This window comes from Mustela lutreola, chromosome 2, assembly GCF_030435805.1.
Source record: "Mustela lutreola isolate mMusLut2 chromosome 2, mMusLut2.pri, whole genome shotgun sequence".
Classification (NCBI taxonomy): Eukaryota; Metazoa; Chordata; class Mammalia; order Carnivora; family Mustelidae; genus Mustela; species Mustela lutreola.
In genome coordinates this window covers 155431303-155543334 of record NC_081291.1, presented here as the reverse complement: position 1 = coordinate 155543334, position 112032 = coordinate 155431303, and the positions used below count along the sequence as shown (strand labels likewise).

The following is a 112032-nucleotide window of genomic DNA, read 5'->3' as shown; positions in this document are numbered from 1 at the left end:
TTTACAGATCACCATCAATATAGATTGATAGTGAGTGAGGATGAGCTAACACAGGGAACCATTAAATTAAGAGCCAGAGGAAAAACCCACTCAAGTCATCTTGAATTAATAAGCTAGCTCTTAGGAAATTACATTTCGTACTGATAGATGGTCTCATGCCTTATCCCTACCTCTCAGCTTTTCACATATATTTTCACAGTCACATAGGTTCAAGCAAGGTGGGAAGAATGGAAATTATTTAGGAAGGCAGGTATGGGATCTTTTTTGTTCATCCTATGGTTTTAGCAAGTACTTATAAACTACAAAGATAATGAGATTTCTTAAATTCTCACCACTCTTTTTTTTTTTTTTTTTTTTTTTTAAAGATTTATATATCTCTGTTAGAGAGAGTGGGTGAGCTGGAGGGAGGGACAGAGGAGAGGGAGAAAATCTCCAGCAGACTCCCTGCTGAGCACGGAGCCTAACACAGGCTCGCTCTCAAGACTCTGAGATTATGGCCTGAGCCAAAATCAAGAGTCAGGTGGCCCAAATTCTCACCTTTCTTAAAGAATTCCTTCTGTACTTGAGAAAAAAAAAATGTTGGCAGTCAGAACCAGGGGTCTTCTAAGACAGAGAGGAGGAAAGAAATTATTTACAAATGATTCAAAAGTCATGTCCTTCCCTTTCAGTTTACAAATGTTGAGTGGTGTTGTGCCAGTCAATATGCTCTGTTCCTTTCTCTCATTTTTCCTTGTTATTCCCATTATGTATGTTTTATATGGTTGGTGGCTGTAGTTGTCCTACAGTTCTTGGATATTCTGCTCTCCCCCCGCACAGTCTTCTTTTCTCTTTGTCTCTCAGTTTTAGAAGCATCTACTGAAATACCTTTAAGCTTATTGATTTTTTCCTTGACTGTGTCTGGTCTACTAATGAGTCTGTCATGGGCATTCTTCATTTCTGTCACAATGGTTTTGATTTCTAGCATTTTATCTTTTATTCTTTCTTAGAATTTCCATCTCTTTGCCTACAATTACCTACTTGTTCCTGCACGTTGCCTACTTTTTCCATTAGAGCTGTTTGCATCATTGTTTAAAATTTCCAATTTGGTATTTCCAACATCCTGCCTTATCAGAGATGAGTTTTGATGCTTGCTGTGTCTCTTTAAACTATGTTTTTTGCCTTTTAGTAGCCTTCTGATTTTTTATTGAAAGACAGTTCTCGCTCCTGCAGAGGTTTCTGCTTGTGGGTTCCTATGTGGTAAGTTATAATTCTCTGTATCCACCTGTGTCTCTCTCTATTTTGAGGACAGCATTTTGCCCTCTGACCCACAATTCTCTGACAGATCAAAGAAGTGTGGTTGATTTCATGGCGTATTCAGCTTTTTAATTGTTGTTAGGATAGAGTGATAGCTTCTAAGCTCCTTGTATGCTTGACCAGAAACTGGAAGTTCTTAGTTAATTCTCTTTAGTTGCAAGAAATGGGAACCTTCTGGTTAACTTACAGGGAGAAAATAGTAAGATAAAAGCTATTGAAGTCCATGGGGTAGCTCTCAGAATTGCATGAAGACATCTGCAGGCAAGTCACAGAAAGTTCAGAATCTAGAGAAGCTCTGTGGTTGCAAACCTACCTTGGGTCACATGCCCATGGCTGCCAGGGAGAGCAGTCCTACCAAGGTTGAGTGGAAGGGGTCCTTCTTAAAAGGAAATTTAGGGTACTGCTGGAAGAAATGGGTATGCATTAATGCACCTTTGTCTAGGGAAAGAGGAAGCCAAGCAGCTGCTGCAGGTTTGGTTTAAGGCTTCTAGAATTCCTATCCAGGGTTATAATTCTGTATGGTCTTAGTGGATTTTTAGTTACCAGTGGCTTAATCTCTATATGAAAATTATACGAACTTCAGTGATATGGGAATGCCCCTTATTGTTGGTGAGCCTTGTTATTTTAAGATTTCTTTCACCTGACATAAATTCTAAGTATTCATGCTGTGTTTCTGTGCATCTATATTAAGTCAAAAATAAGGGGAAACAAATTTCTAGGCAATTCTCTTCCTAATGTTTCGTTTTTGCTTTGAAATAGATCCAAACTCTCTGAAGAAGCCGCCTGATCCAGAACCTGCTTTGTCTTCCAAGGAAAATTAAAGGTAAAAAAAAAAAAAAATCAGAAGCCCAACAGACTGTCCACCAATGATTGGTTTGGGGAATAAAGAGTTATGGCTTTCCATTGCCAGAAATTTTGATCACCCTCTTTTTCTGTGTACCTGCTGTATCAGTTAAGGTTCAGTTGCAGAAAACAGAATCCACTCAACCTAGTTGGGGCTGAAGGGGATTATTAACAGGTGTTGGTTGGCTTACAAATTCACTGGAAGTAATTGGAGTAGGCTTGAGGTTGAGATTCCTAGAATAAGAATTATAATACCTCTGCTCTGAGGGCTGAAAGGAAGTGGTAGGATCAAGATGCTGACAAGTCCTTAAAGTATACTAATGTAGATAGTCCAGCTCACACTTTTTTTTTTTTTTAAAGTAATCTGTACACCCAATGTAGGGCTTGAATTCACGACCCCGAGTTTGAGTCTCTTGTTCTTCTGACTGTGCCCGCCAGGTGCCCCTGCTCTGGCTCACGCTTTGAGAAAATTGACTTTAGGCATGAACAGGTGAAGAGAGGTCAGAAAGGCAATTGTGAAACAGTGTAGCCCAAGAGGTAGGAGGGAATCCAGAGGTCTGGGGTCACAGAGGCCAAGGGAAGAGTTTCAGGGGAGGGGAATGAGGAAGGATCTAAAAAATGCTCATCAGCCAAGAAAGGTTGTCAGAAATCATGTAAGAGCCATTCTAGTGAGATTTATGAAGCCGGAATGCAGTGGGTGAAGGAGTGAGTAGGAGGTATGGAAACAAAGCCGGTGTACACCACTCTTGAAAAAGCCTGGCTGTGAAGAAGAGAGGGTGGTGGTGGTTAGAGTGTGACATAGTGGGGAGAGGGTGACTTTCTTTATTTAGAAGATGGGAGATACTAGTGGTACATTTTTAAATGTTCGTAGGAAGAACCCTAGTAAGTAGAATTGGTTGAACATACAGGAGAACAATGCGTATTAATAGCGTGGTTGTTGAAGAGATGGGGAGTGGTGGGATGGGACATTTGAGGAGTGGGAGGAAGTGGGAAGGTCAGAGATATGAAGTATCTGCAGTGGAGAACAGGAGAGAATGTGGTTTAGGCAATCCAGGAGGGTCACTGGCACCACTGGGTCCTAACAGAAATCTATACTTTAAAAATGAGGTATTTCAGGGGCTCTTGGGTGGCTCAGTGGGTTAAAGCCTCTGCCTTCGGCTCAGGTCATGATCTCAGGATCCTGGGATCGAGCCCCACGTCGGGTTCTCTGCTCCGCGGGGAGCCTGCTTCCTCCTCTCTGCCTGCCTCTCTGCCTCCTTGTAATCTCTTTCCATCAGATAAACAAAATCTTTAAAAAAATAAAAATGAGGTATCTCAAATATCTAACATGCAGATCCTAAAATGTGGGACTGACTGAGTGAGGGTGGGATGGGAGCTGTGCCAATCCTGTTGTAGACGGCTGGGAGGTTACCAAACCTTGTGGATGAGTTAAGATACTTCTGATTACAAGCAATGAACACTCAAACTAGATTGTAAAATGAAAACAACTTCTTGGCTCGCATAAGGACAAGCCCCAAATTGTAGGCTTCAGGCACAGATTGATCAAGCCTCCCTTTGTGATTTACTCTGTTCAGCCCCATTCCATGTGTTGGCTCTATTCTCATCCTGGCTTCCCTCTGGTTTACACTTAGGTTCCCCTGAGGTTAACTCACAGACCTTAATAACTGAAGCCAGATCTCCTTTGCTAGGGTTATTTGGGACAGAGAGACCACAAATTCACACACATCACCAGGGTTCTGGGACAGGCTGCACTGCACAAAAGTCCATGGACCACAAGTGCCTTGAAATATAGGGAAGAATAAGGAAAAGCTTCATTATCTGGGCTTAAGTATTTTCTTAGAAGACATGGTTTCAAAGTAATTCATGAGCTTTCTTTTTCATTTAAATAAAATTGTAAAAATATATTAAGGGTGCTTCTTCAGGACTTCTATTAGAAACTTAACATTCTTCTGTTCTGCTAGCAGATTTTCATAAAAAGGATGCGTCTTCCTATCATGTGTATTAGTGTTATACATACTATTAACTTAGGAATTGTTTGCTGAAGGCATACAAATACAGACCTAAACACTCTGCTTACAAATAATTTATTCTTACTTCATACATTTGTTTTCCAGCAAAAAATACATATATTATTAATATAGAATTCCATGTTCAAGACCATAAGGAACAAATATCTCAGAAAACCAAAATCATAGCAAACTATACAAGAGAAATTAGTCACAATTTTGTTAGTTACATGCACAGAACTGACCAAAGTGATACCTATTTCTATAGATTTATAAGGTAACGTGGAATTATGATTAAATAATGCTTCTCTGGCAGAGAACACTATTGATTTGAAATCACATCGTACGTAGTCCCTGTATGGAAGTTCACACATCCTGAGAAGCCTCTCTAGCCAGCTAAATACAGCTGTTTAGGATGTAGGTGATGGCTGGAGTCAGGCAGCCTCAGAAGAAATAATTTCGCAAGCAGTGGGATCTTCCCCTCGGTTTCTTTCTTCAGGCCTGCATTATCCTTTACTCCTTTCTCCCTCCATTATCACCATTAAATGAACTTTAAAAAAAGAAAATACTGGTACAAGGAGGTGTCTACTTGGTCACTGTGAAATCCTCCCTCTGCCTCTGACCTGAGGGAAAAAATGAGTATGGCCTTCAATTAAATGCCCTTCACCACGAAAGGGGACCTGCTGATTGTACATTCTTGTAAATCTGAGCACAGTAATCGTATTTAAATCCTTGGTTTAGACATGGATGAACCTCATAAGGCAGATGGTTGGACAAGGCCTAGATACACATGAAATCCTTTTAGAAACCTTTCGTCTTAGAGGAGGAGGTTGTGAAAACCGAAGGCTTCCAGGGTGGTGGGAATGGCCTGGGGGAAGGCTGGAATGAGTTGTTCAGAGCCACCACAGGCTTTATGCAGATAAAAGAACAGCCAAGGGTTCATCCCCAGCCCTGCAACCAGATAGCCTTCTCCTTGTCTGTGTAGCGATGGTGTGGGGCTCTCGGCTCCTTCCCACTCCACAGAAACGAGGGGCACGTGTGTGCCCGATTTCCTGGCTGTGTCATTTGCTGTGGTTATACCCTCATCCAAGTGAACTGTGCCTCATCCCCTTTGCCTTGGTACTCAGTTGCTTTGTTAGAACAATTTTGCTCATAGCCTCCATAAGAGAAAATCGACCCGGTCGAAAATAGACCTTCCATGCTAAGCCTTGCTGGGAGAGTGGATTTAATGAAGTTTCTAACTAGAATTTTTTAAAGACGTTGAATTTAGCCTTGTTACACACCTAGAACATATCTGACCTGTTTTCTTCATTAAAAAAAAAAAAAAAAGTTTGTTTTTTACCCTTCTGTAAACTATACATTATTTACATTTTTAAAGACCTACTAGGTCTTCGTCATTTGGGTAAGAGCTCAAGGTGATTAAACTCCCAGGACAAAGATGAGGCTTTCCAAAAAGCGCTGGTTCTCATCTATGTGCTAAGGCCTGTTTTTTACAAACAAATTGCTATTATAAACTTGTAAGATAGAAAATTAGAATACCTCTTTAAAATGTTTTCCTATTAATTTTTTTTTTGCATCCAGCATATTAAAAAGATTACACTTTCTTACAGATGGAACTGAAAGAAGAAACGAGATTCATGTGTATCCCCGTACGCCCCTCAACTAGAAACAAAGGTTTATTTACATGATGTCCTTTCTCAATGTGGTGGGTGAGCCGTGAGGAGCAGGGCCATTTCCACAGCGCGGTTAAATAACCATCTGAAGGCCCTTTCACTCCTACGGGGGTGCTTATTGCATATTTTAGGTGGAGCTGTAAGGCATGAGAAAGGTGGCCTGCCACATTGACACATTCGAGAATACTTTTGCACATTCACAAAATATTCCTTGAGGAATGCCATGTTTGGAACAGCTTTCAGAGATTGATCGAGAACAAAAAAGATGGAGGATCCTGCATCACATTTAGAAGCACAATACATTGGGGAACATTTTCCAAAACTCAAACAAAAGGCTCTTTTCCACCGAGTTAGATAGTAAATAAGTGATCATTTTGTTGCATGGATGGATGTGTTCCGAGCTTTCCAAAGTCACATCCTGCCACAGTTAGCAGCCACCGGAGTGTTCTTGGCCTCTGACCTATATATAAACACTCTAATTCTGCAACTTGTTCACAGACTCTTAAGAAGCTATTCTAAAACAAAAATGTCTACAAGCTGGTTAGAAATCTGCAAACCAGAAATGCAATACATCTGTCCTTTTGAAACAACTGCAAAAATTTGTATTAGATTTTTGGAAAAGTAATTAAGAATCGATACCTATTTTTACAATTAAAAGATCATTATTCATAGTAGTGAAGAGGAAGAAAACCTTCAACAGGAGGGTGTGCAGCCTATCCCATTGGAATACAATGGTGCTCACTCAGCTTAACCAATGAATGCTTTCTTTTTTCGGTTTGTCTGGGCTTGTTTGCTTTTTGTCAGGCAATTTGTGTTAGAGGATATTGGCAGTCCTTCAAAGAAATGATTCAAAAGGTGATTTACAATTGGCTGGGCTATCCCCTAATGCCTTTTTGCCTTAGATCCTAATTTTATGGAAACAAATTAAGGACATTAAGCCAGCGGTAAGGGTGCTACTCAAAATATACCTTGGCAGTAGTGCTCAGGTCAAAAACTACAGGACGTGGTTAGCCTGCCAAAGAGAATTCCTTGCCTGTCCATTTGAGAGCTAACACCATGCGAGTTCACATGCTTTTCTAGGGACAGAACGTAAAACTCAGGAGTAACTGTCCACAGTTGAACTTGCGGTCCCATTCTAACTGTCTGAGTCGAATCCTCCTTGTTCTCCCCTGCTCATGCCTTCTTCCTGTCTTTTTCAGATCTGATACTTTTTTAAAAAAAACTAATTTCTTCCAGAATAATTTTTTCTAAGACATGTTTTATAGATGACAACACAAGGACCTTAAAAGAGGAAAAAGGCTAAAGAACATGAGTTCGTCTTTGCGGACTGAAGCTCCTATTTTTAAAGCATAAGTATGCTCTCTATGAAATTCAGACACTTAATGATATCACAGTCTAGGCACTTTGGATGAATCTTGCTTCATGATGACATAAATACTATTAACCTCCCCAAAAGTGGTTGTTAGTAGCGTTTCTATTGATTAGTAGTAATAAAATTCTCAACTGTCTCCATGTACATATGCCTGCTATCGCTTTACCTGCATCCTATGTTAAGATTTCTACAGCCATCAGAGTCACATAGGTCTAGGAGCAGACAGAAAAAGGAACGAAGGAAAGGGAAGGAAGGGACGAAGGGAGGGAGGGAGAGAGGAAAAAAGAATGAAGGAAAGAAAGAAATTGCTTTGGGGTTAGTTAGCACGTTAACTGAAATAAGATTCTATGCATTGCCTCTCTGCAACAGAAAGGAGAAAAGAACCAAACTCAGTGGCTTAGGACATTCTGCTGTGGCCAAGGTCAGCGTTTGGGTCCTGGCCAGATGGCTCTCTAGTGTTCCCATCTCTGTTCCCCCACAGACAAAGGGGTAATAGCTGTAATAATGTGGATGGATCCTTGCCTGATAGCTTACATGCAGTAGGTGCTCAGTGATCACTAAAAGGATGACATGGACAAATGTGGAAACCAACTCAAAGGATACTGATGGAGTGAAGTCAGCAGCGTCAGACTTCAACAGATGAAAAACAATCCAAGATGATAAAAACTACATAAGTACATTTTGTTTAAGATTTTATCATCTAAATTCAAGGATAACCACATCTTACTTCACTCTGTTTTACAATGATAAATGACCTATCTCTGTATATAAAATAAATACTAGACATTATTAATCGTAGATATATAATTACGGAGACACACATCTTCAATTAGTGTCTGTGTGCTTGACCAGGCATCACAGCCATGCAAACTAGCACATACTCCCAAGTGAGCACACAACCATCCCCACATTCTAAGGCCAGTTTGCAAACTTGATTCTGTCGCCTTAGTATAACCTATAGATGGAGATAATTCCTATTGTACCTTTTACTCTAGCTTTGTGCAAATTAAGTAGAGTTGTAAAGAGATTTGAAGATAACAATCCCTGTTTATTATTGCTGTGAGCTCTCAGATTCAGCACCAAATCAGAAAAAATAAAAATAAAAATAATAACCTCCATCTCCCAATTTTGCGTTCTTAGACAAGATTACCCTAGAGTGGCACAATGAATTAGGCTAAATGGTTTTTAACTGCAAGCACTTACGGGCAGGATTTATGAATGGAAACATGTGAAGGCCACTCTGGCCAGCTCTGAAGCCCCATACTTTCTTCCTGGGCTATTTATAGAAAGTGTATGGCCAGTGGAAAAGATCACGCTTATTTTTATAAGCAGTCATGACATGACCAAAAGACTCACTTCGGTCTGGGAAGGTCATCCCTTTCATCTGAGGGTGCAGCTGCACGGACAGGAAAGACACGAACCCTCTTTAACCAACTAACTCAGCTGCATCAACCCCAGAGACCAGCCCACAGAATGACAGGCTCCAAAAAGTCAAACACCTTCACTTTCCAGGCATGACTCTACGACGCTGCTCCTTGAGATGTCATCTAGATCATGACTAACAAGTAAAAATAAAATGCATTACATAATATGCTTCAAAATTCCACTGCCAAAATAGGTTTTAGCGAGATAATGGAGTACATTCTTATTTATCATTTGTCCTACATTTCAAGCAGCTGAACACAATAAAGTAAAACTGAATCCTAATGGATGTGGCAAAGTGGAGAATGTGAAAAATGTTTTTCAAAGATATTTTATTCTGATGGCCATTTTACCCCTGAAATATGTAATAACATACCTGGCTATTTCCATGCAAATGGAGATTCAGTAAATATATGCTGAATCTAAAATATCACCATTTATCTGGGCAGAAATCTGATATAATTTAGCAAATAACACACATAGTTTCACAAATCATCCCTGGTCCTATATAGCATATAGGGTATCTTTTTGCAAATAAAAAGCGAAGCCAAACCACTGTTTTCAACTAGAATGTCCTTTTGTCAACGTTATATGTGGTATATAAATACTAAGATGGAATGGGACAAAAGAACGTAAAGGAAAGAAACAGCAAAGGGAAGGAAAGTGAGTCCTCATTCTCCCTGGGGCACACTGGGTCTGAAAACATTAGAGGGGGAAAGTGTGTCACCTTACTGGGCTCACGTATCATAATCACTTGAAAATGATATGGGTATAATTTTATCCTTAAGTGGCCTCTACTTAAGGACAAAGACACAGGGTGAGAAGGGAATTCTGTTGGCTAGAATTCTGGAGACCCAGATCTCCAACACAAATTTAAAATGACAAATACAGGGTTTATTTCTTGTTTTCAAGCTCATGGACCGTTTTTAGAATTCTGCCCCTTGAAAATTCCTTCTGAAAGGGGAGGTCCCATTTTACAAGAAAGCTACCAAACACTCCTCAACCTGTTTCTCTAGCTTCCAAACCAACATTCTTTGGGGCTCTAGAAGGGACAACAATGACATGCAAATAAGTTTGCATGTGGAAATATCATGATTTCCACAACTGTCCTTGAATACATGCACTGAGTTAAGTTACAGCTGAGGAATAACATCCGTGCTGGGCACAAATTTTCAGCCTCTATCACCTAATGGGAATCTCCCTGCACTTTGCAAAAGGTTAGATACTGACATCCATCAACAAATGTGCAAAGTGTATTTACGATCCCATTAAGAGGTTCCAAATTAAATACAGACCTATAGAAAGTTAACTTCTGTGTGCAAATTAATGCACAAGGATACTGGCTCCTCCAGGGAATTGTGCCAAGCCTCTCTGTTTACAAATAAAGTAGAGATTAAAAGCATAAACAAAAACAGCGATCTTTTTAGGAGTTCCAGCCGGCCAGTGCTGAGGTAAGTGTTCATCTACCTTATGTGCTTGATCTAAATTATCCTATGAAGTTAAGACTTCCCATTCAATGACTTATTTGGCTCTTAACCAAAAGGACTTGTCAGGAAGTGTGGTAAGTTAAATAAGCCACCTCGGTGGTTTGTGTTAATCTAGAGTTGTTATCTCAAGTACAGGTTATCACTTATGAGAAATGTCTTAAATAACACTGGCCAATGTGGTTGTCAGAAAGGATCTCAGGAACACGTTCACTAATTTTTCAGTGATTTAGGGTGATGCTATTCATTTCCATAGCGTGGCTCCAAATGAGACCAGTGTTTAACCACGCAAAGGTAATGTTATTTGAGTTAATGTCTTCAGTTACAACTCAAGTAATATGCTCTTGACTTTCATAATATAACTGCCTCAGTTATTCCTGAATATTATATTTTTAATTATAAGCAAGGATAAATGGCATTGGTCTAGAACTGTGTCTTCTCACCTTCCCCGATGGCTGCTTTAGGAACCACAGCCACATTAGTGGGTTAGCTCCCTTTCTCCTGGTAAGCTCCTTTCAGTCCTACCAAAATTTTAAAACCAACACCATCTTCCTTCCCTCTTGGATGGAATGTTAGACCCTGATTTACAGTAAAGTAAGAAAAGCTTATTCTTACTGCTCTCTCCATGCCTGAAACTATGTCTGAGGACCAGTCATTTGGGCATTGCTTCAAAAGGCACATTTATTCCAGTGGCAATTTAAATAAGTAGAGAAGGAAAGAATAAAATTAAAAACAAAACAAACAAAAAATTGGATGGGTTGTGTGGAATACATTGAAGTAAATCGAAACCTGGGATGTATACAAACCACTGAGCTCCTCAACAATAGTTTAACCAGAGTCCCTAAGGTAGAATAATTCACAGTTGTATCATAACACACATAAGCCTTCGGAAAACACTGTTTAAAAAAGTAGTTGAGAATTCTCAAGCAGCTTGCCCTGATGTCCAGTTCAAGTGTATGCAATGCAGAAGGGCTGCAAAATTCAAAACTATGTAACAAAGATAATTCAGTGCATATCACAGGCTTTGATAAATTATGAAAAATCATTGTATATATTACTATTTAAATAACATCTGAGAAACATTTTGAAATAATTAATTTGTGTTCACATTCCATGCATTTTCTAGCAGGTTAAGCCCTGGGTTTGTGTCTTTGTGCCCATTCCCTACAAAGCTCCATTCTTTTTACAAATCCAAGCATTCCTCAGACTGAAATGGAAGTATCCGGGGATTTTGTCTACTTACCCTCTTTACTGCATACCTGACCTCACCAGGACTACTGGTCATTACCACTGGTGCAGACGACGACTGGAAAACCAAACTGTTCGGGGTTTTACTGGGGATTTTACTCGCTCCCTCTGAAAAACCCTGAATGTCAGAAACACTACCCGAATTTTTTTTCCAGGAGCAAGAACCAGTGGCCCTCTCCCTCTTGCTTGAACCTTATCTCCCCTCTTCAAAAGGCCCCAAGTGCACTGAGACCACCTTGTTGTATTCGACTTTTTCCCTGTGGTTTTGCAGCACCTTCCTTGAGCAAAGAAGTAAACACAACAAAACTTGAAAACAAACCAACAATAGCAACAACAGAAACTCCAAACAAATAGGTGGGCGAACCAGCAGCCTCCTCCAAGGCAAGGCGGAGGTTCACTTTTTACAGCAGACTTCGGTTTTGTTTAGGAACTTCTTGATGACCAGTCCCAGGCAGACCACCAGCAGCAGCATGTAGCCCACTGTGCCAGAAAAGGTGGGCGCCGCAGGTGGCGCCTTGAGGAATTGGCGCAGGCCTTCCTCCACGTAGTACACCTGGTCATAGATGCTAAGAAAAGTGAATATGTGGAAGAGCTGGTGACTGTGGCCAATAATGTCGAAGAGGCCCGGATGGATGCGCTCAGGGATCTTGCTCACATTGAAGAAGGCGGCCACCACCAGCCAGAAGTAGCGACGATAGAAGTGCACGAAGAGCGTGGGGTTCTCGCCGCGCAGGTCAAAGAGCCAGCTCTCGAGCATGATGGGGCAGGCCATGCTGAGGGGCATGACGAACACAAAAGTGCGAAGCGCGAAGGGGTAGGAGCACCAGTCCGTGCGGCTCTTGCAGCAGGCCACCGTGCAGGCCACGGCCAGCACGAAGGCCACCGGCAGCACGAGCGCCCGGTAGGCGGCGATGAGGCGCGTGCAGTCCACGTGCCAGCCCAGGCGCTGCTGCACATACGGCGTCATCACTCTGGCGTCCAGCAAGCTCAGGCCCGGCAACAGGTAGTAGTAGTAGGCCACCGTACTGCCGAAGCCGTAGTAGCTGATGGACGCGTAGTCCAGGTAGAAGAAGGCAGCGCGCAGGCGCAGCGACAGGCAGCTGAACACGTGCGCTGTGCAGCTCATGGCGAAGGTCAGCAGCACGCCCGACGCGTAGCACCACAGCGGCAACAGCCACGGGTGATGAAAGGGCACGTCCTGGCCGCTCAGGAAAAATAGGCGGCAGAACTTGCTCAGGAACAGCAGCAGCGGGATGAAGTGCGTCCAGAAGTTGAGCGTCTCGTTGGTGGGCTTCAGCACCGAGGCCAGGCACTCCTGCGCCGTACAGGGCAGCCGCCGGTAGCCCGACAGGATGAAGCACTCCACGAAGTCGTCGGGCACCTCGTCCCAGCGCAGCAGCGGCTTGGCCGATGCCGGAGGGTCCCCGGAGGCGGAGGGGTGGGAACGCGAGGCCGCTTCCGAAGCCGCCGCGGTCGCGGCCGGCGGGCCCTTTGTGCCCGCGCCCCGGGGCTGCAGGCGCCGCGGCATGGTGCCTGGGGTTTGGCTAGGGCGCGCACAGGCGACCTCTGGCGCCGGCTCCCGCGCGCTCGGCAGTCCCCGCCGGCCGCCGTCGGAGCCTTTGTGCACGCGCCGGGGGCGTCGCTGCAGATTCAAGAAAAGACCTGATTCGGAGCCGCCGGTCCTGAAAAAAAATAAATAAAAATAGCAATCAGGTTATGAGTCGCGCAGCGACTGGTAGGAGCGCGCGGGCTCGGCGGCCCCTGCGCCAGGCTCCCTGCCACGGGCTCGCGGCCGCCCGCGCTGCGGCAGCGACAGCGGCGGCGGTGGACTGCGGCGGCAGCGGCGGCGCTGCTGCGGTGACTGGGCATCGCGCGGTGCGGGCGCAGCCGCCGCCGCCCCCGGAGCGGGAGGCGGGGATGTGGGAGCCTAGGCGCTGGAAGGAGGGAGGGACGGGCGCACCGAGGGAGGGCGGGGGCCTCCCCGGCTAGTGTTTCGCGGCTGCCTTGGGGGATAGAGTTGTCCCCGGGCTCGGGTTCCGTACCATCCCCCCTCCTCGGGCCGCAGGAGACCTAGTCGGCGCGTAAATGATTGATGTGCGGGCCAAAGGCTGCGCCGGCGACTCCGCTGCGCGCGCCGAGCGCCAGGGTCGACGCCCGGGTTCGAAACCCGACAGTCACTCAGGCGTTCCAGAGGACACTGGGCAGCCGCGTTCGCGGGGGGCCGGGAGCTGTGGCCGCGGGGCTTGCGGGGAGGGTGCCCGGCGCGCCCGAGCCTGGGCTTTGGCGGACAGATGCGCTAACGGTAATCTTCGGAGGAGGCGGGGGCAGGGGTTCTCCGGAAGTCGGGGGCCTTTAAGACCCGGTCCTGCTCAGAGTCGTGTCCTTGTCAGATACCTGGGAAGGCGCTTCTCTTTCCGTGTCTGTGGTGTGTGTGCGCGCCTGCGCGCGCGGCTCTCCGCCTGCACGATTAAAGCCTGAGTTTATCTCCTTTGGTCTAGCGGACTTATTCAGGTGCGTCACTAACCTCCGCTCTCCTTCGTTCTGGTCTCGTCCAAACGAACCGTTCCTAAACGGGGCTCCGGTCGCGCTCACCGGCCCTCGGGGCCCGCAGCTCACCCATCGTTGTGTTCTTGTGTCTTTAACTAGGAGTCTGGTTTGGAGCCAAAGTCCAACAACTCAGGGCGGACTGTTCAAACTCCACGTTTTAATGAAAAATTTCAGATGAAGACCGGGCGATTCAAATAGCCTCTAACCATCTGAAGGATCTATCGAGAAGGGGGTTCCCGAGCAGAGCTGTGCCCGAGTCATGGGCTGGTCCGAGTGGAGCGCGTTGATGAGGGAGGACTTCAGGGAGGAGGTGCGGTCTAGCACGAAATGATGAGAGCACGGAGACGAATTCGTAGAGACTCGGAGGGGGTGGCTTGGAGAAGGCTTTTGCATAATTAACCAGGCGTACCCGGCAGGCTAGGTTGGGTGGATGGAGGCCAGAAGAAAGGAAGGCTGAGGAATCGAAAACGGGTGTGATGCACTGCGGTGTGAAAGAAAATCTGCCCTTGAGCTTTGTGAAAGGAGGGGCTTAAAAACCCGTCTGCTCTAAAATGTACCATTTCACTGAAGTTTCTCTTAGCGACGCCCTGGGGGTGTGACCGAGTCTAACTTGCCTCACTGACCCGCTGTTCAGTGTTACGGCAACAAGAGCTGATTTTAAAGGGACCAGGCACTGTTCTAAGTGCTTTGCAGTTTTAACATCTTTTAGGTATTATTATTTTTTCCATTTTACAGACTGGGAAAATGGAGGTACCACGACCGTAGATAATATGCCAATTGGTAGAAGGGAGATTTGAACCCAGGCAAGCTGCTTCTAGATCTCACGCACTTAAGAACATCTGACCTGCTCTGCGAAAAGGAAACTAGTAGGAAAGGGCATCTGATTTAGGAAAAGGCTTTCATGTTCATTTTATAAATGAAAGGCTACCTTCATCGCTACAGCAAATCCTACAAGTAGATCAAGAAAGATTTACTTAGTAGTGGCTCAAGAAGGACTTAAATTATTGATAAGGATTATTTATAACTGAGAAATAATTCAATGTCTTAAATGTCTAAAATTACTTACGGGTATTAGAAACATTCTCTATAGAGGCTTCAGCCTTCTCTCTAAAAAATGTTTTCCACTAGTAACTGATTTAGCAACTCTTGCACAATTAGGCCAACGGTACACCTTGGTCTTGTGCCTTTCTTAACTATCACCAATTCCTGATGAATGAATTTCATATAAATGACATTTCACTGTAATTACTCAACAAGTGCTTTGTTTTAGTATTTTCTGTTTTTCCACTGTTATCATACTGTTTTAAAGCAATTTAAAGCAAAATTCCTTTAACATCTGGGCTAAAGACCCATGCTAATTTGTAACAGGGATTAAGATTTAGACATTTATAAATCAATCCTGGGAATTAATAACTTGAATCTAGAGCAGGGTAGGAAAGACATTTTCATGTTCTCTTTGTGCTTCACAAACAATCTAAGCTGTGCCTGAAGAAAATGTTGATCCAATAATAACCTCCATATTTACCAATCTTTCAGTTTCATAATCACCTCACTTAATTGGAGAAAATATAATAGTTCATGGAGTGAAATAATAGAATTGATTGTAAATGAATGTGTAAAAACTTAGATAAAATAATATTTATCTTTCTGAGAGTGGTGAGACTGTCTATAATAAAATATAATGTTCCTTGAAACTGTTTTACAAAGTCAAACAATCTGAAAACTAACTCTCAGAAAGTCTTTGTGATTTCTGCTTTTCTCTTTTCTCCTCCATCTCCCACTGCACATGAGAGCTTAAGATCAACTGATGCCATGGACTGGTGTCATGAAAGCTCTTTGGTGCCAGGGCACCTGGGCTCTTTTGGTGGCTCAGATGGTTAAGTGTCTGCCTTCAGCTCAGATCAAGATCCCAGGGTCCTGGGGTCAAGCCCCGCATCAGGCTCTCTGCTCAGTGCAGGGTCTATTTCTCCCTCTCCTTCTACCATTCCCTCCACTTGTGCTCTCTGGCTCTATCTCTCTGGCAAGTAAATAAGTAAAATCTTTAAAAAAGAAAGAAAGCTCTTTGATGCCAACCCACCAGCTATCTTTGCTATACCTTGACAAAGCCAAGTAAATAGAACATAAGGAAACAGCAAAACTGATCTTATTAAAAAGCAAAAACCAAACCCAGCATTGTGACTTTTCCATAATTACTACTGATCTATAGAATTAATTTTTCTTGGGTTTTTTTTTTTTTTTTGAACTATAAAAATGTGTTCTCCAAACCCTACACAGACTAGGGTGAACTCTATCTAGTAAGCGAACTGCCTCTTGTCAGTGAGAACCATGCTTGCACCCATGGGCTTGGCTAAACCGATAGAAGCAGCAGGCTAGGCTGGCTGCCATTCCCTGAAGGTTCACTGGGAGATAAGGCTTCTCGAAGGTAACCAGGACTGACTACCAAACTCTTGACGAGAAGAATCACAAGGTATTACATTGGAATGCCAGTGCCAGTGTTTAGAGGCAAAAACCAGCTAGTTCTTTTAATTGAAATTTTGTCAAAGCAAGACCACAAATGTTTTGGGGGTTCTGTGGAGTTCTGTAGTTTTGGACTTCTGTACACTTGGGGGGTTAAGGGGTCCCCACTGCAGAATGAAATCTATAGTTTTCATATATAGGGGACCTGTTGCAAACTGGACAAATGTTTTTTCCCCATACGGTATGCTTTGGTGATGTCTTCACAGACTGACTTAGGTCTATTTGTATTTCTCTCTATAGTCCTAAGATGAAGCATATATGAAAATTCTGCACCAAATTTGATGTTCTCTAGTAGCTATTTATAAAGTCCATGGGGAAAAAGCCTAGGATATTTGCTAATAATACACCTGTTTTTGCAGGAAATAATTTTTTCTCAGTCTAATGTTTAGCCCAAATCAATCAACCAACCAAACAAAACCTACCATGGACCCAGTGTTTAATTGCACCCAGGACTCTGTACAAGGAGGATTCTAAGATTCATTCCCTCTACTTGTAATATATGGTCTAAAAAAGTGCTTCCCTTCCCCCAAATTGAAAACGGTCCTAGGCTTATCATCCGACCTCTTCTAAGTCAGATATGGTCACGACCAGACTGTAGAGTCTGAGCTTCCTAACGTGGCAAACCTTCTGGCAGTGGCATCAGATGTCACTATGGCAACCTTGGAAGACAAGTGTGATCTGAAGGCCAGGCAGAAGGCTGGAAGCTAGAGAGAGAGTGGTGGGGACACGGAGTTCTTATCTGGTGCTGTTCCTGCCTATTCACTGACATGGTGACAGGGTTCTCTTCTGCAGAAAAGCAGAGGGAGACTTGTAGACAGTGTTTTTCCCATTGAGGTTATATGCAGGGATTGACAGCTCCATGCTCCCCTCTCTCCCGTTCACCTGTTCTGTACTACTGGTCTCAGTGGGGTGGGGTGCACAAGGAGACTGATTAGGGTGAAAAATAAAATATTACACTTTCTGTTTCAAAACCCTTTTCAATGTCTATATTCTATGAAGGGTTTTTATGATACACTTGATAGGTAGTACATGGAAGTAATTTATAAATAACATGTTGGGACAGTGCCACCCATGCTATTGACGTGCATGTTTGTCCAACTTGCTTTCACCCTCTCTCCCAGGTCTAAGATGGACTCCCCTTTCCTGCCTCTGAGGTCACTGGAAAGAGTGTTTGGAGGTCCCCATCTATCACCCAGCAGTCCTTAAGCTATGACCAGACCTGCCCAAGCCTTCAGCTGCCCTGAACTAGGATGGCAGTCTCCATTCTGGGGCTATTTCTCCAAATTCTGTCTTTTCTGTTTCCTAGCTAGATCCTATATTGTCTTTCCATAAAAGCATTAATTATATTTACATGTTTTATTCATCCCAATTTAGAGTTACCCTTTGGGTAAGAGATTGTTGTAGGTTGTTGGCTTGCTTTTGATAGGGCCTTTTAAGTAGCATTCATTAACTTAACTTGAGAAAGAGTTACGTAAGTGTGTAAGATTATTGAGTTCCTGCTCCTCACTATTTACGAACAGTTTTCTTTGAAACATAGTGCTTTGCACATGCTAAGCACTCACTATATTTTTGTGGTTGGAGAAATTCTTTCTAATACAGTAAGGCTTTAAAACATTAGTACTAGGGCACCTGGGTGGCTCAGTCAGTTAAACATCTGCCTTCGCTTTAGGTCATGATCCCAGGTTCCTGGAATGGAGCCTTGCACCAGGCTCCCTGCTCAGTGGGGAATCTCCCTCTCCCCCCAACTCATGCTCTTTCGTGTGCTCTCTCTCTCTCAAATAAATAAGTAAAATCTTTAAAAAACTAAAAAAAACCCAAAAGGTTAGAACATAAAATCTTAGAATTTTAGAATCTGGATGTCACATAATCTTGTGAGTCATCTAGTTCAATGTCTTCCCCTTTATGATAGTCAATACATATACTGTGTTCTGGTAGTGGGATAGGCCCTAATTCTCAGAATATTCTGTGTAAGGTAAACCCATACTATCCCCATTTCGGACAAGAACACAGAAGCTCAGAGATGTTAAGCTGTTGCGTGGCAAAGTCAGAGTCTAACTTGATTAATTCCAACCCTCCCCCTCCCAACTGTTTCATTTATAGGGTACCTTGTCCTGAGAAACTATTGTATGGCCAGCTTTGAACATTTCCAGTAAAGAGACTTTCTACCTCACAGAGCCTTCCCTTCCATTTTCAGTTTTTTAAATTGTTGTTGAAAAACTTTGTAAATAATTAAATGAACACAACCGATGAGACTAAACCACGGTTGCATCTTGGCCCAAAGCTCAACTGTAAGTATTATTGGATGTGGTCACCAACTGGATCTGGTTAGCAAGTCCCTGAAAAGAACGATGCCAAATGAGGCACGTGTGCATGCAGTATGTGACAGCTGCATATTGATTAGGCATGTCTACGAGGTATATTTCATATAAAGAGCATTTCTCTGCAAACAAATGTTGCTGGTAACAACAGGGGGCTTGCCATACCCTAGATCTCTGCAAAGGAGGCAAATACCAATTCCATGATTTCATAGCTGATCCTTGCCTTTAGCACATTATTGATTATGGCAACTGATTCATATGGAAAGGAAAATACTCTATATCATTTAAGGGAAGGCATCTCAATTATGGGACTCTGTTTGGGCCTCAAGCTCACTCGCCGTAATTCCATTTCGGGGTTTTTTTTTTCCTTTTCCTTTTAAAGAAATTAAAATAAATTTTATTGAGGTATAATTGACATATAGCATTATATTAGTTTCAGGTGTACAGTATAATGATTTGATATTGGCAAACATTGGGAATTAAGTCTACTCAACATTCATCACTGTTGCATAGTTATAAAAATTTGGTTTTTTCTTGTGTTGAGGACTTTTAAGTTTGACTCTCTTAGAAACTTCCAAATAGGGGCGCCTGGGAGGCTCAGTGGGTTAAAGCCTCTGCTTTCAGCTCAGGTCATGATCCCAGGGTCCTAGGATGGAGCCCCACATCACACCGCATAGCATCGCATCATTGGGCTCTGTGCTCAGCAGGGAGCCTGCTTCTCCTTCTCTCTCTGCCTGCCTCTCTGCCTACTTGTGATCTCTGTCTGTCAAATAAATAAATAAAATCTAAAAAAAAAAAAAAAAAGAAACTTCCAAATACACAATACAGTATTATTGGCTATAGTTACCACACTATATACTACATCCTCATGATTTATTTCTTTTTTTATAACTGGAAGTTTGTACCTTTGACCCTTTTGGCCCATTTTGCCCATCCCTCCACCTTCTGCCTCTCTCAACTACCAGTTTGTTCTCTGTCTCTGTGAGCTTGGTGTTTGTTTTGTTTTGTTTTAAATTCCACATACAAGTGAGGTCATAACAGTATTTGCCTTTCTCTGACTTATTTCACTCAGCGTAGTGTCCTCCAGTGCCATCCATCTTGTTGTAAATGGCAAGATTTCATTCTTTATTATGGCTGAGTAGTATTCCCTTGCCTGTGTCTACCACATTTTATTTATCCATTCATCTGTCAGTAGAGACTTAGGTTGTTTTTTTTTTTTCACTTAGGTTGTTTCTATGTCTTGGCTATTATACATAATGCTGTGAACATGGGACTGCAGATATCTTTTCAAGTTAGTGTTTTCATTTTCTTCAGATAAATATGTAGAAGTGGAATTGCTGAAACATATGGCATTTCTATTTTTTATTTTTTGAGGAACCCCTATCCTGGTTTCCCTGCTGGTCGCACCAGTTTACATTTCCATCAGCAGTGTCGAAGGGTTCCTTTTGTCCACATCCTCACCAACATCTGTTATTTCTTGTATTTTTGATAACAAGTATGAGGTGATATCTCATAGGGGGTTTGATTTGCATTTCCCTGAGGATGAGTGATGTTGAGCACCTTCTCATGTGCCTGTACATTTAGTTTTTTAATGCAACAATTTTCTTTTCTTTGAGGTACAATATGTTTATTGAAAATATTTAGCAGCATAATTTTCCAAGTAACAATCACTAAACTGAAGAATATCGTGTGTGTGTGTGTGTGAGAGAGAGAGAGAGAGAGAGAGAATTTCAGTTCATTCTTGTATCCCATTCATGTGAAAACCATAAGAATTTGAATAATACATGTTTAAACTGTGTGGGTCACTTTATCTGTGGGCTTTTTTTTTTTTTGATAAATACAGTTTAGAGCTGTAAGTGCATTTTCTCTTGTGATTTTCTTTAGCTTACTTTACTTTAAGAATACAATATATAATATGGAGTTATCAATAGAATCTTCTCAGAACACTTAATTAATTTCTACAAAGTGAACAAGGAACATTTATTTCTAGGAGCATACTTATTCACATGGTCACCCATTGACATGTTTCCTTTGAGTCTTGTGTTCTGAGCATTCCATGGTCAAAATGGGTTAGTTTTGTTTCATTCTTGATCCCCGCCCTACTTCTCCAACCCTCTTCCCCCCTCCCAAGAGTCTTAATTCTGTATACCTAATTTTCACAAGCACTTAACTCACTGTCTAGAGAGACTTCTCAGTACTGGTAGGGATTATTGAATAAATCTACAGTGAGCATCCTGGAGACACCTTTGAATATATATTTAACCCACAGAAATAAACATCACCTACTTGCAAAGCTGGTACTAGATGCACAAGGCACGGAAGAACAGAGGAGCAAGTCGGAACACAACAAAGGAAAGTCAGAATCATCCCTGCTTTCCGTTGTATGGGAAACGTGCCCACCATGTTTTAATGCAACCATTTTGTGATTGCTTATTTAATGTGGCTATTTGGAAAAAAGGAATATTTCAAAGCTGTTTCAAAGACCATTAAGCCTTCAGTGTTTTTACTTCTGAGTAATGTGTTAGACAGACACCTGCCTCCAGCCTTGATTCCTGCCCCCTCCCCCCACAGAGGTCAGGGCTGGAGGGAGGATTAAGGACCATCTGGCAAGCAAACCACATACAACCAAAAGTCATGAGTCAACCACACTTGTTCATTCAAAAGAACTGTCAATCCTGCCTTGTTGCCTATCCCTTGGCTTGCATCTCACTTTCCTTTATCATAACAATGTCCATGCTCTTTACTTTTAATTAACAAATAGATTTGAATGCTGGAGAAAGGATCCATTTTAAATCGCATGAATGGCCACTCCTGTATTTTGGAGGCGGCTTCCTGCTTCTACGGACCTTGTTTAATTGGGTCTATGTTGGGAGGGAAGTGGAGTGGGAGTGGAAGGGCTCTGCAGACTACAATTCTATCTCATATTCCCAGCTCCAGACTGCATTGGAAATTCTCAAATTAACATTTCTAACAGGTCCTTCAGCAATGCACATACATTTTATCTACTGTTCTCAAAATTCTTTGCAATACCACTTAGGGGAGACAGGCTAATCTGAGTCTAGCAGATGTTCACACAACACTTTTTGATTTTCTTAAATGGTTAAGAAAAATTAAAATAACATCGAGTAATTGGTTATGGGCTTATCAAAGCAGTAGGTTTGTAAAATGCTTTATAAACAATTTAGAAATAAGGTAGAAAATGAAGGTTTCCCACAAGAGAGTTAGAGATGGAAGAAGGGGTGAAGAAAGTCTATTTCATTTGTTCACTTTTTAGTAATTTAAAGAATATTAGTGATTTTACACTTATGGCAAAGCTCTTTTGACTTTGTTGTGCAAAATATCTTGCCTCAAGGAAGCCAAGTATGATACAAATGCTATAAAGGAAAGAATAAAAAGAGGGGAGGGAGGAGAGACTTTCTCTCTGTGAGATAGACACAGAAATAACCAGCCTTACATCTCCAAATTGGAATAGTATTTTAAGTCTGATGTGGTTCTTAAATTCTTTATCAGCCTCAGGGTTGATGGCAGAAAATCATGGCCACAATGGAGGATCAAGAAGAGACCAGTGGAGGGGTTGCTCTTAAATCCTGTCCCATATAGTTGGTGGTTAATCCACATAACAAAGGGATTTTTATTCTAAATCACTAATCTTTTAAGATTGAGGTTTCTACTTACCATTCTTTCTGTTCTAGCCTCTCTCCTGTCCAACTGCACCAGCCTTCCTGCCGTTCCTCTAAGTCCCGAGCACCTACCCCTAGAAGAAGCTTTGTATGGCTGGACATCTGTCTCCACACAAGGGCCTGGCTGAGGGGGCAGGGGGATCTGATAGGCAGCCCATAATCTGCAGGCCATATTCTGGGCCCAGGCAGGGGCTGTTTGCCCAGAAGAAGGGGTTTCTTTTCTTGATTCACTGGTGGGCTGCCAGTTGCCCGTGGGCCCTTACACTTGGTTCTTTCTGCCTCCCTCTGCCTCAGATGCTTCCCACCCTGACATTCTCCCTTCATTTGGTTCTTTGCTTGACATCACCACTTCTCAGAAAACTCTGCCACCCATCCTATCTAAAATGACAGTCCCCATCACTCTTTAACTCCTCACTCTGCTTTAGCTTCTTCATCATTTATTATTGGACATTACATAACATATGGCATAATATATACTTCATTCATTTTTTTCTTCCCTACTGAAATATAAGCTCTGTGAGAGCAGGGACTTTGCTTGCTGCTCTATCCCCAGCACCTCTCAGAGAATGCTGGCACATAGTAGGCACCAAATAAACATTTGTGGAATGTTTAAAAAAAGATCGTACCCGCAAGGCTTTCTAAAACTGGAGTAGGCGCAACCCAGAATATTTGCATTGACCCTGCTCAGGCAGAATCTTCTCTTATTAGCTGACCTCCCCAACCTGGAAAAGCTAAACCAAAAATAGAAAACACAAAAGCTGTTGGCTGTGAACTTCAGTGACCGGGACAGTGGTTTCTGCACCTCAGAATCACCCCCTCCACCGGGAGATTTTAACCACCAAAACACCACCAAAAAATGACTCAGAGCTCCCACTCTCCACCCGCACTCAGCTGAGCTTCTAGGAGGTCACCTTGGCGGACTAGTGATTTATAGGGAAAGAAACAACATATAATGCGCTATTATGATAGGAAAAGATAGGAAAGATTTACAATGCTTTGGATATTAAAGGTCAATTCTAACAAAACAGTCTGTATCAAAGAGAATTCCTCCAATCTCTTCTATTAATAGCCCCATTTAGCACCCCTACTGCTCAGCAGACTGTTTAGGACTCTGTCTCACCATGGTTTCACCTTAACCGAGTTAGAGAGAAGCAAATGTCAGTGTGGATACAGTGCCATAGAGGTATAAAAATTTGCACCCTCTTTGGCTACGGCCTGAGCTTTTAGAACCTAACAGATCCTCCTCCTGAAAGTCTGGTTTAAAAGTACTTAGAGTTTTGCAAATGTCATAAGAGCTTCTGACACTGCCATGCACGAATTTTTGACCCAGGGCTGAGAGCACAGCCAAGTGCAGAGAGAAACTGGTATACACAGAGCGCCGCTGTCCCCCCTCGTCCCCTCCCCCTCCCCCAGCTCGCACTAACACTTGTCTCACTTGCACACACGTGGTCCCAAAGCCAGTTCCCTTTGGGAATAACAGGGACTGCAGTCAGGCTTGGCTGCGGGCTGGCAGGCTTGCCGAGCACCTTCTCCGTGCGCCCTCTTCTGGACGTGGCAGCCCCTGTAGGTGCCAGGTGTCCTGTCAGCCTCCCGCAGACAGTGAGGCTAAAAAGCCCAGCGTGGGCTGCAGAGACTCAGAAGGGAAAACAGCTCTGGGACGTGGGTGTGTGAGAGGTGAAGGAAGATTTTGCAGCATTAATCCCTGATGGGTGGAAGCTGAACTTTAAATGCCTTCCAGCTTGATTGAGTTTCGCTTTCATTTCAGCTAATGTGCTCAATGTATCTACTTAGGAAAGTATAGCTTTGCATTTTCAAAAGGGGTGATTATATTATATACGGGTGCACGGTGGCCCACGTAGGTTGCACCAGGCGGTAGCTCCTGGGAAAAGAATAGTCTGCGCTTTATTGCTTGACGTTTGCAAGGGGTGGGAAGGGGGAAGTGCGGGAGGGGGAATTCCAGTTGTAAAGCTTCTTTCTCCTTCGCGTTCTGTTTTCTTTGATGGCAGAGCCTGTGATGAGCTGTTACTCAGCCCCCCAGAGGCGGAAACTACATTCGCACCTACTTTCTCCTTCCAAATCCTTTCTGCAAATGCAGAGTCTGTCCCCAAGAGGACCTCCTCACTTCAAATCCTGCACCCAGGCTGGTGCCAGTAACATTTCCGCCAAGAACTACCCCACATCCTATGGAAAAGTATTTATATTACAGGGCTTCAAACTGCCAGCTGAGAGCTTCCTGTCAGAAAGGATTCTTTTTCCAAATGTGTGAGGAGTCCCGTGCTTGTTTCTTCATGGACAACAGGGGAAATTTCAACTGTGGTGACCACTCTTGACCCTTTCTCCTCTTCTCTTCAGGGTTTGGATAGCTGCTCGGAATCATGCATCTAACCACAGCCTATCTGCGGTCTCAGCGGTGAAATGGGAAAGAAGGGCCTCTGGAGAACCTTTTGGCCATTTTCCTAGCCCCTCCTACTCCTTCCTAGTGGGCAGCTTTTAAAGTCCAGCTCCCTCATTTTACAGACGAAGAAACCAGAGTCCAGAAAAGCGAAGTGTCCTGTGCAAGGCCACGCAGCTGGGTTTCTGACTCTCAGCTCTGCGCTTCCTTTGACACCACATTGAGTACATGGTGGGAGGTGGTTGACAGACCCTTGGTTTTTGCGTCAGATGAGCCAGAGCTTGAAGTCCCACTTTATAGTGGCTCAGCAGTGTGAGTGTAGCCTTTCGGATTTGCAAAGGGAAGCCACAATGCTTTGCTGCAAAATTGTTGTGAAGACTGATGTTTCAAAGGTGCCAGATACAAACGAGGTACCAATAAAAGGTAGTTACTGTTATTCCTATGCACTCCCCCACCAATCCCTGCTTTAGTTACTCAAAGAACAACCACCCCAGCTGCCAATATTACAAAACACTGGCTTTAGACAGAACAACCTTCAAGGATATTTATCTTTTAGTAGAGATCCTTAGAAATGAAAAGCCACTGAGACACATAGTGATGAACGTTAGTAATGGAGAGGACATCCGGGCACAAGCCAGCTACACGCAGTGTTGGATAAGTGTTAGGGGAACAGCTCAGCTGAAGGCGCTAGGAGGAAGCTCATGTGAGAAGCACATAAAAGGCGTGGAGACAGACGTGGTGGTGTTCCAAGCAGGCAGGCAGGCAAGCTGGCAGCCTCAAGGGAGATAGCCGTATGCAGGGAATACACCTAATTAGACTGCTGAGGGACCGAGCACAGCAACCAGAAACCCAGGAGAGATGAGATGCATGCTGGAGGCCTGAGTAGCTGACATCAGGGTATTCTGTCAGGAGGTGGTGGGGCCTTGGAACCTGGGCTTCTGTTCAGGACATGGAGAGGTTAGAGGTGGGACAGATGGACAAACCCTAGCATGCAGATGACTGCTTCTGCTCTTCCATTTTAAGCCTGCTCTGAAGAGCTTGTATATGTTGATAATGTCAGTTGCCATTTATTCTTATTTGCATAAAAAATGGTAGTTTTTATTTTTAAATAGAGAATTTGAGGGGAAAAACTAATTCAATTCTAAGCCATTAACAATGTTCAAAATTCTCTTCTGCTCTTCTTTGATATATTACAGATGTTTCATATAATTATAATCCATGTGTGAATCCCATCTTATGTTCTGTTCTAAATGTAGATATTTCCACGAATTAATATAGTATGCGTCCTTTCCATTTTTAATACCTCTGTAACATTACATTCAGATTATATTATAGTTTCTGTATTGGCAGTATTTGGGATGCTACGAATTTATCATGATTACCAGTTGCAATCATGAGGGTATCTTTGGGCTTTTTTTTTTTTTTTTTTCTTTTAGATAGTTTCTTTGCCCTAAGTTCTTCAAAAATGGAATCATGAGCTCAAAATATATGGACAGCTTGGTGGCTCCTGTTGTGACTAGCAGATTTCTTTGGGAAAAAAAAAAAAAAAAAAGAAAAGTTTCTCCTCACTACCCTGTCAACCCAAATCTCACATGGTTCTCACATCCCATATTCCATGGGGACGTGCCCGTGCCCCAAATTTGCCCTGGATCTTGGATACATACACTGCATGTGTGCATCAGAGTTTTAGCAAGGCCATCCTCAAGGCAGAGGTGAAAGTCCGTGCTGGGCAAGCTGACTCATGCTGGCCTCAGCCCAAAGCTGACCTCAGTCCCAGGGAGAAGGAAGAGAGGAAATGCTGCTGCTCCTTCTGCTTGGAGAGCACATGCCTGGGCAGTAGAGGGGAGCAGGATAAAGGACTGGCAGAAGACTTTCCTGCTAGAGTAGGGTTTTTTGTGGCATACTGCCATCAGGCCTTTTTGTGATGAAAGACACTGTTCAGTTAGAAGGGGAGATTGCCCATTCTTTATTCCCCCATTGCTCTCCAGGTTCCTGTTCTAAACAAAAGTGAAGGGTCAGTCACAATTTTGGCAGAGCACGGTCTTCAGCTCACGAGTCTGTCAGGTCCTTGAAGGAGGGGGCCTGTCCCATAGTGCTGCCGACTACTCTGCCCCCGTCACAATGTCCCGTGCCTGATATGTAGTAAATATGGGTTAAATTAATAAATGAGTGAATGTATTCTTAGAAACAGGAAACTTCCAGTAAAGGAGGCAACCCAGTGCTTTCTCTCCGGGGGACATTCAATCCAAGCTACATGTGATGGTTTGTGTTTTATTAATAGGAAACATGGACAACACAATGCTTAGCTGATTGAAAGTGAGTATCAGCTAAGCCCTTGATGTGAAGTGCAGCCCAAACAAAAGGAAATTAATTCCAGAAATTCTCCTGTGAAACACAATTTAAGCCGTAGTTTTCAGGGAAACTATAGGATTATTTTGAATTCAGCCGGTGCACTTGTTCTCCTTGAGGGAAAGAAGATCTGATGAGTCAGCCACGCATTTGGTGCTTTATCTCCAAATGGCCTTGCATGAATTAATCATTAGAAAGCATGCAGGCCTCCACCCATGTTTACTTTACATTTTCAAAATTATGTTTCACAAATCTCCAAAGAACACTGAAAATAATTTTTTCCAAAAGTTCTGTTAAAAAAATAAAACCATGGTACGAGTAGGATATTTTTCTTTCATTTCTAATTCTAACTGGTTGTTTTAGGTGTATAGAAAAGCTATTATCAATTTTTTATATTAGTGGTTTTTGATGTATAGCTATTTTCTCAAATTCCTTTAATATTATTGTTGTGGTTGAATTTCTTAAGACTTCTAATTATACTCCCATATTACTTGCTATCATTCTTTTAACATGCTGCTCGATTAAATTTGCTAATGTTTTATTGAGAATTGTTTATCTCTATCTTTCAAGGAAAAGTGTTTTGAAACTTTTGTATTATATATTCTGTAGTGGGTTTTGTTAAGTTCCAGGATCAAAATCAATGTACAGAAATCTGTTGCATTTCTCTATACCAATAATGAAGCAGCAGAAAGAGAAATTAAGAAAACAATCCCCTTTATAATTGCACCCAAAATAATGAGATACCAGGAATAAACCCAGCCAAAGAGGTGAAAGACCTGTATGCTAAAAACTATAAAACACTGATGAAAGAAACTAAAGATGACACAAAGAAATGAAAAGACATCCAATGCTCTGGATGCCTGGGTGGCTCAGTGGGTTAAACCTCTGCCTTCAGCTCAGTTCATGATCTCGGGGTCCTGGGATCGAGCCCCACACTGGGCTCTCTGCTCAGCAGGGAGTCTGCTTCTCCCTCTTTCTCTGCCTGCCTCTCTGCCTACTGGTGATCTCTCTCTTTCTCTGTCAAAAAAATAAGTAAAATCTTAAAAAAAAAAAAAAAAAGACATCCCATGCTCATGGATTGGAAAAATAAATATTGTTCAGATGTCTATACTACCCAAAACAATATACATATTTATTGCAATCTCTACAAAATGCCAATAGCATTTTTCGCAGAACTAGAACAAAGAATCCTAAAGTATGTGTAGAACCACAAAAGACCCCAAAGAGCCAAAGCAATCTTGAAGAAGAAAAGCAAAGCTGGAGGCATCACAATTCTGGACTTCAAGTTATATTACACATCTGTAGTAATGAAAACAGTATGGTAATGGCACAGATATAGACACAAAAATTGATGGAACAGGATAGAAAACCCAGAAATAAACCCACAAATATATGGTGAGTTAATCTTTGACAAAGCAGAAAAGAATATCTGATGGGAAAGGACAGTCTTTTCAACAAATGGTGCTGGGAAAACTGGACAGCAACATGTGGAAGAATGGAACTGGACCGCTTTCTTACACTGTACACAAAAATAAATTCAAAATGGATTAATGACCTAAATATGAGACAAGAAACACTAAAATTCTAGAAGAGAACATAGGCAGTAACTTCTTTGACATCAGCTGCAGCAACATTTTTCTAAATATGTCTCCTGAGGCAAGAGAAACAAAAGCAAAATAAACTGTTGGGACCACGTCAAAATAAAAAGCTTCTGCACAGTGAAGAAAACAATAAACAAAACTGAAAGCAGCCTATGGAATGGGAGAAGATATTGGCAAAGATGTCCCCAAAAGGGTTAATATCCAAAATATATAAAGAACTTAGACAAATCAACAACCTCAAAAAAAAAAAAAAAAAAACCCAGTTAAAAAATGGGCAGAAGACATGAACAGACATTTCTCTAAGGTAGATACACAGATGGCCAACAGAACATGAAAAGATGCTCAACATCACTGATCAAATCAGGGAAATGCAAATCAAAACTACAATGAGATACCACCTCACACCTGTCAGAGTGGCTAAAATCAACAACACACACACAGAAAACAGATGTCAGTGAAGATGTCAGTGATGTTCTGTTGGTGGGAATGCAAACTGTTGAAGCCACCATGGAAAACAATATGGAGTTTCCTCAAAAAGTTAAAAATAGAGCTACCTTATGAACCAGGAATTGGACTACTGGGTATTTATCAAAAGAACACAAGAACACTAGTCCAAAGGAACACTTGCACCATTATTTACAATAGCCAAATATGGCAGCAGCCCTAGTGCCCATTGATAGATAAACAGATAAAGAAGAAGAGGTGGCGTGTGTGTGTGTGATTCAGCCATAAAAAAGAATGAAATCTTGCCGTTTGCAACAACATGGATGGGACTAGAGAGTATAAATGCTGAGTGAAGTAAGTCAGAGAAAAATAATGATCATATGATTTCACTCATATGTGGAATTTAAGAAACAAAACAAGCAAAAGGGGGAGATGAGAGAGAGACAAATCAAGGAACAGACTCTTCACTCTAGAGAAAAACAGATGGTTACCAGAGGGGAGGGGGGGGGACATGGGTAAAATAGGTGATGGGGATTAAGGAGTGCACTTGTGATCAGCACAGGGCGGCATATGGAAGTGTTGAATCACTATATTGTATACCTCAAATTAATGTTACACTGTATGTTAACTAATTAGAATTATAATAAAAACGTTAAGAAAGTTTTTTAATTAAAAAAATGAGACTGGCATAAAAATATATAAAAATAAATCCCAGATGGATTAAAGAGTTAAATTTAAAACATAGAAGTAAAAATAGCAAGGAAATATGGGAGGGTATTTGTATAATCTCAATATGGGGGAGATTTAGCCTATAGCAACGCTGCAAACCCAGAAGCCATAAAAGAAAAATCTGGTGAGTTCAACAACGTAAAAATTAGAAATGCCTAGCAAAAAATGGTAATCAAAATCAGTGCTGGATACACAAGTAATTAATATCTTTAAAGTACAAAGAACTCTGATAACAAACAGCAAAAGAAAAATGGGCAAAGCATATGAATAATTAGTTCACAAATAAAGAACTTCATAGAACTGATCAGTGTATAAAGAAATGTTAGACTATACTAGGCCAGAAAAATCCAAATTACAATAGTAGTTACATCTCTTTTTCTTAATTCATCAAATTGACAACAATTTATAAATTTATTGGTTTACAAGATTGATAACATCGAACTCAGGCTGGAGGATAGAGTCCTGTTTGGCAGTCCTCAGCATTGCTGGCCAAAGTTCGTCTACTGTAATTCTTTCTTTCTTTTCTTTTCTTTAAAGATTTTATTTAGGGGTGCCTCAGTGGCTCAGTCAGCTAAGAGTCTGCCTTTGGCTTGGGTCATGATCCCAGGGTCCTGGGATGAAGCTCCATGTCAAGATCCCTACTCAGTGGGGAGCCTTCTTCTACCTCTCCCTCTTCCCCTCTCCCCCGCCCTCTGCTCTCTCTCAAATAAATAAATGAAAAGATTTTATTTATTTATTTGAGAGAGAGAACACAGAGGGAGAATGAGAGGGAGAAGCCAACTCCCGCTGAGCAGAGAGCCCCAGAGAGCCTGATTCATGGTGCCCACGTCTGCTATACGTCTGCTATAATTCCTAAAAAAAAACTTCATTCAGTTGGTGAATCAATTAAAATTAAACTTGCACATTCCTTTTGATCCAGCAAAGTCACTTTTGAAAATCTAGCACATAGAAATAAAAGCTCCAATAATTAAAGGACAGGTGTATATGGAAATTTGTAGCACCATATTTTGGCAGAGCACTCTATCAAAAAACAAAACAAAACAAAACCCCAAAACAAAAAAAACCCAAAACAAATAAACCTAAAAATAATCTGAAGATTTCTTAAATAAGAAAATAGATGAATAAGTTATGGAATATTCTGTACTTCTACAAAAGAATAACTTACTTGTAGATGTACTGACCCAGACTAACAAAAGCAAGTTCTGGAATAATAACATAACAGTTAACATTTAATTGAGCGCTTACGATGTGCTAAGCCATTGACATACGATATCTTCATTACACAGCATTGCTAGGGGACTCTCTCAGAATGTTTCTGCATCCTCCTTCCTGGTGTATCCTGGGTTTTGTCCTTCAGTGCTCTGTTTTCACCTGACCTGTGTTCCAGAAATTATTGTCCACTGGTAACTTGCTCACCTGTTCTCTTTGCTGTTTTAATTTTACACCCCTCCCCGCCTCATCAATGCATGCATATGCAGGACGTTCCCCCCCCCACCCCGATTTCTTGTGTAACAACATGAAATTAAAGCATACTCATGCATTGACTGAGAGAGACTGTTGTGAGGTAGTGGAAGGCATGAAAGGGCACACATAAGAGTTAACGTTTGACATGGCACCTCAGCAATCTATTTCCCTTGGATGGAAAGCTCCGGCGATTTTGTAAATAACATTATTTTTATTTCCCTTTGCAATTGTGGGTATGACGTGGATTAACAAGGTGCTATATATAATATCAGCATATTACTTTGTTGGTTTAGAATTATTTACTCAAAAGAAGGCAAAACCCAGTAACTGCCAAAACAAATCATCTTAATTAAGGCCTCCAAGCCAAAGAAAGTCTTTTAAACTCCAACAGCCAGGAATAACTCACATTATTTCAGAATTTAAGAGCAACATACCTCAGATTTCTAAATTTAAAATTTTAAAAATATCTGTAGATTTTAAATTTTAAAAATATCTATAGAGAAAACCTTATAGGAAAAAGAAATTATGTTTAAGAACAATTCTGTGACATGTTCTGAGAGCATAAGGAGATTTAAAAATTTTTTTAGTCTTTTTTAACATGTACACATTTATAAATTTATTTTCTTTGCTTTCCTGCTAAATAGGGGCGCACGCTCATTAAAAGTCCCTGGAACAGCATGTTCCATTATCAGTGCACTAAACCAGAGGATTAACGAAAATTCTAGCAAAAGCAATCCCATTTATTAAAGTCCCCATGGAGCTGTGGTCCAAAACAATAAACTTAACTACAATAATTTGGTATCCATTAATCAAATAAATTAATTTCTCCATCTATTGTTTCTAGTATATTTTAAACTTCCTGATAGTAAAAGGGGGGAGGGGGAAATATTTTATTTATTTTTAAACAGGATAATCTTGGGGAAAGAAAGGAGGGCAAACAATTAATTTGCATTACTTGGCAACTCATGATGGTGACAAAACTACATGCAAAGGGTTAATGAGCTGGGTGGACTCCATTGGTAATCACATTCTGTAGTTGGAGGGGATGGCAGGAATTCAGAACCATGAAGATTGCCTGGAGAGGTGGGCAGGGCATAGGAAGACAGATGGCAGAAAAAGGAGAATGCTTTTTCCCTCTCGTTCACCGAGTATACTTAAGTGCCCCCTTTTTACCAGTGTTAGGTACTTTTCAAAAATGATCTCATTTAATCCACTCACTAAGCCTTAGAGATGAAGAAATCAGATGCAAGAGACTGATAGAGAGAGAGGAAAAGAGAAACTTGGACAAAGTAACAACTAATAAGTGGGAGAGCAGAATTCCCAGTGAGTGCACAGCCATGTGACTTTCAAAGCCAGTCACACTGTGTTTAGACTATTGTCTACACTTTAAAGTATTTCCTTCATCTGCCCTTGAGGGCAGAGGCTGAGGCTGTGTCTTGCCTTGTGGACCCATGTGTCCCTCATCACACTTAGAGAGTCCACTCTTGGGAGCAGGATACTTCCTATTGCTTTTATTTCCCATTCATTGCTCCTTGCTAAGGACTGTTTCTTTCACGGCAGCCATGGCTCTGGTGCTCCTTCTTATGTTAATCGTTGCTGGTCTCTTGCTTCTACTCTTTCCTTCAAAATCATTTTCTGTGCAGCAGCCAGAGTGATCTCTTAAAATGTTCATCATATCATCTTGACCTCAGAATAAAATCCAAAAGCCTTACCAATGGGCTTCCATGGCCCTAGTATGGCCACTGCTCCCACCTGCCCTGAGATCTACCCCCGGGACCTTTTGCTCCAGCCACACAGACTTTCTCTCTGTTTCTCATCACTCTGAGCTCTGTTTCATCTTGGAGCCTTAGAGCAACTGCTTCTTTTGGTCTCTGTTTTCTTTATCCTAGAGATAAACATGCACAAAGAAGCACACACAAGGATGTTTATTGCAGGAATTTTTGTAAGACAACCTCTGAAAACAACCTAATGTTCTGCATCACTAGGCAGGACCTATATACACTATGACGTATAACCTCTGTGCTTTGAAATATTATGCAACAGTTAAGAAACACTGAGATGTGCCCTGAGTTGGTATAGCTTCTGGGGAAAGCAGTTTGGCAATATTTATCAAAATTTGCATTTCAAATACATTTGCACAATTTCCCTTTGGAAATTCAATTCATCCTACAGAAATATTTCCACACATGGAAAGTGACATAAATACAAAGTTCTTTCTTGCAGCACTGGTTGGAATAGTAAGCGTTGAAAACAATCCAAGACCCCCCTCAACCGGGACCTGATTAAATTATGTTATAGCCATACAATGGAATAATACTACAGCATGGAAAAAAGAATGAAGATACTCCCTATATATTGGTGTGGAAGGGCACTTCAGTGGGGCGTCTGGGTGTCTTGGTCAGTTAAGCATCAGACTCCTGGTTTCAGCTCAGGGCATGATCTCAGGGTTGCGAAATCAAGCCCTGGGTCCAACTCTGTGCTGGGCGTGGAGCCTACTTAAGATTCTCTATTTTCCCTCTCCCTCTGCCTCTCCCCTGCATACATGTGTGCATTCTCTCTCTCTCTCTCTCAAAAAAAAAAATGTACTTCAAGGTAGAAGAGTGTATAAAATATGTATGAAATGGGAGTATCATAGAAGGAAAATAAGAATCTATATTCATATTTGCTTGAAATGAAGAATAACTAGTTATAGTAAGAAACTAATAAAAGTGGCTATCTATGAAACTTGTATGGGAATGGCATCGATGAAGAATAGGAATGAGGAGGAAAACTTCATTATACTTCTTTTTTTTTTTTTTAAGATTTTATTTATTTATTTGACAGACAGAGATCACAAGTAGGCAGAGAGGCAGGCAGAGGGAGAGGAGGAAGCAGGCTCCCCACCAAGCAGAGAGCCTAATGCGGGGCTCAATCCTAGGACCCGGGGATCATGACCCGAGCTGAAGGCAGAGGCTTAACCCACTGAGCCACCCAGGCGCCCCCATTATACATCTTTTTTGTACTTTTTGGGCCTTAACTGTATGAATATACCACCTCTCCCCTGACCTCATAGGCACATAACAAGGTGTGGATCTACATATTCTGATGTGAAAAGGCCCACAAGACATACTACTAAGAAAAACAAGCAAGTAGCAGAACAGTACGCACACACTTATCAAGATTTAGAAATACAAGGGAGAGGAGGTTGGGAGAAGGGCTCAAGAAGAAGTCTGGGAGGCGCCTAGGTGGTGGGCACCTATTAAGTGACAGACTCGGTTTTGGCTCAGGTCGTGATTTCAGGGTCGAGAGATCAAGCCTCGGATCGGGCTTCATGCTCAGCTTGGAGTTTGCTTCAGACTCTCTGCCTCTCCTCCTTCTCTCTCTTTCTCTCTCAAATAAATAAATAAATAAATCTGAAGAAGAAGAAGAGGGAGAGGGAGAAGAAGGAGAAGAAGAGAAAGCTTGAAAATAGGAGTGGGCTGACCAAGGGGGATTCCCTTTAGTTGTATGGTTTGTTGTTTTCTGGGAAAAGCATAGTATGCATTACTTGTTCATTAGTTACAAATAAAAGAATAAAAAAGATTTCTGGGATGGAGTTGGGCTAGGTGAGGACCAGATCAGTGCAGGTTCTGGGAGTAGGGGACTGCGGTGGAGTGAAGGTGAGGTTGGAATCAATGAGGTACAAGAAATGTTCATCCAAGCTGTTATCTAGAAGCACGCAGATGCTTAAAACCCATAGAATGCTGGGAGCTGCGGTAGAGCACCATGGGGCCTTCTGAAGGCTATGAAGAATGAAGAGAACCCTCCAAATGTCTTAATCAAGAGAGGCATTTCCATGACTTCCCCATGGGCATGGCTGGAGGTTCTAGGGAGCCCCAGGACAGAAGTCTCCAAAGACAGGAGGTTTTATCCGATGCTGGAAGAGAAACTGTTTGAACCTCTGCTGTCCAGTACAATGGCCAATGGCCATTGGCCACATGTGGCTACTGTGCACTTGATATGAGGTTAGTGCAACTGAGAAAATGAAATTATTTTAATTAATTTAAATTTAAGTAGCCACATGTTTATCTATGTTTGTCACCATGGACAGCACAGATCTGGACTGAAGCTTGTAGGAGGCACTTGTTCTGGTGGTTTGGGAGATAAAGGAGTAAGTGGCCTCCATGAGAAATGTCCGCGGTGGTGCAGTGACCTTGGAGAGCCTGGATCTCACTGATGCAGGAAGAGGAGAAAAGTGCTCTGGGAAAAGACTGACTGTATAGGAGGGCCAAGGGTATTTGTGGGAGCAAGGATCTAGCATTTCTCTCATTGCATTTCTCTCATTGGACAATGATGGTCAAGCCATATGTTGCTATTGAGCCCTTGCAATATAGCTAGTCTAAAATGAGATGTGGTGTGAGTGTAAACACACACTGGATTACAAAGAGTCCAAAAAGAAGAATGTAAAACTTTAATAATTTTTCATTTTCATAGGGGAGACAAACCATAAGAGACTCTCAATCATAGGAAACAAACTGAGGGTTGTTGGAGAGGATGGTGGGGGTGGGGGGATGGGGTAACAGGGTGATGGACGTTAAGGAGGGCATGTGATATAATGAGCACTGGGTAGTACATGCCGCTAATGAATCACTGAACTCTGAGTCAGAAACCAATAATACATTATATGTTAATTAATTGAATTTAAATTAAAAATTGAAAAAGTAATTTTTAATATTGATTAAATGATGAAATGACAATGCCTTGGATATATTATGTTTTTAAAGATTTTCTTTATTTGGGGTGCCTGGGTGGCTCAGTGGGTTAAAGCCTCTGCCTTCAGCTCAGGTCATGATCCCAGGGTTCTGGGATGGAGCCCCGAATTGGGCTCTCTGCTCAGCAGGGAGCCTGCTTCCCTTCCTCTCTCTCTCTGCCTGCCTCTCTGCCTACTTCTGATCTCTGTCTATCAAATAAATAAATAAATAATATCTTCAAAAAAAAAAGATTTTCTTTATATATTAGAGAGAAAGAAGTGTGTGCATGGGTCGGGGGATAGGGTGGGCAGGGGGAGAGAGAGAATTAGACTCTTCCCTAGACTCTGTCTAGACTCTGTCTGGCAGGGAGCCCAATAGGGGGTTCCATCTCAGGGGTCTGGGATCATAACCTAAGCCAAAGGAAGATGCTTCACAACTGAACCACCCAGGTGCCCCAGGATATATTATGTTAAATAAAAATACTATTTCAAGCAATTACAACTGTTTCCATATTTTTTTAATGTAGCTTCTAGAAAATTTTAAGTTCCATATGTAGCGTGAATTACATTTCTATGAGACAGAGCTGATCTAGAAAGTGCAGGGGAAAAGGTTGAGCAGTGGATCAGGGCAGAGCAGACTGAGGACTATGCAGACAGGAAGCTCTGGGTACATTTTGGTCCTCAGGGGCATCTGATTTGATCTTGGATTGATGGGGAGGGCTCCTATGAGATCTGTGGAGGGGATGAGGTCTCTGCATAGCACAGACCTGTGTAGAGGGCTTGAGGGGTGAGGTCGAGAGCCTTCTTTCCCAGATTCTCTTTTCCCCATTAAAATGTACACTGCTTTGGTCTTTAATTGACTAATAATATCTCAACGTTCTACTCTTTATATACACAGTCCAAGTGGTATATGAAAAAGGGGATTCATTGCAATAGTGTTAATTTTAAAAAAAGACTGGAAATTTAAAAAAAAGGCTGGGTAGGTCAGTCAGTTAAGTTTCCAACTTTTGATCTCAGCTCCGGTCTTGATCTTAGGTCTTGATCTCATTGTGAGTTTAAGCCCTGTGTTGGGCTCCACATTGGGCATGGAGCCAACTTAAAACAAAAACAAAAACAAACAAAAAAACCCCAAAACCAGATAGGAAAGAACTTAAATGTCCATTAATACAGTGATTAAATAAATGAAGGGTATATTTTAAACAGAATTATAAAATAATTTTATTATTATAAAATAATAATAATGTAATTTCAATTGCAGGTAGCCATTAAGACAGTAAGACAGAAATAAGGCAGATCTACATGTACAGAGAAGGATCTCCAAGATATATTGTGAAGTTGAAATAAAGGAGGTGAAGTCATGATGTAATGAACTGCATGGTGACTATAGTCAATGATACTGTCTAGTATATTTGAAGGTAGGAAGGAAAGTGGATCTTGACAATTCTTACCACAGGAAAAAAAACTCTGTAGCTATGTATTGTGGTGGATATTAACTGGACTTATTTTGGTGATCACCTGCAATATATACAAAATCAAATCCCTATGTCGTACACCTGAAACTAGTATGTCAATTATGCTTCAAAAATTTAGAATTAAAAAAAAAAAGAAGCAAAGTGAGAACAGTGTATAGACCACACTATGTTTCTGTGGGGGAAAACTCAATATATTTGCTCAGTTATACGCTTGCAAATGTGTGAATTTGTTTTCTGGAGGATGTATAAGAAATCAGTAGTAATGGTAGCCGCCACAGAGGGGAATTGTATTGTGGGGAGAAGGGAGACTTTTCTTTTCACTATACATATTTTGTACTTTTAATTTTTAATGACATACATATATGGCCAATTCAATAAAACTAAATTTAAAAAAATCTAATGACTTCTGTTGAAGTACAGAATTTCCTCTCATCACAAGCCTGTGAGCTTCTTTTGTGTACCCTCCTACTATCGCTCTTTTCTGGGGCTGAAGCGCTCCCTTTTTTTCCCCTAGAAAGTCTGAGTTATCCTCTTTCCACTTAATAACTGAACAGAAAAACTTGTGTATTTTTTATTTGATTGGCAAGTACACTTTCTGGGTTTATTCATTTCTAGGTTTTAAGGATTTTGATTCCCCTCCCCCCATTTTGTCTCTTTCTTCGTACTGAATCATTTCTTATTTAGTTAATGAAAGTTCTTTTAAAAATCATGTACATTGAAAACCAACGTTCTCTTATTCTTTGACTTTCTTTTGAAGTACACATTCAAATTATATAGGAATGTGAAAAAAAAATCCAAAACATCTGATGCAACGCGCCCTCTAGTGGTTAAAGAAACAAACTATTCTTTCACCAATTCCCACCCCCCACCCGCACCCCCGTTTTCTCAAAAATCAACGACTTCTGTGGTTTAAAAATCTGCGTGAAAATTCTAGGCATTAATGTAAAAAATAAGAAGCCATGAGCAGCATAAACATAGTAGATGTCTTAGTGCCTTCAGGCTGCCATAACAAAAACACCAGAGACTGAACGGCTTAAGCAAAAATTATTTATTTCTCACAGTTCTGGAGGCTGGGAAGTGAGATCTGGGTGCTGGCAGATTTGGGTCTGGTGAAAACATGTTTCCTGGTTCATAAATAGCTATTTTCTCACTGGGTCCTCACATGCAGAAGGGGCGAAAGAGATCCTTGGGGCATCTTATATGAGGGCACTAATACCACACCTGAGGACTTCACCCTCTTGACCCAATCACCTCCCAAAGGCCCTACTTCTTGATACCGTGGTATTGAAAGATAGGATTTCAACACATGAATCTGGTGTGGGGTGGGGGAGGGACACAAACATTCATACCATTACAACAGATACATTTCTTAAGCCAGAAACAAATAGTAACTAACAAAGAGAATGATTGAAAATATATTTAGTTTGCCTTAATATCCATTTTTCAGAAGCCAAATACACAGATTAAACGTGATTTTTCCAAGTGTAGGTTTAGTTATATGGGTAACTGAATTGGAAGTAAAAAACTAAACTAACCAAAGCTTTAATTTGCCCATGAAAGAAACAAAGGATGCATCGTAAAGTAAATAGTCATTGGAATTGGTAAATGAAAGAATGCTTGGTTTTAGTAAATGATCTAAGGACAAAATTCATAGAAATTTTTAAGAGTATGGCTGTCACATGTGTGTCCTTTGTTTGCAAAGTGTCCTTGGGCCTGATCATGGTAAACCAGCACTTCTCTGAGGAGGTCCGATAGCCTATGGAGAGTTAGGATATGGTCTTCTGAAAGCACTTTTTTCCAACAGGGAATTCAACTCATAGTGGGATAGTGGCCATCTTCATGGAAATGACCAACCATTCCACCCAGGTCAGCGGTAGGAAAATAGAATAGGTGTTGAGTAGTTTTCAAGGAAGCACATCCAGTTCCCATGCCTGTTGCCCTTGGACTCTAGCAAAAATCTCAGGATATTAACATATCAAATTTTCTTGAATTTTCCACCTGTGAAAGTGGTCCTCACATAGAGATGTGACCCTTAAATATGATTTTGGCCCCCGGCTAGCCCTTTCCCTCCTTGGCTCTCTTCTTTAATGTTTCATGATGAAAAGGAACTCTTGTGCAGGAAGGGATGGAAGAGACAAAGCAGCTATCATATCTCTTTTTCTTCCTGGACCTCAGATACAGAAGTTTCAAATTTCAGGGTAGTCGTCATTGTTAGTCTGGGCAGGGCTCCTCATGTCGTTGATTTATTCATTAAATAATTTATTACCTTCTCTTCCCTTATCTGCTTCCGTTTAAGACTTCCCTCAAAGACAGCCATTACAATGCATTTAATGTGTTTCTGCGTGTTTCTTGTAAAATATATATTGTTTTGTGTACTTGTATTTTTAATTGAATGGTACGATACTATATATCTTATTCTGTTTATTTTCTTTCAGCATATGTCTTTGAGATCTCTTTATATTGCTATGTGTACTTTTAATCCATTGTTTTGAGTTGTTACATAATACTCCTGGTGAGTATCCACCACTTTGCTATAATCTAGTCACCAAATAATGTATATCTGATTGTCCCAAATTCCCTGCTACCACAAATAATCTTATCATCTAATGAACCTGAGTGAGAATATTTTTGGACTATATACTCAGGGAGGAAATTGTTGAGCTATAGGATATAAATGTATTTAATTTGACTCTAACACCAGATTGTTCTCCAGAATGGATGAACCAATGCACACATCCTATACCAGAGGTGGGGGGGAATACACACACACACACACACACACACACACACACACAGATTCTTAGTAGCAACTCCCATCAAAAGATAGTACCTATTTCCTTCCCCTTGAATCTGACTTGACCTTGTGATTTGCTTTCATGGAAGGTGACGGAAAATGGTTGTGTTCTGCGCCTAGACCTCAAGAAATCCTACAACTACTGTTATTTAGCTGGGAGCCATTCTACCATCATGTCATCAAGCCCAGGCTAGCCTGCTAGAGGATGAGACCATGTGGAGGGAGGAGCCAGTGCTTCAGCTTCCTTAACTGAAGCCCCATACATCTAAGTGAATTGAGAACAGAGAACATCTAAATGAATTGGACCAGACTTGGTTACTAGGCAGAGCCCAGTGCCAACTGAGAACCCACAGAATTATTAGCTAAATAAAGTGGTTGTTGTTTTAAGCCACCAAGTTTGGGATATTTTGCTATGCACTTAATAGATAAATGGAAAAAAAATAGACAGGTTGATAACTCCTCATCACAGGGTATGATATATCTCACATCATACCAATACTTGGCATCATCCAGCTTTCTAATCTTTGCTTATCTTATAGATATAAAATGACATCTTGTTTCATTTGGATTCTTTTGGGGTTACTAATAAAATTGAATATTTCTCTATATGTTTGGTGGACTTTGGGCTTCCTTTTCTTAAATTGTCTGTTATTGTCCTTTGCTCATTTTTCTTGTAAAGTTACTGTTTCTTCTTTTTTTAAATTTTTTTATTTTTTATTTTTTTAAAAAAGATTTTATTTATTTATTTGACAGACAGAGATCACATGTAGGCAGAGAGGCAGGCAGAGAGAAAGAAGGAAGCAGGCTCCCCAATGAGCAGAGAGCCCGATGCGGGGCTCGATCCCAGGACCCTGAGATTATGACCTGAGCCGAAGGCAGAGGCTTTAACTCACTGAGCCACCCAGGTGCCCCAGTTACTGTTTCTTCTTAATGGTTTGTAGCTCTTGCTTATTCTAGATATTAATACCTTTTCATTTTTATATACTACAAATATCTTCTATCATGTAATCTATTATTTTTATCCATAATGGCCTTCACTGAATCAAATTCTTTAATTCTTTGTGTAATCAAACGCATCAACTTTTTTTTTTTTGTTTTTTTAAAGTAAGCTCCATGTCCAACATGGGGCTTGACTCACTACTCTGTGATTGGGAGTTGCATAATCTACCAAGTAAGCCAGTCAGGCACCTCTTTTAAAGATTTTATTTATTTATGTATGTATTTATTTATTTATTTAGAGTAATATCTACACCCAACACAGGGCTCAAACTTACAACCCGGAGATCAAGAGCCACAAGCCCTACCTACTGAGCTAGGCAGATGTCCCTTAAATGCATCAACTTTTTGTTTTATGGTCTGTGCTTGTGAAATTTTGTTTAGGAAATGCTTCCCAACTCCTAGGGTCACAAAGATACCCTACAACAATTTCTGCCATCAGCTTTACAGAGTTCTTCCTTAGATAATTAGATCCTTCATTGGTCTTGAAACCATACTGCTAGCTTGGAAAGTGAAAAGGGATTTCTGCAGCCCAGTCTCAGGAGCCTGTTTTGGGACATGGTGTTCGATAGGGACCAGGTTTTCTTTTTCTTCATAATGAGTCACTTTCCCCACCACCATCTGCCTGACAATTCATCCTTTCCACATTGATTTGTGGTGACACCTCTGTTACATTTGTCACTTTGTCATTTGTCATTTGTTGTACATTAATTTCCCTGTGCAAATGGGTTTATGTTTGCGTTAGCCAGTTTGTCAGTTCTTGTGCTATTATAACCCTGTTTTTTGTTTGTTTAGTTTTTACTATGATAGGTTTGATAGTTTATTCTTATGTTATAGGCCTTCTGCCATATGTTTTTCATTTCAGATATTCACTTAATCTCATAAAGTTGCAAGGTTTATATTATTATCTTTGTTTTACTCATAAGGAAACAGATGCCCAGAAAATCTACTGTCATTGCCCAAATTTCATGAGATATTAATGGTGGAGTTAGGATTTAAAGTAGTCAGCCTGACTAGAGAAGCTGTGTGCCCTATTCCACACTATGCCCAGCTTGTCAGCTGCTGGTCTGTTGTTCTTCAAGCTCCCTGAAGAGTCCTGGCCGATTGGGAGAGGGAAGAAAGTCATCACCTCAGTCCCTCGGCAAACACCAGCACGGTCCCAGTTTTTTTTTTTTTTTTAAAGATTTTATTTTTATTTATTTAACAGACAGAGAGAGATCACAAGTAGGTAGAGAGGCAGGCAGAGAGAGAGAGGGAAGCAGGCTCCCTGCTAAGCAGAGAGCCTGATGCGGGCCTCGATCCCAGGCTCCTGAGACCATGACCTGAGCCGAAGGCAGAGGCTTTAACCCACCGAGCCACCCAGGTGCCCAGCATCGTCCCAGTTTTAACTGCCTCACTCTTTTTGCTCAGACCCTGTTGTGTCTTTCCCAAACAACAAGACTAGTAGTGCCAATGCTCAAAGTTTTAAAAATACATATTCTGAGCTGGATTTGGGTTGCATGTGTGGTACTTTTAAAAATAGATCTCCAGGTGCTGGGAGTGATGTGGTGTTTTCTAATTATAATATATGTAATTTAGCATAATAGTGAGAAAAAAAAAGTAAGAGAGCCCAGATCCTCACAATATAGAAGGCAGCATTGTTGTTACCCACGCCCTTCCTTATTTTTAGCAGAAGACAGATTTTCAGATAATGCATGTCCTAGCCAGCCAGGTGCTCCATATAAGCTGATCACAATCATCTATCATCTATCTCACTCCCCTTCCCCCCTTGATAGATATGGCAAGGGTGACAACAATGGCCAATGAAACATGAAGGGAAAGTCTGCTGGAGTGGTTTCTAGGTTTCTTTCCCTTCAGTCCTAAAAAAAAGAGATAGACAAGCTTTCAGGAAGAAAGGAACGCTTCTTCTGGTGTGGTGTTGGGAGCTGTGGTAGCCATTCATGACTACTGGGGGGGAGATTAGCCTGACGGGTAGGCTGACCCACTGAAGATAGCAGAGCAGAGAGATGGAAACTTGGAACTGGGTCCTTGATGAGACTGAGCTGCTAAATTAACAAATCCTGCCCCAGTCTTACTTCTGAGCGTCTTGATGGGTGAAATAAAATTTCCTTACAGTTTAAGCTACACAAGTGAGGAAGCTTCTGTCAATCGTAACTAAAGGTATTTTATACATGCACCCTAAAGTGACACATGTATAAATCTTCAAATATCTCTTGTGAATTTGTGTCAAGAATGTAAGTGACCTATATGCGAGCTAAACATATCGACTCCCACTGTTCTGGTTAGGATTATGCACTGGGAAGGGGGAAGTGAAAAGGGTATGTTGTATCACAGTTCCCATGTCCCTGCCTTCTATCCTTTCCATTCTCATCTCCATGGAGCTTACTGACTAGTAGATAAGACAGAAAAATGGCAGTACAGTGGGGGTGACGACCTATCCTGAACTATGTGAAATAAGGGGCAGTCCAAAGAAGTAAGGGACCAAGCTGTCTGGGAGGCATAGCCAGAAAGAGAATTGCAGGATGTGGGGGAAGGGGAGAGGCAAGAAGCAGGTTGGGGAAAGAATGGGCTGAGGGTGTGGGAGGAGGAGGAGGAGTTGGAGTTGGAGTTGGAGTTGGGTCTTGTATTTTGCATAGGAATTAGTCAGGGGAGGGGCCTGGGAAGAAAAGTATTCCAGACTTGAGAAAAGGTGTGAGTTAAGGGACAGAGACTGGAAACAACAGAGCCTAATGGGGGACTTGGAGCCTTGGTGTGGCTGGAGCACAGGGGAGTCAGACCAGGAGGGGCAGAAAAAGAGATTGAAAAGAAGACATTTTCCCCATTCCCCCAGAAAGTATGAAAGAGTTTCTTTCTTTTTTTACTGTGAAATGTTGTGATATGTGCTCAAGTTAGAGAACTATGAAAAAACTTCTTTGTGAGTGAGTAGCTAATGTATGCAGATATAGAAAAAAAATTCGTATGAGAATTTTAGAAATGGGTCTTTGAAATTATTGTTTATTGGCAGGTATTAAAAATGTTATTATCTGTCTCTGTTCATTTCTTGAATAAACAATATATTCAAGTAGACCAAAGGGTATAACAGTAAAAAGCAAGTTTCCTCCCTCCCCAAATCCCCAGAATCTTCAGTTTCCTTCCACAGGGGCAAGCACAGTGGCCAATTTTTAAAGAAATATATTGTCTATATGCATAAACACACATTACAGCTTATATTAGTTGTCTACTGCTGTATAACAAATTATGCCAGAACTTAGTGGCTTTAACAATGATCATTATCTCACATGTTCTTTGGGCAGGAATGTAGTGTTTAGCTGGGCCTCTAACTTGGTCTCTTGCAAGGTTGTGGTTGAGCTGTCACCTGGGGCTGTAGTCATCTCATAGCTCTACCAGGGAGGATCTGCTTTCAAGCTCACTCAAGGGTTTGTGGGCAGGATTTAGTTTCTCACAGGCTGTTGGACAGATGGCCTCATTTCTTCACTAACTTTTGGGCTGAGGCTTCCTTCAGTTTCCTGCTACATGGGCTTCTGTATAAAGCACCTCATAGCATGGTACTTGGCTTCATCAGAGCAAATAGCCAAGAAGAGCCAGAAAAGTCAAGGAAGACTAGAAGCCAAAAAAAATTTTTTTAAAGATTTATTTACTTATTTGAGAGAGAGTGAGGGAGCACCTGTGTGGGGAAAGGGCAGAGGGAGAGGAAGAAAATCTCAAGCAGACTCCCTACTTAGCCTGGTGCCTCACACAGGGCTCCATCTCCTGACCTGAGCTGAAACCACGAGTCAAACGCTTAACCGAGACATCCAGACGCCTCCAAAGTTTTTTTTATAACCAAATCTCAGAAGTGACATCCTTTCACTTTTGCTGTTCGTTAGAAACACATCTCTAGGTTGAATCCAATCTCAAGGGAAGGGAATTACACAGAGCATAGTAACCAGAGGTTGGAGGTCATTGGGGTAAACTTAGAAGATGCCTGGTGCACATGTGTAAACTATATTTCTATCTATAGATACCTTTCTTTTTAAGCACAAAAATGTTTCCTGCCTTGCTTTTGTCATACAACAGTGTATCTTGAAGCAATTTCGAAGTTAGTCCATGAAGACCTCCCTCATTCTTCTAGCAATGGCGTAGGATTTCAGGCCTGACTCCACACTGTTTTTATTTTTTATTTTTTTGGCTATGCCATACCTTTATTAAACAGTCCTTTATTGATGGGCAGTTAGTTAGGGTGTCTTTGCTGCACACATTGTTTATTGGTGTGAGACTACATCTGGAAGGTAATTGCGGGGTCAAAAGGTATATACGCTTCACATTTTGGTAACTATGACCAAATTGCCGTTCAAGCAAGGTTGTACCAATTTACTTTCCCACTCCAAGTATAAGAATTGTCTACTTTTCCACAGCTCCTTGAGGAAGCTTTTCCCCACAAGCTTTAATAAAAAACAAAAGAGAAATCATGAAAGAAAAGCCAAAAATCAAAGTCTACTAAATAGGACAAATGGGGTCACTGATTTTTATTAAATGAAACTGGAACAAGGCTCTGCTATTTGTTGAATTTGATTTTGGATTTACCAGGGTATTTTCCTAGTACATTATACAAAAATGGCATGGACTCCTGTTTTAGGTCTCAGCGTCCCTGATAATCCGTGCTGGCTCCTGTCATTAGAATCTTAGGTAATGTCCTCCTCTAACGTTGTATGGATTTCTAAAAGCACTCAACGGTTAGCTTCTCAGATTCAAACTTCATCTGGGGGAACTGACACTAATGACTATCAAACCAAGTATACACTAAATAATTATTTATTTTGGAAACTTTACAGCTTTGGTCATTATCATCTTTTCTACTGATGTTTCAAACATTAAAAAGACAGAGAATGTTCTGTCTAAGAAGTCTTAGAGCCCAGATATAATTCTCCTCCAACCTCCTCCTCCCTTCTACAATCAGTTTCTGTCTTTGTATTTTCACAGAGTAATGCTTTTTTCATTAAGGTAGACTGTTCCATCGTTAAACAGTTCTAGAAGTTAAAAATCATTTTGTACATTGAGTTGAGGTCCGAAACGTGTTGCTGTGGGCCTCACACATCCTCCTCCTCCAAATCTTCATTCATCCTATGGTAAGCCTCTGGGAGCCATTTGTGCTATGTGGCACTATTTTCCTCGGCACAGTTGATTAGACCACAACTGAGCAGCTAACTTGAGCTGAACTTTTCAGAAACTTATTGCGGCATATTTGGAATTTGGTTTCAGGAACTTTTTGTTGGTCTCTATGTTCTGGTAAAACTGAGAGGATAGCTATGTGGTTGGGGCTATCAGGTGGCTTATGGGTAATCTTCCACGTTTATTTAGTATTTATTCAACAAATATATATCGGCTGCCTCCTGTGTGCCTGGCACGGAAATAGGCATGGGATTTAGCCCTGTCCCTGCTTTCCTAGAGAAATAGAGCAAGCCTGACTATAAAGCTATTATCTCTAATGTTGTCTCTAATATTTTTATTATCTTTCATATTTAGTGGACTGTTCTCTCCTAAATAAGAACACAGTATTCCATGATTTCATCACATTTAACTTCCCCTTCTAAATTGTTTTTTAGCACATTTTTTTTTTTTTTTTTTTTTTAGCAACAGCACTAGCCCAATTGCCCAATGAAAGCTTAGGGGACAACAACCAGGATTTAGAAAGATTTTTCATTATAGCAACAAATGTGACAAGTGCACCAACCTCATCACGGAGGTACTGTGTGTGTCCACGGAATCCCCAGGAAGGATGGGAGGTGTTTCTGTTAATCAAGCACAGCAGCGCCCCCAAGTGGCAAACAGTAAACGACTTTGGCTGTGCGTTGAGCCTGCCTGTGTAGAAATGACGCAATTCTTGAAAATGGTTTTTTCACTGGGGATGAGAGGGAAGTTGCATTATTTCAAAATCTTTACGTGAAGGGAGACGCGTAAGCCTATCCAAATAGAAAAATTTGCATTTTCTTAAAATGAGACATTTTGAAAGGGTCTCATTTTGCTCTCTGAGCAGCTTCTAGTTAACTCCAGGGAGTTTGCCCCAGAGGTGAAGTCTTGAGATTGAGACAGACATGCCCAAAAGTTCCATAGCATCCTTCATGAGGTCTTCCCTCTCCTCTTCTGCAGTGCCAATATTCTGAGCGCCCCTAAGCTGCCCCGATATAGATTTCATTTATTAACAAAAACTAACTGAGTGCCTGCTTGGTGCTTTCTCTAGTTCTAGACTCTGTAGATACAGCAGGAAATAAACTACAGTTTCAGTCTTCACTTATGACACTCTTATTGAGACACACTTGTCTTCTTTATATGCGGTAAGTCTTTGACAACAGGGGCCTGTCTTATCCCTTCTTCACTGAAACCACACCCAGTGATTTCTCCAGTAACAATTTCAGAACTCAATTGATTTGACATGACCATATTTATCAGGACCATTCCCATGTCAGTTTTCTGATGGAATCAAAGCTGTGCTTGCCAACCAGTGACAAAATACAGAAGCAGAAAGTTTATTTTAGATCCTGTGGTGGCCTGAACAACAACCTTCCGAAGATGTCCACATCCTAATTCTCCAAGCCTGCAAATACATTCACTTACATGGCAAATGGACTTGGGGTGTGAGTCAGTTAAGGCTCTTGAGATGGGGAGATTATCCAGGATTGTCATGGTGGGCCAAAGGGAATCACTAGGGGCCTTGTAAGAGGGAGGCAGTAGAGTTAGGGTCAGAAAGCAGATAGAAGGATGGAAACAGAGGTCAGAGAGGAGAGAAGTTAGCTATGCTGCTAACTTTGAAGATAGGCAAGGGGGCTATGAATCAGGAGGGAATGTAGGTGAACTCTAAAGAACACAGGACTGCTGGCACCTTTAAGATTCCGACCTCTAGGGGCGCCTGGGTGGCTCGGTGGGTTAAATCCTCTGCCTTTGGCTCAGGTCCTGATCCCAGGGGACTGATCCCAGGGTCCTGCGTGGAGCCCCAAATCCGGCTCTCTGCTCGGCAGGGAGCCTGCTTCCTCCTCTCTCTCTCTCTGCCTACTTGTGATCTCTGTCAAATAAATAAATAAAATCTTAAAAAAAAAAGGATTCCGACCTCTAGAAATATAAGATAACACATCTGTGTTGCTAGAAGCCACTAACTTGGTGGTAATTTGTTATGTCAGCGACAGGAAGCTAACATAGATTTCTAAATGTCTTCCCTCTCATTTGCCCTCCCAGCTTCCCATTCTCCCTGGTGCAGAGAGCAGGACGTTTCTACTCTGTTTCTTTGTTTTTCCCAAAGTCATTGAGATGTCCTGGTTTTTCTTAACATGTAAGTGTTTCTCTAACCATCTTGTCTGACCATCGGCATTCTTTGGCATATCCTCAGAGTCCCCAACTTTTCTACGAGAATTTAAAATTATATATTTTCAGTTCCATGGTTAGCTAAAAGTAAATATATAATTCAACTCACAACCCAAAAGTCAGCCTTATCCTGATGAGAATACTAAAAGCATTCTCATTAAAGTAGGGAACAAGACAAGGATATCCATTAGTACCATTCTTACTTAATGTTATTCTGGAAGTCTGGCTGTTATTACACAAGAGAAAAACAAAAGATGGTGGGGGAGGGACAGAAGGGGGTAATTTTGCAATTATTTGCAAATGATATGACTGTTTACCTGAAAGGCTAGGAGGAAAAAATGAAAAAACTATACAAATAATAAAGGAATTCAGCAAAGTGGCTGGACAGAACATTAATGTATAAATAATCAATATATAAACAACAATTATGACATATAAATAGTGGAAAAACAACTTACAGTAACAATAGAAAAGATAAAATAAACAGAAAAGATAAAAATAATAAAATAAATTTGTCTTTAATAAGGTAAAATAATAAACAGAAAAGACAAAATAAAAAAGATAAAATAAAAGAATAAAATAAGACATAGGCAAAGTCAATGAGAAGGAAACAGAACAAAACATGCAAAAGAAAGGTATGTTATATTTTCTGATAGATTTACCATGATAACAAGATCAAAATAAAGCTTTATGTGTTTAATTATTTTTTTTAAGATTTTATTTACTTATTTGAGAGAGAGAGAAGGAGAATGAGAGAATGAGTTAGGGGAGGCGCAGAGAGAGAACCAGACTCCCCACAGAGTGGGGAGCCTGATGTGGACTCAATCCCAGGGACCTGGGATTACAGCTTGAACTAAAGGCGGACGCTCAGTCCACTGAGCCACCAAACACCCGCCTTATGTGTTTATGACCAGTACACTTGGACTTCTGTTATTGCCAACCTAATGAAATTGATAAGGGAAATAATCATTTCATTTTCACTTCATAAATTCATTCTTCACCTAGCCTTTATATTACTTGGTCTTGTCTTAAGAATTTCAGTCTTCATGGGGTATGCAGCCTCTCCACTGGCAGAAAGCAGGTCAAAAGTTGAGGCCTGATCTCTTGGTGATCTAAGCCCAGCCCACCTTTGGATCACCAGGTCATGGCCAGTGAGGACTCGCTATGGGATGTTGCCTTTTGCTAGTTATTTTGACTCGCCACAGATCCTTCAGTATGTATACCTTTGCCACAAACACGCACGTACACACCTACACACCCACTCACTCGCTCGGGAACACCAGAATACACAGAATACACATTTCTGGAATACCCCATCTAGATCATCTTAGGTTTTATCTCATTGATAAAATAATTGCTTCATGGTAGCATGCTCATGGTAATGTTCTCTCCACAATCATAGCTAAAACAGCAATTTTTATTATCTTCAACATATCACACGCCCATTCTTGGGCTATATACTTGTTGACACCATTTTTAGGTATCTTTTATTTCCTAGACATTTTTGGTTAAAAAAAAAAAAAAGCCTCTGCTAATTACTGTTATCAAAGGAATTCTAGATATCATCAATAAGTAAGTTGGGTAGTATTTTTTTTATGGGGGGTAGGAGAAGCCACTATTGCCTCTGAAATCCTGTCAGGCTAGCATTGTGGGGTGGACAGGCAGTCAAGTTTATCAGAAAGAATCTTTAATTTCACACAGGACACACCCTCCTTGAAGGCTGTTCCCTGACTATTCCTAGAAGCAGCTGAAATTTCTCTTAAAGGAAGAACTAAGTCTGATTTTTAGCTGTTTCTCTCTCCCTCTTTATCTTTTTTTCAGAGCCCGGTGTTACAGGATTTTTTTCTCCATCGGTGGCCTGGTTCTCCGTCACGTTGCTTTGAAGAATGAAGAGGTAGACCAGACAGAGTGGTGGGCAGCAAAACAAGGTTTATTGAGTGATAGTACAAAGCTCCCTAGAATGAGGGGACCTGAGAGGGTTGACACTGGAGTTTCTAAATCTAGGGGTTTTTATGGCCTTGCTGGCCGTGCTGTTTTAATCTGATTAACCCTCCCTGTGCCTGTCATCCAACCAGGTTTTTGTTATCTATCACGTGGGAAAAGGTGGAGGGCTTCTTCCAAGGTGGTGTAAATCCTTTTAAGGGTAGTTTCCTGTTAGAGTGGACGCCCCTCTCCATGCCTGCCTGCCTTCTAACTATCCTTCATCACTAGTACATGCTAGAAATTCATTAACTGCCAAATAAACAAATGGATGGGATTGTGCTTTCACAAGCCTCTATCTTGAAGTCTAGAGAGCAGGAAAAAACCGCATAAAAAATCCTGTAGAATGAGGGGAGCCTGGATGCCTCAGTTGTTAAGCATCTGCCTTCAGCTGAGGTCATGATCCCAGGCTCCTTGCTTATCGGGGAGCCTGCTTCTGCCTCTTCCTCTGTCTGCTGCTCCCCTTGTGTTCTCTTTATCAAATAAATAAATAAAATCTTAAAAGAAAAATTCTGCAGAATGAAAGTGCCACCAAGTAGGAACAGTCCACTGGCACACTACAGGGGATTTTCGTTTGTAAGGCCTCTCTCTTTCCTTGTGTGTATTGTTAAATGCTGCCCCTTTTTTTCAGTCTCTCTAATCCACCCCCCCCCTTATTTTAAAAGAAATTTAACATTTGGAAGGTCCTTGAAAATATTGTGGGTCCTAGGCACTGAGTCTTTTGTGCCTCATTTTGTTCATCACCACTAATAAGACTTAAACTGTACCTGAGAGGTAGTAAACTCAAATGCCTACAAGCAGGCCAGGGTGCGGCATTTGTCCACCACACGTGTGGTGAAGGTCTAGTGAACTGGAGTGCTCAGTTCCCTTTAAGGTCACTGTGGCTCATCTCTACTGAGTTGTTGTCAGACTTTCCCATTTTTCTTTTCTTTTTCTCTCCCTTCCTTTTTTAAAAGATTTTATTTATTTGAGAGAGAGAGAGAAAGAGAGAGAGCAAAAGCAGGTGGAGCAGCAGAGGGAGAGAGAGAAGCAGGCTCCTTGGAGCCTGATTCAGGAATCAGGATCAGGATCCTGGGATCATGGCCTGAGCTGAAGGCAGACACTTAACTGACTGAGCCACCCGGGCATCTCATAGACTTTCCCATTTTTCAAGAAACACTGGAAACCCTGAGCATAAAAACATAAAAATCTCCGAATTTTAAAATGCTAGCTCAAATTTCAAAAATCAAAAACCTTTCCGGTTGAACCAAACAAAACACCTTTGTGGATCGCACCTGGCACTACTTTGCAATCCTCGTTGAACACAGCTGCAGGGAGAGCCCTTTAAAGCAGATGACAGGGACTAGAGAACCACTAGCACAGTGGGAGGAGAAAAAGCATGGTTTTAGTGTGATTGTAAAAAGTAATTCTAATTGTAGTAAATTGTATGATTTTCTTACTACTTATGTGTAGTCCCTTGGCCATAGTAATTGTGAATCTAATTAAAATTTCGGATTCTGTCATATTCCATTTGGATGATTCATGCTATGCCATCCTCCTTAATTTGTGGTTTGAGTAATAGGGGAAAGATTTCATGACATACATGTGTTAAGGAGAGCTTTGCTTATATTCATGATTGTGTTTTTAAAGGTATATTTAATCAGGCCTTAATAAAAGCCTATGTATTACTTTTTGTCAGGTCACATTTGTCCGGCTTTCTTTGGTACTTTACTGTATGAAAAAGAGAAAGAAGTGTGTGTTCCTTTATTCTAACTCTTTAGGGGTAAACATTTGGAGAAAATTATTTTTGTGAGCAGTAGAACTTTGGGGATTTGAATGAAAAGCATGCTTTTATGCACTTTGTAGACAAAATCAGCTTGCAGCATTGCAGGAACATGAGTAGGCACAGCCAGTCCCACTCCTTCTTCCTTTATCTCAGGTGATGATTTCACTTTCTTTCTTTCTTTCCTTTTTAAAGATTTTATTTATTTATTTGACAGGGAGACAATGAGAGAGGGAACACAGTCAGAGGGAGTGGGAGGGAGCCCAATACAGGGCTCCATCCCAGGACCCTGGGATCTCGACCTGAACCAAAGGCAGACGCTTAACATCTGAGCCACTCAGGCACCCCAGTGATTTCACTTTCTCACCCTAGATTGTAAACAATTAAGGTCCAGTCTGATGAGCATTTTGAGTGGGAAAGTGTTAGGTTCCTATGGAAACAGAAGCAGAGTCTCTATCTTAGGCTTGTTGGGGGATCTCCCTCTTGTAAGCTTTAAGGCTTCCTGGAGAAAGTGATATCTTCGGTAAGAGTGTAAAATCGATTTACTTTTCAATTAAAGACCAGAATGAGGGTGGGAGAAAAAGCCTGGAAGTGAAAAAGTGTGATAAAACCCAAGACTGGAAATAAATTCAATTGGACTGGAGAATGCAAAGCATCATTCCAATTTAATTTTAATGCATAGTACTTGTCACTTGGGATCATTTCTCGTTTGCTTATTTGTCTGTTCTTCCATCCCCATTTGCTCACACAGAAACCCGAAATTGCTGATTCCTCATTGCCAGGTACAATATGAGTGTTCACCTTTACTGAGGACCTGCCATGGGTCAGATCCTGTAATAAGTGCTTTGCTCGTGGCCACCCAAACTCCCTTCCTTCCCCAACCCCCGCACCCTCCCCCAGCAGACAAAGTTTACTTCTTCAGAGTTGGCTCAAATTCTCCCCTCTCTGTGAAACCTCCCTACCTCTTTACTCAACGCTTACTCTCAGAATTACTTCTTTCAGGGTCCTCCCCCCTCTTTGGTCTCTCTTTGCAGCATCAATTTAATTCTGGTTTTCTTTCCCCCATTCTTAAATTCTAAATCACAGTAAGGCAGTGATTTTTTATTTGTCTCTGTAAGGCTCTCAACACTTTGGACAGGATTTTCACAAAACAGGGCTCAAAAATATTTTGAATAAATGAATTCTTCTTCCCTTCCTACAGTAATGAGAGCAATCTTTTAAAACTTCAAGCCTGACATCACAGACCTATTTAACCCTGTTGAAGGCCACTATTCATCTCAGACTAGGATTCTAATTCCTAAGCACTTGCTCACTTCAGGGCCCTATGTTAACTTGCTCCCACCCATCTCTCCAGCCACAACTCTCTCTGTATCTCTTCTAATAAAACTTGTCTGTGTATGGTGACTGCACAAGGAGCTGTACTGATACATGTTACTAGGCTTCCGCGCCCCCCATCCCCCTGAGGCTTTTATTTCAACTACTCCCTCTACCTGGAATGCCATTTTCCATTTTCCTTGCCTGGCTCAGTTCAAGCACGATCTTCTCAAGCAAATTTTCCTTTTTTTTTTTTTTTTTAAAGTAGGCTTTATGCCCAGTGTGAAGCCCAATGCCAGGCTTGAACTCACAACCATGCGATCAAGACCTATGGTGAGATGGGAGTTAGATGTGCTTCACCCATTGGGTCATCCAGGCACCCCAAGTTTTCCTCCTTTGAATACAGATCCCATTAAGAACTTTAAAAAGGTGGTTGGTACGTAAAGTTTATGGTGCACCTCTCCATTTATGTGATTAAAAATGAAACCACTAAAGCAGGAAATGTAATTTTAAATGATACACACCTTACATGTATGCTAGACTTAAATACGGTCTATGATTTTCTCTCCATCTCCCTCTCTCTGCATGTACCCACTTTGTAGATACCCTAACAGTGTATCGGGTAACTCCATGGCCGGATTCTCAGGTTGGGTCAATGCTCATTTTCTCCACTCTCGAGGCACTGGCTTGTCTAAAACTAACTTGAGAAAATTCCAGGTTTGCTTTTCACACTACGGCGTAAGCCCCCGCGCTGGCGCGAACGCCGTCTTTGGCCACGGAGCGCGGGGCCCCCAATCAGCTCCCAGGCCGACCAGTCTGTATTTCTTTAAGGAGTTGTTCTCTTCTCACCCAGGTAATTCAACTGGCTCGCACCTATCAACGGCGGGAACTGGGGAAAAAAGTGAAATATCAGCCCGCCCTGAAAGCCAGTACAAGGAGATTCTCCAACTCCTAGGACCCCACAGAGAAGACAACCAGGTGAAACACCCGCGAAACCCAGCGGACTGGTCTTGGTCAGGGAAAACGACTGCCACCGGAAGTCACATGGCACAGCTCCGCCCGAATTCCCTATCTCGGCAGTCGACTACTCAGTCTTGCAGGCGCCTCTGGCGGGCTCCACTGAGATCCACTCTTTCGGTGCTCGACTCGCCCGTGCTGCTGCGGCCGCCGAAGGAGGGGCAAAGCTCAAGATGGCGGACAAAACGCCAGGCGGATCTCAGAAGGCCAGTTCGAAGGTAATTTCTTAGAGGACTTTGTAAGTCAGTGAGTTTATCACTGTCCTCTGGGGCCCACAGACGCTTCTGGCCAGCGGGAGGAGGTTGGGCTGGGATTCCCTGTTCTGGTCACGACTGTAGGCCTGGGGCCCGACGCACTATGGTGCGCAGGTTGAGAGGCCTGGTGTCTCCCTTTAGTCCCAGGCTGGATTCGGCTCGAGACTGGCGGGCCCGGGGTGGGTGGCCTGATTAGTTCGGCCTGCGGTTGGCATTGGAGTGAAGTCAGGGATTTAGATTGAGGTTTGAAGCCGTGAAAACGCGCCCCTGTATTTGTTTGTTGATCTCTGAGGCCGCCGGACAGCGCTTGGGAGAGGCGGGAATCGCTTCCCGGTGTTTAAGTGTTTGCCTCTCTTTCCTCGGTTCTTAGGTTTTAGATCTCACACGCTTCCGGTGTCCCTCAGTTTCCCTCTTGCCCTCCGGGGAGTAAATAACATCTAGGCCTGCAAGTTGTGAGGGGAGGACCAATGGTGGAGGGACGCGGGGTGGGAAGTGCAGAGGCGGGAGCAGCTCTCCTTTGCAGAGCTGCATCACCAAGGTTATTGCTACGCTCTACACGTGGTCTTACCTCACTTAAGAGGAAGTATAAAATGAGCACTTTTTTTTTTTTTTTTTTTGAGTGTTCGTTTTCAAGGACTCGGGGTCTCCTGCATCTCCATGTTGTGTGTTCCCCTCAAAAGAGAACTTCCAAAGACTTGGAAGCCACTTAAGATTGTTAAATTAATTTTGAGTTAACAGGGAACCGTGTGCACGTCTTGTGAAACCACTGAGCTGTAGAAGTAGTTTAACAGTAGTTAGGTGGTGGTTAGCATCAGGTCTTAGTTGCCATCTTGGGCCGGTCATTTAATCTTTTTTTTTTTTTTTTTTTTACTTCTAGTTTCTCATTTTTGAACACGATATTAAAAGTAATAGGTACTGCCTGAAGTAGTTATTAAGCTTTTTATGCTAATAAAAGAAGTTGTGTAACACTTAAAGATTCTAGGGACTGTTAACATTTTGCGGAGTGTATGATTATAAATCGGTTATTAGGAAGTTTAGGGTGGACAGGGCGAATCCTGAGATTAGTTTGTTCTGAGAAATAACCCATTTTATATTTGGTTTATGTCTAATAAGTCATAATCTTTATGATATTTTGTGAATGATGTCCATAATTAGTTTGTAATTAGTACTGTCTTTACCTTTCATCCTTTAATTTTGTAGAAACTGTGGTAGAGGGCCAGTTTTGGCTGTTTTTACATCCTACTTTTACTCTTTGTCAGTTTCTTCCCTCTCCAGTACCTTTCCCTTAGCGTTGAGCGGAATGGTTGGGTACATCGCTTAGGTCACTACCTCACAGAGCCACAAAAACAGCCCTGCTTGCTGCTGTTTGAGAACTGTTGATAATGCTACTACACCCTTACTAATTTGCGCCAGTTTCACAGCTTTAGTTTCTTTCAAAGTAATATTTTAAGTATCTCCTACTTGACTCCTTGGATACATGGAAAACATTTCAATGTATATGTTCAGGTTTTCTTCTAAAATACTATTTCTCATGGTTTTGTGTGGCTGTTCCTATAAGGAAATTGTTGGATCTTCCAATAATAAATATTTTCAGTTTATATATTGCTTTAGATTTTCTTCCGTTCATGCTATTAAGAGATTCCTTACCGATGTTTGTAAAAGGAATCAGAGTATCTCAGGACTCAAATGATGTTGATGTGATTTTCTTGATTAATTTGAAGAGCTGCATGATACAGTTAAAGATTATAGATTTTGATGACAAACAAAAGACATTTGGATTCAAATCCTGAATTGGTAATTGATTATATTTGTGATAAGAAGGCAGATTGCTTATACTCTCAAACCTCAGTTTTCTCATTTGTAATATGGATGTAATCTCTTTTTTATAGGGTTGATGTAAGGATTAAATGAATAAATGTCTATGAAGTACATAATCTTTGTTCCTTTTCCCTCTCCTTTTTGTCCTTACAGGAATTAAAAAGTACTAACTTTTCAAAAATGTTCAATAAATTCTAATCCTAAGGTTTAGAATCTAAGTCATCACCTATCATATAATGACTGCCCACACTGCTGCTTTGTTTCTCACAAGTGTCCAGAATTTATTGGAGAGAGTATCAGATCTTTTTGGCTAATACTACAATATTTGGAATTTCTAGCCTTTGATCTTTGTGGTTTGATTTTCTTTCCTCTGGGAGATCAGATGAATGATGGAATGAACAGATTCTTTTGTTTCATGCTCACTCTTCTTTGGTAGTTAAATTCCCATTGATATAGTTTGGCATGCTTGTTAATCATATTTCTGCACATTGAGGAAAATGTTAATTTAAAAATGTACAAGGGAATGTAATGTACAGCATGGTGACTATAGTTAATACTGTATTGCATATTTGAAAGTTGCTAAGAGTTGATGTTGAAAGCTCTCATCACAAGAAAAAGATTTCTGCATAGTGAAATATGTTAACTAGGCTTACTGTGGTGATCATTTCATAATATATACAGATACTAAATCATGTTGTGTACTTGAAACTAATATAATTTTGTTGATTGTACTTCAATAAAAATAAATTAAAAATAAAATGTTCAGTATTCAGGATTTCTTTATTGATAATCGCAAAATTATTTGATGTGTCTTAGTTGTAATTATTTTCTATGCATTTATTTATTACCAGATTAAAGTATTGCTTTATAATAGGAGAGGGCTGTTGGTGCCATGTTGTAGCATTGATTTTGGGAGGAGAATAATTATTTCCTTAGGAAATTATTAAACATATTTCCTTAGAATTTAATTTATAAAGGTTAGTTTATTATTTTGATTTTAAGAATTTTGTTTGCTGGCACAGCAAAATGAGGATATGAAGCGAATGTGGTATTTTCTTTCTTTTTACATTTTCTGTGTGGGATATACTGTGATCGTAATGGATTTACGTGTCCTGTTATTTCTCTCTGTGACAGTATTTCTTTTTTGCCATATTGTCAGAAATTGGGTTAGGTATATGAACAGGTAGAAGATATTGCTGGCTTCCTTAGACATTTAGTGCTGAATTGGTTAGGGAACTGTTTTGATTGCTGATTAATGAAAGTATTTCACTTCTAAGAAATAAGTAAAATGAGGTTACATTCAAGGCTTTTGATCCTTAGGTATTTATTACTTCTTGTGTATATTCTTTTGATGGTACCTAAAGATATGTAAGATTTAAATATGGTAAAATACTCTACTTTTAAATTTTATTTTTATTTTATTTTATTTTGGTGGGGGGCAATAAAGCAAGGTTTATTGAGCGACAGCACAGTGATAGTACAAAGCTCCCAAGGAAGGAGGGGACTTGAGATGGTTGCCCTAAATATGGTAAAATACTCTAAATGAAACAAATTTTGAAAATTAGGTTCTTCATGGGTTGCTAGTTTTAGTTTAGATTAAAAGTTTGTTATGATTGTAATTTTATCTTAAAATATAAGGTAGATAGTTTTGTGGGTGGTTTTTTTTTGGGTGGAGAGTTGAATTATGAACTTCTGTTTTCTTGATTGGTACTCTTTTAGAGTATTTACAGCACTGGTGCTTGAATGTAACTTTTTTTTTTAAAGATTTTATTTATTTGACAGAGAGAGACACAGTGAGAGAGGGAACACAGCAGAGGTGGTGGGAGAGGGAGTAGCAGGCTTCCTGCTGAGCAGGGAGCCCAGTGGAGGGCTCCATCCCAGGACCTTCGGGTCATGATCTGAGCCTAAGGCAAACACTTAAGGACTGAGCCACCCAGGCACCTCGGGAATGTGACTCTTGATATGGTTTTTTAAAAATCCCATCTTACTAGATTAATTGTTTTCTGAAAGTCCAGTTTTTATTTTCTTTTTTTATTCCTGAAGATTTTTTTCTTCCTGGAAACTAAATCCATGGAACATTCTCCTTTGCCTTAGTGGCATATGAAAGAGGGGTTCATTTGGTGTGCAAGTTGAAGACTGCTGCCTCTCTACCACTTTTTCACAAAGAGCATTGTTTTTAAAAAATAAAGTAAAAACTTGGCTACAGGATATTAAACTCGAAAACATTAATATTACAAATAACTTGCTTCATACTATTTTTAAGAAGTTTTTAATATTGCAGATCAGACATGTGTTAGATATTGTGCTGAAATAATTTTTCAAAAAGCAAGATGTGTTTGCCAGTAGCACTCAAGGCTGTTTGGTACTGTTAGCTGTCTCTTCCTTTAGGAGTTAAATTTTTTCGCTAGACTTTCCTCAGTTTAGATTAACTATGGGATGTTCAAATGTACTTAACAACTTTTCATGTATTGGTCGTGTTTTAAATATAACTTTAAAAGTCATTTTGGGTTTTTATTTAATTTTATGTTATATAGTACATGTCTTAGTGATCTATAAAGTTTTTTTTGAGAGGTGACCCTTGGTTTGCCTTGGAGAGTGATAATAAAATAGGTGGCTGCCACTTGTTAGTGAGTGGGTAGCAAAGTATGTTGATAGTGGAGTGTAACAATTTTGTTGGGTAGGTACTTGTTCTAGTAGGTAAAGTCAGCAAACATATAGAGGCTCCATCACTTGGCAGATCTTGTGCTTGACTTTGAGAAGAAAATATGAAATGAGACTATACAAATTGAGGAGTGTGCTGTCTAGTGGAAGAAAAGTCAACAGATACTAGCACAAAGTAGAGGTATCTAGAAGTCTAGAGAGAAGTGACAGCTGGTTAAATGGAAGGTGGGAAGGAGAAGGCTTCAAGAATAGAGGAATTTGGGTGCCTGGGTGACTCAGTTGGTTAAATGGCATCCTTTGGCTCATGATCCCAGGGTCCTGGGATCCAGCCTCTCGCATCGGGGTCTCTGCTTAGCGGAGAGCCTGCTTCTCCCTCTCCCTCTGCCTGCCTCTCTGCCTACTTGTTCTCTCTTTCTATCTCTCTGTCAAAAAAAAAAAAAAAAAAAAAAAAAAGGAATTTGAGCAATGCTCAACAATGAGCAGAGGTTTGAAGGATAGAGATAGGGATATAAAAAGAGATGGACGAGGTAAAGAAAAATAAATCTGGGAAATGGATTAGTAAGTGATCTCATTTAGTCAGTGCATAGAGCACTTGCATAGGGAATACGAGTTGCTGAGATGGAAAGATAAGTTTGAGATAAATTGTGGAGATTTTGAATGCTGTGGAGTAAAATTAGAGAGCCATGGAAAATTTGAGGCAGTAAAGTCCTTTAGGAAAGAATTCTTGGGGGTATACTTCAGGAAGAATTTGGGAGTGAGGAGGACCACTTGGAAGATTATTGCAGTGCTCCAGATAAATATTGAGGATTGTTGCAGAAATCTCACCTCAGATCTTCTCTGGGAAGCTTTTTCCCCACTCCCATTAAGATTTGCCTTTCCCCTCTTCTCCAGTGACCATTGTTTTACTTTACTTTTTTATTAGCTCTTAAAGGCAGGAGGTATGTCTTATTTTACTTTATATCTCTAATGTAAGTCATAGTACCAGTAAATGGTTGAATTAAGGGAAGATCTGGACCACAGTTGTGTCTTTAGAAAGGAAGAGAAGAGTCCCCAGAGAAGAGCTGTATTAGAGGCGGGATGAACAGAATTTGACTTATGTCATTATGAGGGGATACAGGGGTCCAGGATGATCCTGTTACAAGGCTGTTGCTGGCTAACACTTATTGAGTAGTTATTATGTGCTAGACACTTTTCTAAGTGCTTTACCTGTTTCTGTCCTTCACAATAATCCTATAGGCAGGGTGCTATTCAGCTTTACAGATGAAGGAAACAGGGCCAAGTTTACAAAACTGGTAAGTGCTAAAACCAGGAAGTCTGATTCCAGAGTCTGTGCTCTTAAAAACGTTTTACTGCTTCCATATTATGAGTGAGTGAGATACAATCCACTATCAGAAATAAAGTCAATAGGAGAAGCTTTTGGAAGGAGTTTTAAATATGTTGTTTGAGGAGCTTGCAGGTATTCGGGTGAAGAGGTTCAGTAGGTAGTTTGAAAGCAGATTAGAACCTAGGAGAGGGACTAAGGTTGAAAATAAAGAGTTAGAAGTCATCTCAGTAAAATAAAGGTGTTGATGTGCTTCCTGTGGGAGAGATTGTTAAACTTGTGGACATGTAAGTTGATGCTTTAGAGGACACTACATCTCTACTCTCTGCTTTTTCTATCCTGAGATAAATTTGTCTTGTGTCTACTTCTTCGTCTTCCCTTTATTTATTTATTTAAAGATTTTTATTTATTTGAGGGAAAGACAGAGAGAGCATGAGAGGGGAGAAGGTCAGAGGGAGAAGCAGACTCCTCGCAGAGCTGGGAGCCAGATGGAGGACTTGATCCCAGGACTCTGGGATCATGACCTGAGCTGAAGGCAGTAGCTTAACTAATTGAGCCATTCAGATGCCCCTTGTGTCTGCTTCTTATTGTCCTAAGCTTCCCTTAATTCTGCGGATTCATTTCTTTTGGATTCTTATGGATGAAGAACTGTGCTCTAGACTTCAAAAGATCTGAAAGCATCATTAATTTGTTGTTCTTCAGTTAAAAAAATGTAAAAACCAAACCCAAGACAAATAATATAGTCAGTTCTAGGTTACGAAGAGGGAGATGTTCAGCTTCTGAAGTAGCATTACATTTAATGTTTACTTGGACCACTGGTTTTAGAAGTTGGTTATTTAAAAAATCTTAGTACTATTTTCATCTCTCTAACTCTTAAGCTTAAAGAGTTCCGTTTTAAACGCTGTGTAATTATAGCTGCTAATCAGTGGAAAACGTCTGGTTTGTAGTAAATGTGACCAGTGCCATCTTAGGTTAATTGAAATCAGCTGTGCATCTTCATAAGCTATCCTGTTTTTATTTATTTTTTTTAAAGATTTTATTTATTTATTTGACAGGCAGAGATCATAAGTAGGCAGAGAGGCAGGCAGAGAGAGAGGGGGAAGCAGGCTCCCCGCCAAGCAGAGAGACTGATGTGGGGCTCGATCCCAGCACCCTGAAATCATAACCTGAGCTGAAGACAGAGGCTTTAACCCACTGAGCCACCCAGGTGCCGCCTGTTATTTTTAAATCCTAGAAATGATGATTTGGATATGGTGACCTAGAAGATAAAAGAAAGACCAGCACTGTTTTAGCTGCTCTTGCAGGCTTGTTCATCTGGGTGAACTTTAGAATTATTTTTGGCAACCCCTGCGCCCCCTTAGAAGGATTTTCCTTTGTGGTATTGAGCTGTTGAATGAAATTGCATTAAATGTATAAATAAATTTGGGTATAATTGACATTGTCTTAATAATGGGTTTTCCCATCCAGTAGTAGTATGATGGGTCTTTTCAAAAGGTGACTTGAATAACCGAATCCTTCTATAAAGTTTGTGTTTTCTTCACCGGGGTTGTATATGTTTTTTTTTTGTTGGTTTCTAGATGTTTTATACTTATTGGGACTATTGCAGTTAGGGTATCATTTTTGTTACTTAGCAGGTTTATACTAGTATATTGGCAAGCAGTTGATTTTTTTTTTTCTTTCTCAATCTGTTCAGCGCCTTGACTGAATTTTTTTTCTTTTTAAGAGTAGTTATTCTCTTGCATTTTCTAATTTTTAAGTGTGTGCAAATAGGCACATTTCAAACTGTTTCAGAGTGTGTTTCAGAGAATTAAATTTAAATATTAAACAATTTCTTCTTGGGTTAGATGTGAGGAGAAAGTAAAGGAGGAAGCATACAATAAAGCTGGATATAGAAAAAGATAGATAGAAAGAATAGTGATGGAAGGTATGTTATTGCTTGGTTGTCTTGAGTTTATTTTGCTTAGGGCCCAGCACAGTGGAGTTCAGAGGAACAAATTGATTCAGAGTGAAAATCTGACCAGCTTTTCTTAGCCTTAAGTTTAGAGAAGGTAAGTAAAGCAATAATGTGTACACTTACATGAGTTTTGCTGTATTTGGTCTTTTATATATCTACAAATCTTCAATTTTCTTTTAAAATTAATACAATGTTTTGTGCATTTTATTTGAAATCTAGAACTTGGAGCGAGGGTCAGATATTTGTGGTGTTAAGATTCTTGGTTTCACTTTTAATATTTGACTATACATAAAAATAAGTAAAATCTCACTACCCAATACTTTGCAAAATAAAAAGAACTCAATGACAGTTAAATTCTGGGACTCCCAAGTAAAAATTTGAGACAGATGCCACATGTTATTTAGTTAATAGTCTTGCAGCTTGGGTTCTTCATCTGCATAGTGAAAAAACAAAACATTGCGTGCCATATGTAATTTAATCTGTACATCAATTAAGAAAAATAAGATGAGATTTTAACAGTAGACATTGTTGGAAAGTACCGTTACTTGAAGACTGAACTTTTTCTGTGCAGCAGTCAGCAGTAATGGCATGCTGAATTAGAAGCAGTCTCCTTAAAACAACTTGTAAATGGTAACCAGCAGTGGATTTGATAAAAGCCTTTTCTTTCTCTTGAACTATTTCTGCAGTAGCAGAAATAGTTTGTACCTTTTACATTAAGGGTTTATGTGTGGATTTTCTTATTACTAGAATCTGTTTCTTATATGACTGAGTAGTTGGAGGAAGGAGGGGAAGTTTCTTTGCTGTATAACAAGAAGTTGCTGCTCTGTCAGTGTTGTGGCAGTAAACAGTGTATCTTAGGACTTGGAAAGAGCTTTTGCACGAAAATCTGTCATAAAAATAGTGGTTAAGTTTCCAGATTACAGTTTATAAAGTTGATTCCTCAGATACCTCCCACTCTCATTTGTATCATATTTTGGCACATAGGCATTCTGAATTTTAAAGAATTGACTTGCACATTTATTTTAGATCACAATCTTTTTCTGAGTTCTAGATTTCCTTTGTCTGGTTTTATTAGCTGAGGCAAAATTGCTTCAAGTTTGGGAAGATTAAGTTGTATAACATGAGACATACTTGTTTTGTTAGCACAATATATTTTCAGATCACTTAAATATTGACTTTTTAATAATTGCAGACCAGATCATCAGATGTTCATTCATCTGGATCTTCAGATGCACATGTGAGTATAAAAGGCAATCTGTGTCTTTCTTCTTTTTTTTTTAAAGCATTCATTTAAGTAATCTGTACAACCATTGTGAGGCTCCAACTCATGTCTTCTAGATTAAGAGGTGTATGCTACATGGACTGAGCCAGCCAAATACCTTTCCTTTTTTCTCTAACATTTAATTTCTCTCTGTATCTCTACATTTATGATTTTACTTGCTAAATAAATACTAATACATTGTGTCTGTTTTCTATCATGTTTTTAGCTAGGTGCCCTCTTTTTTTGTGTGTTCTGTTTGTATAAGTTTGCCCCCTCAGACCATATTAGTAACCAAGTATGTGTGTATCTTTTTTTATTGTGCTTGTAAAGTTCTCTACATATACAAGTGTGTATACTTGTACATTGGTTATGGTTTGTGTTATATGCAGTCATTCTTTTTTCACTACATGATATACCTGTTGGAAATTCCTCAACAGTTAAGGCTCTAATATAGTCTTTCTGCTGGCGTTGTAATATTCCATAGGGAGAAGTACACATGATTTTTTAAGTTGTATTTCTTTTGATGGGCATATACTTGCTTAAAGCTTTTTGACATTTGAACAGTTCTTCAATAAACATTCCTTTGCATGTTATTAAAGCAGTGCTCAAAGTATGGCTTTCAGACTCTTGGGGGTTACTGAGAATTTTTCCTGGGTTTTGTGAGTTCAGCTGTTTTATAATAATAAAAACACATTTGCCTGTTTCATCAGGTTGACATTTGCATTCGTGGTGAAAAGGCAATGTATGGGTAAACTGTTGGCATCTAACGTGAATCAAGCCAGTGTTGCCAAAATGTATTAGTTGTCATTGTGTTCTTCCCCACCTGGCACAGTAAAAGTAAAAATAAGTTAGTTTCACTTAAAAATGTTCTTGATGAAGCAGTAACAGGTATTAATGCTTAATTTTATCCTGGTGTGTGGGTCTTTTTTATGTTTTGTGTGATGAAATGGGAAGTACGTATAAGGTACTACTTCTTCTCAAAGTATATTTGTCTTGAGGAAAGGTGCTTGGTGGATTATTTAAGTTGAGAAATGAAAACTGGCCCTTTATTTCGCTGGCATACCATTTTTACTTGAAGAAACAACTGACAGACTGGTAAATCAGACTTGGGTATTTGGCAGATGTTCTTTTAAAAGTGAAGGAAACAGATCTGTTACTTCAAAGAAAACAATTATTTGTTACTGATATAAAATTTGAGCTTTCAGGTACAAGTTAGAATTATTAAAAACTTTACCTGTACTGAATAACTTTTGTGATGAAATCGTTGGTGATATCAAGGGATGAGAGTTTTGATAGTGTATAGTGAAATTTGTCACTATTTGGACATTTGGGTTGTGATTTTAGTACTACATAAGTGATTTTTAAAAACTTGTTTCACTTTTCCTGAAGATGGATGCATCTGGACCCTCAGATAGTGACATGCCAAGTCGGACACGACCTAAGAGCCCAAGAAAACATAATTATAGAAATGAGAGTACCCGTGAAAGCCTTTGTGATTCTCCTCATCAAAATCTCTCAAGAGTGAGTGTTGATAAAGATAAGAAAGGATAAATGATTTTAATCTGTCCTTGATAGAACTTGGTGATTGGTATTTTGGTTTTGTACTGTTTGTTTCATCATGTACTATTTGAAAATAGCATTCTTTTTTGTATTTGGGTTAATGATAAACTCAAGTTCATGTAAGGAATTTTTTTTTTTTTTAAGATTTTATTTATTTATTTGACAGAGAGAGAGAGAGAGAGATCACAAGCAGTCAGAGAGGCAGGCAGAAAGAGAGGGAAACAGGCTTCCTGCTGAGCAGAGAGCCCGATATATGCGGCTTGATCCCAAAACCCTGAGATTATAACCTGAGCCAAAGGCAGAGGCTTAACCCACTGAGCCACCCAGGCGTACCCCCCGCCTTTTTTTGTTTATATATGAGATAGGACTCTTGCAAAATTTAAAATTGTATTTAAAAACCAAGGAGTGGGACGTCTGGGTGGCTCAGTCGGTTAGGCCGCTGCCTTCGGCTCAGGCCATGATCCCAGGATTCTGGGATCGAGTCCTGCATCGATCTCCTTGCTCCTTGGGGAGCCTGCTTCTTCTCTTGGCCTCTGCCTGCCACTGTGCCTGCTTGTGTTTATGCGCGCACGCGCGCGCTCTCTCTCTCTCTCTCTCTGACAAATAAATAAATAAATACAATCTTTAAAAAAAAAACAACAACAAAGTAAAAAGTAAAAAAAAAAGTAAAAAAAAAATTAAAAAGAAAAAAAACCAAGGAGTGTTTTGGATATGAAATGGTTAATGGTCAGATTTATTGTTCCTCCCTTATACCAAACACTTACTGAACCAAGTACCACATGCCAGTCACTAGAAATAAATAGATGGGTAAAATGCAGTTCTTGCTCTTAGAGAGCTTATAATCTCACTGTGGGATTTAAAGAGGGATAGGTACTATTCAGTATGGTTAGTATGGTGCCCAAGGCAGTATGAGAACCCAGAGAAGGAACTTCTTTACTACGTGTATCGGCAAAGGGTTCTCATGCTCTTTTAGTCTTTTTTCTTTTTCATATACTTTTTCTTGTTGTGATTAAATTTGGGGAATTAATAAATTAATAAAAATTAAATTTGGAAATACAAAGAAGGTAGTCATCACCAGCCAATATTAACATTGATAGCACTTTATTTTTATGGTATAATATTCTAAGCATAAATATATTTTTACTTTGCTAAGATCCATTTTACAAGAATACATTTTATTTATTTATTTATTTTTAAAAGATTTTATTTATTTATTTGGCAGACAGAGATCACAAGTAGGCAGAGGGAGAATCAGGTTCCCTGCTGAGCAGAGAGGTCGATGTGGGGCTCGATCCCAGGATCCTGAGACCATGACCTGAGCTGGAGGCAGAGGCCCAACCCCCTGAGCCACATAAGCACTCCAGGAATACATTTTAAAATACTCTTTTCAAAACAAAACAAAACAAACTCTTTTCCGTATTTTTTTTTAATTTTAGCAAAAATTATTTGAAACTTTTTAATGGATGGTTGTATTTCTTTATGTAAACATTCCATAATTTCCTTAACCATTTTTCTCTTTGGTGTGTAAGGTTACTTTCTTAGAATATAGATAAATAAAATTTGAGCCCTTCTGATTTTGTTTTGTATATGTTTTTCATTGAATTTATATGTAATATTACCATTTGCTTAAAGATGGTGAATGATGACCAAACATTTTTCTTTCTACTTAGGGGAAAATTTACTTTGAATCTATTCGTGAAATCTCATTTTGGGTTATAAACTTTTATTTTTTCAAAGTAATTTTCTTTAAAATAATTTGTAGCAGTGTTAGTCTTCTGTTCAGCTTCTCTCAGGGGCAAGCCTATTTAAAAACCAGGGGATTGATAAAGTCTGATTTTTAATTGGTTAACTTCTTTTTTTGGTAGGCAAAACCTTCAGATTTCAACTACAGATTAATATTTTAGGGTATATTTAATAGACATTACTCTCTTTTAAGTTTATGAATCAAAATCTAACATTTAAATGAATAACTGAGCAACTAAAGATCTATGGATGATTTTACTTCTGCTGAAATGTGAAATATTACTATTATGTTTATAAACGTCAGTACTGATGAAGAATGAGTGAATTTATTGATTTATAGAAGGAAGTGATGTGATTTGTGGTACCTGTAATGGAGGTTATAGATGGCATTTAGATACTGAACTTGGAAATAAATAGTGCCTTCTCCCTATTTGAATGTCTGTTTTCCATCACTGCTTCTTTTGCCCAGAACCATCTGTACTTTTTCTCAAGTGATTTTATTCTTGCTGCCGGCAAGTTCGTTGAATGAGTTCTAAACCTTGGCATCTCTCTCTCTGCTTTTTAACCTTTTTTATAAAGATAATGGTTTTTGTATGTTATCGGCCTTGAGCTAGCAAATGAAGACATTCTTTAAGGAATATTTAGAATCAAGCCCAAGGTAGGCACTTGATGCTTAAGAGTAGCCTCAGTTTTTCTGCTTTACAGTGAAATTTCTTTTGTAAAGTCATCTAATCTGAAGACTTGGTTATCATATGAGCTGTACCAGTTAATAGTATTAAATATTATAGATATTAAGTATTAATAGATAGTATTAAGAATGTCTTTGTAAAGGTATGCTTTTTATTTCTTTTCATAGCCTCTTCTAGAAAACAAACTTAAAGCCTTCAGTATTGGAAAAATGAGTACGGCTAAACGAACTTTAAGTAAGAAAGAGCAAGAAGAATTAAAGAAAAAGGTAATGTTAAAATTGTATTTTCAGTTATCCTTGGAAATGTGTTCTCTGCTGCACAGACAGTAGAGAAATGGTGTTTTGTTCTTTTTTTTTTTTTTTAAGATTTTATTTACTTATTTGAAAGAGAGAGAGATCACAAGTAGGCAGAGAGGCAGGCAGAGAGAGGGGGTAAGCAGGCTCCCCGCTGAGCAGAGATCCCAATGTTGGGCTCGATCCCAGGACCCCGAGATAATGACCTGAGCTTAAGGCAGAGGCTTAACCCACTGAGCTACCCAGGTGCCCATTTTCAAAGGTTCTTGGCCAGGGTATTCTCAGCTCTCAACACTAAGTCAAATCTGTAACACAAGGTACATTTGGAGGAGTCCAGTTTGTATCCCTATCTCCTCCACTGTCTCTTCTGTGTAAGATTTGGCTCTTTTCTGGTCTGTTCTTTTTGTATAAGCAAATGTGTATAAACAGGTATTGTACTCCTCTTTCTTAGGTGATCAGTGATATGCTATATCCACTATACTTTTCTCCATCTTGCTTCTTACACTTAACATTGTAACTCAGAGATTACTGCAGGTATAATGAAATATTCCTTGTGTTTTTAAATAGCTGTGTAGACATAGTAATTTTTCACTAAAATTCTATAAAGGACATTTTTGTTTTGGTCTTTTGCCATTACAGATAGTGTTGTTAATGGATAGTGTTATGCACATGGTTTTTGCTTTGTTTTTTGTTTTTTGCTAATTTGCCTTTGGGATATATTCCTGTAAGTGAGATTATGGGGTTGAATGGTAAATGTATAAATGTAGCTCTGTTAGATATTGTCAGATTGCTCTCTATAAGGTCAGGGACATTTTGCATCTCTCAGTAATGTATGAGAGGTTGTTTCCCTATAGCCTTGCCACAGAGGATGTTTTTGAAGTTTTGGCAGTCTGCTCAGTGAAAAATGGTATCTCAGTGCAGTTTTAAATTTGCATTTCTTTTGTAAGTAATGTTGAACAGCTTTTGTGTTTGTTTCTGTGAGCTGTCTGCTTTTATGTAAACCATTCTTTCTAGAATTTAGTAGTACTCTGTTTTTTAAAGAAACTTTGTATATTAAGTATATTAACACTTTGTCTACGTATGACACAAGGTGCAGTGTTTTTTCCCAGTCTGTCAGTTGTCTTTTTATTTGCTTATGGTATTTTTTCCATGCAGAAACTTGTTTATTGTAATGTAATCATATTTATCAGTCTTCCCTTATGATTTCTAGTTTTCAGTGTTTTTCTTACTCCTAGCTTATAAAGGAATTTCCTCATGTTTTTTCTAGTACTTCAGTAGTTTCTTTCTTTTTTTTTTTTAAAGATTTTATTTATTTATTTGACAGACAGAGGCCACAAGCAGGCAGAGAAGCAGGCAGAGAGAGGAGGGAAGCAGGCTCCCTGTGGAGCAGAGAGCCCGATGTGGGGCTCGATCCCAGGACCCTGGGATCATGACCTGAGCCGAAGGCAGAGGCTTTAACCCACTGAGCCACCCAGGTGCCCCAGTAGTTTCTTTTTTTTAAGATTTTTATTTATTTATTCATCAGAGAGAGAGAGCGCACGAGAAAGAGAGCACAGGCGGGGAGAATGGCAGGCAGAGGGAGAAGCAGGCTCCTAGCTGAGCAAGAAGCCTGATGTGGGACTCAATCCCAGGACTCTGGTCATGACCCCAGCCAAAGGCAGATAGATGCTTAACCGATTGAGCCACCCAGGCGTCCTTTAAAGAGTTTCAGGTTAAAAAAAATTAAATTTGGGACGCCTGGGTGGCTCAGTTGGTTAAGCAGCTGCCTTCGGCTCAGGTCATGATCCCAGCGTCCTGGGATCGAGTCCCACATCGGGCTCCTTGCTCGGCAGGGAGCCTGCTTCTCCCTCTGCCTCTGCCTGCCACTCTGTCTGCCTGTGCTTGCTTTCTCCCCCCCCTCTCTCTGATAAATAAATAAAATCTTTAAAAAAAAAAATTAAATTTGATTCATTTGCAGTTTCTCTTGGTATGTGATGTGAAGAATTGGTTCATTTTTATCTTTTTTTCAAATAGTCAGCCCAACATCATTCATTGAAAAGTCATTCTAGGGGCGCCTGGGTGGCTCAGTGGGTTAAGCCGCTGCCTTCGGCTCAGGTCATGATCTCAGGGTCCTGGGATCAAGTCCCGCATCGGGCTCTCTGCTCGGCAGGGAGCCTGCTTCCCTCTCTCTCTCTCTCTCTCTCTGCCTGCCTCTCCATCTACTTGTGATTTCTCTCTGTCAAATAAATAAATAAAATCTTTAAAAAAAAAAAAGTGGAAACTTGGATTTAAAAAAAAAAAAAAAAAGAAAAGTCATTCTATTCTCCATTGATTTGAGATGCTTCTTTTATTGAATACTGAATTTCCAAGTGTTATTGGATTTACATCTCTATTTTTTGTCTGTTCCATTGGCCTTTTATGCATACATGTTTTGGGGACATTGTGAAGAGTTACATTTGAAATTGTTAAGGTTCTTTTGAGCTTTTTTCCTAATGCCAACTGTGGAGTTAATTGTTGCTTCAGCTTCTGATATTCATGTCTTTGGTTTGTGAAGGAAATCTTTATTACCACTGAATTAAATCATCATGCTTTGGAAATGTCAAAAACCTTAAAAAAGTAATATATTTTACATAGTTGTCCTGTAGTTTGACTCTTGATGTCTCTCAACAAATTTACTTAGTGGGTCCTTTTCTAGTTCCACAAATTGCCAATGAAGGATCAAAGTCTCTCTTAGTTACAAGGTTAATTAGTATCTACATCTGCTAAAGATTAGGTGTTACCTATTAGGACTGCATAACCTGCTTTTCCCAGTGAAGGGAAAGATTTTGTTTACTTATTCCTTAATGAGTTTTGCCCTGTTTACAATAATATTTTTCAGACGAAGTGGTATTAATATTTTCCTGTGTTTTTAGGAAGATGAAAAGGCAGCTGCCGAGATATATGAGGAATTTCTTGCCGCTTTTGAGGGGAGTGATGGTAATAAAGTGAAGACATTTGTGCGTGGAGGTGTTGTTAATGCAGCTAAAGGTTAGTGTGACTATCATAGTCCTTGAGCAAACCCAAAATGTCTTAGTAGAATAACTGTAGGTAATTATGAAATATGTTTGTTGTCTTTTGAATTTCACATTTCCTTTCTATCAGCACCCTCTAGTGTTGATACTAATTATCAATTAGTGGCCAGATGTATATTAATGAGAAATTTGAGCCAGATAAGTTAGATAATATCTTTCATTGAATACAGTGAAACACTTTGCAAAAATTTTAATATATTTCATAGTTTTATTAGTATTTTTGAGAGTTAAGGTGGTAATACGAATTTAACTTCATATTTTGTCAGTAGTGATATATCTTAGTGCTTAAAGCATTTTACTAATTTCTGTTTATTTTTAAATAAAAATGATAAATAATATGAAATAATTTTAAAAATTAGTCTTGAAACTTAACTGTTTTAAATTTTAGAAGAACATGAAACAGATGAAAAAAGAGGTAAAATTTATAAGCCCTCTTCAAGATTTGCAGATCAAAAAAATCCTCCAAATCAGTCATCCAATGAAAGACCACCATCTCTTCTTGTGATAGAAACCAAAAAACCTGTAAGTCATACCCAGATAAGTGACTTTTTATGTTCAGAGATGATACTACTAATGATTTTTTAGTTACTTCCACTGTAAGCAGGACTTTGGTTTCTTGTTTTTAATTATTTTGGGAGTAGATGTTGAGTTTTGGTGTTTAATCTTCCTAGAGAATTGATAATAAGTTAGAGTACAGCATGTAGATAGTATTCTTTTCATGTTCTTTTTTTTTTTTTTTTTTAAGATTTTATTTATTTATTTGACAGACGGAGATCACAAGTAGGCAGAGAAGCAGGCAGAGAGAGAGGAGGAAGCAGGTTCCCTGCTGAGCAGAGAGCCCGATGCGGGGCTTGATCCCAGGACTCTGGGATCATGACCTGAGTCAAAGGCAGAGGCTTTATTAACCCACTGAGCCACCCAGGCACCCCTCTTTTCATGTTCTTTGAGCAGTGAACCTCTGGTGTTTTAGTCATAATAAGTAAAAGGTTGATTATATTTTAGGTATAAATATAATGGGATTGTCTTTTTAAGCAATTCTGAACTGAGGTATTTAAATAATATCAGCATGTGTAGTGGCAGTTATCTTGGAAGACTATATGTATTCTGATAATGTATTTTTTGCCTAGAACATTTTTGGAATTAGTGTCAACTAGTGGTACTTTTTTTTAAATATTCTCAATGTTAGAAAATGGTGGGGACTTTTCATGGGGGTTAGAAGGTAGATGTGAGTCATGTCATTTGGAGCCACACTCGGTGAAGAAATACGATTACACTGAATGGTGAGACTGACTTTTCTTTTGTGACTTTTAAAATAGCTCTGAAGGCAGTGGAAAAAAGCAGTTTTATTGGGATGTAATTCACATACCATAAAATTTACTCTTTTAAAGTACAGTTATTTTTTTAAGGTGTATTCACATTTGTGCAACAATCACTAATCTCTAATTTCAGAATGTTTTTATTACCCCACAAAGAAATGTTAACTATTTTTAGTCATCCCCTACCTCTGACAACCACTAATCTACTTTTTGCCTGTTTGGATTAGTGTATTTGGGACATTTCATGCATGGAATCATATAACATATGGCCTTCTGTTTCTGACTTCTTAGCATAATATTTCAAGGTTCATCTGTATTCTAGCATATAGTAGTACTTCATTCTCTTTTATAGACAAATAATACTGTTTTATGGGTATAGCACATACTGTTTATCCATTTATCACTTGACATTTGGGTTGTCTCCACTTTTTAGCCATTATGAGTAATGTTGCTATAAACATTTGTGCGTAGGCCTTTTTTGTGGACGTATGTATTCGGTTCTCTTACATATACCTAGAAGTGGAATTGCTGGGTCAAATGGTCGACTGTTTGTTGAACCTTTTGAGAAACTGCCAAAACTCATTTCTAAATTAGCTGTACCATTTTACAGTCCCATCAGCATCATTACCAGGGTTCTAATTTTTTTACATGTCTTCACCAACACTTGTTAAAATTGTCTGTTTTTAAAATTTTAGTCATCTTAGTGGGTATGAATTTGTACCTAATCGTGGGCATGATTTGCAGTTCCCTAATGACGTCAGACATCTTTTTATGTGTTTATCATCCATTTGTAGTCTTCTGTGGAGAAATGTCTTTCATATCCTTGGCCCATTTTTTAGTTGGGCTATTTGTTGTCTTTTCTGTTGCATTTTCCACTTCCTAGAGTCAAGTCTCTTATCAGCTATACGATTTGCACATGTTTTCTCCCATTCTGTGAGTTGTCTTTGTCCTTTATTGATAGTGTCCTTTGAAACACAAAAGTTTTTAATTATGATGAAGTTGAGTTTATCAGATTTTTTCTTATGGCAGGTGTGCTTTTTGATGTCATATCTAAGAAACCATTGCCTCTTTCAAAGTCATGAAGAGTTATTCCTATGTTTTTCTCTTGAGTTTTATAGTTTTTTTTTTTTAAGAGTTTTATAGTTTTTGTGCTTAAATTTAGGTGTGTGAATCATTTGAGTTAATTTTTGTGTGTGGTGTGGAGAAGAGTACCAACTTCAGTTTTTCTTGCATGTGGATATTCTATTGTTTTCACACTGTTTCTGGGGGGAAAAAAAGGCTGTTTTTCCCCATTGAATTATTTTGGCACTTCTAAGAAAGGGATCTCAAAAGCAGTTTTAAAAGAGGTGTTCCAAGATGTTACTGATTATTTTAATAATTCATAGTCCTCCTAAGGTGATTGTTTTGAAGAAGTGCATATTTTCAATGGTTGCTCATGGCAGTCACTTGGCAGTTCAGTTACTTTATGTTCTTTAGTTTTGCTCCCTCTAACAATATTGAGGCCTAAGTATCACAGGCATTTGGGAGATAAAGTTTGTGGTTCCTTTACTTTAAGACTACTCGTTGTCATTTTCTTTAATTGCCTTAATAATTGAATTGTTAAATTCTTAATTGACGAGAAAAGGAAGTACAGTGAGAACAGAGACATTCTTTTTAATTTAAATAATTAGAACATAATTGGCACTCAAAAATTATTTAAAATGATCTGATTATTGAACCATTAATTTTGTTTGACCATGTTTTGTTTGAAGTATAACTTGTCATATCCTTCATAGCCACTGAAGAAAGGGGAGAAGGAAAAGAAAAAAAGCAATTTGGAACTCTTCAAAGAAGAATTGAAACAGTAAGTTTTATAGTGCGGAGAATGGCTGTCATAGGTATATTGAGCTGATACTTAGAGATGCAGGTATGAAGAATGTAGAGTACCAATTAGTTATCACGAAAGGCCTTAACCTATGATGAGGTTGTTTTAGAAATTATAGTGATTTCTTTTTTTTTAGGGTATGTTTGAAAATGAATTAGCATTTCATCCAGCATTGAGGTTGGTAGCATAATATGGATGCAATTCAATTGATTTATCTCATGTCCGGAGTCCTGTTTGCAGTGGAAAAAATGCGGTTACTGAGCAGTGAGCAGACTTAACCAAGAAAGAACAAATTCAGTTTGTTTTAATGTTTTATTGTTGAATTTTCTTCTCACCTTAGAAGTGAACTTTGTATTCTAATGCTTGCATGACATACCAGAAATTTGCTTATGATTGTTATAGCTGAGGGATTCTTTCATCCTGGTTATTGGTACTGGCATTTAATTACTCAAAAGTATTTCAAGTTATATGAACATAGTACCTGGATAAGTTGTATTCCTAATAAATGTGAATAAATAACTTTTGCCTCATTATTAGTGATTATAAATGTTTTCAACAGAATTCAGGAAGAGCGTGATGAGAGACATAAAACAAAAGGCAGGTTAAGCCGATTTGAGCCACCTCAGTCAGATTCTGATGGCCAGCGTCGTTCTAGTAAGTGGCATTTATTTTAATGTTTATATTTGTGATTAACTATTCTAAAAACTAAGACTTGTTTGCTTTTCCCTCTTTTAAAGTGGATGCGCCTTCAAGAAGAAATAGATCATCTGGTGGTAATACAGTTTTTTGCTTTTTTAATTAATAGAAATTGTCCAAACCTTGTATTTTGCAGGTTATAATTTTTTTATCCCTCTTTGTCCTAGTTCTTGATGATTATGCACCTGGCTCACATGATGTAGGAGATCCAAGCACTACTAATTTATATCTTGGAAACATTAATCCACAGGTAATCTTAGAAAAGTTAGATGAATGTTGGCTCATATTCTTTATAATTATGGAAGAAAACTACTTTGCCAGTAAAAAATAAAGTCAAGAATCTGAAGTAAGCAAGTTCGGTGAAACCTAAAGGCTACTGAAGTCTTAAAAATTATCTTAGAAAATTGAGCCTTAGTGGTGTGGACTGGTATTGGCTTGCTACAGTTCTTAAGGACTTATCTCCACTTTCTGTAACTAGACTATCTGAATTTGAAATGTCTTACTGTATACTGATTTTATTTATCAAATCAGGATGTGTCCAGTGGTTGACAGTGTTCTTTTGAGACTACCCTCTTATGCATAGCATGCTTCCTTAATGGACGTCCTTTTTCTATTTTCTCTTCATCGTAGCAGACTAGTAATTTGTACTTCTGTCTTTTATGTTTGAATTCTTTTCCTTACTTCAGTGTTTCTTGTGTTATGGGGAAAATGGTGGTGGTTATACATAGTATGCTCTTTTTAAAAAATTACAGGTTTTTTCCCCTTCCCAAAGATTTGAGAGAGAGTATGTGTGTGCACATGTACACACATGCAGTGGGAAGGGTCAGAGGCAGAGGGAGAAGCAGGCTCCCTGGTGAGCAAGAAGTCCGACATCCCAGGACCCTGGGATCATGACCTGAGTCTGAAGCAGATGCCCAACCACTGAGATACCCAGGCACCCATAATTGTATATATTTTGGACCTCATTGGGTATTTACTGTTTTCTCTTTTCTCTCTTCTTAATTATGTTGGGTGCTGGGGGGGAAAAGTGATTAGGTGCTTTTTTTTTTTTTTTTAACTTTCATCAGCAACATATACTTTCTCTTTGCCTTAATTGAGATAATCAGAGCTGACTGAAACAAGCCACTGGTGAAGAACAGCTTATTTTAGATGCAGGATCTCAGAAGGAGCAGGAGGGGATGTAGAGGTGTGCTTTTTCTTTTGCCACCCAGCCTCTTCACCTTGAACACTTACTTGTGTTTCTAGTATGAAAATATTTGTGAATGTCCCTTGAGGGCAAGGTTTTTACCTTTATAGGGTCCTAGTACTTGAATGGAAAATTGTAGCATTAATATATCTCACTCTTCATTTTGTAAAAATTTGCTTTCTGTTGCATAGATTTCCCCCTTTTTTACTACGTATCGAAAAAACTCTTATGTCTTTTATTTTTATTTATGTATTCATTTTCTTTTATGCCTTTAAATAGATGAATGAAGAAATGCTTTGTCAAGAATTTGGAAGATTTGGACCATTAGCCAGTGTGAAAATTATGTGGCCTAGAACTGATGAAGAAAGAGCAAGAGAGAGAAATTGTGGCTTTGTGGCTTTTATGAATAGAAGAGATGCTGAAAGAGCTTTAAAAAATTTAAATGGTAAGAAAGTTTCTATTGTATACTATAGAATTCAGGTTTTTTTTTCTGGTTCTGAAAAGTATAAAAACTCTAGGGAAAAAATGGACCAAAAATGGAAAGGTTAAACATGGGAATTAATTCAAATTAACAGAAGTCTTTTATTTTGTTTTGAGAATTACCAGGGTGACCTTTCTTTTCTTTTTTGCAGGAAAGATGATTATGTCATTTGAAATGAAGTTAGGTTGGGGTAAAGCTGTACCTATTCCTCCACATCCAATATACATTCCGCCTTCTATGATGGAACATACGCTTCCCCCACCTCCATCAGGACTGCCTTTTAATGCGCAGCCTAGAGAGAGGTTAAAAAACCCCAATGCTCCAATGTTACCGCCACCTAAAAACAAGGAGGATTTTGAGAAGGTAATTTAAAAAATGTACATAGGGCCGCATCTAATTTGTAAATACTAAATCTGTGGTAGTATTTCTTTTCAATAATTTTATAGAAAATGTGTGTGTAATTCTGTTTGACAACTCTTAAGAAATAAGTAGATGTGTTCCCTGCCTTAGCCCATGGAAACCGTGTATTGAAATACTAGGTCATATTTTTATTTGTGGCTACCATTCCTTTTTTGACCACTTAAGTTTTTTTTCTTTGTCCACTATTGTATCCAGGTTTGCTTAAGCGCAGTATCTAAATTTACTTTGTTCTGAGAAAGTGTTACTCTGTATTTGGTTAAGTGACTTTTCATTTAGAAAGACCTAAATAGTTAAACTGTTTGGATGGCTGTTAGCTAACTTAGTTCTCAAGATCTGAGGTATTAGAGTATTTGAGAACATATGTGGTTTTTTTTAAAAAGCAGTTAACTACTCTAGTAAAAGCAAAGGGTGAGTATTTTCTTTTTATTAAACACAAAACCAACTTAATTTCAAGTTTATAAGAATTTGTTGGTTCTGTTATGAAATAATTACACTTAAAATGACAGGGCTGGTTTTAAAGGCTTGGGAACAAAGTAGCAAACTGTATGGTCAGAGGCAAACAGTTAATTATTTCACAAATTAAAATCTTTATCTGATAATTCTCAGTGTAGTACCTATTTCAGTGCATTGATGTGCATTCTGGCAGGAATGTTCTGATTCTTTGCATTTGGTGAACATTTATTGTTCACTGAACACATCCATTTGCATTTATGTAATTGCTTAGTGTATAATTACTTCAAATGCAGTGATTGCCTGCAAAACTTGTGATTAGATGTGTAGTGTTTTCAATGCATTATGTATATTTTTGCTTGTTACTTGTTAACAATACTCACATATTCTATGTTTATTATCTGATGTGACTTCATATACAGACTCTGTCGCAAGCCATAGTCAAAGTGGTTATCCCAACAGAAAGGTACATGTTTTTCTTTATTATTACTGATCTAAATATAGACAATATCCCCTTCTGAATTTAAAAAAAAATGGTGTTCAGGAAAAGGTAATATCTTGACTGAGCAATGGTTCCTTCCCAGTACTTTTTGGGGGGGATATTTGACTATAGTATATTGCAATTTTATGTCATTATCTTTTTGTTTTTATTGTTACCAAAGTAGGGAATTTTATAGCATTAGTAGTTAGAATGTGTTTGATAGATTTAATCTAGAGTTGTTAGTCTAATAATATTAGACTATTGTGCTGGGAAAGTAGGTGTTTTAAATGTATCTTAAATTGTATGTAATGTTGGACTTTGACCCAACCTTTTTTTTTTTTTTTTTTTTTTTTGTATGGGGGTGTGTGTGTCTTGGTTCCTGAATGATCTGTGTTTAATATGTAACCTTAGTTTGAGTTCTCCTTACTGAAGAGCATAGTTTTGTTTTTTTTCTAATTGATTAGGAATTCCTATTATCCTTATGAACATTGAACATGGCTAGAAAATTTTTTTCATGGTAACAAAAGGTATTTGGAATTCTTTTATTTTCCTTTTTTTTTCTTTTTAAACATAATGATCAAGCAGAAGAATTCATGCTCTAGGTATGCTCTTGCTCAGTCAAGCTAAGCCTTTTCCCAAACACAGGAACACAACACTGGTTGAATAATAAATGAACACAAAAGAATACCAAATTCTCTTTGACATTGGCCTTGGTGAGCAACACCAGCTGAACTGTCTGCGGCAGCGGGGGACCAGGAAAACATCATGGGATGGATTGGGAAAGTATACAGTTTTTGACCAGACATTGGTACGATCGACTCCAATAAATGTGGTTTTATTATAACTGAGAGACAATTTTTTGGTTTTTCTTTCTTTTTTTCTTTTTTTTTTTTTTGGTTATTGTTGCCCAGAGTAAGATAATTGCCATTTTAAAATAAAATAATGCACTTTAAAATATATCATCTTTTTGTACTACACTGTTTCATTCTAGTAGAACAGTCACCCTTTTAAGAATGATGTTAAATACACAATCTTTAGGAAAAAATTGTGATTACAATTCTTTTAATAATCTTGAATTCAGGTTAGCAACAACTAATTGTCAGATTTTGATTTTAAATAATCACATGAAAAACTTTAAATTTTCTAAAAATACATTTTATCAGTTTACAAGCCTGTTTAAAACTATAGTGGGTTATTTTTCCACTGATAAAGCATTCACAGGAAAGTATTTTTGTAGTATTCAAAAAGCATATTCCATAGTAGCTTTACATGTGGCTCAGCTTATTTCTAAACTAAATTTTGAGTATACATTTTGTTGAAAAGTCTTAACTCACCATTACAGTGAATCCTTTGTTTTAAACTTGCTAAATCATTTTTAATTTATAATATTCAAGTCAAGTTGCATTTGACTTAATTCATACAAGTTTCTGGATGATAGTATTTGTTCTCCAGTAATTCATTTTATATATTACGATATTTATATAAAATTTCCCTTCACTTTAATTTGACACATACCAGTGGGAATTTTGGAACTGAATCATAGCTTACCTTTATCTCCCTTCCCTCAAAATAGTATCATTAACTATATGGATGCTCAGAATACATTGTCATTTGGTAACAAGAACTGCATATTGCAGAATAATTAGTACTTCTGTGAAAGAAAAGTAATTTTTAGGTGTAAAATTAAGTGTTGCTTTTGGTTTTTTGTTTTAACAATTTGAGGTTGAATTAATAGTTTTAAATATATAGTTTCCCCTATATTAAAGATTTAAACTTTCATATAATTTTTTTGACCTAGAGAAGGTCAAAAAAATTAATTTTTTTCACTATATAGAGATTTTAGTGTCCATTTAAGTAGGTTTGTTTGAAATGGGAGAAAATAACTACAATGACCATGAAATAAATTACTTTATTGTTTATGTACTCTGAAGCAGGGCATTATAGAGCCAAAACAATGTCTTATTCTATAACTATATATTTATTTATATTCTAGCAATTACATGAACTTAATTTGAGTTGGGAATGCTAAAGGTGTAATTTGGTGTGTGCCTTGTACCAAGAGCCAATATCCTTTTGCTTTTCCCAATTGCTATTTGCCTAGTCTATATGCTGGGGGACTGGTGAAGTGAGAAATCAAAAGCAGCTTATAATAAGCTGAGTCATTTTTGCTTGATGTTGTAATCAGTATCTAAAATAGTGTTTAAATCACATGATTTTAGGACCTAGATTTTAAAAATAAAGATTTTCTATGAGCCCAACCAATAAAATGACTGTACTAAAAAGTTACAGGTTTCTTCTTGGCTTAAATATTGGAAAGTAATTGTTATGAAAAATGGGAGAGGCATCTCACCATGTCCCTTATTTTGGAATATTTTGGAAAGAGGACTCCATTTAAGGCTTTGGCAATATAATTGCTTCATTGAGTTATAGTACGCAGGCAGAATTATACATGTGATGAGTTGTGTGAACTAGTTTGAAGTGTGATCCAAAGGGATGTTGCCTCATTAAAGGTCAGATTCAATAAAAACTCCATCTGCTGTATGTGTACCAGAAAAGCACAAGAGTTGGATGGATTTTTTATTAAATCAGGCCTTAAACTTGTTAAATAGTTTTGGATTTTTTCTAAATTATAGCAATGTATATAACATTTCAATACCACCACAAAAGTGCTTGGTTTAGGAATATTTTCTTTTAAAACTGAGATAGTGTGTATGTTTTTAGATGGCTTTGATAATATGTAAGCTCTAAGTTTACTCATTTTATATATTTGCAGCTTTCCAATTAGTTGTGATTCATAATTTAATGTTTTGCATTTGGAAAATAAAATTAAGTGGCATTTAGAAAAAAATCTTTATTGCTATGAAGCTGTGTTGTGGTTTCCCTCCCTCCCTTCATCTTCCCTTCCCCTCCCACTACCTTATCCCCATTGACCCACTCCCTCTTAATGCACAAGGCATTAACATATGCTCCAGGTATAAAATTTTGTATTAGTCAGCAGAATAATCTTTTTCTGCACAATTAGAGTAACTTAGGTCAAGTATAGTTTTATATAGTGGTAGGTCTGAATCCATTTTCTTTAACTGTGTTGTTGTTGTAGGAATTTGCTCGCCCTGATACACCGAATGATAGAGTTTGTTGTACGTGAAGGGCCAATGTTTGAAGCTATGATTATGAACAGAGAAATCAACAATCCTATGTTCAGGTGTGCATTTTTTTATTGTGGTATAATATACATATAATAGAAAATGTACTGTTTTTGCCATTTTAACAGATATAGTTGAGTGGCATCATGTGCATTCACATTTTTGTGAAAATCACCACCATTGTCTATCTCTAGAAATTTTCTCATCTCCCTTAACTGAAATTGTACCTCTTGAACAATAACTCCCCATTCCCTGGGTCCTTCCGCCTCTGGTAGCTCCCATTCTACTTTCTGTCTCTTGTAATATGTTTACTCTAGTTACCTCATATAAGTGAAATCATTTAGTACTTTGAGACTTGCTTATTTCAATTAACATAATATCTTCAAGGTTCATCCATGTTGAAGAGTGTGTCAGAATTTCCTTACCTTTTAAAACTGTATAATAGTCCATTACATGTATTTACCACAATTTTTTTATCCTTAGGTTTGCATTTAAGAAATACTTTTTACTTATTTTTTGGAGCTGAAAATATTTCGGAGAATAAAGTTCTAAAAGTATGGAGTTGTTTTTGCAATGGAATGAGAAGGAAGTTTTAGTAATTAGACTAGGATGTACTTGGGTCAGTTTTATGTCTGATTTTGATTTAGGCTACTTAAATAGCATTTAAGTTATTCCTCTTCCTCTAGGAGGAAGACACTACTCTTCATGTTTTTCACTGACTCATTCATAGTAGAACAATAGAGCTTCGTAGAAAATTGGTTATCTTCTTAACAGATACGGTGTCTAAGACATTCATTTAGCACTACTAAGTCATTTAAAAACCACTGCTTTTGAAATTTCTATCTTGGGAAAATCTATCGCCAGGTATAATATCTGACTTCTAAGTATTCAATAAAATTGTAAGACTCATTAAGATGCATACATACCTCCTGAGTGTTAATGTCAGTCACAAAGGCAGTGTAGGGGCTAGGGCGAGGAAGAGGATTGATGGCAGAAGGCAGTGGATGAGGATTTTTCTTCAGTGATCTTTGCTTTTGGTTTTACTTCAAATGAGGTAGGCAGATAGTATTTCTCACTTGTTTATGTTTACTTGAAGACGCTTCTTTGTTAAAGAATGTATTTTTTTGTTTGTTTTGTTTTAGGTTCTTATTTGAAAACCAGACACCAGCCCATGTTTACTATAGGTGGAAGCTTTATTCTATTCTGCAGGCAAGTGGAATCAATTACTTTGTTAATTTTGACTCTGAGGTATTTTGCCTAGTAACATTCTGGACATTTATTAGGGAGATTCTCCGACTAAGTGGCGGACAGAGGATTTTCGTATGTTCAAAAATGGATCTTTTTGGAGGCCACCACCATTAAATCCATACCTGCATGGGATGTCAGAAGAGCAAGAAACAGAAGCTTTTGTAGAGGAGCCAAGTAAAAAAGGAGCACTTAAGGAAGAGTAAGAATTTTTTTCTTTTCCTGTTACATATTAAGAAAAGTTCTGTAATAATTGTGTTAATTAGTGATCTTATTACTAAGATGTTAGCCCTAAAATAAAATGTTTTTTCTTGTGACTGTTTTTAAAATACATGTGTTTAGTTATTTTAAAAATCTTGGCAAGTGTAAGTATGTGGCCTATTGACCTCTGTCTTTTCCTGCAGATAAAAGACAGTGATAATCTCTTAAGTAATGATTCTCTAGCAGTGGAATACTTGTGACTCTTACAGAAATTATCTTGGGATCTTTAGAATTCTAGCCTCCCTGAATGCAACATTAAAGAGGAAAAAATTACTGTGGAGCTTTGTGAAGTCAGATGGTTGATTATGCAGAGTCTTTCCCCAAGAGTTGTACACCATACGAACATACTTATTAGTGTTCAGTCATTATGGGTACAGTGAGGTTAGTCTGGTTTAAGAATCAGAAACAGATATAACTATTAAATATTAAAAGGAAGTTCTGTATACCTCATGGGGAGAAATTGACTAAAAGATCATGGCATGTGGGTTTATGTACTCCACTTCATAGTCTAAATTTTAGTATTAGTTGCACTGGTGCATTGTTTGTGAGAGCCTTTGCTAATGGAGAGCTATATATATTTGAAGCATATTTGCTTCTGAAGATGTATTTTCCTCATTACTTTTGCCCAGGTCTTCAAGCTCAGTCTGTAGGCTAAATCTGGCTATCTCCTGTTTTTGTAGTTTTATTGGATCACAGTCATGCTCTACACTTCTTGCGCCCCCTGCCAGCACCTCCCCCGCCAAACTGCCTTTTATATGTGGTTTATGGCTGCTTTAGTGTTAATAGCAGTGGAGTCAAGTAACTATGAGTCAGTAGACCTGCAAAGCCTAAAATATTTACTGTCTGATTTTTTGTGAAGTTTGCCACCACCGGCTTTAACCTGTTTCTGATCTGATGCAAAAGTGCTAAAGTAACTGACTTCCTTCAAAAGAGAGTAAAAAACATGAAGGCTTCCCTTCCTTCCCCACTGTAATGGGATAATAGGACTAGGAAACTCAAATACTCTTGAAAATCAGACTTCATACAATTTAGTCTTCAGAATTTTATCCAAGTAGGTTTTAAAGAAATTAGTTTGTGAGCAGAAACTATAATGACATTTGAAGTTTCTATCTGTAAATATTTGTAAGTTAAAAACATTTGTATTCAGACAGAGGGACAAATTAGAAGAAATCCTGCGGGGGTTAACTCCAAGGAAAAATGATATTGGAGATGCAATGGTTTTCTGTCTTAATAATGCTGAAGCTGCCGAAGAAATAGTGGATTGCATTACTGAGTCATTGTCCATCTTAAAGACACCCCTCCCCAAAAAGGTATGGGAATGATTTCTCTTTCTGGAACATTTATTTAAGTAAAAGAGAGATAACGGTTGACTTCTTTTTTATTGAAATTGGTTTTGCATGAAGAACTTGACCGAAGAGATCTTTCCCATGCGGTCTAATTTTCCTCCTGTCTGGGGAAACTTGTTATGTTAATCAGTACACAGATTATCAACAGGTTGAAACGTATTTTATCCTTGTCAAAGTAGTGGCTCTGGTAATGTTGAATTTCTTAACTCCTATAATTAGCTGTTAGTATTATAGCTAAACATTAGCTGTATGCCACTGATGGCAAAAAATAAGGAATTTTTTCTAGATACATTATTTGCTATGGGTTTTTGTTTTTAATCTCTTATGTTATCTTTTGGTATTCTAGATTGCCAGATTATATTTGGTTTCTGATGTTTTGTATAATTCTTCAGCCAAAGTTGCCAATGCTTCATATTATAGAAAATTGTAAGTATAATGGTGTAAGATGATATTCCTGAAATAAAACATTAAGGGTAAGGAATTCAGAGAAGAGGATTTTTTTGGTTAATTGATAGTTTCAGTGATAAGAAATAATTTGTATTTCTTCTTAGTTTAATAGAGTTTTCTAAAAAATTGGGTTGCATTCATTAAACCACTTTAAGCTAAATGTTTGGAAAGTTTTCATACCAGTTTCTTGATAAATTACAACAAATAAGGGTTAAAAAACTTTATTGCATATTTAGCCACTTGTGTAGTAAATAAACTGAAACAAATAAAAATAATGGCAAACATAAGGGAAGAGACCAAAGATAGAATATAAACTGTTTATAGAATCTATGTTCTCTTTTGATCATTTTGTAGTTCACAGTGATTGTTTTCCTAGTTAATAGGAAATTATGTTGCTCTATTGTAATTAACATATAATTATTCTTCAGAATTTGTGTTTGGTGTTTATTTTATGAATCAGGGATACTTTCCTCTAAGAGCTGATTCTGAAATGAAATTTGGAGATGTGGATCCTAACCTTAGTTGTTATTAGGTTTTTCTTTTTCTTTTTCTTTTTCTTTTGCCTTGGACAAGTCACTTTTCCTAGCATGAAGAGATCAGTTTAGGTAGCATAAAGTATCCAAAATGTAGTTTCTTGTTAATCGAAGAAGCTAATTCTTTGCAGGAGAATAACTCAGAATAAAGAGTTCAGTTACAGTTTTAAGAGTTTAGGTACCTAGTTCTTTATTTTTAAAGAATTACTTGATTAATTTATTTATACTTTTTTTTAAGTTCAGGAGACGTTTTCATTGGATAGCATGCTGAAGTAGATAGAGGTTTTTAAATAAACTCTGTTAAATATGTATTATTTGAATTTCAGTTTTGAAACAAAGTTATGTCAGATATTTTCAGACCTCAATGCTACCTATCGTACAATTCAAGGCCATTTACAGTCTGAAAACTTTAAGGTATGTTTATTGTTTTTTTTTCCCTAGTGTGAAATGTGGTAGGGGCTGGCAAGCACATTGGAGGGCTAGAAAAGTACATAGGACAAGTATAAGACATAACATGAATCTTTCAGAAATTATTGCTTTAAAATTTACTGCCATTTCATCTTCAGTACCAAAAAGCCTGAAAGTTTGAAATATGTAGTGTTATTTTGTTGGGTGTTTTAGTTTGAAGTCTTACATTTAAATGTTTTACATACTAGTTTTTGCACAAAAAATCGTTCAGAACATCACTTGTTTTGTAATGGTATATATAATTAGACTGGAGTAGAAACACAATTTAGTTATTCATGTTTAGAAGATACATTTAGTTACTTTTTATTATCTCTTAGCTGTAGACCAATGTTAAGAAAAGCTAAACAAAGTACCTTGCATATAATGGAATAAATAGATACTGCTTTCATGAGACGAAGAATTCTATTAATGAAATTTTTATTTTATTTTATTTTATTTTTTTTTTAAGATTTTATTTATCCATCTGACAGAGAGAAATCACAAGTAGACAGAGAGGCAGGCAGAGAGAGAGAGAGGGAAGCAGGCTCCCTCTGAGCAGAGAGCCCGATGTGGGACTCGATCCCAGGACTCCGAGATCATGACCTGAGCCGAAGGCAGCGGCTCAACCCACTGAGCCACCCAGGCGCCCCTTAATGAAATTTTTAGACTGGGAAGAGATGCCTAATGACTCCACCATTTAGAGAATTTAAACAACTCCTTTTAAAAATTTTTTGACCTTAAATTTTGACCATAAATCAGAGCTTATAGAAAAGTTCAGGGATGGGACAGAGGAAAAGTCTTAGCGAGAATCAGGAAAGTACATCATTGGACCATAAAAGAATTTGGGTCAGAACTACCTTAGTACCAATTTTAATAAATTTCTAAGTTATTATTCCCAGATGGGGCCTCTTGTACCACTAGTGGTAGGGGACATTGATCTTAGGTGGTCAGGAACAAAAGAGTTATTGTTGCTTTCTCGTTATATTTATTTCTGATTTTATTCCCATTTAGTTAGAAGGTGACTTTGTGATTTTTTAAAAATATGATAGTTATTTTCTATCCAGGATGTTGGTTTAAAGGAAAATTCAGCAAATTGTCATGGCTCTTCTCATGAGATGAAGTTTGAGACGTGTTTTCCTAATTAATAATTTGTTGTCTCTTTCCTACTTATTTAGCAACGGGTAATGACCTGCTTCAGAGCATGGGAGGATTGGGCAATTTATCCAGAACCATTTTTGATCAAACTACAAAATATTTTCTTAGGACTTGTAAATATTATTGAAGAAAAGGAAACAGAGGTATGTACTCAGTGTCTTTGTTTGATTATTTTAGCATTTATTTCTGGAGATGCTATGGGGGTGTGGTATGTTATGGATGTAACATTTCTTTATGAAAAATAACTACTGTTTATCACTAACTTGTGGATTTTTGTTTCTGGAATTGCTAGAGCCTGAAAGATGGAATGATGTATATAGGAATTCTGTTTTGTGACCTTATGTGAAAACTGGGTGACTGGGTTTCTTTCCCCTAATACCTGCATTTTTTTTTTTTTTTAAATTGAAGTATAGTTGACATTCAGTGTTCTATTAGCTTCAGATGTATAGCATAGTGATTCAGCAGTTCTGTACATTATTTGATGCTCATCATGATAAGGTTACCATACAGTGTTATTACAGTATTGTTGACTGTTCCGCATGCTGTTTTTTAAAATCTCTGTGATTTATTTGCTTTGTTACAGGAGTTTGTATATCTTAATCCTCTTCACCTATTTTGCTCCCTTCTGACAACTACCAGTTCTCTGTGTTTAAGAGTCAGGTTTTTTTTTTGTTTTTTGTTTTGGTCTGCTTGTTTTGGTTTTTAGATTCCATGTATAAGTGAAATCATACTGTCTTTCTCTGATATATTTCATTTAGCATAATACCTTCTAGGTCCATCTCTGTTGTCACAAATGGCAAGAATCCATTCTTTTTGATGATAATGATTTGTGTATGTGTGTGTACATCACATCTGATCCATTCATCTATCAGTAGACACTCGGGTTATCTTTATATCTTGGCTATTATTATAAATAATGCTGAAATAAAAATCAAGGTGCATGTATTTTTTTGAATTAGTGTTTTTGTTTTATTTGGGTAGATACCCACCAGTGGAATTATTGGGCCATATAGTATTTCTGTTCTCAGTTTTTTGAGGAATCTGCCTACTATCTTCCATAGTGGTTGCATCAGTTTACATTCTCACCAATAAACCGTACATGATGGTTCCCTTTTCTCCACATCCTTGCCAACCCTGTTATTTCTTTTCTTTCTGATACTAGCCATTCTGGTTTGAGGTGATACATCTTTTTGTGGTTTTGATATGCATTTCCTTGATAATTAGGGATTTTGAGCCTCCTTTCATGTGTCTGTTGACAATCTCTGTTGTCTTTTGAAAAAATGTGTGCTCAGCTTCTTCACCCATTTGTTTATCAGATTATTTGTTTTATTTTGGTGTTGAGTTGTATAAGTTCTTTATGTATTTTGGATATTAACCCCTTATTGGGTATATCATTCGCAAGCATCATCTCCCTTTGGTAGCTTGCCTCTTTTTTGTTTTGTTGATAGCTTCCTTTTCTGTGCAAAAGCTTTGTTTTGGTATAGTCCCAGTAGTTGACAAATTAGTATGAGAAGAGCGAAGAACCACATGGTCCTCTCACTTGATGCAGAAAAAGTGTTTGACAAAATCCAGCATCCGTTCCTGATTAAAACGCTTCAAAGTGTAGGGATAGAGGGAACATTCCTGAACTTCGTCAAATCTATCTATGAAAGACCCACAGCAAATATCATCCTCAATGGGAAAAAGCTTGCAGCCTTCCCGTTGAGATCAGGAACAAGACAAGGAAAGGATGCCCACTTTCACCACTCTTGTTCAACATAGTATTAGAAGTCCTAGCAACAGCAATCAGACAACAAAGAGAAGTAAAAGGTATCCAAATTGGCAATGAAGAAGTCAAACTCTCTCTCTTCGCAGATGACATGATTCTTTATATGGAAAACCCAAAAGACTCCACCCCCAAACTTCTAGAACTCATACAGCAATTCAGCAACGTGGCAGGATACAAAGTCAATGGACAGAAATCAGAGGCTTTGTTATACACTAACAGTGAAAATACAGAAAGGGAAATTAGAGAATCGATTCCATTTACTAGAGCACCAAGAACCTGGGAATAAACCTAACCAAAGAGGTAAAGGATCTGTACTCGAGGAACTACAGAACACTCATGAAAGAAATTGAAGAAGACACAAAAAGATGGAAGACCATTCCATGCTTTTGGATCGGAAGAATAAACATTGTTAAAATGTCTATACTGCCTAGAGCAATCTATACTTTTAATGCCATTCCGATAAAAATTCCACCGGTATTCTTCAAAGAGCTGGAGCAAATAATCCAAAAATTTGTATGGAATCAGAAGAGACCCTGAATTGCTAAGGAAATGTTGAAAAACAAAAATAAAACTGGGGGCATCACGTGACCTGATTTTAAGCTTTATTATAAAGCTGTGATCACCAAGACAGCATGGTACTGGCATAAAAACAGACACATAGACCAGTGGAACCAAGTAGAGAGCCCAGATATGGACCCTCAACTCTATGGTCAATTAATCTTCGACAAAACAGGAAAAAATATACAGTGGGAAAAAAGACAGTCTCTTCAATGAATGGTGCTGGGAAAACTGGACAGCTATATATAGAAGAATGAAACTCAACCATTCTCTTACACCGTACACAAAGATAAACTCAAAATGGATAAAAGACCTCAATGTGAGACAGGAATCCATCAGAATCCTAGTGGAGAACATAGGCAGTAATCTCTTCGATATCAGCCACAGTAACTAACTTCTTTCAAGATATGTCTCCAAAGGCAAAGGAAACAAAAGCGAAAATAAACTTTTGGGACTTCATCAGAATCAAAAACCAGTAGTTGATTTTCACTTTTGTTTACCTTGCTTGGGGAGACATATCCATAAATACATTGCTAAGGCCGGTGCCCCAGAGATTATTGCCTGTGTTCCATGGTTTCAGGTCTTAAATTTAGGTATTTAATCCATTTTGAGTTGACTTTTGTGTATGGTGTATGAAAGTGGTTCGGTTTTGTTTTGTTTTGTTCTGTTTTTTGCATTGTATCTATTCAGTATTCTCAGGTTCATTTGTTGAAGAGACTGTCTTTTCCTCATTGAATGTTCTTGTCTCCTTTGTGGTTGACTAATTGACCATCTAGGTGTGGGTTTACTTCTGGGTATTTATCCTGTTCTATTGATCTGTGCATCTGTTTTTTGTGCCAGTACCATCTTCCCTTTTTTTTTTTTTAAAGATTTTATTTTAGAGAGCAAAGAGCATGAGCAGGGGGAGGAGCAAAGGGAGAGAGACAAACAAACTCCCTGCTGAGCATGGAGCCTGATGCCAGGCTTAGTCCCACAATCACAATCTGAACTAAAACCTAGAGTCAGACGCTTAACTGCCTGAGCAACCCAGGCACCCCAATACCATCTTGATTTGGTTACTATAGCTTTGTATATCTTGAAATCTGGGATTGTGATACCTCCACCTTGTTCTTATATTGCTGCGGCTATTTGAGGTCTTTTGTGGTTCCATACGAATTTTAGGATTATTCTAGTTCTGTGAAAAATGCTATTGGGTTTTTTTTTTTTTTTTTAAAGATTTTATTTATTTATTTGACACAGAGAGAGAGCACAAGCAGGGGGAGCAGCAGGCAGAGGGAGAAGAGGGAGAAGCAGGCTCCCAGCTGAGCAGGGAGCTGGATGTGGGACTCAGTTCCAGGACTCCGGGATAATGACCCGAGATGAAGGCAGCAGCCCAACCAATTGAGCCACCCAGGCCTCCAATGCTCTTGGTTTTTTGATAGAGATTACATTGCATCTGTAGATTGAAATCACCTGGAAAGCCACCTGGCCCTAGACTTTTGTTTGTTTGGAGGCTTTTGATTGCTGATTCCAGTTTCGGAAGATTGTATGTTTTAGGAAGTTATCCATTTCTTCTCTGTTGTCCAGTTTGTTGGCAGATGATTTTTTGTTCCATAATGCTTTGGTTATAATGCTTTGATTTCTTTGGTGTTGGTTGTTACTTCTGCTTCATTTCTGATTTTATTTATTTGAGTCCTTTCTTTTTTCTAGATGAATAGCTAAAGGTTTATCAGTTTTATCTTTTCTAAGAACTGGCACTTGGGTTAATTGATTTTTTAAATTTTTCTTTTTGTTTCTGTTTTATTTCTACTCATCTTTATTCTTCCTACTAGCTTGGGCTTTGTTTTTCCTTTTCCAATTCTTTCACATGTAAGGTTAGATAGTATATTTGAGACTTTTCTTTGTTTATTTGAGGTAGGCCTGTATTGATACAAACTTCCCTCTTCAAACTGCCTTTGCTATGTCCTAAAGATTTTGAACTTTTTTTTTTTTTTTTAATTTTCATTTGGTCTCCATGTATTGATTTCTATCGACTGGTGTTTTATTTAATGACATGAAAAGATAATGTATTAGTAGAAAAAAGAAGTGGTAGAGCATTGTATACAGCACGATTTAATTTTATTAAAGTAGCTATATAAATAAATATGTACATGAAGAGATGTACCACAATGATAGCAGATTCTGTTCATCGTGATTCTGTTGGCTTTTCACGTCCTCAGTATTTCGTGAATCCTTTATATTCATTTCTACCATCCTAATCCAATTGTATTTTCACTGTCACCCCTACAAGATCCTCCTAATTGGCCCCCCTATTCCAAGCACATGGGCCTCATTTCAGTTTCTTATATACGTTTCCTTCTACCATAGACCTTTGTAAATTTTCCTCCCTTTCTCTGAAACATTTCCTGTTTATCTGAGATCCTTCAGATGTCAGTTAAGCATAACCGCATTGAGCCTTCTCAGACCTCTTAGGTGAAACATACTTATCGCACACTTGAATAGTATGATATACTTCTTTGTTGTAGCGGTCACCGTAATGGTTCTTTGCATATTGTGATAATATATATGCCTGCCTCTCCCCGCCCGCCCCCGCAAAAAATATTCTAGTAAGCCCTGTTATAGGAATGACCAAGGGAACAAACTCATTTTTGCTCATCATTGTATCTCAGTCCCTTACATGGTGTACCTGGTTTCAGTAAACACTTGATAGATATTTCATAAATAATGAAAGAATGACTGCTTCTTTGTCAGGAGGATAAATCATATCCTAGATATGTCCTCACTTTGTACCTGGGAATGTAAGTATCCAGCTGGTTGGTTTGTATTGGATTGCAAATTAATCTTTTTTTAAAAAAGTTTTTATTAACATATAATGTATTATTAGTCCCAGGGGTACAGGTCTGTGAATCGCCAGGTTTACACATTTCACAGCACTCACCATAGCACATACCTTCCCCAGTGTCCATAACCCAACCACCCTCTCCCTACCCTCCCACCACAACCCTCAGTTTGTTTTGTGAGATTAAGAGTCTGTTACGGTTTGTCTCCCTCCCAATCCCATCTTGTTTCATTTATTCTTTCCCTACCCCACAACCCCCCCATGTTGCCTCTCAGCTTCTTCATATTGTAAATTAATCTTATAGCAATATGACTAGTAAGCAAAGGAAAACGTTAACAATGGTGTGTATGTTTCTGTAGGATGTACCAGATGACCTTGATGGCGCCCCCATTGAGGAAGAGCTTGATGGTGCACCTCTAGAAGATGTGGATGGAATTCCTATTGATGCTACTCCCATTGATGATCTTGATGGGGTCCCTATAAAGAGCCTTGATGATGATCTTGATGGAGTGCCTTGTAAGTTCAGATTTCAAACTGATGATCTAATAAGTTGGATTCCAAAACTCTTTAATTTCCACACATGTCGATGAAGTTTAAGTTGTCATTATTTTTTTCTGTCTCTTATTTCTGACTTTTCAAAATTCAAATACCCAATAATACATTTGACCAGGAAGACTGTAGGCAAAATCTTGTGCTCAGTTTTATTTATCATCCCAGATTCCTTGTTTCGTCAGTTCTCTTTTTGTTCATAGTTTATGGGTTCAGTTTTCCTAGTTGCCTAAAATCATTTTTGGAAATAGGAAGTGTACACAGTCTTTAGTACATTTGAATGACATGAAAAGATTGAACAATGTGGGAATTGTATAGTTTAAACAGTAATTAGGTAGAGATAATAAAGATTTTTTTTTTAATGCCACAACTTCTCCATTTGCTTGAAATCATAATAACTTGTATATTCTGAATTGACACATAACATGTTCAAAATTTGGTCATTAGTCATAATTCTTGACACTAACATTATTAGTCCATGTGTGGCCTTATTTTACTTTTCAGTAATATAGTGAATGCTCATGAACTATTTAGTCATCCCCTAGTTGTCAGGGTTAATGTCTTATCTTTCCTCAATAGTGGATGCAACTGAGGACTCAAAGAAGAATGAGCCCATATTTAAAGTTGCCCCATCAAAATGGGAAGCTGTAGATGAATCTGAATTGGAAGCACAGGGTGAGTAAAAAGGACAATAAATACTAGGTTTAAAAAATTGAATACTTAAAATTATTAGAGTGTGGGTTTTTGGTTTTGTTTTGTTTTTGTTTTTTTTTGTATTTTATAATGTTTCAACCTTAAGACCCACAGTTATTTATTTTATGTCTAGTGGTTTAGTTTTCATTATGGTTGCTGTTACAATTTTCTTAGATCTTTTAGTTTGGATGTTTTGGGAGTAATCAGAGAAATCACTAAAACCTTTCAGTTAAGGCATTTCAATAGAAAATGTAGATGGGAGGTAATACCTACTTAGAAATTTATTTAGAGGTCACTTTAGAGAAACCAGGCTTTGATCTTCCTGTAATGCTTGACTTATTAGTTGCAGTTTAGACCTGCTTTTCATACTTACTTTGGACATGTGTCCTTAGTATTTATATCTGTAATTATTAATATTTGTAGGTTCTAATGAAATAAATGTTACCACCTAGCACAAAAATAAGAATGATAACTTTGTCACTTCATGAATTTGAGTAAAATTATAGCCTAGGTGTGAGGAAAGAAAGAAATTTATCACATAGAAAAGGCTATTCAAAGAATAGATAATTGTAGATAACTTTTTACAAACTTATATAAACTTCCAATTCTAATGCTTCTGTAATATAAACTTTCAATTCTAAAGTTTCAATTCTAAAACTTTTCAATTTTGCCCTTATGTGCTACTGCAAAAATGCTAATTTACCTTTTGGAATTACACCCTTTTTTTTCCTTCCACTCAGCTGTAACAACTTCTAAATGGGAGTTATTTGACCAGCATGAAGAATCAGAAGAAGAAGAAAATCAAAAGTAAGAAACATACTTAGTTTCTTATTGCATATATGCTCCCTTTTTAATTAAGAGATATGCTTGAAATAACAGTGAAGAGGACAACTTCACTTTTAAACTTGTTGAGAGGATCATTTTTAGTTGTCATTGTTTTTTTAGTGAGAAGAGCTTTTGGCTTCTGGTCTTGATGGATCTGGTTTCACTTTGTTTCTGAGTTGATTTTTCTATTGTAGGTATATATATTCTCAGTTGGTAGTTACTAAATGGTCAACTGCATTTATTTCAAATCTTTGTCATCAGGTATTGTTTTGACTCCACAAAAAGTGATTTTTAAAATGTGAATGGGAAAGTTATTATTTAAATTGTACATTGCTAAGCATTGCATTATGGCCATTCTGTTATTTATATGTAAACATGTTAAAAGAACTAAGAATAACTAACAGAAAAAAAGCTTTCCTTTAACATGTAGAAAAATTTTGCTCTTGGGTAATCACCCCAGGATTGTTTTTGTATTAACATTGAATGTGACTCTAGGAATACTGCTCCCAGTTTCTCCTGGCATGTTTGTCTTGGTAGTTTTTATGTAGAACTTGACACCTTTTTAAAGTCATTGCAAGGAAGTTGATTTTATTTTTTATTTTATTTTATTTTTAAGATTTTATTTATTTATTTGACAGAGAGAGATCACAAGTAGATGGAGAGGCAGGCAGAGAGAGAGAGGGAAGCTCTCTGCTGAGCAGAGAGCCCGATGTGGGACTCGATCCCAGGACCCTGAGATAATGACCTGAGCCAAAGGCAGCGGCTTAATCCACTGAGCCACCCAGGTGCCCCAGAAGTTGATTTTATTAAATAGAACAGATAACCTCAAGAACACAAAGCAGAAGTTTCAATTAAAAAGAAAATTTTTTTTTTTAAAAATGATTCTCAAAATGAAGAGTGAACAAAGGAGAAAGTCTGTTTTGTGTCCCAGCACACTTTAGGTATTTGTATGGATTCAGAAAGTGGGTATTAGTAGCATTTAGATTGTTAAGGAAATATGATTGATCAGCATATGTGGGAGCACAGTTGATATGCTGAGGAAAACTTCGCAACAGTGATGTCTTTCCAGAAATATTGGGATTATCAGAACTAGTCAGCAGTGATGGTGACAAAATATTTACAAAATGTAGATGTGGTTTCTTGTTGGAAGTACCTTTCTAGGTCTGTTTAGTAGGAGTACAGGAATTGAGACAGGCCAGTTTGCTTTAAAATAATGCTTTAACCTTTTTTTTAATGTCTGTAATACATCATTATTAACATCTCACCATTGTAGCATCACTGGTGTAAAATAATTATGTGTATTTATGAGATAATTATTTAATTTAGGGGGAAGGAAGGGTAGAAAAGGCCATTGGATATTTCTTCAGTTTGTTTTATTTCTAAAAGTTTTAACTTTTTTTTTTTTTTTTTTTGCATAAATTTGATATTTAAAGTTTGGAATGTGACTGCATTTTAGTGTTGACAGAATAATCATGTTTATACAGCAAGGCCTGGATCACAGGAAATAAAATTTTAATTTTGATTTTTCATAAGAGCTCCAAGTCACAATAACAAAAATAATTTTATGAAAGTACAAAGCAAGGAAAAGACTTTTTTTCCCATACACGTTTTTGGTCCTTGAAATTTTCTTATGCATCACTACTGCTCTCTAGTGGCTGAATCCAAAATGCCATTTTGAAACTATTAATTAATTTTTTATGGCAGAAAAGTGATTAAAAGAAAACATAGCCCTACTGTTGTTTTGTAGAAAACTTCCAAGTAGTAACTTAATTTCATTTATAGTGAATTCTGTATGGTTTTATAGACTTGAATTTGCATTTCTTTAAAAGAGTAAGATGAAACTATGTTGAGATCTGAACCAAGCACTGGTAACTAAGAGCTAAAGTCAAAGCCAATGAGAACAGACTGCTTGGGCCCTGAAAAATTAAAATAGCAATTGTAAAATAAATACATATTTCAGGTTGTGAAGTGTAGCTTACTTTGAAAGTAAATAATGTGGTTAATGTGTGGTGTCTTGCCATCTAGATCCTTTCTCTGTCTACATAAAACATGCATAACTATTTTATTTATTTATTTATTTATTTATATTTTTAAGGATTTTATTTATTTTTTTGACAGAGATACAGGGAGAGAGAGGGAACACAAGCAGGGGGCGTGGGAGAGGGAGAAGCAGGCTCCTCGCTGAGCAGGGAGCCTAATATGGGGCTCGATCCCAGGACCCTGGGATCATCATGACCTTAGCCAAAGGCATATCCTTAATGACAGAGCCACCCAGGCACCCCCATGTATATCTATTTTAAGCATGAATGATATAATGTATACTGCACATACTATTCTCTGACCCCATTTTTTACTTAAGTGTCATGGGCATTTTTCTTTGTCAATCCATATAGTTATTGCTCTGTATTTGTCTGTAATTGAAAGCATTCAGGTAAATGTTGAAGGATGTTTTAAGGAATATTTGAATTTGCAAAAAAATTGCTGAAAATTTGTAAATAACAGGCTGGAATTGGTTAAGTAATTTCCATTGCTTAGATACCACAATTTAATTGTGTCTCGTCCTTTTTGAGTGCCCCTTTCTGGAATAATCACAGCAAACCTCTGTATTTACACATACACAGGCCTATAGTTTAGCCATTTAAAAGCATCTGAAACACTTATAAAGCATTTATGCACCATAAAACAAGAAATTCTTATGTTTAAAAAAATTAACTAAAAACTGCATTTAGGAAGTTTCTGACAAATTAATGAGAAGTGTTAAGTTAAAGATTTATTTCCAAAAAGGATATTGGTTTTTTAGAAATAGTTTCCTTTTACTGTTTTCTTTAAGTATTATAGTGAGTTGTATCTTTATGTGGTACTAATGATTTGTGGGGCTCTTAGAGTAAAAAGTTTGTAAAACATTTTAGTTATGTTCAGGAAAGGACATTTGGGTAAGGTATTACAAAGCTAGTAGCATAGTCTTAATACCAAATTTCTGATTCTGAATTGCGAGCACTTTCTTTTTATCTGCCTTCCTTACATTTTCCTTGTCATTCTGTGAGTTCTGTTATCAGTCTTTCAAATTATTTTTATCTAGAACAAATTTGGTTGTAACTACTTTCATATTATTATGAATAGCTTTAAATATATACTGAAAGGACCCCTGCTTATATGTCATAATCAATATTGTTTATAAAAGGAATTTTGTTTGTATATACATAAACATTCTGAGTTTGTGTGTGGATGACATGTCTTGCCCAGATTTGACATATATGTACACAACAAAGCCCTGTCCCAGAGCATACAGCTTTTTTGGGCCCCTTCAATTGTGTTTCAAGAACATTTTTACCAGTCTCTGTTCAGCAGTGAGGACCAACTTTGCACATAGTTGCTTGCCTATCTGTTTCCACTATATTGTTTGTGAAGGGTAGATTATTTTCTTCTTTGTATCTTTACCCTTGGCAATCACTTAGTTTTTCATTTTCTTCTTGGCTGATGTAGAACCAGTACAGTTTTCAAAATCAACTCTGACATGAGTACTAATGTGTGATAATATTTAAAATTTATACTTTGCTTTATTTCTAGGGTTATGTGCTAATCAGATAAGGTCTTTACATGGTACATTATTTCATAGTTAACTGTGTGACACAAACTCATGTATTTTCCATTGTATAGCCTCTGCTGAAGAAAAGGTAAATCCATTTGGCTTTTTTAGTGTTAGGCTTCCCAAACTCATGCTTAACTGGAAAATTTGGGGAATCATTGCCTGATGATTCATTTCACTTAACACTGCAAGAAAAGTTTGTCGCAGAATGAAAGGCACACAGATAACATTTAACACACACAGAATTTTTTTAAATGATTATGCTGAAGCTAAAAATTTTTATGTGGAATAAACCCAAGAGTTTTATAAAATTGTAGTATTTGGTAAAATATTTTCTAGAAATGTTTTAGTGATGAATTGGCCTCTTAACGTTTTGTTAACATTATTTACAGGTTGAGACAGTGAAAAATAAAAAAGCCAGACTGTAAAATGTAACATTTTTTTCCTGCCTTAACATATGATATATTCTGTTTATTTCCAGTCAAGAAGAAGAAAGTGAAGATGAAGAAGATACTCAAAGTTCCAAATCAGAAGAACATCATTTGTACTCTAATCCAATCAAAGAAGAAATGACTGAGTCCAAGTTCTCTAAGTACTCTGAAATGAGTGAGGAAAAACGAGCTAAACTTCGTGAAATTGAAGTTAGTATGGCAATGAGGTTGAAACTATGCTTTACTGGCCGCCTTTCTCTATTCCACCAACCTAGGTTCCCTCTAGGCATCATTCCTTTGTATACTATGTTCTCTGTGCCTGGAAACCTTCATACCACCTGACTTACTGTAGGCCTCTTGGTTCAAGCATCCCTTCTCTCCTGCTATCCTTTTTTTTACACTTCAGCATTTGCTTACTTCTCCCTATTTATTTCTCTTGTGATTTTACGTGTATTGTGGTGTGTGTTTATTTAATTTTGTATTCTTAGCTTGCTTGTTTAATGTCTCTATCCCTGACAAGGCTGTGATTTACGTGAGGGGAAAGGGCTGTGGCGCTTGTCTGTTCATCATCATAAATCTAGTGCCTGGCACAGAGGAGATCCTTTTAAGATATTGATTCTTCCGGGCGCCTGGGTGGCTCAGTGGGTTAAGCCACTGCCTTCGGCTCAGGTCATGATCTCAGGGTCCTGGGATTGAGGCCCGCATTGGGCTCTCTGCTCAGCAAGGAGCCTGCTTCCTCCTCCCTCTCTGCCTGCCTCTCTGCCTGCTTGTGATCTCTCTCTGTCAAATAAATAAATAAAATCTTTAAAAAAAAAAAAAAGATATTGATTCTTCCAATGAGTACATTACATTTGGCATTATGAAGTCCATAACGTTTGAGTGCACATAGTATGTAACAAGGAAAAGAGAGGTTTTCTGGCACATTCAAATTATGTGATCATTTTAAGTATCTGCATCCTTTTGGGGTGGGGAGAGTAGACATTAAGTGGGACTTAACAGTAAGACAGGGGAAAACTTACGACAATGAGTCCGAACAATCTCAAGCAGATTTTTCCCTCCTTCAATACCCTCTCCTTTTTTAATGCCTTTTTTATTACCAAAACTAGTCAGACATCTCAGAGAAGGATGGGTGTTGTAATGGGAACCTTTCCTCATTCCTTGCCCCAAGGAGATGAAACATTCCCAGTAAACGCTGGTGTAGCACTCAGCCCAGAGTCTCAGAAGTGTATATGAGAGTGTATTTTTAATTCTTTATCCGTTAATTTAACTAACAGTATCTCTTGCATGCCTACTGTGTATCAGCACTATTCCTCTTAATACTTTATAATATCTGCCATAGTGGTTTCCTTGTTTCCAGTTCTCTAATACTGTTGCACTGGTACAAGTTTTTGCCAAACTCTTTCTTGGATATCACCAAGCCAGAATGTTAACAGGGAAAGTATTTTGTTTTAACCTACACGGAATGAGTATACTGTGTATTATAAGTGAAGAGGAGAGATTTTCAGAGTTAACATGTTGATTCATTTTTCCTGGGATGTAATTATATACATTCCTTATAAATTTTTTAGGGGCAGAAATGTATCAATGAAAGTATTCTACCTGTGGGTTTTCTCCAAGCTGCACATGCCCCTTCTTAACTTTCAGAACGCTTCCCAACCTTACTGAACTCTGCTTTGCTGGAGTTGAATAAAAATATATTTTCTTGATAGTGAAGTTACCCCTTTTAAATGCCAAAACTGTTGGATAGTTTTTAAACACTCCTATTTCCTTATTGGCTTAAATTGGAGAAGAAAGCCACATAATTTACTTTTTGGTAACTTGGATGACTTTTATGAACATTATTATTTCCACACTGTATCTGTCTCTGTGTGTGTGTGTGTGTGTTTACATGCATCCATTTCCATACTTCTGTGCTCTTTGATTGTCTGGCCTTTCCGTTGTTACATACTCTGATTGTTTCTCCTATTCATGTAGTGCCTACTTCTCACAATTTACTGCCCTTTTTTGAGATTTAAGTTGTGAACCACATCCCTAATTTTAAAATCTAGGTCTTGGCTTCATTTTAGAGTTATCTAATTTTTCTCCATTGTTTAAGATTTAGTTGTATGGAATAAAGATTCACAACTGGTGGCAAATTTGAACTAGAACTCAGGGTTCATGAGATTTATTCCTGTCCTCTTTCTGCCCCTAAATTTGATCCAGGATCTGTGTGCTTTCTACCTCCACCTCCAGCATCCTCTAAGTTCTTATGCTTTTCAACTTACATGACCTTCCTTAGTTCAATAAGGATATATATATATAAGGTCATTATTATAGTGTTATATGTTGTTATATTACTATAAATTACTGTAACAAAATTATATATTGTAGTTTTTCTTTTTGAAAACTCTTTTCAAATATATTGTAATAAAGTTGTCTATAGCTGAGCATTTTTAAGTTTTTATTTAAATTCCAGTTAGATAACACACAGTGTAGTATTCGTTTCAGGCACACAGTGCAGTAATTCAGCCGTGCCATACCAGCTGGTGCTCATCACAGGTGTACTCCTTAATCCCCATCACCTATTTCACCCATCCCTGCCTCCCTCCTCCCCTCTGATAACTGTCGGTTTGTCAATTTGTTCTCTGTGGTTAAGAGTCTGTTTCTTAGTTTGCGTCTCTCTCCCTTCCCCCTGGCTTTGTTCATTTGTTTTGTTTCTTAGATTCTATATATGAATGAAAACATATGGTATTCGTCTTTGACTGGTTTCAGTTATATAGCTGAACATTTTTTAGCATGGGATTAATAAAACCAAAGAATTTGTGTTATAAAATACTGACATTCTTCACAAAGCACTTAGAAAACATGCAGGCATAGAGTATTACTGGTGTTGGCTAGAAGGAAGTACTTAATCTTTCAGATAACTGCTTAGAGCCTGACCTATGTTGGAGTTGTCTTTTCTTATTCTGTTTGCATCCCCACTTCTAACAACAAGGTTGGAGGTGTGGAACGCTTGGGTTGGTTGGTGGTGTGGGGGGCTATCTTCTTTGTTGTTGGAGCAGAAAGACCTTTTTTTTTTGCCTTGGTCCCAGAGGAAAAAGTGGGTAGTTGAGTTGGAAGGTGAACCTTGTTGCTGTCCCAGGGCAACAGGGAGATAAGTAGCTGGCATTCAAGCCATTACCTGTGCTGTTCTTATTTGAGTTGGGACCTTTTGTCACCTGTTTTCTGAGTGCCCCGGACTTGTGTTTGTTCCTCAGTTAGGCCACATGAGCAGGTACTATAAGGATTTTATAATGATTTTTAAAAAGATTTTTAAGGAATGCCTTTCATTCTCCAAAGTAGCACTCGGGTCTGTTTGACCTTTGGGTGCTTAACTCTTAAACTGATTTGTCGCAAATGCATTCTGTAGAACGGAGTCACTTTAGTCATAGGAGGCTACACACAGTGGTGAGGTGAGACATTTACATTTCTTCCCCCTTTCCCCTCTCTCTTACCCTTATGTCTTCCGTGTTTTAAAATGTAGTCCTCATTAAAACAACAAAACGCAAAGATTTTTTTAAGCATTTTGAAAATGGCAGGAACTTGAAATCTCTGATTATAAACGACCCTTAATTATAGAAGTGGAAGGAGAAAAAGGGCAAAAATTGGGAAATGTATGAGAAATGTTCATGAAGTCAAAAATCGTGAAAGTAACACTTTGAATGGAAGAAAGTTTTTGTAACTTGTTGCCATTCTGTTGGAAAACTTCATATGTAGTGTGTGTGTGTGGGGGGGAGAAACCTAAAACAAATGAGGTCTTGTTTCCAAATAAAAATGAAACATTTATAATAACATTTAGTCCATTTAAAGGACCTATCAGTGCTTAATAAAATAGGTCAAGATGTTTGCATATATAGTAATTCTGTTAGACAAGAATGTTTCCTTCCCCTCTTTGAGTGAAACAAGGTGGACAGGTTTGGTACTATAACTCAGTGGATCTGTATGTGCTTTCTGTGTCCACCTCCAACATCCTCTGAGTTCTCATGCATTTCATCTTACTTGTTCTCCCTTAGTTCAGTAAAGATGTATATATATATCTTTAGATTATAATTTAAATATATATTTTTATAATACGTATTAATATAATTATGTTTATATTAATATAACAGATAATAAAGTATATATTTATATATGTAACATAAGTGAACCTATAGAGAATGTGTATTAACATACAATATGTATTAAAATAAAATACATAATACTTGTGCAAACAGTGGTGAATAGTTTTGTACGAATAGTTCTGAGCTCATATGGATAAATGATAAACAGAATTGGAAGATTTTCTAATCTTTTTTTATTAGTATGTGCTCTATATTTCTATTGTGGTTTAACCTTTTCTTAATGTCTTGATGTTCAGTGATTGCACTATACTGTAAATAGAGTGAAACCTTCAAACTCTACAGCTCTGTGTTTGGTCCTACGTGAACTATAAAGAATGCTGCTTAAAAAAAAAAAAAAATTGTTATGTATCTTGTGTTGTGCCTGCTGTCCTATCTTGTTGAAAGTAGGTTGTGCTTAGCAGCCTTGCCTTTCACATTTGGAGATCCAGATAGCAAATTCATTATCATTGTGCTGAGGTAATAAGTAGATTCTTAATAGTAGTTCATGGGTTTTTGAGTCATCTCATGTGGCTGTATAGAGAGCACGTGGGCCCACATGTGATCACTTGATTTCTGCATGGCTGAGCTCTCTAACAAGTGGCTTTCAGATAAGGGAACTTTATGTTGGTGTTATATTTTTGACTGAGTTCTAATCAGTTACTACTTTGTGCTGTGTTTATGTTTTTTTCTTTTTACACACATATTTCAAAGGAAAAACATTTTTTTGAGAAGTAAAGCACTAAAAAAACTATAGTGATGAAAAGATTTATTTTAAAATATCTTCTTTCACAGCTCAAAGTTATGAAGTTTCAGGATGAATTGGAATCTGGAAAAAGACCTAAAAAACCAGGCCAAAGCTTTCAGGAGCAAGTAGAACATTACAGAGATAAACTTCTTCAACGAGTAAGGAATAAGTATATTCAATAATATGCATTTTCCAAAGTTAACTTGTTTGACTACTAGGATATTGGTATATTGGTATAGTTAAGGAAATGTATATCTTAGATTACATCCTTTCATGTGTAAATGCTGAATACTGATAGACAGGAACATTTGAAATTTGATGTTTTGCAATTATTTCAACTTGGAAAAGAGTCTCAGGGCAACAGCACACTACTTTGTTCTGGATATGCTACCTGTGAACTAGAAAATCTGCTAAGAGCATGCTTTTAAAACTGGAAGACAGTATATTATGAAACTTCAACGTTTGTGACAGTGAAATGCCAGCAACCCTCAGCAGTGGCACAAAGACAAAGATGGAATTAGTTTGGGAAGTTGATTTAGGACTCCTTTTCCATTGTTTCCAAAGAGGGACACCAAGTAGTAGAATACCTCATCAGTGAATTCTAATCCTTGAATTCTTTTTTTTTTTTTTTATTTTAAAGATTTTTATTTATTTATTTGACAGAGAGAAATCACAAGTAGGCAGAGAGGCAGGCAGAGAGAGAGAGAGAGGAGGAAGCAGGCTCCCTGCTGAGCAGTGAGCCCGATGCGGGACTCGATCCCAGGACCCTGAGATCATGACCTGAGCCGAAGGCAGCGGCTTAACCACTGAGCCACCCAGGCGTCCCTAATCCTTGAATTCTTTATGCGTAAAAAATATGTGGCTATATACAGAGAATTTAGAACGCATGTTAATTGTTGAAAGAACCCTGGAATTTTATTGGGACTGCTATTAATTTTTACCTGTATCTTGACTATCATTACAAAAAGACTAGAGAGAGAGAGAGATAAGAACAAGCTAGAACAGAATTAGACTCACTAAAGCTATTGATGGCAGAGGACTGGTGATGGGAGCAGCAGTGTATCAGATAGCTTTGGTGCTGCACACACCTGTGTGGTCTTGGTGCCCCCCTTCCCTGTGTGCCTTCACTATGTGCTCCTAGGCAAGTCGCTGAGGCCTGCTTTTCTCTGCGAAACTAGATCAATAGCCCCAGTTTTGTAGGATTGTGAGATAATAGCTAACTCTTTTATAGGATTAAATTGTTTAAAATATTTTAAGTATTTTACCTAGTTTGATTCCTATAAAATTATTAATTAGGAAAATAGTTCCTACAGATCACCAGAGGAAGATGGCATCCCCTGCATTACTTTTAAATCTGTACTCTAAATCTTACATTTCAAAAAAAGAAAAATGACATTTTTCAAAGGTGTATCTGTACTCCCTGAGTCTTTAGAGTTGGTGGCAGGTATTTGATCTGCATGGAAGACTAAACCTTGAGATACTCACTGGTCCTGATGATTGTAATGCATGTAATAATATTTTAATCTCTTTGCATTCCATGGTTGTAACTGGAGAGGAGGATGTGTTTCTTGAAGGTATATACCAAGGGTCAGGAGACTCATCACCTCACAGGCCATCACCTCATTTTAAATAAGCTTATTAGAACATAGAACATGTGCCTTAACTTATGTATTATCGATAGTGGATTTTGGACTGTTATGAGAGAGTTGAATCCAGGGACAGAAAATGTATGTGACCCACAGAGCAGAAAGTATTTACTATCTGGTTGTTGTTAAGAGTATTTCTGTTTGCAGCGTCTGCTATAGGCTGTTTATCAGCAACCAGGTAGCTTTCTTGATGCATATAAATCATAGAGAAATTAAATTCCTATTAATGAAGAGCTAAGTTGGCTTTATGGGTTTATTTTCTGTAGCCACTCCCTTAATTATCAATAGAAATAATTTCAGCTGAGAAGTGGTGATTGTAGCAGTGGGAAAAAGCAGATAGGTCATCTTTCTGGTTTTTATAATTGTATAGTCATGTAGTCAGTTTGCACTTTTATAAATTAGGTTGTAAAATTTCCATTAAAAGTGATACCTGTTATTAATAAGATTTTCTTAAGGACGATTATTGGGAATAACTATTTTTCTTTTCAGCCTATTGCTTTGGAGAGAGCTCTCAGATTAAATCAACTTGTTACAGAATCACAACTATTTTATTGTAGTTTAAGATAGAAGGGGCAGTATATTGTTGGCATTTTCCTTTTTTTTTTTTTTTTTTAAGTGGAGGGACAAAGGAAGTAGTTAAGAATCCTTCTCTAGAGCTTGGACTCAAATCCTGACTTCACCATCCAGTGTGACTATGAAATGGTACTTAACCTTTCTGAGTCTCATTTTTCATCTCTTGAATGAGGATATTAGTAATATGCCTAGGGATGTTTTGAAGTATTACATGCAATGTTATATGGAAAGTTGTTTAGTAATTATTTGGTCTATGGTAGGGACTCAGTAACTGGTCAGTATAAGTAGAAGAAATAACTAGTTTTCCTGGAAGAGTAGGTATTTTTTTTTTTTAAATGGCATTATACCTTCAGTAGTGATTTAAAAAGTGAAACATTATTGCATAAATGAGATTAACTCAGATTGGTATTTTTTAAAGACTAAATATTCTTTCTTTAAAAAAAATAAAACAGGAGAAAGAGAAAGAATTAGAAAGAGAACGAGAAAGAGATAAAAAGGATAAAGAAAAATTGGAATCTCGATCCAAAGACAAGAAGGAAAAAGATGAATGTACTCCAACAAGGAAAGAAAGGTATATATTTCTCATTTAATGCCTGTATTGCTTTTTGAACACTACATCAAAAACTAATGATATATACTATATGTTGGCTAATTGAACATAAGAAAAAAAATAAATGACATTACTATGTGCCTTCTCTCCCCACCCCGCCCCCGCCCCCCCCCCCCCAATAAATTAAGTTCTGGGATGATACTTCATTTTGTCATGTTTTCATCACTGATGCCAACAAACTTGAAAAGTATTTTTTTCATGATAAACATGTTTGGCTCCTGCCTGTAGGAGGCAGAATTAACTGAGAAATGGGGCAGTTAGTTGGCACTTGGCTTGGTTAATTAGGACATAATCCCATTGCATGGTTCAAATGGTACCTTAGCCTTAGTTAAGTGCAAGAATTCAGTTACCATATTAGGTATCAACCCTAAGGTTTAAGTAACTAAACAGGCTTGCTACATCTTCCTTGTTGCCTCTAGTATAAGCTTTTCTTCTGTGCTGTGCTGAGGCTGCTACCTTTGTGAACTTGAGTCTCCCAGTCCTGTCTAAATGGAGTTTGTGTGCATAGGCCATAAGTACTCACTCCTCACTTTGTCTTCGTTCTAATCAAAATAATTTTCTCTTTTAGTTTTTATTTTACTTTCACAGTTCCCAAATCTCTCGTTTAATAGAGAAAATTGCTTTAGTTAACTGAGATTTTCCTAATATCCAAGTGAATGCAAATAAATTTATTCTGGCTTAGTTACTCTACAGATAATTACAAATAACATAGTATTTATAAAATACTATAATACTATTATACTATAATACTGTTGTAAAATAAAGTACAAATAAAATAGTATACTGATTGGCTAAATGCTAAATATACCACTTGTTTGTCTGGTTTTTATTATTTTGATATACTTTCAGATTTATAGAAAAGTTACAAAGATAATGTAAAGAATTCCCAGATATCCTTCACCCACATTCTCCAACAAATGTTGAAATAGTTCTACTTTTGTTTAAAATTTTCTCCCTTCCTTTCCCTCCTCCTAGTCATTTAAGAGCAACTTGCCAACATGATGCCCCATTTTCTTACATAACCACAATCAAAGTTTCAAGTTTGGAGGATTAACATTAAAACAAATACTATTATCTAACCAGAGACTTTAATGAAATTTTATCCATTGTCCCAGTCTCGTATAGCAAAAGAAACTCCAATTTAGTTGAAATCAGTTTTTGTTTTGATTAAACTGTCTTTGAGACTTTCTTGTTCTTTATAAAGGGCTTTGAATGTTGTTGGAAAATAACATTAACAAGGTTAGTGAAAATAGTGTAAACTGATAGGAATTAATAGCTAATTCAGTAGAAGGAAAATGAATACCTGATCCTTTACTCACTTATGGAATATTTTGGGGGCTTTGTTCCTTAGGAAGAGGCGACACAGCACATCCCCTAGCCCATCTCGCAGTAGCAGTGGTAGACGAGTGAAATCCCCTTCACCCAAATCGGAGCGATCAGAGCGTTCAGAAAGATCTCATAAAGAGAGCTCACGATCCAGGTCATCTCACAAAGATTCTCCTAGAGATGTTAGCAAAAAGGCCAAAAGGTAAATGCAAGTTATTTTTTTGTAATATTTCAAATGCCAGTTTCCTTGTCATTTTTACCAGCTTTTGAAAATAATTTGGCTGGCAGCCATTTTTTAAAAGGGCTTTAGAAAACCAGAGAAGTACACTTCCATTTTAGATTATTCCTTCCCACCTCCCCACCCCAGTCTCCTCATGACTAAAGCACAAGAAGGCTTCCAACAAGTAAAGACCAGCCAAGAATTTTAAACATTATATCCAGTGTTTTCTGTGGACTAGGGGGAGCTGCTTTACTTCTCATTCTGTTCTTCAGTTTCTATAGAATATTCTTTGATTTTGTCAAGGTTGAAAGCAAAATACATTACCTCCTCCCTCCTGCCCCTGCATCTTATTAGCAAGTTCTTGGGTAGATGTTTGTGGAAATAAATACCCTTCTTCAGTGGGTAATTTAAATGTGTGTTATATACTTTTTTTTTCCTTGTAGTTCCAGAAAACTGGTTAAGAAATGTTTTATTCATTTGGTGCTATATATTGGAATTTTCCTGAGAACTAAAACTGCTTTATAGCCTAAAAATTTATTTTTGTGACCATTTTTAGTAAAATTTTTGTAAAAGATAAGTTTTTCCTTTTCTAAATGGCGCTTGCACATATATAAAAAGCACATTTATTTGTTTTGGTAATCTTCATGAACTGCACTTACAGAATTATGGTATCTTAAAAGATTCCCTTGAAAGATACGTAGTAGTTGGTGCTTTTTCCTTCAGGAAGATAGGCTGCTACACTGTTGTGTTGAAAAAAATTTTGTGAATGATCTTAGATGCCGTTTTGAACTTTACCTTGTAGAAGAGGTTTGGATTAGGGGTATATCAATAACCTGTGGAGCTTGTTAAAAATGCAAATTCCCAGTCCTTACTTCTTGGGATTTTGATTAAATAGAGTAGTGGTAGGACTCAGGAATGAGTCTTTTTTAAGTAAGCACACCACTGATTGATGCAGTGCACAGAAGGTATAAAATTGTGTGTGTGTGTATATAAAGTAGGCAAAGTATAAATTTGGGAAATTTTACAGCCTTTTTTATTTCTGACTTTCATTGTGCTCTGTTTAAGATCATTTTAGATAATTAAAGGATGGTCCATTTTGATCATATAAGTATTTTTGATAAATTGTTTCTGTTTGTTTCCTCAGATCACCATCTGGTTCGAGGACACCTAAAAGGTCTAGGCGATCACGGTCTAGATCCCCTAAAAAGTCAGGGAAGAAATCCAGATCCCAGTCCCGATCTCCACACAGGTCTCATAAAAAGTCAAAGAAAAACAAACACTGACATAAATTTTTAAGATGCTGTCACTTATTGGAAATGCAATTTTGTTTTGTGCCTGAATGGTCTGTTTTTTTAAAAAAAAAAATAACAAAAAATCAAATGAAAGAGCATTCCTGGATTTTTTGTTTATTTGTTTGTGAATGCATGTGTAAACTCATGAGTAACTGCATCTGTAGACCTGTCCTTGTTTTATATTGTATAAATTACTTTCGTTGTGGCTGTTTCTGAAGATGAAATTTTTATTGTGCTAATGAATTTCATCAGAAATGTGTATAATGGATCTGCTGGCAGTAGTAGTATTTTGTTTTAGGATGTTGTGACTTAGCAAAAATAATACAGATGTCTTCCCCCCTTTTGTAGCTTTGACAATTTGAATTAGATTTCAAATAAAATCTGAACAGAAAACTATAATGTTGTTTTTTTGCCCTATTGGTGACATCAAGTCCCTTAAAGTCCTATTAAGTGAGTTTAGCACTTCTGTTGTGTTTCTTATACTTAAAGCACTTTATAAGCTCCATTGTTCAAGTAGCTAAAGTTTTATATTTACTAAGATAACTATCAAAATTAAGAGACCTGAGATTCCTATTTGGTAGGTTTGCCAACCAACTTCTTCGGTAAGGCTATCTTGGGTAATACTAGTACCCAGAGATCAAAAAACTAAGGAAAGGTGGCATGGTCTTTTTGTTAATGGAATGCCTGGCTGGAATATTTTTTCTTTTATCAAAGAAGCAATATGATTTCAGTGTACTCAGTCTATGTCCTGAGCAACTATTTATTTTAGGAAAAATTAACTCTCCATCTTTTGGTTTCATCTTCTATCATGAAAGAAGTTTATTTATAAAATAAATTTTCTAATAAGAGTTGGCCATAGAAGTTTTTTGTATGATAATTGCCCTTTTATAGCCCTGTGTAGGTTATCTTTCAAACACTGGTATCAGTATATTTCTACAAAGTTCTATTTAAAGCACCTTAGTTGTTTTTTTTGTTTGTTTTTTAAGAATTGAGTTTTAGCTTTACCTTTAAGTAAAGCTTAAAAGTAAAATAGTTTTCAGGAAACTTAACATCCAGTGGTTTGTAAATTCAAGGTGCAAAAAGTTGATTTAAACAATTTGCAGAGTTAAATCTGTTACACAGTGGGAATAAAATTGCTGCAGTATGAGAACGAAATAAAACTTGTATAATGTTGATCATAATATTGCTACAATATAATGTAATAAAGGGTTATGTAGTCTTGAACTGACACTACTACTATTTGTGAATCTTTCAGTTTTTCTGGACACGTTATGCAGTGGTTTTGATGTTTTGGTTTTTCCCCCTTAATAGCATAGAAAGCCATTCTAATAATGGATTGTTTTGAGTTACCTTTTTAAAACTATATTTTCAAGTTGTTTTATTTAATGTTGCCTAGTTATAAAATAAAATAAGCTGCACTGATGATGTGGGAAGTAGGTATATTAGCTGGTGGTGAGGTGTGCTATTTCCAAACTGGGCAAACCTACAGCAGCTTTATAAATGAGCCAATCCTGTTATTGGACTGAATGGTTCTTACCAACATGCAATATTGCTTCAAGGTTATTCCCTTATTGTTCACTCTTTTGTTTGTTCATGATGTTAGGGAATGTTAATTCCTAAATGTTGCTTAGAATAATTAAATGTGAACATTTGGTGCTGGTTTTTAAAAACCTACAGATACAGCCATTTTTAAAGGTTTTTAAAAACCTACAGATATAGCCATTTTTCAAGTGTTTTTTTCCTCCCCTGTTGCTAGCCTGGGGGGAGGAAATTTTATATATACCTTTCTTTGCAAAAAAATAAATAAATAAATAAATAACAATAATGTTGAGTTCCTGGTGATTTGGGCATTCCATAATTAGTTGGTATCTAATATAGGCTTAGACATAATAATGGCAGGTAATGATTTTTGTGATCAAATTACAAGGAATGCTTATTTCTCTCTCAAAAAACTATCCTGAAGAAGGAGGAGTGATTAGAAATTGTTAGGTCAGTTTTGGGTACTTATTTGTAGTATTTTTCCTACTGCAGTGGAATTAGCAGTTCTTTTAATGTGGATCCAGGTACAAGGAATATCTTAAGGAGGATTAGATTGGCTTCCTTTGGGGTGGGTGGGTGGGGATTGCTTAGGCTTGATAGAGTATGTGTTCTGTAAAGTTTACTAATGTGTGTATTAGATTGTATTGGATTTTTTTTTTTCTGGAATTGCAAATGGTTATTTCCAATTTTACTTAGAAAATATCTAGAATAAGCCTGTTTAATTCTTCATGGATTCTATGAAAGTTTAACAAGATCAGAAATTGGTTAATTCTAAGGACGGAGATACTTTACCATTTTTTAAAAAAATAGCGTATTCATGTTTCACATCTAAAGAGCACTCTTCATTAGATAGCAGAATTTTTTCAGGTTGACTAAAATGTTCATAGGATAACTTTCTAGTTATAGGAAATAACCTGGTCCAGCTCTGTAGTAGACAGTTTTGCTCTATCATAGCTACGAGTAAGAGGAAATCCTTGGTTACCTACTCTTTTCACAAAGAGTGTGGCTTAAACTCTTTCCCCTCTGTCCTAACATTTAAACACAGGGATTTCTTACTAGGTTAATACTATTTAATCTCCTCCTACACTGAGAGAAAGTAAATAAATGGTGGTCTATTTCTTACCAAAGAGAGACCTATGATTGAAAAGGATCATGTTTGTGTATCTTTTCTGTGACATTGTATTTCCTTATTCCCATTAGTTAAGCATATGGGCATTTCTAAACTGTAATATGTTGAGAAGGTAAAAAATTAAAGAACTAAAACAACAAAAAGCCCTGACCCAAAAGAATGCTTTTATGATGCTCAGAATATTCTTGGCTTTTCTGCTAAAGTTTGCAGAAATTACTAGACACTGACCTAATTTTTCTTTATTGCAGACCATTCCTGTGAGCTAACCCTGAGACTTTTATCCCAATTAAAGAATCTTAGAAGAAATACTTGCTTAAGACTTCTGTATTTTTCCCCCAGATTTTAATAGTCTTGAAAATATTTTTAAGAGGTTCCAACCATGATTTAATTTATTAGCTGTGTTCTACACATTTGCCTTTGCGATCACATAAATTCTGACTTTATGTGGCCGTGATAATTGCCTATCATTATGATTATTAAAAAATAAGAGCAAATAAATCCCTGTATTGCCAAAGTGGCTTAAGCTGTTCTGATGACCACAACAGTGTGATCTCTTCAACAGCGAAGGTTGTTTTTTTTTTTAAATAAATAGTACATTTACAAAATTTGAGCTTTTTTCTTTGTCGTTTTCCTTGTATACTTTCATGGAAAAGCAAATTACAGAAAATTCAGTCCAGATAGTAACGAAGACACTAGTTAGTCTAAGTTGAAAAGAACACATGACTGTAAAAGCTCACATAGTGCTTGGTTTCTTCCTATTTCACATGCAGGTTT

The 112032-nt window shown here is 38.2% G+C and overlaps 2 protein-coding genes across 7 annotated transcripts; one reads left to right on the top strand and one right to left on the bottom strand.

The window, feature by feature from the left end:
- Positions 1-4204: 4204 nt before the first annotated feature.
- Positions 4205-14383, bottom strand: PAQR9 (progestin and adipoQ receptor family member 9). 3 transcript variants are annotated; one of them, XM_059163853.1, is made up of 2 exons: positions 13866-14383; positions 4205-13023 (listed from the first exon to the last, which is right to left on the bottom strand). In XM_059163853.1, exon 2 carries the CDS (start codon positions 12867-12869, stop codon positions 11736-11738), a length of 1134 nt encoding a protein of 377 aa, XP_059019836.1. In that variant the 5' UTR covers positions 12870-13023; positions 13866-14383; the 3' UTR covers positions 4205-11735. The 3 variants fall into 3 exon arrangements, with proteins under 3 accessions (XP_059019836.1, XP_059019838.1, XP_059019837.1); XM_059163855.1 differs by lacking the exon at positions 13866-14383 and adding an exon at positions 13736-13851; XM_059163854.1 differs by lacking the exon at positions 13866-14383 and adding an exon at positions 13384-13483.
- A 40456-nt stretch (positions 14384-54839) lies between these two features.
- U2SURP (U2 snRNP associated SURP domain containing) lies at positions 54840-109814 on the top strand. Of its 4 annotated transcripts, none has more exons than XM_059163850.1 (28): positions 54840-54975; positions 63958-64002; positions 65416-65547; positions 68186-68284; positions 71203-71317; positions 71750-71883; positions 74453-74520; positions 75101-75195; positions 75279-75311; positions 75405-75487; positions 76703-76868; positions 77056-77267; positions 78197-78240; positions 81353-81457; positions 82541-82607; positions 82682-82845; positions 84052-84214; positions 84597-84676; positions 85557-85644; positions 86853-86975; positions 92336-92492; positions 93105-93200; positions 93959-94025; positions 98111-98270; positions 102971-103081; positions 105595-105713; positions 107104-107280; positions 108443-109814. In XM_059163850.1, the coding sequence occupies exons 1-28, from the start codon at positions 54931-54933 to the stop codon at positions 108579-108581; spliced, it is 3087 nt and encodes a 1028-aa protein (XP_059019833.1). In that variant the 5' UTR covers positions 54840-54930; the 3' UTR covers positions 108582-109814. The 4 variants fall into 4 exon arrangements, with proteins under 4 accessions (XP_059019833.1, XP_059019832.1, XP_059019834.1 ...); XM_059163849.1 differs by having other exon boundaries at positions 75279-75314; XM_059163851.1 differs by lacking the exon at positions 107104-107280 and having other exon boundaries at positions 75279-75314.
- Positions 109815-112032: the final 2218 nt, after the last annotated feature.

Excerpts from the sequence above, each read along its gene's own strand:
- PAQR9 (XM_059163853.1), bottom strand. The coding sequence starts at position 12,869 with ATGCCGCGGCGCCTGCAGCCCCGGGGCGCGGGCACAAAGGGCCCGCCG.
- U2SURP (XM_059163849.1), top strand. The coding sequence starts at position 54,931 with ATGGCGGACAAAACGCCAGGCGGATCTCAGAAGGCCAGTTCGAAG. Across the intron at positions 64,003-65,415 it reads CTGGATCTTCAGATGCACAT|ATGGATGCATCTGGACCCTC; the intron begins GTGAGTATAAAA and ends CTTTTCCTGAAG. Across the intron at positions 71,884-74,452 it reads TGATAGAAACCAAAAAACCT|CCACTGAAGAAAGGGGAGAA; the intron begins GTAAGTCATACC and ends TATCCTTCATAG.